General features: G+C 46.5%; 2 protein-coding genes across 3 annotated transcripts; both read left to right on the top strand.

The window, feature by feature from the left end:
- The first annotated feature begins 11,124 nt into the window (after positions 1–11,124).
- On the top strand, positions 11,125–62,776 carry LOC119407162 (ubiquitin carboxyl-terminal hydrolase 19). Of its 2 annotated transcripts, none has more exons than XM_037674028.2 (25): positions 11,125–11,537; positions 11,888–12,016; positions 12,791–12,921; positions 15,289–15,393; positions 15,825–15,931; positions 17,240–17,314; positions 19,244–19,368; positions 32,236–32,432; positions 33,031–33,199; positions 34,322–34,548; positions 35,366–35,431; positions 35,582–35,692; positions 37,183–37,293; positions 37,376–37,459; positions 41,432–41,526; positions 42,856–42,916; positions 44,093–44,208; positions 44,709–44,852; positions 47,665–47,779; positions 49,990–50,101; positions 50,180–50,280; positions 50,447–50,489; positions 52,433–52,661; positions 53,583–53,749; positions 56,748–62,776. In XM_037674028.2, exons 1-25 carry the CDS (start codon positions 11,453–11,455, stop codon positions 57,056–57,058), a joined length of 3,216 nt encoding a protein of 1,071 aa, XP_037529956.1. In that variant the 5' UTR covers positions 11,125–11,452; the 3' UTR covers positions 57,059–62,776. The 2 variants fall into 2 exon arrangements, with proteins under 2 accessions (XP_037529956.1, XP_037529955.1); XM_037674027.2 differs by having other exon boundaries at positions 32,233–32,432.
- Positions 62,777–67,020: 4,244 nt separating this feature from the next.
- LOC119372540 (uncharacterized) lies at positions 67,021–76,302 on the top strand. Its single transcript, XM_037643021.2, has 3 exons — positions 67,021–67,384; positions 68,980–69,087; positions 76,174–76,302. Exons 1-3 carry the CDS (start codon positions 67,226–67,228, stop codon positions 76,294–76,296), a joined length of 390 nt encoding a protein of 129 aa, XP_037498949.1. The 5' UTR covers positions 67,021–67,225; the 3' UTR covers positions 76,297–76,302.
- Positions 76,303–121,896: the final 45,594 nt, after the last annotated feature.

The raw sequence follows: 121,896 nt of genomic DNA, 5'->3' as shown, positions 1-121,896 counted from the left end.
CTTCGGCGATAGCCTCACCATCACGTAACTTGTCGCGCGCCACATCAACCAGAATACTCGTCGTGCATTTGTATGCTGTGACCGAGCTTCGTTGCCTCGCTTTCGCAGTGTATACAAAAATGGCAGCGCACTGCGTAGCCTATGGATGCACGAATTATTTTACTCAGAAAGGCAGCACGAACTTCTATTGACGGTTTCGCTGTTTGTAAACAAACTGGCATGCGCCGAACGGTCCGCCCAAGGAGACTTCCGGTGCGCCACTTCCGGCAGTACTTTTTCAACGGTCCCAGCTGTGTTTGCCTGGTGTGTTTGAGCTTGTTGCTCTATTATTTCTGGCGCATTCCTTCAGATGCGTTGGAGCGATGTCTAGAGACTATATGGAGGGGCTCAACGACGTCGCGCGGGAGGTACAAGCAGAAACTGCAGTGGCGAAGAGAAGAGTTGCCTGATACGCTGGATAAGGAAGTTGTGCAATGCAGCTTTTAGACTGGAGCTAGAAACCTGTCTCTGTCACTGCCGTCGACATATTTATGTAGTTTGGCCTAGGCACACAAAATCACGAAAAAACTATTATCGCGCTTGTGTCACACCAGGCACTTTTGATAGAGATCGGCGTCGATCGGAATCGATCGTGATCCAAAGTGTTCGGCAGGCCCGTAGCCAGAAATATTTTTCGGGGGGGAGGGGGGGGGGGGCATGCTGAAGGCCTTGACTATTTGAGAAAACCCTATTTTCATTATTCATTTTCGCTAAAACACCCCTCATCAAAACTGCGGGGGGCCCCGGTCCTCAGGGCACCCCCTCTAGCTACGGGCCTGATTCGCTGGACTGAGACAATATAAACGTAGTGATTATGTGATGACATCAGGTGAGGCTGAGTCACGCGAACTATACTATGGTTTACTCACGAGTGCAGTATTCATGTATCAAGCTTTCAAGTTAACCCGCCTACATCTACAGTCCACGCTCCAACCGAAATATAAATTAGGTAGAGTGCGACGATGTCCATTGGCGGCAACACGACAGTCGATGAGTCATTTGCTCGCACCGATGCGAATCTACTCGCAGGCGTCGCTCTCATAAAAAGCAAATGCAACGGCGTCGTGGGCACTACGCGACGTACACTGTGCGGCGATTCATGTTGAGTACAGCTTCTTTGGGGTCCCGAGTGTTGCTTCGAACAGTATACGTCACTGATGAGGCTTCAACTACAAGAAACACCTTTACGATGGATTTTCGGCGTTAGCCAGCTTTCACACTTTGCTATCCACATCAGGCGACAGGGCAGCTATCTGTCATGGGTGGAAGACGACGGCGTCCGACGTGTTCCTTGTAATTGAGCTCCTCAGACTAACAGCTGAGCATCGTCTGAGTATGCGTTGAACTTTATTTGCCTTTGATGAAGCGGGCAGAACAAATCTACGCGCTCTTATGTGGGAATCCAGTTATTGTCGCCTGATCGCTGCAATCCAGGCGCTCTTTCTGCTTTCATCTGTCGGGAAACAGAACGTTTAGACTTGCGATAGCAAATTAGTTGCGGATCGCAGACTGCATCCTGGCCGTGCACATCAGTGCCCGAGTTGCGAGCGCTTCATCAGAAAAGTTCTATCCGCAGGAAATATCGAAACACAAGCAGCCGCGGCCAGCAACGCAGGCTAAAACCACGCTAAAACAAGGTAAACAGGAAGTTTTCTAGGGAGAGTTTCCGGTGAACGCACAATGTTGCCAGGGAACGGTAGGCCCTCCGCGAGGCCACGTGCCGAAGAGAGAGATACTTGGATAGCGGCTGTGAGGAGACAGAATGCTGACTGCTCGCCGTGGGTGCCGAACGATCACTCTCGGATCTGCAGCGCGCATCTTATAACCGGTACGTAAACCTATTGCTTATATAAAAGTGTTCTAGAAAGGGGTAGTGGGCTGACTGGAGGCCGTGCACTGATGCACTTTATGTCTCACCTGGTAGATGGCGCCACCACCACCTGCAATGTAAGCGACGCGTTGCTGCCCTCAGCGCGAAGGTTAGTTTGCCAGCGCTTCAAGCACAAACTACTCTTGTGCAACCCCTGTACAGCCATTTTCGTTGCTTTTTTTTTCTTTTGCGTGAGCATATTCTTGCTTTGGCCGTCGTTCTGGCGCATGAAGTATCGCTAAACATGAGCGCGTCATCAGCGGGCGCCGGATGCAATATATGCTGTAAACCGCCAGTTTTGTATTGCAGTAGCGAGCTCTCGCTTAAAAAAAAAAAAGGATCCTCGCAGTTTTATTGCGTTTAGATAATTAATTAATTTATGGGGTTTTACGTGCCAGAACCACTTTCTGATTATGAAGCACGCCGTAGTGGAGGACTGCGGAAATTTCGACCACCTGGGGTTCTTTAACGTGCACTGACATCGATTGCCTTTAGATAAAAGAGACTAATATTTTCATGCTAGTGTTTGTACTCGGTAGTCTCTTTAGTGCAAGAAAATGTGTGGGAGTGCACAGCAGGAAAGACCTATCCTAATCATGCCCAAGAAATAAAAGACCGAAAGCACGGAGCAAGAATTCTTGAGGAGGCGAAACTGCGCTCGCTCGGGCGCCCTAATAAAGTCACGCAATCGGGCACAGCGCTCCCGCGCCCTCTGTCGTGAGAGTCCGCCAGCGGAGAAGGAAAAATGCGCGCGTCCTAAAGTCCCTGAAACTTCGTAAAGTAGCGACACTTTCCTCCTCCGCTCGCGTTCCTCCTCGTTCTCCTCTCCTTCGCACTCTCTTTTCGAGCATGGCGCCACCTACCTTGCTCTTGCGTAGCAGACGACGCTTCGCAAAGGGAGCGCGCGCTTGCCAGGCGGCGCGCTTTAAGCATTCGCACTAGCCGTCTAGATCTTTGTATCCTTTTTTTTAATTTTATGTCGTTTAGGAGATGTTAAGACACGTTTGTAAAGGACATGTGTGATGTTGAACGTTAATGTCCCGCTCTACATGAAGCCTTCTGAAACCTATACGTTGTACACGTCGTCCTCGCGAGGCGAATTCGCCGCGCATACCAATGTCGCACTGAGGCTGCCAGTACGCACTAGAGATAGCCGTTCCGAAGTATCTGCTGGAAAAATATAGTTAACGCCGCTATACGTGCCTGTATCATGTAGCACTGCACACTGCAATACAAAAGGGCGTATTTGAGGCATCTCTTTCCCACAAAAGAATATCCAGCATCTGGCTCACTTGTTTTTTTTTTTCTTTTTCACCGAATCTCTGCGCTCGCTATTTTCTGTTAACTGTTTAGCAACCTCACAAAAAGGGCGTGCTATGGGGCGTATTTCTGTCCTGAAACAATAACCATCAATCTCGCGTGCCTTTCCTTGCATTATCGCCGGGCGCGCCGTACTTCCAGGTCACGAATGGCGTGCGTGTTAATAAAAAGCATCCTTGATAGGAAAGTGCCGAGCGCCGAGTTTTCAAGAAAGGAAGCGCAAACTAGCCAGAGGACGGTTATTGGTGAGGGGCAAGAAGACTCCACAAAAGGTGCGGACAGTTTTTAGAGTGGAAGAAACACATGGGCAATGGGTGTTGGCTGTATTAAGAGTGGCGACTATTATTTATTTAGAAAATGACTGTCAGTGCAAGCAGCAGCTCGGAGCTTCATCGAAAGACGAATGCGCCAGAAGGCGTACATCATTTCCAGTCGATACATTTAGACAGCGTTGGTTGATTCGTTAAGAGATTAGACGCACCAACCATAGTGCGCAAGTGTGCCTCGTAGAAGTACTTCACATACGAACTATACTCGCTGCTCAATGAACGAGCAAGCGAACGAATAAACTAGCCTGCCACCGTAAACGTTTCCTTCGCGAGAGCTCCACTCGCGGATATTAATATCATTTGGGGTTTTACGTCCCACTACGACGATATGATTATGAGAGACGCCGTAGTGGAGGGCTCTGGAAATTCTGACCATCTGATGTTCTTTAACGAACACTGAAATCGCACGGCACACTGGCTTCAAGCTATTCGCCTCCGTCGAAATGTGACCGCCGCGGTCGACCGCGACCTTCGGGTCAGTAGCCGAGCACCGCAACCTCTGCTCTACCGCGGCGGAAAGCCACTCGCGGATATAAACCTTCGCGGTAAATAACACGTGTACGTGAGGTTCCTAAACGATGAATGCACCCTGCGACTCGGTTGGACACGCACGCTTTGCCTACCTACCTTTTATCGCAAGTCCACCGGCGGATCTGTCGGCGTCAGAGAGCCAGAGAAAGCTATTTGCTTCGGGGGAAAAAAAACAAAAAAAAAACGAGCACGCAACAAAAACAGAGAGTACCACACCTAATGTGAGCTTTCACACGGTAACTTTGTTTCTTCAAAAGAACTGCGCCGAATCTCTGAAGTTTCGCAATCACATTTTCGAAAAAAAAAAAACACTTAATACAGACCCCGCAGAAGCAGCAATAAAACGTGTGAGGAAAAGCGACGTACTGCCCAATTAACTGAGACGTGTCTACGGCGTTATAGCACGCAGCGATTTGCGCGAACCTCGACGAGTACTTATAGTGAGAGGATAGCAACTTACATCGCATAGTCGCGTCGAAAACGTCGGCCGAAAGTTCTATCTTCCGATTCGGTGTAACCAAGCCTTCCTTCGCAACTCGTTGCGCTTCCCGGACGGTATCATAAACAGCTTTTTGCCTTCACTTGATTTGTTTCGGCATCCGAAAGCGCAGCAGAAGCCCATGGCAACCAACCGTGACGTCGGTCTTGTGTGCAAGGTATCTCAGAGCACAACGCACGCGGAATGGAAAGCGCGTATCCATAAAACACATGCGCTGAGAACCAGCGAACCCGCGCTTCGAGAGCGAAGATGGCAGTCGCGAGCGACTGTAAGCAAACGAACGCTGCGCGCGGTCTCACGTGACGGCAGTTGGCCAATGCCGACGCGGCGTCAGCCTCGGAGAGGGCAGAGGAGGGAGAAAAAAGAGGAGGCGCGCTTTTATGCACGTATGTCGCTACTTTACGAAGTTTCAGGGACTTTAGCGCGTCCCTCTCACTGCGCTCTCCGACGAAGCTCGTCGGTTCAAGGCCATTCGTCACCGATTCGCCATTCGCGCCCGAATGGATGTGTTTTAACGCGACAGCGTTAACGAGCCCGTTTCGCAGAAATATCGGTGTCGGCGTCGGTGTCGGCGAGGCTAGCAATTGAGAAGGCGATGCGCACAGGGCCCGATTACGCTATCGCGTTCTACTCTCAAAGGCGAAGCTCAAGCGCTCTCCAAGTTTTTGCGGTAAATTAACGAGAAAAATGGCGTCACATACAGGAAAATTACCAGCGTGATATATTTTGTACAACGTGAAATCTATAATTTTTGATAACGTCAACTCAATGAGTTAGGTATAATTTATTTCAACGAATGATGGGACTTACCCTATATGCCATCAATTCAGATTTAGGTTGTTGCGGCGGCCGCATTTAGATGGAGGCGAAATGCTAAAGGCCCGTGTGCTTACATTTAGGTGCACGTTACAAAACCCCAGGTGGTTGAAATTTCACATTGTCTTTTTTTTTTTTTTTTTTTTGATAACAGCAGACAAGTATCTGGGACAGCGCGCGGAAAGATTGAGGGCACGGCGTCTCGAAACAACACTGGCCGTTTCGGTTTGTCAAGGAGAACTTCGCCACCAAGTTCTCTATAATAGCGCCGCTTGTCTATGTCACTGTCCGAGAAGTGCTTCTCGCAAACGTAGTCACGAGGCGTCAGCTGTCGGTCATTTCTTGGTATGGCGCGAGCCCACGCTTCCAACCTCACTGGGTCTCTAGGAACTTTGAAGGTAATTACCTTCTCCTTGCAGGACGCGTACCCACTGCTGCAGTTCGGCACGACACATTTCCGCCCCATCCTGAAGTAGCACTGGTCGAAATCTGCAAAGCACTCTCCTTTTTCGCGGCGTGAAAAGCGCGCGCAAACATCGAGGAGTCGGCTCCGCCGGCGCAACGCGCGGAAGCCACTGAGAGCGCTAAAGAGAAAAAAAAACAAAAAACCAGCAAATCGCCAAGGGAACTTTCCCTCCCAAGGCCACCTACGCATGCGCGCGCAGAACATGCGAGCGAGGAGCGAGGGGCGTGTGCATGCGGCGGCAGACATCGTCTGCTCATGGGCCGCTACTAGCAGTTAGTTTCAAGCGCTGTATGGCCTATAATTCCGGCAATATCGATTAGTAACTGCAGCTAAAGTATCTGTCATATCTACCTATTGATGTTACAGACAGAAATCTTAGAAATTTTATAATGTATGAGGCGCTATCACGATTTTTATGCGTCGCGCCCATAGAAGAGCATGTAAAAGATGGCAACAGGCCGAAAGCGTCATCTGTCGTGCTTCGGCGTAACCGCATTCCGCCGTGACGCTATCGCGCCGCCCTCGCGCGCTGCCGCGGCCGAGAGATTCTCCTCCTCAAATACTTCTTTCTCCGTGACCGAAAGTAAGGGTAGACCATGCAATCAGATTTTGCTTCTTGAAGACCCCTCACATGCTGGAAATTATATTTGTGTAAGAAATTGCATGCAAACACCGCTATCAATTGAGTGCAAAATTCAGTTAGCAATTCTGCTGACACTATAATATGCCTAAAAGGTTCATATGCACTCTTTTCTACATAACTATTTGTCCGCACTCCTGTATTTAGAAAAATGAATTTGTAATGAAGGTGTGGAAAAATGTAGACAACAATCGTTCGCGGAAATAAGTGAAAAGTTTATTTGGTGGGGCAGCACAATGACCTTATATACTCCACAAAAGCCATGCGTATCAATCATTTTCAATTTTTTTTAAAGTGAAAACAGATGGAAAAAAGCTGAAATAGCTTGAAGAGGGCCTTGCCCCATTTTGTACTTATCAGCGTGTGCGGCAAAAAGCATGTCTCCTAAAACAGCCCAATAGATGCTAGAAAAATACTCACAAAGAGACGCTAAATATTTTCAATTGCATAAGCTTAGCATAGCATAAATTTAAAAAGTTCACAAAAGCACATGAATACTCAACACATATTGTTCACACAATAAGTGAAGACACTGAATCAGAAGAAATACTAAAAAAATGACAACTAATAGACACATTTCCATTCAAACACATGCATTTTTATACAGATCTACTGACGTTCTGGTAGATCATATTAATCGCAATGTTGATGGTACGCCAAGGACCAAAGCCACCATTCACAATTGAATTATGGGAGTGGCAATTAACATACTATATCTTGCTTGTTTTTCAAATCTGGCATTTTCTTGTATTTGGGTCAGTGAAACAGAAAAAGAATATTCAGAGAAGATTCATACTTCAAGTTTAACCTACACTTGTAAAATCTAAACGCAGGAACAATAATAAAATTTTAAAAATCTTCTATAGCAAGGAAAAAAAATTTAAGTGCAGCGGCTTATCTTGAAGTGCTTTGCTTTTTGGCGTTTGCCTGCTCTGTCTGTGTTTAGCCCCTTAATGTAAAAATGAAGTCGCGTAACAACATAGAATTGGATTATTTTTTGAGAGAGCATTGAGGCATGGCTTCGGCACCCAACCTCTTGCCAAAGCCTTGCTTTCACAATGGTCAGCACATCTAAAATGCTGTCTGCATGGAGTTCTTCACATGAAAAGCAGCCCGTGAACAAGCCTTGCTACCAATCTACATTATTCACAACTACAGGAACTGAAAAATGAAACGTATTGACGAAGCAATGCTCGGCCGAAAACCTGCAGCGACGACGAAACACAGCAGCAGCCCTACAGCAGCGGGGCGAAGGCGCGAAGGCTCCCATTGCTGACGATGGTAGCGCCGCCACGCGGGCACTCAGGAAAACGAAAACTCGTTTACATTTTTTGCGCCGCGGCAACGTACCCTCTCCCCGGAGAGTGGGCTCACTACCAACAAAATTACGCAGGGCACGTGGAGCACCAACGTGCATCAAAAAAACATACAAAGCGAGAGAAGCAGTCAGCAGGGAAGGAGAAGTTTTACAGGTGTTTGCAAAGTGTGTGCCAGGGGCGACACCTATGATGCTTTCAGGAAACGGGAGACAGCATGAACTTCGACAAAATGGCAAGTTGGTGCTTGTTCATATTTGAAGAAAAACAGCGCTCAAAAAGACGTAGACAAAAAAGAAAGAGAGCACACACAGCATTGCACTCACATCACAACTGAACGTTCTGAGTGCAGCGCTACGTCTTTTTGAGCGCTGTTTTTCTTCAAATATGAACAGCACGAACGAATGGATTCGCAACGCGCTGTTGAGTACACTAGATACATAGCTAATGGTACATTCGACTGGTCCTTTGAGAGCGCTCTGACTGTGTTTGAAGCTGTTGAATTCAACAGCTTTAAACCTTTTCAACGAGAACAATTAAGCAGGAATGCAAGTCATCTTTCTCCTTCCTGATCATGTTTTGACCCGATAATGTTAGTAGCAATGGTTAGTTGCTATTTTACACACTTTATTCAGCGCCTGCGGAGCGCTCGAAAACGACCATAGGTCGAATGTATCCTAAGTATTGATCGTGTGTGGTCTTCATCGCTTTGGCATGACGTATATACCCGACGGATGTCGGAGGGCTTGCCTCGAACTCGATGTCGTGCGATGCTCGCTCGTACTTGCGAATTGCAGCGCGCCGGAATAACTAAGACTTCTTTTGAATTGTACTCGCAGTTCGCTTTGACCAGCTTACTTTGTTTCTGAAGCGTGGATTGGCGGAAGAAGCTTTCCAGGTCCTTGATTTTCAAGAAACCGCGCCTCGACACCAACGAAAGAGGGGGGGGGGGGTTATATTGTGGCCTATGCACATTCGCTTGCGGACGGCTCCCTTTGCACTACCCAGTTAGCGCCAGGGCTGCGATGAGGGCGCTGGTGGCGGTGTTTTTCGCAGCGCCGCCTGGGCAGAGTGAGAGGGAAGAGTGAGCGAAAGAAGAGCTGGCATAGCCTTTGAGATCGGCAACTTTATTACTCGGTGGCCGTCGTTGCGAAACTTCAATTCTGCGGCTGAAAGGCAATCGGCAGTGCCACTCCGATTTCCTGATTGAGAATGACCCGAACGGGTGCGCCCTAGCATGACCCATGGGCGCTCTAATGAGCTCATAAGATCATTAAATAAACTGGGAACATGGAAAATTACAAACAGGCCGCGTCCACGTTTTTTCTATCATCATCACCACGTGCCGCTGAGCTTCACCTGGCTACAGTGTACTAGAAGGGGGCAGTGGAACGAACGAAGCGGCCGCGCCGTATCTCGGCTGATGCTCCGATGGGCGATCGTAGTGGCGGCGCTGTAGTCACTTTGTACTGAAGTTGTGAAGAGCGTCTGCATTTGGCGCGCGCGCGTCGCAGCCTACGAAAGCGTGTAATTGCGCGTTTTGAGCGTGTTTAATGCATTACTCAGCTTTAACCGGTGTCTCAACGCGTGCTACGCGCCATGTTTCACGAGTGAATATGCAGACGTCCGAAAATTGCGCCGAGATATTCCCTGTTCTTGGAGCCTGCCGACTCCCAAAGAAGGCTACAATCAGATTTTGCGCACATGCACCTAGCTACTCACTGATTGCTGTGCGGTTTGCAAGCAACACTTCGTGCCGCGCTACACCATAAGTGACTACTAACACCGACTACGAAGAAATAACCAACCGGCGACGAAAGCCTACAATTCTTCTGCCGGCAGTCTCTACCATATCCAGAGCATTGATCCTTATATGAGCTCCAATGCACTCGACTGTTTCATGAGTAACCTGAGTACAAGTAACTCTACCACCGCATTTATATTAGTGACGGCTGAGTTCTGTCAGTTTTGCGCTGTTTCTTTAATGCCGACAGGCTATCTTGTTTCAACAGCGTGCTTCTGCGGTTACTATGCATCGGTTATGCGACCTTTCAGGTCTTAAAATACCAGGAAGCCGCCGAGCCAAAGGCGCTCGTGTACCTCCGAGGCACAAACTTCATGCATCAGGGCTTATTTCAAGAATACTAAAATTCGAAGATGTAAATAGGTATAGCCCGTCGGTTATTCTGCCTGCATTCACTACAACCAGTTCTCATTTTCAATGGACAGCTTATATTGCACTTTTCCTGATCTTCTATCGATGATGGCAAATACTTCTTTTTGACAATGTTTTGTATTATAATTACATTGCTTTATCTGTCAAGTGTCAAAAGTGAAGCCAGGAGGGGCGGCGGTGCTCTACGCTTTGCGATGTTATGTTTTTATATATGTGTGCATATATATTTACACGCAAAAATACGGACAGTAAAGTCTCACCTCCTCACTCGGCGCCAATAATAATATCCGTGCAATGCCCCTGAGGACGACCGTTATTTGTACCGGTCGAGTTACCTTTGACTTCCAATACCTTTGAGCCCTCGTATTGCCGAAAAAGTCACATTTACACAGCGCATTTGTAAAAATACGCACCGTACACACAGCTTCCCCCAAAGCGCGGTAAATGTTCGGCGTGCTTTCGGCAGGATATCAGCACAGAGCTTTCTGAGCACAGTTAAATTCCAATAGAGCAGCTCAGTTACGCTGAATAAACAAGACGCCGAATCACCACCAGAAGAAAGCATACAGAAGAAATCGGAATAAGGCATGCCCTTTCTGTTTCCTCTGTCTCTTTCTTTCGGCGGTCGTTCGGCGTCTAGTTAATTGAGAGTAATGTACTAACTAGCCCAACAATGAGTTCGGCTGAATTACACCGAGATCGTGAATCTTGACGGTCGGTATCAGCCCGTTTTCATTTTTATATTTTGCGTACCTTCCAGCAGTCACTTCGGCTACGAGAACTAATTTGCAGTATCTCTCAAAGGCATATATAAAGCAAGCATCCATTAAGAGCTTTGAAGTTTCGTCCATCAAGGCTTGCGACGACAAGTCCTACGCTTAATAATGATAGACACGCAACGAAAGCCGCATCAGTAATATTGCCGATTAGCCGGGTGCCGCCGACGCGCCCAGCAGTTCTTGCGCGCGGCGCAACGCGCCTTCAGTACCGAGCGACTGCAGCGCCGCCGCTACGGTCGACGCGGAAGGCATCAGGCGGCGAGGCGCGTTCACGCCACTCGACAGTTCTAGTACACTCTAACCTGGCTTCACTCTAATAACTCTACCAATTCTGCTGTACTACTTCTCTACGGGCTCTACTCAAGAGTCAAGAATCATGTGTTGGTTGTGCGGCGGTGTTGTGCGTTGAGGCTTGATCGAAGGAAAACTAAAAAAAATTCCCGCTCGAGAATTTTCCGCGCCTGCTGTCTTTAGGCGGAAGAGTGAGCCAGCTTCCTGGTTGAACCCGTCGATCTTGCGGGTCACCCATTCGCGCATGATTTCGGATCTTTAAAAATTGTTTTTCCGTCTTCGTCCAGAGAGAGAGAAACGCAGAGAAAAACTGCAGTAAAGCTCAAGCAGTCGCGTTTCGGAAAACGTCGCGCAGGCGTCTCAAGCGAATTCGATGCAACATGGAAGGCAAACGTCTTGAGAACAAGCGACGAAAGGAAAAAGAAAACTCTGGCAAGGAAGTCGACATTCGGGCTGAGAAGAAGCGTAAGTCTTAAATTTCTTCGCCAACGCCGTTTTGCGAGCGTTGCCGTAACACTCGACTTCGAACGCCTTTTTCTTTCTCGTGTGTAATCGTAAAGCGTGCTTTTTGTTGACATACGGCTTAGGTTAGCTCGAACAGCTGTGCTAACACGCTCTAGCTGTGCGCTGCAAACTACGTCTCTCGTACGTCGCAGTGTGCTGAGACGCCGTTTCAATTAAAACGCCAGCGCGCGTTCCTCGAATGAATGAAGGAAAACCAACGCGGGTCTTGTGTTTACATTTATAACCAGCGCGTTGACGGGACGGCAGTGCGTTTGAAGTAACCTGCGTCCGTTCTGTTGCTCGTGTCGAAGGTATCTTGAAGCACGACTGGAGTCAAACACGGGCCGAAGTGAGCGCTACATTGGACGTGGGTTTTCCCCTGGATTCCAACCAAGTGACCCTCGAATGCACCGACTGCCAATGTTCGGTCACGTTGCCGGGTGAGTCAGCGTTTCCTTGTGCAACCATTTACTGCATCTGTCGGTGTCGCCCTTTTGAAGCCAATTGAACTGATGACATAAAAGTGCCATCGCTGATTTTCCTGGTCATTTAGTACAGTTGTTGACTCGGGGAAGTTTTCTCACCAGACACTCACTGAACCGAGTTCAATGACATGTTTCGTTTGAGAGGAGGTTCAACGTTGCACACATTTCGCAGAATATGGGTTTAAATTGACCGCCATTATTTAATATTTTTAACTAATAAAGCAAATTTAAGTCATAACCTTTAATTGTCTTACAATGTATCATCCAGGCAGTAAATATCTCAGTTGCAACCACCGCTATGTATGTGTCATGTGCCTTTTCTTTTATGTTGTCTGAACTATTGTTCTTTAGATCGAAAGGTAATTTGTGCTTTCTGTGTGCTATTCTTTTATGTGCAAGATATGTGTTTGTAGTGCCTATTGTGTGAGCAAAAGTTGTGAAACTGAACCCATTGTATTTTGGTCACGTTGTGTCATAACTCAACAGAACGAAAATTAGTGCTACCCTAAGTGGAAAGTTAGCGAAAACGAGTACGCCTATGGTATGATGGTTTCCTGGAGGCGACACAGAAACATCTCACAGACGTTAAAGAATTTGTAGTAGATATATATCAACTGGCGATCATGTGCTCTCAGTGTTGCCAGTAGCCATGAATGACATAATGATACTTAGCAGTAGCAACTATTTGTGGCAGAGATCTGACTAGCTTTTTTTAACAACTTCGCGCAGATGGTCGTCAGTGGCAGTGTGAGCTGTATGCACCCGTGGTGGCTGAATGCACCAGTCTGGTCCAGAAATCCAAGAAAGTCGTCGTGAAGATGGTCAAACAGGATCCAAACATCGACTGGCAGCAACTCGAGGTAAGTGTATTCCAAGGAGGTGAAGAAAGTAACTGAAATCACTTCATTCTAAGTCCAGCTTCTCAGCTTTTGCTGTTCCAAGTTTTCTGCTGCTCATGTACTCCATGTGAAGGTGAATAATCATTCACAAGTTACACATGAACCCCACAAGAGGTGTACGGTCAGGTAAATCGCTAAACGTACATTAAGCTCGGGCATGTCGAACTACATGACATGTTGATTTTTTTTCATGTGCGAGCCTGTTTCTTGTAACTGTCTGACTGTAGAAATGATAGCGTAGATTAACGAAATCTCATGACATGTTGATTTTTTTTTGTCATGTGCGAGCCTGTTTCTTGTAACTGTCTGACTGTAGAAATGATAGCGTAAATTAACGAAATCTCATGACATGTTGATTTTTTTTTGTCATGTGCGAGCCTGTTTCTTGTAACTGTCTGACTGTAGAAATGATAGCGTAGATTAACGAAATCTTATGACATGTTGATTTTTTTTTGTCATGTGCGAGCCTGTTTCTTGTAACTGTCTGACTGTAGAAATGATAGCGTAAATTAACGAAATCTCATGACATGTTGATTCTTTTGTCATGTGCGAGCCTGTTTCTTGTAACTGTCTGAATGTAGAAATGATAGTGTAGATTTACGAAATCTCATGACATGTTGATTTTTTTTTGTCATGTGCGAGCCTGTTTCTTGTAACTATCTGACTGTAGAAATGATAGCGTAGATTAACGAAATCTCATGACATGTTGATTTTTTTTTGTCATGTGCGAGCCTGTTTCTTGTAACTGTCTTACTGTAGAAATGATAGCGTAAATTAACGAAATCTCATGACATGTTGATTTTTTTGTCATGTGCGAGCCTGTTTCTTGTAACTGTCTGACTGTAGAAATGATAGCGTAGATTAACGAAATCTCATGACATGTTGATTTTTTTTTGTCATGTGCGAGCCTGTTTCTTGTAACTGTCTGACTGTAGAAATGATAGCGTAGATTAACGAAATCTCATGACATGTTGATTTTTTTGTCATGTGCGAGCCTGTTTCTTGTAACTGTCTGACTGTAGAAATGATAGCGTAGATTAACGAAATCTCATGACATGTTGATTTTTTTTTGTCATGTGCGAGCCTGTTTCTTGTAACTGTCTGACTGTAGAAATGATAGCGTAAATTAACGAAATCTCATGACATGTTGATTTTTTTTTGTCATGTGCGAGCCTGTTTCTTGTAACTGTCTGACTGTAGAAATGATAGCGTAGATTAACGAAATCTCATGACATGTTGATTTTTTTTTGTCATGTGCGAGCCTGTTTCTTGTAACTGTCTGACTGTAGAAATGATAGCGTAAATTAACGAAATCTCATGACATGTTGATTTTTTTGTCATGTGCGAGCCTGTTTCTTGTAACTGTCTGACTGTAGAAATGATAGTGTAGATTTACGAAATCTCAACAGTATAAGAACACTCCCTTCTTCTTTCCAACTGCTTTGAACTAAACTCAGTTCCACACTCGGCAAGCTGTGCTACAAAGCTACAGAGGCATCTCTGACAGCTTTCATTCGCGAAAAAGATAATGTACCGTATCATATGTGAAGGAAAGATATAGGTACACATTATGCATTTTGATGTCCAATTAAGTTGATTAATATGTTGCAAAACATGATAGTTATTACATTGAAAGTGTCATAAAGCTGAATCTACTTGCCACCTAATGGATGGAGGGACACAATTCTGAGACAAATGCCCGTGGCGAACTGTTCTTTGTTCGTGACACAAAATGTGGTGCGTCACATATTGGAAGCCCAATGGTGCAGAAATAATATGCGATTTGATGCAATGTTACATCTGGGTTGTATGTAGTAGTTATTCCGTAGAAGGGGCATTTCAAATAAAGAAAGAAATGCACTGCGAAATGGGCGTAGTGAAACAACTATCTGAAGTTACCATTTGTGTAATGTCAGCAGCATGCACTGGCAAGTGTGAATCACAGTAGCATATGCATAGCCCCTCGTCCCTTGGAAATTTCCATTTTCAGTATGTATGTATGTGTACGCACACATAGACGTCATACCCCTCTTTGATATAAAATCCTGGCTACGCTGCTTCGAAGTTGTGTAATAATAACGCACTCCTGGTGATAAATAATCACTGAATAATGACTCACTCCTGGTGATGCACGGACTTGGTCTATTCTGTTCTCATATTGCCAAAAAAAAAAAAAAGAAAATCAATACTGTTTGAACATATTTGTACAGAATTGGTAAAGAAAAATTACGATACCGCAGAAATGTACTGCTTCACATTCCTTTTCTGCTAAATGTAAATCTATGTTGGTTCTCATTATTTCTTTTGTTTTCAATTGCAACTTTGCAGAAAGTGGAAGGGTCTCCTTCGCTGCCCTCGTCGGACGAAGAGTTGAAGGACGAGAACCCGACTGTCGAACTTGTGGGTCCGAAGTACGACTACTACGAGAGCGGGGTGAGTGTGCTTGCTTAGATTGTTTGTCTCGCCATGCTTGTTGCGAGGAGTGTGCATCAGGTTCATGGCTTGCCACATCTACACTCAAACCTCATTATAACGAACACGGATATAATGAATTATCGGTTATAACGAAGTAAATGAAGAACAGTCTTGTCATATATACAGGGTTACAAATACGCATAACGAATTTTCGGATATAACGAACTTATTTTCGTGTCAGAAGCGACTTTGTTATAATGAGGTTTGTGTGTAGTACACCTGCTTAGGTTGAAACTTCCGTAGATGTCATGCAGCGAGAAAGACAGAGTGTTTGGTTTTGCTGAACTCTCTAAGTATAGACGCACAAAGTTTTGAGTACGAATCGAATAGCAAAAGCTATTCAATTTGAAAATTGCATTTGAAGTTGGATATTTTTTTTTTTTTTGCAGGCAAACGGGGACACTGTTACAGTCACACTGTTTGTTAAAAGCATCTCCAAGGAGGCATTGGCCGTGGACTTTGACGAAAGGGGCTTCCTGGTGAAGTTTCACACCAAGTATGTCTATTCTGGCTTGCTATGCACTTAGTAGTGCGGGTTCTGTGGTATATCTTAGTAGCATGTGGTATATAACGATAACCATGTTTTCAAGAAAGTTTCATATTGTGAACGGTTAGTGCAGATTTTTTAAAGACGTTTATGTGTGAACGTTGCTTTCTTTGTCTTGTAATTGGCCAGTTCGCTGTTTGAAATGTTCTTAAAAACTTTAGTCGCTTGTTGATTCCAGGCTGAATTTTTTAATGACGAAATTTCCAAAATGTGGAAAGAATTTTACTCTCCTGGTTAACTGTGTAATACTCGGACACAGTGTGATGTCAAGAAGAATTAGAACAACTTGTTAACCTTTATTTCGCTCTATGGAAAATACATTTCTGCAAAAAAAGTCTTATTATAATATAAACTTAATGTAATACCTAATTAATCACTTGTATGCTTAGCTGCGTTCAAGCAAAATATCAGTCCAGTGCATTAAAAGCACAACTAGTATAAGCTGTGCAGTAAATTTAATGTCTTGTAATCTTCATTTAGAGGTATCAAGTTTAATGTAGCAGAAATATTTTGGGCACCACAGGCTTGAGGTAATTGTTTTTATCTTGTGCACAAGCTTTGGAGTGTTTCCATATTAAAACATGTCTTATTCACGCTGTTATGTCTTCACAGTTTTTATTGGTCGCTATCTACAATGTAACAAATGCGCTAGGCTTGCATATCAGTACAGTGTTATCCGAGACCTGTCTTTTAATAAGAGCTAATGAGGCTAATCATCTGAAACAATGCTGCAAGCTTTTTTTATAGCCATGTCAATGAAAGCTTGAGTTTTATCTGGTGAGATGCTCACCAATTTCGAAGTTTGTTAAACAATTTTGTTCTTGTGATAAATTCGGCTGTGAACTGTGGCTAGGCACATTTGCACACCCTTATCACTACCCCCCAATTTACTAGAAGAAAAAATCCTGCGAAACATAATTCCCAACAAGGCTGTTAGTGGGACCTTCCATTCTGGTCCCATTTGAGCAGTGGACAATTTTTTAGGCAAGCAATTAACAGAATGCGTGTGATTTCCTGTAGTGCATCTAATTTACAGCAACACATTGAAAATTTAACATTTAACATTGCCCACACGTCGCCTATGCTACCTCCTACGTACGCTTCGATTTTCGTCGAGCCACGACGTTCAGTTTCTTGGTTGGGTGGTGACATTTTTGAATGCTGGACTTTTGGTGTTAAGTTTCAGGGGCAGTAATGACACTCCGAAAGGTGCTCACATTGTGTAGTGATAGCCTTTAATTTGTACATCTGTTTCAGGAATACCAACACTGAGTTTCTGGAGCAGCATGGAGCATCAGAGGAGACAACGTTCACATGGCGTGTCAACGTTAAGTGAGTACAAGTTTTGGTTCTTTTGTCAGCAATTAATTAGTGCTGCTATGCCTATGTTGCCAGAAAATGAGAGACTCATTGTTGTATCGTGACAGTGACCACTGACAGTTGTCCTGTGAACGATGCGTCATTATGACATATCAGTGACAAAAACCCCTTCAGCGGCGGTGTGCACAGTTGTACACATCAACTGCGGAGGCACGTCGCGCACCGCGTGTTTCTTGAAGTGGCTTGAAATGCAGTGTGCGCATCTGTACACGCTTCCTGAGTGGACAGCTAGGGCTCATTTAACTAATAGTGCTGCGTATTGCTGCAGAAGATCACTTTGCTGGAGACAATGCCATGTTCAACTATCATTTGACGTGCCACGTTCCAGGACCAACGTCAAGAGTATTATTTTTCTTTGCTCAAAACGAACACAACCAAAAAACAAGCTGGGCATGCATTTTGAGCCTAATATTTGATTCTTTTTATGCAAGAATTGAGCCTGATTGTAGAATAATTATATATTTAGTTACATGCTAATTGCCATTGATTACTGAAACTCACACAAAACAACACATTACCTCAATTTCTTTCCTGGGGTGTAATATTGAGTGCCTTGGAATTAGTATGTTCGAAGGAAGAGAACCTTGAGGGCTCGTTTTTTTTGTTTTGACACAACGTTAATGAAAACCAGCAGGTCATGAAGCCAAGGAAAGTATAGGTGACGTTAACTCTACTGTTTTAAATGTATTGCAATAATTATGATGTAGATATGAAGAAAGTAAAGTCGATGAAAAGACAACTTGCCGCCGGCAGGAACCGAACCTGGAACCTTCAGTTTGCGTGAATTTGACACATTTTCAGACAGTCCATCATAACTCGCGCGTGAAGGGGATAATGACACAGCTATGATGTTGACAATGCTTGCATGATTACATCACAATGTAATCACATCATTACATTATCACGGTTTAACCACAACATCAGTAATGTCATCTCGACAGTGTCATCGTGATATGATTGCGGTAAGAATTGTTTCACTGTTAACATCAGTGATGTGTTGTCACCAGGTGATGAAGATCACTCATGGTCATTGCAGTGTCATAATGCCACCTGCTGAGGTGGCGTAAAGGCTATGGCATTATACGAGGGTGTGGGTTTGATACATGGCCACAGTGGCTGCATTTTGGTAAGATATAAGTGCAAAAACTCCCACGTGCTTGGATTTCGACGCACGTACTAAAAGGACCCCAAATGGTCGAAATTAATCCGGTGTATCATACTACAGCATGCCTCATAATTGTATTGCAACTTTGGTACTTATAACCCCAGAATTAAGTTTTGTGATGTCAGAATGCCATTGATAAAACATCTACGAGAGGTCAAACGAAAGAGGACACATTGATCGGTGTTGAAACTGCGGTTTTTACTTTCAAATACAGATGCACCGACTAGTTATGTCACTGAGAGAATTATTGAAATGACAGGGGAAGCCGAGTTGCTATTCTTACATGTTTTTGTACCCTTAAATCGTGTTCACAAACCACTTGCGAATTACGGTACGTCTCCCCTATAACACTGCGAATCAGAACAAATTATACAAAGTGCAGACAATTGATTTTCCTCCCATTGATGCATTCCCTTCATACTAACAAACACGTTAAAAACCTTATCTACAAATGTGGTTGGTATAAAGGATACAGAAAGAGTGCTACAGAATGGTTGCCGGAGGTAACGTATTGAGGGTGAGTAGCGGTTAGATGATTTTCTGTAAACCTGTGTCTTCATACGTGCTCTAGTTCCTTATTTTCGTCATCCTGTTGTGGAGTGGTGTTGCTGCTGACTGTTTGTAGACATACTGGCTCTGTCAAGCATGGTGCCCTTTGTCCTCTTCCTAAAGTGTATACCTCTATTCTTAGCTTTGAATCACCTCGCATACTGCAGGGAAGCCATACGACCGGAGGACTGCCGGTATAGGCTCAGCCCTTGCAAACTGGAGCTTGTGCTTAAGAAGAAGGTGCCATCGCGGTGGTCGTCGCTCGAGCTCGCCCCTCCTGCCAAGAAAATCGGTGAGTGCTTGTAGAGTCAGTTCATTACTTCGAGGTGGTGTTTCTGGGATAATTGACCTGACTGTTGCACTTACAGTCGGCAGTTCCTGTACAGGATGTATACAGTAGACTCTTGTTAAACGGAACCTAAAGGGACCAGGAAAACATGTTCTGTTTAAGGGGGTGGACATGGCTTGTGGAGACCAAAAATCATCAAAGAAAAAAGTGTTTTTTTAATTATATTATTAACATATACAGCTATTATTTCGCATGTAAAGCCTAAGAGAAGTCTTATAAGATCAGTATTTCATCTGCAGTTTAGATCTGTGCAACGAGTACGAGCTGAATGTTAAATGTTTTTGGGTCATTTATTTAGCTTGTCGGAGTAATATCTCATGATCTAGAACAGCTAGAGCTGTAATTACTTTTTTAACATAAAGCCCAAGCTGTGTATCACAAAGTGCTGAGAGCAGAATTCTAGTTTTCGGCTCATAGATTTTTTAAAACTGGTTTTGTTTTTTTTCTTTACAGTAGTCATGGTACAAACATTGAATTTCGATCATCTGCAGACTGACTAGTTATGATCCGATCTGAAAACTGTTTGCAGCATTGCACTTATTGCATATAGTAGTATCTAGCTATCTGATAATATTCACTTTCTGCTGAACGGCTTTTTTCCTATTGTCTCCGGAAACAATAGAGAGGCAGCTTTGTGTATCTCGTAAACCAGTTTGCTTACAAGAAAAATTACTGTATATTTGAAATCAGCATGAAAAACCAAACAAGTCTACAGTAAAACCTCGTTAATTCGAAGGCCTCGGGACCGAGAAAAATATCCCAATTAAGCGGGATTCCCAATTATCCGAAACAACGCGAAATTAAAGAAATCAGCCAGAAAACGTGATGTACGGAAGTCACACCTTTATTGTGGCAAGTCAGCCTACTTGGAGAAAAATTCCTCCATACGTGACTGACGCGTTCGGTAGTTCCCAGCACTGAAAGTCATATTTTCCAGCCTGTCAATGGGGCGCAGCATCTCAGCCTCGCCGCCGTTGCACTCGACGAAGCTGCGCACAACAGTCAAGGCATCGATGACATCCGCCAAAGGGGGTGCTCGGGAGGGCTCGTCATCGCTGTCAACATTAGAGGCCGAATCGGTCGATCTCGCAGCTATCTCGCTGTCGATGTCTGCGTAACACGTCTGCACTGTGCACTCGACATTTGCGTACTCGGAGAATCCGATTGGAGTGCACTCCTCGTCCGCGTGCAAAGCCTCATATCGAGCGCAGAGAGTCTCCCCTTCTTCATCAAACGGGCAAGTGACAGCGGTGACAGCAAACTCGGCGGAGCTTGCCTCTTCTTTCACAAAACCGGCGTGCTCAAAACACCGTCGAATAACGGTGGCCTCCACCTGCCTCCATGCGTGAACAATGAGGCAAATACCACCGAGGAGGTCAATGTTATACTCCTTTCCGTTGTCATAGCAAAGGAGCATTCGCTTCAACAGATTGTAGCGATATATTTTCCTGGTATGGTGTATGACGCCCTGGTCCATCGGCCGCGATAGCGACGTCGTGTTCGGGGGTAGAAAGACCAGCCTGATTGCCTGCAGGTTCTGAATGTCGCCGGGAGCTGGGCAATTATCGACGACGAACAAAACGCTGCGCCCTGCGGCCGCAAACTTGCGGTCAAGGTGCCGCACGTATTCTTCAAAGAGTGAAGCCGTCATCCAAGCTTTCTTGTTGTTTTTATAGATCAGGTCATCCTTGGATGGCAGTCGTGCATTTTTGAAACAACGAGGCTTTTCTGTCTTCCCAATAACAAGCAGTGGCAGCTTGTGCTCACCGCACATGCTTGCACCAAACAAAACAGTGATTCTATCTTTGTTCTGTTTCCGCCCCTTAATGTCTGCCTCCTTCAAAGCGAACGTCTTCGTAGGCAACATTTTGTAGAACAGAGCAGCTTCATCAAGGTTGTAAACATCTGCTGCTTCGTACTTGGCGAGTAGTGGAGCCAAGGTGTGCTGCTTCCAGCCGTCGACAACAGACTGATCCGCGCTGCCACTCTCGCCACAAACAGTCACGAATGTCAGGTTGTTGCGCTCCTTAAATCGGCAAAACCATCCATTGCTGCATTTAAACTCAGAATGTCCAAGTTGCAGCGCCAGCTGGTTGGCCTTCTCACGCAATATGGTCCCATTCACAGGAAGGTGTGCTGCGTTGGCTTTTTGCAGCCGGTCGATCAGAGCTGCTTCAACGTCGGCGTACGTAGGCGGGCGTACTCGTGTACGCTTTGACGAGTGTGTCTTGCTGTAAGCATCGAGAATTTTCTCCTTATTCTTGATGATGTTGCACAGCGTTGACAGAGGCACGTGGTGCTTTTCGGCGAGAGCCGTTTTCGACGCCGTCGACTTGCTGGCCTCTTCAATTAAGCACACCTTTTCGTGCAGGGACAAGCTCTTGTACTTCGGCATCTTCCTTCCAAGCACACCTCAATCAACTAATTCACAGGGAAGACACTCAAGCGGAGACAGGAGACAAATGGAGCAGTCGCACCGAATCGCACAATGCTCGCCAGCCGACATCCAAATGGCACAAAGACTCCACAAAACATTCACTTCGCTAGAGTGGCTAACATCGCTGTTGAGATGATGATGATCATGATCGCAACCGCACGCATCGCCGCCTGGCAATTGCTAAAACATGGCGTCTGCGACGTATTTCCGGTAAAAAAAAACATGGCCTTCGAGATCCGTACATAAAAAAAAAAAATGCATGTTTTAGTTACAGCCTCCGAGATTCGCAACACCCTTTGCATATCTTGGAAGTCGCGGCCAAGTGTGCCAATTAACCGGGAAGTCGCAGGCTGGCCGCACCAATTATCCGGTTAAATTTACATGTAAAAATTTGGGACCGCGCAAATAATACAAATTATCCGGGATTCCCAATTAACCGAGTACAAATTACCGAGGTTTTACTGTATTTAATTTCATCACGTTTGGACATAAGATACAGAAAATATCTCCACACACCATGTCCCCCCTTAAAGGGCCCCTCACCAGGTTTGACAATTTTGAGCTGACGAGCGCAATCCATGCACTAGGCGTTCACCATTACGTCTGCCAAAATTTGCAACGCTACGCGCCGCGTAAATGGGTCAAATTTCAAGCTGAACGCTGCTTGCCCTTCTTCTCGCGTCCACGCGCCCAGAGAATGAGGGGATGACGTGCATGAGAGAATGGCCCTACGTAGATGGTAGTGCTGTGACGTCGCTCCTCTACGTAGACGAGTGTGCTCTGACGTCGCCAACAGTAGCACGTGACACTGCGATAATTATTTGACACGACGCGTAGTTTTTGTAATTTGTTGCTTGAATGGATGAATAAAACTTGAGAGCAATAATAAAACACACAAACGGAATGTGTGCATTTTCTTTTTTTAATTTTTACTGCGAATCGCAGCGAGATTCGAGACTAATCTACCTCCGTTTCGCACGCGTTCGTGTTCTCGCTCTTTGCGCATTGTGCAGACGCCTTTACAACGAAACTAATTTTCTACTGCGTTCCAGCGCTCATTAGGCTCATTTATCCTCCCGCGTCTAACTAGATGTTCATGCGGCACACCGCTAGTCTCGCGTCCGTACAAATGTTGCAGCTTTCGTGCTCAGTAATAGGTTGAAAGCCAAGTGATCGGCGAGGGCGCATTCGGCATAACTTGCAGAGATGAAGCGCAAAGAACGCCGTCGCAACACCGCTCGCGTCTCGGGGGCTCGGGCTGGTTCGGGCGCGTCATGCGCTCGTGACATTCTCTGCGTATGACGTGTTCATGCGTATGCGTTATGTGATCCTTCCGATCGCGTGCCGAAGAGGGCAGGGAAGGGATTTGGCTTGCGAAGGCTACGCGGGGCGAGCGGCGAGGGTTTGCAGCTCGCCTCCTCGCATCATGGTTTCGCGCCACTACAAATTATTGTTTTTCTCAGCTTCTAACCGACCGATTAGAAAAATTCTTGCGGCATAATGCTCTTTATTGGGCTCGCAACAACTTGCAATGTGTAACTAAAACTCGTTAGGTCACCTGGTGAGGGGCCCTTTAAGAGGAGTTCCGTTTACTGAGGGAGGAGCAGGGGTGCAGAATCCAAGTACGAAACCAATCATATTAGGAGCGGTTGTTCCGTTTAAGCAGCAGTTCCGTTTAAGAGATTTTTGTTTACTGAGAGTCTACTGTATAAACAAGAGCACTGGGCCTGTGTTAAAGGGACACTAAAGAGAAACAATTACAGTCGCCGACCGTTTATTCGGACGCCGAAAATTCGGACATGCTCGTTTATTCGGACACCTTCGCGGCACCGCCACTCGTCCCATTGAAGTAATGTAAACTCACGACCGAAAATTCGGACGCCCCACAGCCCGCCGTTCGATTTTTCGGACTCCGGCTGGCTGATAGAGTGCGACGTTGAACGGCATAACAAGCTGTCAGCAATGTTTACAATATTTTTACTAGGTTGCCAGCACTGAAATGTTGCACTGGCTATAACTGGGGATCGTGCCAGTGTCAAAAATCCACGCAGAAGTTACCGATCTCGAAGGCTATGTTTGTTGGCTACACGTAACGGTTGCCTTTTGGCTTTAGCCAGTCACGTATCCATTGAACGGCTACCACGGCCAAACAGCAGGCCAAGCCAAGCCAAGCTTGGAATCGGCTCTGTGCGGCGTTTGAGGTGAATGACAGGCACGAGACTAAAAAGCCACCTAAACATCGCCCAATGTTAGCGGTGTAAGCATGTTTCATGTTGGCTACCTTGTGCTGCCGAGCAAAACTAGCGCCGTGGTGTACCCAGAAATTCCCTAGTCAAGTTGGCGAGAGCAGACGAGAGCAACGAGAGGCCGAGTTGAAACTGTTAGAGGCACTTGATGGCGTGTCTTCTTTAAAGATTTTGTGTATCTGTGTCATGCTTTGTTGTGTTACCTCGCGAGTGTTCGCTTAGAAGTGACTGAGATTGCTGAGACATTGACTCTGCTGTCAATTTGGATGAAGCGCGAAAGACAGGGACAGAAAAGGCACACATACAACCACACATACTGCGCTACGTGTGGGTGTATGTGTGCCTTTTCTGTCCCTGTCTTTCGCGCTGCTCCCTTAAGTTAGGTTGAACCATCTAGCCAACAAGTTCACGCTTCAAGGTATCAGTGGTGTTCCGATGTAAGCGCCTAGTATAACTCAGTGCGCTCCAGAATGAGGGATTTGCCTTGTTAAGCTTCACCGCTGCATTGGCGTTATGCGAAGAAAACTAAACGTCACGCTGTGAAGCTCTAGCCCTTCGTGGCCGAGATGGATTCGCTGCCGCAAAGTGGTTGATAAAACATTTACGGCTTCGAAGCAACTTAAAGGAATCAGTCATCTCATGAGACTGCCCGAGACCTGTGAATATTAAAGCTTACAGGCGTATTTTCCATTTGTAATAATGGATATATCGAATTATTTCGCGATCCCCTTTGAATCCGATGTGCCCGACGGTCGTCAAGTGAGGTGAAACTTGAGGCACTCGAGAGCGTACGTTGCGTTAAAATGTCTGTGTATGCCCTGCTTTATGTTACCTCGCGAGTATTCGCTTGAATTTATACAGATTCTTAAGACAACCAGCAGCGCTAAGAAATCCATCATCAGCCCATTTATTATTTGACCTGAAATGTAGCAGCTGGCGTTTGAAGTAGACATCCGTAGCGGCGCCTCGTCGCAATTGTGCAGCAAGTTGACACTATGCGATCACGCTGAATTCAGGCCACGTGATTCATTGGTATCTTGTAATAATTTCTGTTGGCATAATTAAGTTTCTCCATGACACTATTCCAAGCTATTCCAAGAAGTGGCTTGGTCTGTTCTCTAATGTAGAGGGTTGCTGCTAATTCGTTTGCCTGGCGGGTAGAAGAATTGAAGAAACCTTTGCTATGCACTTGCGCATTTATTAGACGTTTGGGTGCTCGTACGGTGACTGAAGACTGCGTCGGCGCCTTTTTTTGTAATTAAAGAAGACAAAGCATCAGGTAACGTATGTGGCAGTTACGATTTCCCTGCTGGTGGGCTTCGCTGCACAACGAATCATCGATGCACAGTACATGCTTTCTGGCATAACACAGCTGCAATGCCATAAAGCTATCTGTCATCTTGTAGCACGTATATATAATGTAAATATATAGTGCATTGAATCCAAGGGGCAGTGCAAGCATGGCGTAAACAAGCAGGGTACAGGTCAAAATATGGGCGGCGTGCGCAGCACAGATTTTTTTGCGCTCCACAATGAAGGAATTGCTTTGTAAGTTTTACCGCTACACAGGGGTGTAATGCGACGAAAACTAAATGACACGCTGTGAAGCTTGCTACCTGTGGCTGCAATTAGTTGCCGGAAAGAGTATCCGAGACGCATGAATATATATATATCGAACAGTATATCGAATATATATATATATATATATATATATATATATATGGAAGAAAACATAAACGACATAGACTGGCTATGTCGTTTATGTGTCTTCTCTTGTCTTCGTTTCATTGAGCTGCACATACTCAGCATATATCATGACATGTACCAACTATATTTAAGCTTCAGGCAGGCATTTTATGCATTTTTAATTACAAGTATATCGAACTATTTAGCGATGTCCTTTGATTCCGATGCATGCGAGCTTTACTGTATATAAACTTAGCCGACAGTGTGCATTCGTAACACATTGGTCGGATCAGCGAAGCATTATGTGGTGAGGAGCATTGATTTTCCTGGCGTAAACAAATACTTTTTTTATTATACGATATTTAGGAGATGTTGGTGCTTCTGTATAGCACCGGCTACTCCTTTTCACTGATGATAGGATATGTGAAAAGCACAGCAATGAAAAAAAATATTTCATAAAGAACAGCTAGGCAAAAAAAGTTATTCACAATGATGTTTCATATATTAGCTTGATACCGCACGCATGCGATGGGAGCCATGCATGCATATGCGACATACATATAGCGGTTGAGGATGGCCTAGATCCATCACCACGATGTGTTCGGTAGGCACCGGGAACTCCACTGATCTGATGAGAAAATAAGCAATCTGCATCGCTGCGCCTAGTACACACTGCTCCAAGTAGCGAGGCCGGCTTCGGCGTGACGCTCGTTTGCGTGGTTGCTCGATCGCCGCAAGCATTTGTTTAAAACAAGCAATAATATTGATTATTCGGTGACTATATCACGGAATATATTGGAGCTAAACGTTTTTCTAAGGCACCTTTTGGGAAAAGCTGGCTTTTCTGGAACCACAAAACAAGTTCCGATCATGTCTCAAACTTCGTCGTCCAAAAAGAACCAGCTTCGTAAACTAATGCGCTTGATACGCCAGCAAGGTTAGCACAAAAATGAAACCTAATGCACTGTCTCATTGAGCTGAAACAAAACTGATTCCCCCATTCCCCCGCCTTGCGAACTGCGTGCCCCTTAGTCAAAAAGTGGCCCTTCTCAAAGAAAGCAGCAAGTATGCACCTTATCCGTGCGTCCATTAAATCAAGCCACCTGCATTTCCATGGTTAAATCGCATGATCAACGTCTCGCACGCACGTAGAGCCACGGGACTAGGCCGACTAGGCTAGGTACATCTCGCTTGGAATTTCCTAGGGACAGCACCAAAAAGTGGTCTGGCAACGCGGGCATGTTTTGGTGGCTTTTTAGTCGCTCCCGAATGACAGCGCGTACGAGTACGACGCAGATCCTAATTCAGACAAAGAGAGTACAACAACAGATTACAGAAGCGCTGCAACATCAACTAGACCAACGTCGTTTCCTTTTGGCGTGTGAGGGTTTGAGTTCTCAGATGTTTCTGTGGCTAGGCCTGATCTGCATCCTGAGCTTTGTGTTCGTGCGAGGCCTGATCTGCTGAAATTGCTCAGAGGCTGCCCGTTCCATGTGCGCCGTCGGAACTAAAGTAACGCGGCAACTACAAGGCCCTGATGATGGCGAAAAAAGCGGCGATTATTCACCAGGTGGAAGTTGCTTGGGAGTTTTCGCCGAGTTGGGCGATATCATCCGTCAGCTACTCAAACCAGCGCATGTGGACAGTGACTGCCTGACGACGCACCTCCCACACCACAGCCATCAAATGCGGATTTAGCGTATGCCGTTGCAGTGCTATTGCCGACCATCAGGGGTGGCCAAACATTGGCTGAAATACAGGCCGACTTGCTCGCGCGTAAGCGTACACGTGTACAGACGCGCACTACAAGTTTTTTCCGGCCGCTGGGCCAATAAAAGTGCTTTTTCTGGTGAATCCTTTTTTTCGGACTCCCGATTATTCGGGCTTTTCAGCGGTTCCCGCCGAGTCCGAATAAACGGTCGGCGACTGTAATTGGTTTAGATTGATAAAGTGTGCTCGGAGAACTCTTGTGTAGTTTATTTCACCACCATAGGTTTATTATTAGAGGAGAAAACCAAGTTCAAAGTTTCATTTTTAAATTTCGCGCCGAACTTTGTAATTCGTGACGTAAAAGACTTCAAAGAGCATTTAACGTATTTTGGCGCCACTGGCTCGACGAAATTTCCACAAGTTATGTGAAGTCTCTGGCCCCCTCAGAGGACAACATACTTCGATTTAACCGATTAGGAACTACGTAGGCCCAAGCAGGCGCCGTCAAAAATATATGACGTCACGGCAAATGGTGCGTGAATTCCAAGGTGGCGTCGCCACCTGTATTTTCTTTTTGTGCGTTTTCTTGCTTATTAAGCGTCTTCTCGCAGCAAGCGTAGTGTTTTTGGTATCGTGGAAGACTACTTTACTAATGCGAGAAAAATCGTTTTGCTCTTTAGTGTCCCTTTAAGGCTTATACTCAGTTACAACCTACGAAAAAGATGTCAGCTCTGCCCATAGGTCAGCAAAACTCACTCATGAGTCGACTCACTCAGACTCTGATTGAGCCGCGAGTCCGAGTCCGATCGAGCCGGCTGAGTTATATTGAGGGTTCTGGCTGAGTCCGCTTGATGAAAATATTCATGAATCTGAGTCGAAGTGAGTCCGTTTGACGAAAATGTTTACGAGTCTGAGTCCGAGTGAGTCTGCTTGAGGAAAATTTTGGTGAGTTTGAGTCTGCGTGAGTCAGGCTGACAAAAATATTTTTTTTCGTTAGTCTGAGCCCGAGTGAGTCTGGTCTAAGAAAAATTTTTCGAGCCTGAGTTCGAATGAGTCCGTTCAACGAAAGTTTTGGTGAGCCTGAGTACGAGTGAGTCCGGTTGAAAAAGTTTCACGAGTCTGAGTCCAAGTGAGCCCGCTTCAGCAAAATGTTGGTTAGTCTGAGTCCGAGTGAGTCCTAAGCGAAAAACATTTATTGAACGAGTCTGAGCTCAATTTATTTTGCCGACCTATGGCTCCGCCCACAGCCATCACTGTTCCTCCTTAGAGAATTTGCATAAGTGCTCCATCCAAAAGTGCTTACTCATTTCGGTGACGTCAGGCACTTCTTGAACATTTTAAATAGCTGACTGGTACTTTCCCATACAGACCCACGTATGTGTAGCTGGTTTTGGTCAGAAACTTGAACGTCCTGGTAAATTTCGTCAGGGATTCTGACATCGCTGCTCAACAAAACTTCATGTTTTAGGTATAGTACTAACGACGAACCTTTAACTCTTCATATGTGTGGTATTTACATTAGCCGAGAAAAAGTACTTACTGTTTGAGCGGAAACCAACTAGCACGACTGTCTTTCACAGGTGAAGGGCAGGCACCGCATTTCTGTGTGGGCGGAGCTGCTTTTCTCACTTAGGTTTTAACTGAGTATAGGTTGTGTCTCGGTGTTTGAAAAAGTCTCTGTTGTTCTGAAAATTATGGAACAGGTGACAGTGTAAATTACTGTATCAATGTAACCGTGATGGGCAGACTCAGTAAGCACTGTGTAACCAGTTGTTCCATTTTAGATGATGCCTTTCTGTTCATGGTGGAGCCATTGTGTTCCTTCGCGCTTTCCTCAGCTTTGAGGGGAGACCCTGCTTCTGAAACATGTTTCTTGTTTTTGAGCATATCATTATGAAACTTTCACAGCTTATGTATTTTTATGTGCTGATTTCAAATATGCAATTATTGTTCTAATACAATATGTAGTTTTGAAACCATTAAATAGTTTTTGTATTTTTTGTAAATAGTTTTTGTAGTTTATTTCTAAACTGTGAGAGTGATCAAGCAAATCGGCATATCACAATATGTAATCTGGAATGAATACTGTATGCAATAAAACAAGAATGGATCTTCTAGGCCCATTTGAACAAAAGTTATGGTATGTTGAACATTCCCAGCTTGATCCCAGTTTGACCGAGCTCGACATCGCTCACTTTCCAAGTGTTCAACGTACTATAACTCTTGTTCAAATGGGCCTAGAACATGCATTCTTGTTTTATTGCATACAGTATTCATTCCGGCTTATTGTGATATGCTGATTTGCTTTATAACTCTCACAATTTATAAATAAATCTTGCTCCCAACAATATACATGAAATATTTGATATTTTGAAAACAGCATAGTGTACTAGAAAAATAATTGCATATTTGAAATCAGGTCATAAAAATACATAAGCTGCGAAAGTTTCATGAAAATGTACTCAAGAACAAAGAAATATGTCTCCGAAGCAGGGTCCCCCTTTAACTACGTGCCTTCCAAAAAAAGAAAAACAGATGCAGTGACACCTTGCCTGTCTTTGAAATCTTTTCTGATGTTCCTCATTTTACACACTGCATATTAGCTTGTCCAATTTGGTACTGTGTACAGGCTTACTGGGCAAGATGGCTTGCACATGTTGCGTATCTGTGGCCCCTGCAAGTCACTGGAGTGCACAAAGGACAGGGAGCCTCTATATTAACGTTTTGATGCTTTGAGCGTTTTTTCCTGCTTTTTCTGATGATTTTCTAAAACCTTACGGGTAATGTACCATAGCCCTAAGTTGCGTGAAAAGTTTTCCAACGTTTTGCAATGCTGCAAAACGTTGCAACAATTGTAGCAACATTGCAACAGTCGGGTTGCAGGGGATTGCGACTTGATTGCAATGTGCAATCAAGTTCGGTAAGTGAACTCGATTTAACTAAATAACAGTGATCAAAAGATGCAAGGACTACATGTTTGAGCTGGTGTGTCCGTCATAACTTGTGCTTTCATGCCCGACATGATGACATATCAGCTGTCAGATTGCATTCTGACTATCAGGGCATGGGTGTTCCCGGCCACACCGATTTCGATGAGGAGCCTATGAGCTTGGGTGCCAATGAAAAAAAAAAAAAAAACAGGTTCTCAAAATTACCCAAAGTCTCCAATTACCCAGCGTCAAAAAGATCACATGCTACGTGATGCCAACAGGCAGAAAAAGAGTGTTCCACACTCGCCGCCTTGGCTGCGATCGGCGCTGACTAATACTCCTAGGTTTAAATGCACATGTATACCCCAGAAAGTGGACGGGAGGATGACCGCCACCGTGGCTCAGTGGTAGAGCATTGGACGCGTTATTTGAAGGTCGCATGTTCGGTCCCTGCTGGTGGCAAGTTATCTTTTCGTCCACTTTACTTTCTTCCTATTTATATCCTAATTACTATAAATAACATCCCCTATACTTTCCTTGGCGTTATTGTCTGTTAGTTCTCATTGATATTGTGTCTAACAAAGAAAAACAAGGCCTTAAAAGTAGGGGTGTGCGAATATTCGAAATTTTGAATATTTTTCTAATAGTGTTTGCTACTCGATTCGATTCGCTTTGGAATTTTACTATTCGAACTATTCAAACTTCGCAAGAACAAATACAGTCAACGTCCGATTGAAAGTGACCCCTTCAGGTTTTCAATATGCTTCACCTCATCACACACCGGTACAGCGGCAAAGCTGCCTTTCAAGCTCTGCTACGGTTGCAAATGTGTTAACTCAAGAAAGCGCTGGTTCCAACATGGAGATGAAAGATATGGCAGAGGTGGGGGCTCAATTAATGCTGTTTTGGACCTGAAATTTTGGCAGGAAGTCCGAAAAATCGGAAGCCGAAGCTTTTTAGCATCGAAAATTTCAGATGTTCTTATATATCGACGTCTACGAGGCAGATTTCGAAGTCTGGACTTGGAGGGAGCACACCCTTATCCGCCACATCAGTTGGGCTTCCACAGAAGTTGAAAGAGGAGGAGAGGCTGAGGAAATGGCATCTTTGCCTATCACGTGTAAAGTGTTGTCGGCAACACTTTGGTTGCACCAAATCATGTACATAAATAGAATTCGGCCTCTACATTGCCTCATTCTTGATAAGACAACTATGAAACACTACCCCGCCAGTGCTTCATCAACCTAGCGAAAAGAAACGCTTTCATGTTGCTGTCTCATAAGCATATGCTTAGGAATCCTCTAACCTTTTTTCTGCAATTTCGCTTCGAAGTATTAGAAAAATATTCGAAAAATATTTGATTCGATTCGCACTCACACTTCAATATTCGAATTCGCTTCGCACCCAAAATTTTGCTATTCACACAGCTCCACTGATCTGCTTTCCTTCATATAAATGTGCTGCATGTTTTATGGTTACATAGTGGTTATCTTATGATACTGGTACTAAAAGTTTGTTTGGTTTTGTGTGCATAGTGATGGTGCTTGCGATATACATGCCTGTATATTGGCTTCTTGATCTCAATATAAGCAGTTGGTAGTCTGCACTCTATCGTGTCTCCCCTTTTTTCCTTCTTTCTGCTTGCGCAGCACGTCAAGCTTTCAGAATGAACCAGCTAGTCTGCAAAGAAGTATTCCTGGAATTTAACTTTTTGCTTTGGTGGCTCTCACGTGTCACTGTTAAATTGCCTAACAGCGACTTCTGTTTGTGTCGTCTGTTGCTTCCTGTCGTCTGCTAGCAGAGCCATTGCCCGCACCCAGCAACACATGGGTGCCTGTGTCGAGGAACGTGCAAGGGAGGACCCCGCTGAGCAACGTGGCCCCCGTGCACCAGCTAACAAACAATGTCCAGCCCAATGTGCAGCCCCCCGCCTTGCTGGACTCTTGCGCCGGCGATGCTTCAACTGCTTCAGCTGCCCTTAGCGACCCACTTTCAAAGGTGCAGTGAGAAACGAGGCATATTAAGTCAGTGCGGAGCAGTTCCCAGTAAAACTTCGTTGATATGTTCCTGTTCGATGTGCCAGAAATGACTTTGGAAATGGAAACCACGATATAAAGTTGTGTTTATAAAACAAAAGCGGTATTTCTTAACAAATTAGCGACTCGTTTTACAGTCTTGACATCTAGGATGTAAAATATTGCCAAGTCTGAAACTCAGTCCCTTCGTAGCATAGAGTAATAGGTGTTCATGCAGATGTATCCCCTAATCTAACACCTATTTGTCAGTTTGGTATTTCTCAACCCTCACAGTCTTGATGTCTAGGATGTCACCAATTCAAAACTCCACCCTCTCATGGCTTAAAGCAACAGCTGTACGAGGGCATGTATCGTAGGTATTCAATGTTGGAGTCAAAATATGCAGTACTTCATCCAGTGAAAGTTTAGCATCAGTAACCTTTTTTTTTGCTTTGTGGTGTTTGCCAAGGAGCGAACAGAAGGCAGACCAGAAATAACGCAACTTTTATATAGACCATTGTCGTCATAGCCTTGTGACGACTGCTTGACGTGACTGTGACAACTCTGCTCGTCTTCTGCAGAAGGTCATCAACAAGCTGGAGCCACGGCCGCCACCTGCTCCGCCAGTTGCTCCGCCAGTTGTGGTTGCTCGCGGCTACACTGGCCTCGACAACTTGGGCAACACGTGCTTCATGAATGCGGTGTTGCAATGCCTGGCCAACACCCGGGAGTTCAGAGATTACTTCCTCAGTGCGTGCATTCATTCATTCATTCATTCATTCATTCATTCATTCATGCATTCATAGATACCTCAATTTCTATCAGAAGGCTATAGCAGAACAGTACAACTTATTAACCACATTACAACAGGAAAAATGGCACACATCCCCAAAGCAAGTCGTTTTTCATGCATCTTCAGTTAAGAAATGAAAGAGCTTGAAGGCGGTTTGTTCTTTCTTTGGGTAAATGGTGTAGTTGTTTGGGAATGGTGTTTTTTCATAGTGTAGCATGTTCAGTAAGTGAACATTTTTAAAGTGTCCATATTGCAATGTTCGTTCAAGGTTAGTTCATGGAGGAAACGTAAGTGCACAAGACGAGGACAGAGAGGAGGCTTGAGACACACGAGCGTCGACTTACAACAATACTTGGAATCAACCAACCACTTATACGTTGAAAAAAAGAAAAAACCGTGACCCATCACGTGTGAACCGCCCGCAGATCATTTCTACCTTTATGCGAAAAAGATAGCTCCTTCCTAGAAAGAGTGATTGATGGTTTTCACACACAGTTGTCACCCAACCTGTCAGTCAGCTCTGCTTCAATGATCTCATGGGTTAAATGTACTACTTTTAACCAGGCATTATATACCGGACGACACGTGGGCATTATTGTGGTCATTGCCTGAGTACGCATGCAATTTCTGCAGTGTACACCAAAAAAAACCCTCTTCCTCATTTCAGACACATTGTAGCAATGCTCTTGAAGCCTATCATTCAGACAACGTCCACTCCAACATGCCCAAACAGTCACTTTAGATGGAAGCATTTGAGCCAATGTACATTTGAACCTCGATATAACGAGCACGGATATAACAAATTATCAGTTATAACGAAGTAATTGAGAAATAATGCTTTCATTGATACAATGTTACATATAAACGGTTATATAACAAATTTTTGGATATAATGAAGTTACTTTCGTGGCGATGTGACTGTTATATAGAGGTTTGATTGTGGTGGCGACATTTGGTGGCGAACTGACTAGATTCCGTGCTGTTCTTTATGAAGTTACCGACGGAGGTTCTGCGGTGCGACTTGTAGATGAATCTCCTGTATGAATCTCCTGTATACGTTCGTGCAACGCTGTTTGCAGGTGCCACCTTCCAGGGTGAGTTGAACCGGGACAACCCCCTGGGCATGCATGGAGAGTTGGCCGTGGCTTTTGCCGTGCTCGCCTCGTGGCTTTGGTCGGGCAAGCAGCGCTCGTTTGCGCCCGACCGCCTCAAGCGCCTCATCAGCATCAAGGCGCCCCAGTTCACGGGCTTTGCTCAGCACGACGCCCAGGAGTTCATGGCGTTCCTCCTGGACGGACTGCACGAGGTGGGCTTTCCGTCTCGACCGTATTTATCTATTTACCCCCTCAAGGTCAAAAATACCTTGTTAAGAGGAATGCTCAGATACAAGGATGAAGTACCCAGACAATGTCATTCATTGCAATAATGCCATGAACAGAAATAACACATTTTACACATTGCGATAAAAAGAAAAAGGAATGCAAGGTATGGTAATTAGGTAGATCGTGCAGGTGTGGACTTAAGGTATTGCCGTTAATGCACTCATAAAAACTCATAATCTAAGAATTTGAGCTGTGTGTGTGTGAGAGAGAGAGGGGTGGTGAACAATTCCACTTGTTTGATGTACATGCTAGGTTTGAGTGCTAGAAGGTATGGGTTTGCATAACAGGATACCAGCTTTATCAGTGTGGTTCTGTTGATTTTAAATTGTGGAGAGGAAGAATTAGCTGTTTGTTCAGGTGTGAACAGTAGTATAACTTTTGAAAAAGAACCCCATCATTTAAAGATCGACAGAAATGAAATTTAGAAGCACATAAGAAGCCTAGTTTAGCATAGCATGGATGCAGAGGAGGCTCCTTGCAAAATTTAGCGTTTGCAATACCAAAAGAAAACAAAACGCTATTATTGCCACTTGCTGGGAGTGACTCTTGACCTAGAATGCACAGCTTCTTGGCATGATGTCCGAGGTAAGATGTAGTCTGCGGTTGCCTGTGGTCGTACATTCACATTCGTCGTGAAGTTACATTTGTTGTGAAGGCCATGTTTGAGAAACTTCTCTGGTCATATTTGTGACGCTGTCAAAACTTAACCTTTGTAACATTGCTTCCGGTTTTTGTATCTAGGACCTCAATCGCATCCACAACAAGCCTTACGTTGAGAGGGTCGAGTCAAACGGACGACCTGACAGCGTGAGTAACTTTTGCTGCTCCCATAGGTGCTGTTTTCATGGTGTGAGCCACCGCAAGGTGTCTTTTATCTTGAATCCAAACCCTCCTTCCTTTGTGTGCACAAGCTGATGTCTTGTCTGTAACCCTCCCCTTTTTTTGTTCTTTTTACAGGTGGTTGCTGATGAATCCTGGAGCAACTACAAGCTTCGCAACGACTCCATTGTGGTGGACCTCTTCCAGGGCCAGTACAAGTCAACGGTCATCTGTCCGAAGTGTCACAAGGTGGGTGAGACGCAGCAATTTCTGGAGAACTTCCAGGAATTTATTGAATTGCCTTTTTGCTGTCGCATGCAACATGTGCCAGCGTGCGGGCTCAGCCATGTAACACTTCAGTAAGAAAGACGAGCCTTTAACAATCCTTTCAGACACAGCAGTTTGCACAGGAGTTTTTAGCTGGGCTAGTATTTACTTATATTTTTCCTCGCTGTATTGCCTTTATGCAATTTATGACTTATGCTATCGAAAGCACTGACGACTTTCCGAGTTGGTACCAATTCGTCCTCGAAACAAAAATTGCGTTTCAACGAATGAGTATACACTCTAACCTCGTTATAACGAACACGGATATAACGAATTATCGGTTATAACGAAGTAAATGTAGAGTAGTCTTGTCATAGCTGCAGTGTTACAAATGAACGTTTATAACGAATTTTCGGATATAAAGAAGTTATTTTTGTGGCAGATGTGACTTTGTTATAATGAGGTTTGAGTGTATAAGGAAAGGACAGACACTGTGCATTTAGTGCCTGTCACTTTTTTACGTCCTCATTCCTCATAGCACAGTTTTAACGACGAAGCTGTTTAAGTTAGCCGTAATTTGTGCAGCCTATCAGAAAACGGGTATATGCCACAGCCTATCGGAAAACTATCATCATCATAAACGGATATTTGCCACAGAAATTGGGTAAATCCCACTACTCACCACGGGTCCACTAAAAATGAAGAAGGCAACAGTTAGCCCAGCAAATGGCTGCGAAGTGACGGCGGCGAGCCGGAGACCCCGAGTACTTACAACGAGAGAATACTAGGGAACGGGAAAGGTAACGCCGGCTGCGAGAAGACCCCAAAGCAATGGAAGGCCTACGCCAATGACGACGTGCCTGTAGATCTATGAGAGGTGCGAACACTTGGTTTCAGCGCGAGTTTCTCTCTCTGGAGTTTGAACAACCGTGTCGTGTCTGTGACTGTCTGTGGTTTAACAGGAACCTCTCTGTGCTGAGAATCAACAAAGAAACCACCTAGCATCACCTAGCTAAAGCCTAGCAACGACCTAGAAGCAACCTAGAAACAACCTGCATCACCTAGCTAAGGCCTAGAAACAGCCTTGAAGCAGCCAGATTAGTCTTCAGAATTGTCCACTTTCGCTGTTTCAAGCCTTGCGCGGCCTAGTGCAAGCTTCGCCAATTTTCTTTTTCCGAGAATGATTTGGTTACATTGTCTTTTCAAATTAAACACAATGACTTCAGTACTGTCACCTGCTTTACTCCTAAATTCCATGCTGTATTTCATTCCCCCCTTTAACCTAGGTATTTTATAACATTAAATTTGGTTAGAATGAATGCAGTTTGGGGCACACCTAAATATCTTTAGGAAACTACTGCGAATCATGAGTCTGCGATTACAAATGTTCGACAAACAATCGTTCTTTACAGGAACATTGATAGTGCCTCGCGCATTTTCAGTAATTTCTTGTGTGTCCCATCGTTTTGCAGGTCTCTATCAGCTTCGACCCTTTCCTGTACCTGACAGTGCCGCTGCCCAAGAGACAGCGCGTTTTCGCGGTGCACTTTTTCGCACTAGACCCGCAGTCTGTTCCAGTCAAGGTTGGTATCTCGTTCTGCGTAGTCCGTAGATTACACCTGCCTTGCTTGGACAGGCCTAAACCGTTTATTCTTTACCTTACAGCTCAGGGTCAGGCTCAGCCACGATGCCAGGATCCAGGATCTCAAGGAGGAAATCTTCAAGAAGACCAAGGTGTCTCCAAAGAATGTAGGTCTATGGGCGTGCTTCCACGCTTAGTAATGGTAGTCGTAAACAGTTGTAGGAAGAACTAATCAAGTCTATCGGTTTGAAAGGATGGTCTCCCGAGCTGGTTGATAATCCATTTTCTTCAGGAGAATGATTGCACGACAGACTAGACACGAAGAAAGGGAGATAAATGCAGTGCTGTGCTACAGGCAAGAGATAGCCTATCTATCGTTAGTTGCAACCCAGCAATAAATATAAGCTCCGCTCACAAGTCCACACTGCGCTTTTTTTGCATGCCTCCACGCTGCAAAGCAAGTAGTACACAAAAAAGTGATCTTCCTCGGGCAATATTCATGGTGTACCCGAGCGATGCAAGAAACATGTGCCACGTTGCAACTTGCCGTTGCCTAACAATGGTACGCGTTAAGGGGAGATGCTACTCGAAGACACTTTTTCTTTAATATTCACCCTAGAGCAATGAAACTTTAGCTGCTTATAGAACTTTTTATGCTGATTTCAAATATATAATTAGTTTTCTTGCAAGTTGCATACTTTTAGTTCTGCAACATGACAAAGTGAAAAACTTAAGCCTTTTGCCCCCCCTCTTTTCAGACCTAAACTTCAATAATTTTTTACAATTGATAGTTCATAATGTTTCAAATAAAGTGTGGAATGCAAATAACTAATTAGGAAGTCCACACAAAATATGTACTAGACGTGAAAAATTTTAACGTGGGAAGTTCATATTTCTCCTACCCTAGTAAAAGCTTACATAACTTTTTTTTATTATATAATAAGAATATTGAAACTTAAACAAGATAATTGCATTTAACGTACTTTGGAAAAAATTTGGGAAAAATTTCATGCAGATCTGAGCACCAGAAGTACCCGAAAAAGGAGGGGCACATTGACAAAAATGGCAAAATTTGCGTTTTGAGAAAAACGAGTTTTAAAGTCAAAATTGCATGTTTATTTATCAAAGATGTCATTGAATGTGACTAAATTTGTACACAAGAAAGAGCAATCCTCCTTGTAGTGGCCACTGCCATTAAAATGCGCCAGCACCATAGGTTTGGCCCTCACAGCTCTTTCGAGCTGACTGCTCGACAAGAGATTTTTTCTTCAGCGCATGGCGACGAGCCCTTGCTTCTCCTGTTAGTTTTTGAGACATTTTTTTCTGGCGTGTGCTGTCCCGTGATGAGCCAAGAGCAACCAGATCATGAGGCGGGAGCACGCCAAGCTTTTCCAGAACACGTTCAAAACTGGAGTGCCCTCGATTAAACCAACATGTTCAGTGCTGTCATATCAGCAATCAACGAAGACTCGTCGTCCTGTGATTTTTCTTCGTCTTCGAAGAGTCCGATCTTTTTCTGGGAGGCACTCACACATTCGAATGCCGCGGCAAACTCGTCGGACGCATCGGCGTCACTGCCACTATGCCTTGCGGCAGTAGACGCTCTTTTCGTGGTTTGAGTGTTCGGCTTCGATTTGCGCCGGCGTCCTCGAAATTTGTGCGCCGCGTGAAACTTAACAGGCCGGTGACCGCGCTTCCTACGGCTTTCTTCATCCATAACGAATAAGCACTCGAGAAAAGCGTTGTTCAGCTGCGCTGCTCAACGAGACACGGATCCTGCAAGTAGGCTTCACAGCACACACAGGCGCGCAGCGGCCAATGGCGGCTCCCGATCCGTACCACGTGATTTAAAGCCAGTCGCCGCGCTCGAAAAAGGCGGCAAAAACGTGCGTCTCTATTATTTCTTGCGCTGCAGCAGCGCGGGAAACCGTCGTTATTTGAACAGTGAGGCTCGGCTCTTTGCCTCATGCGGTCGACAATGGCGAGCGGCGGCGCATTATCGGCGGCAAGGTGCTCGAAGATGACACACTTTCGGCCTTTTGACAGCCACCTTGTGCTCTTTAGACGCAATTTTAAAGCGTTTCCAGTTGAGTCTCGGCATTGATCTTTTTTTTCAGAACAGTAGAGGTACTAATCTTAACAAAACAGGTGAAAACAAAAAATCGATAATTTTTTAGAAAACTCGCGTTTTTCGACCCGCATCTCCCCTTAAACACTCCGAGCGCCTGCTGCTTCGGTATGGTTCAAAAGCGGCACAATCACACGCTTCTACTGTATCGAATGACAACTGGCGAGAGTGACGCTGAGGTATGTGATAATAACGGTACTAGAGACCTGCTTTTGGAAGAAACAAACATGGCAAGAAAAACCGGATGGCGATTGCCTGTGCAGCGTTGCCTCGCCTCTCGTCTCAACAAACGACTCGATGTTGCATTTTCGATTGGTTCCTCTTAACCTTTACGCCATAGGAAAGAGCGGCTGCGATTGGGTGTGCATGGACAGTGGTACATTTTACTTCTTATTCTTAGGTGTTCACAGACTATAGAGGCATGCCATTCAGTTAAGTTATCACATCATGCTTTGCATTGTTGTAACGAAAACTCTGTCCCCACTGTGGTTTACTGTCTATATGTATATTTGTGTGATTCCATAAAATGTCAGCACTCTGTCTGTCTTCTTTCCTTTAGCTTTAGTTTATTCTGTGCTGTTTCTAACAAGTAAAAATGGCTAACGTGAATGCATTTTTTCGTTTCTGCCGTTTCGTGCGATGTAGGCATGATTTCATCTCGCATGCTTAGTGCGGGGCCCATGCCATCGTTGGGCACTGGATGAACAGCAGTGCAAGCTTGTTGTCTTGAGTTAATATTTGCAAAAGGTGTTTCTTTTTCGTGTTCATCTTTCTTTTGTCCATGATGGTACTCTAGCCAGCAAAATGCTGTAGACAACATGTGCTCCCTTTCTGTCAGTGGGGGTAGACTTTAACCTCATTATAACAAAGTCGCATTTGACATGGAAATAACTTCGCTATATCCGAAAATTCGTTATAAGCGTATATTCGGACCACTGTATATTACCAAGGCTGTTATTCATTTACTTCGTTATAAGCGATAATTCGTTATACACTCAAACCTCGTTATAACGAACACGGATATAACGAATTATCGGTTATAACGAAGTAAATGAAGAATAGTCTTGTAATAGCTACAGTGTTACAAATAAACGTTTATAACGAATTTTCGGATATAACGAAGTTATTTTCGTGGCAGATGCGGCTTTGTTATAATGAGGTTTGAGTGTATCCGTGTTCATTATATTGCGGTCTGAGTGTAATTGTACATAGTAGGTGCACCATTGGCCAGCGTTGCTCTTGTGTTGATTGTTAGTGCATTTTTATTAGTGGCACAAGCAATGAGTTACACTATCATTGTCTTTTCTAAGCACATCCGGTTGAGCACTTCCGATTTTCCAAATATTCGAACAATTTGATTTAGAAAGTGAAACTGGTACGAAATTGATAATTCTAGTTCAAGTTGAGACTTATATTGGATGCATATGATATCGGAGGATAAGTTTACTTAAGATAAGGGCCAAATAATTGACTGTCAGGTTAATTAATGAAAATTAATTAAATGTGTTCATTGAAAAAGCTGATTTTTTTCTTGTGAGCAGTTTTGAGTGTTGCGGCACCTGGTGGAGCTCATCTCAACTATGCTCTTCTTTCCATGTGGCCTCTGTGATCTGCTTCGGCAGTGTGCGAAGCACAAACTTAGCCCAAGGAATGTGCCAGGGCACATGAACACCAACGTGCGATTGCCACTATCAGACACCTAAGTCTAGGATTAGGTTCGCTTCCAGGTTTTTGAATTGCTAGGAGAAAATAGTTGGTTCTTAATTGAAGTGTAAAAATGTTAATAGGGTAAGGGCATCTGTCGCTGTAATCATGAGTCATGCTGGCTAGCATTTACGTGGCTACATTTAGGTCACGTACATGAATACCCAAGAAAGGCATAAAATTAGCTGCAGGCCAGAACCTAGACGTAAAGATGGAATATTTAAATTTTTGCTTTATTGCAAGCACAAATTAGTTACGTGCGATTGCAACCTGACATGGTGGTTTTTATTTCACATGGCGGTTTCAGCTGCGCTTGCTGGAAGTTTACAACCGAAGAATTTACAAGGTGTACGGCAGAGAAGAAAGCCTCGTTGGAGTGACTCCGAAGGACCAGATCTTTGCGTAAGTGTCCGGTTGTTTCTGTTGCTGTCTCGCTCGTGCTCATAAAAGAAGGAAAAAGAAAAGTCCCCAAGATGCCGAAAAACTTCTTCATAAACTAAGTGTTGCACACGTTGATCTCAGTTTTCGACTGTCATATAAGGGCAGTGAATATTGAGAAAAACTGTTATTTTGCTTTCTACATGTAGCTTAATGAAAATGTCACTCTGGCTCGATTGGTTGTAAACCAGTAGTACGGTAGACTCGTTAAACACAACCTGAAGGGGCCAGGAAAATGTGTTCCGTTTAGCGGGAGGTCTGCTTACGGAGAGATGAATGGAGGTTGCAGAATTCAAGTAAGAAGCCAATAATATTAGGGGCAGCTGTTCCATTTAAGCAACAGTTTTCATTTACCGAGAGTCATCTAAATTGAAGTTAGCGATGCTGCGCAGTTAGTAATTGTCAAAAGCTCTTTTAAAATAAGGGCCTTTAGATGGCATGCAGTGTGAACTGAGGCACCCTTTTCTGTTGTCCGGTGCCTCCTGCAGTTGTGACCATCTATAGATGCCAACTTTTGAGGTTTCCTTCCTGAATTTAAACAAGTGCTGGTTGTGTGGTTACGTGTCACAAAAGCTGCGGCTTTATGCGTGCGATTTGAATGTGCGTTGGAGTGAGCGCTTGCGGTAAGTGATTGACGCAGGCCGAGATGTAACTAAAGCGTAGAACACTTTCCTGTAAGCAAGCTTTGCAAGGAGGCCAAATTCTATGAGCTTCTATGAGTTACAGCAGCAGCATATTTTGCAAAAAAAGCCTGTTGCCTATGAGTGCACAGAAATGCAGTTGTATTCAAATAAGGCTCTAGAAGGTGTGCCGGTCACATGCGATGTATTTGTGTGCAATGTTTTTCAATAATTGATGCTCTCTGTGTTGTGGGCTTGTCAGCGATCAGCATTTTCTGATATGGCAATCTGATCTTTTATCTAGGTCACTCGTCATTTCATTGTTGCCTCTCATTGTTGCATGCATGACTGTTGTTGCCTGTAGCAATAGAAAAGTTGGACTGCTAAACACCTGGGTTAAGGTGGAATTCCCAGCATGGAGAAAAGAAACAGTTAGGAGGGAGTATTGCACAATGCGATAGTAAGAAAGAAAGAAAGAAAAATAGTAGGTCAGGCCTATGCACACCAAGCTTCACTTGCCCCCATTTTCCCGATAGAGGAAGGGCTCCATTTTCTTTTATTTTTGTAAAATATGTGCCATTCCTCAATTCTAATGTGCTTCAGAATGCACGAAATACTATGGATAGTTCTTGGCTTGCCTTTAGAGTGTTCTTTCGTTGCTCCTCTGTACCAGGTTTGAAGTCCTTGACAGGGATGTTGCGCGGGAGAGGGTGGTGGAGGTGGCTGTTGTGCAGGTAAGATCTAATCATTTTTTGTTTTTTGTTAAGGGCAGTGAGGCTTTCCATGTCGTAGAGATTTGCTTTTATATTTTCATGCATTCTTACGTGAGAAAAAAGCAAAGTTGCAGCTGCATTTAGATTTAGTTGCACATTAAAGAGCTACAGGAGGTCTAGAAACTAGTGTCCTGGCTTAGGATAATTAAAAGCCTTTGAGTTTCTTAATGCCAACTTATTCGGTTAGGGTGAATTAGCGTTGCACAGCGTTTTCATTAATTAATCCAACTCAAAATTACTGGAGCAAACAAGATGATAATGAAAAGGCGGGCAGATAATAAGAGGGAGCGAAAATAAATATAACCCAGATTCTTTTGGAGCTTAGCAGGGTTAATCGGGCATTTAGCTAATCTGGTGATTTGGTGTATATCCTAGTTCCAGATTCGCTTTTTGGCATTGCACCTTATTAACCAAGCAATAATCACCAGTCCTAGCTCTGTTTTTCCGGCTTTTGGTCATACTGTTATGTACTAGTATTATGTTTTGATTCATGTTCATTGCGCTGCTTTGTTATTATTGTATGCTTTCGATCATTCTGTGTACTTTCACACTGTAAGCTTCCCTCATGCACTACTTCAACACTGGAGCCAGTAGAGTACTTTAAGCATTAAAAAATAAAAGCAAAGTGTCTTGAGGATGCATGTTGCTGGGCGAGTCGGTCGTATATCATGAAACAAGGTGCTGCGCAAAGTAAACACGGACAAGGAAGTGAACGAGGACGGGCGCAGTCCTCGAGGACTGCGCTCGTCCTCGTTCACTTCCTTGTCCGTGTTTACTTTGCGCAGCACCTGATTTCATGATGTCTTGAGGATCACAACCTATTTAATACCCACTCATGACTAGTGTCTTGTCGTAGGATAATTAAAAAGCACTTCGAGTTTTTTCAACACCAACTTACCCAGTCATGGGTGAGTTGGCGTTGCACGGCATTTTCATTAAGTAGCACAACCCAGAATTGGTGATGGAAAAAAGATGATAGTAATAAAGGCAGGTGACATGGGTGGCATTAATTTGAAAGCTTTAAGAAACCCTTGCTGATAGTTTACCTTGAAGTATGTGTCACCATTACGTGCTGGATATCTTTGTGCTTTAGCAGATTGGAAAGGATGCTATGAAGCCTTTGTCTTTTCAATGCAGAGGGCGCTGATGCCTCCCCTGGCGAACACCTGCTCATCGTGCGGCAAGGAGTGCGTGGCCGAACAGGACAAACTCAAGCGTTGCACACGGTGCTTCCGCGTCGGCTACTGTAATCGGTGAGGAAAAGGGCGAGAAGTCGTCAACTTTGAAGTCGAAGACTGAAGTTTGTTTCTCTATGTGCTCGTTATACGTAAAAGGACCGAGAACTTCTCCCCATTGAAGGCCCTTTACTGGCCCTTTAAAACTTCTCACAAAGGCCGTTCTTATCTAGACTATCCAAACCTAGGCTTGCGAGGTAATCCAGGGTTTTCTTGCCGTTGACCGTTTTGACAAACATTTGTCAGATTTGGTCTTTTTCGCGTCTTTTTTTTTTGTTGCCCCTTTTCCTAGTTTTGTGCAGTTAACAATCATTTACAAGAACTAACTAAACCAACTAGCCCCTCGAGGTGTTATAATGGACTTCAGTGAAAGATTTGGGACACAATCGAATGACACCAACAGACAACGAAGCTAAGGAAGATATAGGGAGACATTACATGTAGTTTGTCCTGCTGAACATCGTCTCAGGTGCGTATTTAGAAGTTCACCTAAATGTCTTCAATCTTCACACGTGCAGGGTGTGCCAGACCAACCACTGGCAGCAGCACAAGAGCGCCTGCAAATTCTGCCCCGAGCTGGTGGGCCTGCCCTTCGTGGTCAGCATGCCGGCGTCCCAGGCGACGTACCAGAACCTCTGCCGACTCATGGAGGCCCATTCAAGGTACGTTTTAAATTGAATCATCCCGAGTGTTTCCGGCTCGATTGCGCGAGCTGCGTGTTAGCGAACGAGATACGTATTTTCTCGCATATAACTCACACCCTCAACAAGAATTTGAGGAAATTTTTCTAAAAACGATCTCCTTGCATTGCGACGAAGCTAGCTTCCTTGCATAGCTGTGAAGCACTACCGTGAAGAAAGCTTTGCTTGCAGGCTAGAATTTGTGTTTTTGTTTTGACTTTAACTCCAAATTTTAAAATCTTTTGTGCGGGTTATACGTGAGAAAATACTAATTAACAGCAAAATGCAGCAGTGTTACAGATGAATTTTGAAGAACTAAAGAAAAAATCAATTTCTCTCGTACAGTAGAAGCTCGTTATAACGAAGCGGGATATAACGAACTAATGGATATAACGAAGCAATCGTAATTCCCCTTGAAATTCCCATAGACACCCATGTATTTAAAACCTCGTTTTAACGAAGCTAAAATTTCCTCGCAATGGATATAACGAACCTTTTTTTTCCCCACCGAGCATTTACTGACCATTTTGGTAGCCAGCAAGTCAATGTCTTATAGCGCGCGACGGTTTACGTCCCATCACGGATGCGGTAATTCAAAACTCGCGCCTCGCGCTCCCGAGGAGCCGCCTGCCAACACGCGCGAGGGTTCGCGTCTGCCTGCCTCCCCTTCCACTGAAACTCGTGGACCCACCCGCGCACGTCACCCGACCTCCCCTCTCCCGCGAAACTCGTGGACCCGCCCGCTCTCCTGTTGCGCGCGTGGACCATGGACCGCGTGGACGGCGACGCGGTGACCGCGGGCGCGGGCCTTGTTGCTTGTTGTTCGCTGCGTGTGCATCAGAACAGCGTCTCTCTCGGTTCCCGCCGCTAGACAGGAGATGGATGACGACAACGGCAAACGAAAGCGCAAAACGATTACAATCGAGCAGAAGGCGGCTATGTCGAGCAGAAAGCCGCTGAGTCCGGCGTCAAGAAGAAAAAAGTTGCCCAAGATTTCGGCGTAGCGTTGAGCACGGTACTGCAAGCGTGTAATCGACCGAATTCTACTCAATGTGAGCATGAAGCGCGAGACTACAATCGACCTCTACATGGCGATCGAGATGCTACAGGCTGCTTGGATGTCTGTAACAGCAAGCACGATCGCCAACTGCTTCCGGCATGCCTCATTTGGCGTCAACAGCGGCAGTGACAGCGAAGATATCGGCGCTGCCGCCAATGAGGGTGCCGTGGGTGACCAAGACCTGGCGTCGTGGGACGCTCTCCTTGACGCCGGAGTTGTGCCCGACTGCGACACCTTCTGCACGTACGTCAGTGCCGATGCTGACGCGGTGACAACCGAAGAGCTGACAGAGGCTGAAATTGTGCGCGCGGTGACAGGGGTGGTGAATGACGACAGTGAATGTGTCGACGACAGCCCGGAGTTGGCGAACCCGATGTTCCGACGTCCGCGCAAGCGCTGGATGCGGCAGACCTGCTGCACCGCTTCTTCGGCGCTCACGATGACGGCGAGGACGGACTCGACATAGCGGCAGCGGCCGAAAAAGCCATCATCCGTCTGAGGAAGACACGGCAGAAGTCTATTAAGGACTATTTTTCTGCTAAGTGAGCCGCCAGCTGGTGTGCCGAGTTTTGCGTGAATAAAGTAGCAGTTCTTTGCTGTTCTTTCTTTTTTTTTTTGCTTTTGCTAGTTTTTCTCCGTGCGACGGCCGTTTTTCGTTTGCGTGGCGGGCTGCTGTGGTATGTGGTGGTCAGTACATCCTCTCTTGCGTGCTAATTGTCGGTAGAAATGGATATTGGCTATAACGAACTAATGGTTATAACGAAGTAATTACGACTCCCCCTTCAACTTCGTTATAACGAGGTTTTACTGTATTAGCTTTTGCGACACACATTATGATCGGCCGTCTATAAATGTGGGAAATGAGTGCAATTTGATGCCAAAGTTCTGGAGGCTCAATTTGAAGCGAGTGGAAATGTTTGAATAAACCATAGCTTATCTTAGAGCAGTTAATTGCAATTGCAACATAATTATCTAATTACTGTAGAATTTAGTCATGCCACATGTCTTCGTAAAAAGAATTTCATTAACCACTCTAATTACATTCAGTAGTTAACTACTGACGGCAAGCATTCCCAAAAAATATTAAAAAATATTTCAAAATTCCTGCCAAAATGTCTCACGTCGAGCTTCTCATTAAACACGGTACTGCGTTCACCGAAGTGATTATGTGTAGCACGATATATCACCCCGAAGTAATATACAAGAACTTTAGATAACAAGAATGTTTACTTTACCATTAGCTCGGTATTCGTTGTCTCTTGGTTGCCGCTAGTGCACAGAAACGGCAAAAAGTTGCGTGTACAAATGTACCAGGTTGACCACATCTAAAATGACCACCTTATTAGTATTCAGGCCTGTAAAACTAGAACGTTTATTCTACTTCACGAGGGAAATGTCCGTTATATGGTGTCTAATCATGTTGCCGATAAAGACAACAATAATTTTCTAAATAATGTATTAAACATCAGCTTCTATAAGGTCTTGAATGCTAATGAGGTGTTAACCTTACATATGGATGACTCTGTATACGCCGTGTCGCAAAAGGTTTGTAAATAACCCATTCACCCTACCAAAGGTGCCACCCCCAATTTCCCGATAAGGCAAGGACACCTGAATTAAAGTTTCTCGGTCATGTGTCATACCATGCGTATTGTCCTTGCCTAGTGCATTTCTGCTGCTCTGTGTGGCCTGTGTTGATCACTTCTACTTTTTTCTCTCCTTTTTTTTGTTCAGGCATTCTGTAAATGTCTTCCAACCACCTGTAGAGTCCACCAAGCGCACGCTGGAAGCAGCCACGGCTGCCTGTGCCAACGAGGTGGCTGACGTTAACCAGGAGGTTGAGATTCATGTGAGTGCTCGCCTTAATTTTCTGTCCTTTGTACATCCAAAAACGTGTTGTTAGGGACGTGAATATATTAGCACAGGTGTGTGCACAGGAGGAGCAGGTGTGGTGCCCCCCTCCCCCCCACCTACTCATCTAAGGGGGGTGCCAATTTGCCCCATACCTTTACTTAGTCAGGCCTGTCCTATCTTTGTTAAAGGGACACTAAAGAGAAACAGTGAATCGGTTTATATCGATAAATTGTGCTCTGAGAACTCTAATGTCGTTAATTTTGCCATCGTAGGTTTATTAATAGAGGAGAAAATCAAGTTCAAGGTTTCATTTTTAAATTTTGCACCGAAGACTCCCCGCGTGACGTCACGAATTTCAAAGTGTATTTATCGTATTTTGGTGCCATCGACTCAACAAAGTTACCCCAAACTTGGTATTTTAAGTCTATGGCCCCCTCAAAGGACAATGTACTTCATTTTTACCGATTAGGAACTACGTAGTCCCTAGTAGGCGCCATCAAAACGTGTGACGTCACGGCAAGTGGTGCGAAAACTTCAAGGTGGCGTCGCCACCCACATTTTGTTTTAGTGCGTTTTCTCGCTTACTAAGCGTCTTCTCGCTGCAAGCATAGTGTTTTTGGTATCGTGAAAGAGTACTTTATTAATATGAGAAAAATTGTTTTGCTCTTTAGTGTCCCTTTAAAAGTGTAGGGTTATGGCCACGCAGGTTCTTCACAGTAATGGCAGCCGATGATCAGTGGCGTTGCATTCCAAGAACTGTTTACTTCACACCTTCACCCACGGTACGCCGGGGTCCAAAGGCAGGCTATTGTCAGTAGCACGTGATCCCTTCATTTTAATTTTTGCATCTGTTGCAAAGCTTATTTTCTTTCAGACTCTATCAATTGCAGGTGGAGAGGGGTTTGAAACTTGGCTCCCTTTAAATGGAAAACCCGGTGAACACCTTTGAGTTTTGGTGAAAATTTGCGGAGAGCCAGCGATGGTCTGCAGCACATTATACACTAATAGTTTTGTGCATAAATAGCCCAAGCCCTGATTGCGCATGCACCGAATGTCACGACGAGATTTGTGGGTTATGCTTGCACGCTGCCTTTTGGATCTAGTGTTGCAGGCTTTGCATGGCTAGTTTTATAGCATCGCAATTTCGCAGTCGCCGACTTTAGCTACAAACTCTGTCTTGTTACTTGGTCTTTGTTGTGGCGGCAAAAAAATAATGGTAAAAAGCGCGCCTTGGATGTAGGCGTGGGTTGTGCATGGCAGCTGTGTTGTGAAGCAAGTGGTGAGTTGAAGGCTGCTGCTTGAGCACTGGTTTTATGCGAAACAAGCACACGATTTGTGGATTTGTGCGGTCAATGAAAGTTTGTTGATGCTGTAGGCCTTCGTTTTCTTGATGCTCTCGATAATTCGACATCCTGTTATTTCGGACACTTTTTTTTTCAGTCTCATGAAATCCGAGTTTTTTAGCTTTTACTGTAGTTTACTTGTGACTTGCGATAAGAAGCTAAGTAGAATCTGAATTATTCGAATCTCGCGGGGTAACGCAAAATTTTCGTATGAGCCAAAATTCGTATCACCGAAAGACGTAAAACCAGCGTGCCAAATTAGTATGCTAATGTATGCCTACTGTGCAACAAAAGAAAACTGGCTCGCATTGTCATTTATCGTTCCTCAGGGGCGCAGCAACGTCATAGACTGCTCTGAACGACTGTGAGTATTTAGATGTCAGTGATCTTACTCGTTCACAATGAAACGCCATGTGCACATACGTGTAATTAAGAGAGAAAATGCGCTCTGCCCCGTATCAGCTCATTGCCCCTTCCCAATCTTGGTACGCATTCCCGCATTACACCAGTGTACTGTGGTGAAACCAAACATGGCACAGTTCCTCACACCTGCGTGTGATTTCAGTTACTTCCGCAGCCGTGCCGGCAGCGTACATTCGTATGAAACGTTGCAGGATGAAAATTGGTTCACAAGAACTGCACTCCACCACATTGTAGGGTAACGGGTCTCTGCTGGGACCGCAGAAAAATTTGTATCATCCTGAAATTCGATCGTATCATCGAGGTTCTACTGTACTAGCTCTTTTCTGTTTGATACTTGGAGGGATCTTGGGGGGTATTTTGGCATTTGCAAATGCGCAGAGATAGATTAGTTGTGTTACCAGAGCTGTTCTGTGAGTAGCCGTTAACTTGAACCACCCAGGCCGACTCTGTGAGCCAGGGTGCCGGAGACAGCAGTGGAGCCATGTTCACCGTCACCAGCGTGAGCTCTGAGAACACGGACTGTAAGACGGACTTCATCCTCGAAGATGAAGGTGAGCATCGCAAGGAAGCGAGTGAGTGGTCTGACTGAATGTGTGTACGCTTTTTCTTTTTTCCTGTTGTCCGATTAGGGAATGAGCCTCTGGACTTCAGTGGAGTGATTCGTTTGGCGATGGACTGGAAGAACGACCAGCGTCAAGGGAACTACGTGCTCGTCGAGTCCAAAGAAGTGGTAAGCGATCAACTGGGAGACCTGGGGCTCAAAAACCATCTGTGGATGATGTCACTTCCATCCTGCTTCTATTGCAAGTCTGTCATTCTTGTCAGTTGTAGAATGCATCAGCAAGTGATGTCCTTTAGATTTTACAGTGTTCATTCTAGCCTTTGCCTTTTTGCAGGAGTATGCAATGTCCGACGACGACCGCAACATGTCGATTTATGGTGAGCTTGCATTCTTTTTCCTACGTTATCTCTCTTGTTGTTTTAATTTAATTTAAGACAAGGGAACCTGTGTTCTGTTAGTGCGAGTCTCAGTTGCATGTTAGTGTTATGAGTGCTAGCTATAGCTATATAACAAAATTCATGAACAAAATTCTGCATGAATTGCAGAATGCAGGGATAGCATGGTAACTGGATAGCAAAATAGTAGAGCTGTGCGAATAGCAAAATTTTGGGTGCGAAGCGAATTCGAATAATAAAGATTGAGTGCAAATCGAATCGAATAATTTCGAATAATTTTCGAATATTTCTCAAACATTTTTCGAATAATTCGAAGTGAAATTACAGAAAAAGTTGCAGAGAATCCCTAAGTAATTCTTGTGAGATAGCAACATGAACGTGTTTCTTTTCGCTAGGTTGATGAAGCGCTGGTGGGGTCATATTTCATAGTTGTCTTTCTTATCAAGAGTGAGGCAATGTAGAGGCCGAATTGTATTTATGTACATGATTTGGTGCAACCAAAGTGCTGCCGACAACACTTTACACGTGATAGGCAGAGATGCCGTTTCCTCAGCCTCTCCTCCTCTTTCAACTGCTGTGGAAGGCCAACTGATGTGGTGGACAAGGGTGTGCTCCCAAGTCTGGAGTTCCAAATCTGCCTCGGAGACGTCGATATATAAGAACATTTGAAATTTTGGATGCTAAAAAGCTTCGGCGTCCGATTTTTCGGACTTCCTGCCCAAATTTCAGGTCCAAAACAGCATTAAATGAGCCCCCAACTGTGCCACATCTTTCATCTCCATATTGGAACCAGCGTTTTCTTTAGTTAATACATTTGCGACCGTAGCGGAGCTTGAAAGGCAGCTTTGCCTCAATACGGGGGTGTGGTGAGGTGAAGCATATTGAAAATTTAGGGACCACTTCCAAACGGACGTTGACTGTCTCTTGGCCAAGTTCGACCGTAACGGACCTTGAAAGGCAGCTTTGCCGCAATACGGGGGTGTGAGGAGGTGAAGCATATTAAAAATCTAGGGACCACTTTCAATCAGACGTTGACTGTCTCTTGCCTAAGTTCGACCGTAACAGAGCTTGAAAGGCAGCTTTGCCGCAATACGGGGGTGTGATGAGGTGAAGCATATTGAAAATCTAGGGACCATTTCCAATTGGACTTTGTCTCTTCGCTAAGTTCGACCGTAACGGAGCTTGAAAGGCAGCTTTGCCGCAATACGAGAATGTAATGAGGTGAAGCATATTGAAAATCTGAAGGGGTCGCTTTCAACCGGACGTTGACTGCATTTGTTTTTGGTAGGTTTGAATAGTTCGAATAGTAAAATTTCAGTGCGAATCGAATCGAATAGCAAACACTATTCGAAAAATATTCGAAATTTCGAATATTCGCACACCCCTAAAAAATAGCCCGGCCCTCTCTTGTATGTATGTATGTGTGTTTGTACGTGAATGTATGTACGTATGTGCATACATACATACGTGTACATGTATGTACAGTTGTCAGCAAGCTTAACTCGAACGCTCCGCAGCTTGGCCTGGACTGGTTTGACTGATGCCAGCTGCGAACCGCTGAGTGCTGTTGCCGAGATAATACCTCGGTATGCTTGGATAGTATGTCGGCATGAATTGGTAACATTTCGACAACAGAACCCAAAGCTATGTGGTGCAGGCGTCAATCAAACCGTTTCAGGACACGCTGCAGAGCGTTAGAGTTAAGCTTGCTGACGACTGCACATACAGTTCATGTGGGCTGCACCCCACCTCCCCTCCCCCTCGAGACTTGTTGGGCCCTCCCTTGGACAAAGGGAGACTTTTAAGCACTCGTCATGGATGATGAGATAACGTGGGAGAGGCCTTTGCCCTGCAGTGGGCGTAGTCAAGATGATGATGATGATGGATGACGAGTGACGCCTGCTGCCGTGTTCGCATCCTTGCAGAGGAGGACGGCATCACGCTGGACCAGTGCCTGCGGCTGTTCACGGAGCCCGAGGTGTTGGACCCGCAGGAGGCCTGGTACTGCCCGGGCTGCCGCGAGCACCGCCAGGCCACCAAGGAGTTCTCGCTGTGGCGGCTGCCCGTCGTGCTCGTCATCCAGCTCAAGCGCTTCTCCTTCACCCGCTCCATCTTCCGCGACAAGATCGACAAGATGGTCGACTTCCCCGTCTAGTGAGTGCGCCTGTTCGAGACCCGGTGTCGACGGTGGGCACAAAATAATATGAAAAACAGCTTTAAAGGGGCACTAATGAGAAAAATGATTTTTCTGTTACGAGTAAATTAGTCTTCCACAATTCCAAAATCACCACACTTGCCGCGAGAAGACGCTTGGTAAGCAAGAAAATGCTCAGAAAGAAGATACTGGTGGTGACATCATCTTGAAATCCCCACACTAAATACGGTGACATCATAGATATTGGTGGCATTTACAAGGTCTTACATAGTTCCTAATCAGTTGAAATGAAGTACATTGCTCTCTGAGGGGGTCATTGATAGTTCAGTCATTATCGAACTATCGATGGTAAAAGGAACCATCGATAGCTCTATCGATAACTAGTTTTTTTCGTAAACTTTCATAAATTTTTATTTTCACAAGAATGGAGGATGGCCAGAATGAAAAGTGGTAATTGTTACTTGATGAAGATTCGGGCCCTCTGTACAAGGCGCAATCAGCAAGGAGACAAATTATACATGCATGTGCATACAGCACATTCAGTATCATGGGGTAGTCAAACTATACTAGTGTGAGCACTACAGACAACGAAAAGAAGAAAAAACTAGAAATATAACTCGGACACTACTATATAATACTACCATGAGCATTACAAATACCAGACATGCAGCTCGAAACGTAACAGAAAATTCATAAAACTATATGTTATAACAGTTATTGTTACGTAGTAGTGCGACGTCATTTTAAATAATTGTAACGTCATTGTTACGTCATTATAACCATTTAGAGTATTACCTGTCTCAGAATTATTCAGAAGCCAGCACATTCAGACATTTGAGTGGCGTGAAGTGTTTCGTGTTTTCTCGCACCGCTAACCTCGCCTCTTCTTCTTTTCTTTTTTTCTTTTTCTGTCTTGTCAGTGGCCTTGACATGAGCCCTTACTACTGCGGCCCTGGGAACAGCGACGGACACCCTCCCATATACGACCTTTTTGCCGTCACCAACCACCACGGCGGCATGCTGGGCGGCCACTACACCGCATTCGCGCGCTGCATCGACCCCATCGACACACGCCTGAGCGAGATCGGTGAGAGTAGCGTTCCATTCTTCGTTGTGGTACGTTTAGAAAAACTAGCATTCATTTGAGTGACAGCCTAGGCACATTCGTATTGTCAGGTGGGAGTGATGGTGAACAACGCAGCAGTCCAACTGGTAAAAATTGGAACTCTTCGTTGGGCAAGCTTGTGCTCAGCAAATCAAAGAACTATCATATCATGTGATTAAATTGTAGCTACGCATTTCCGTATTCTAAAGAGCGCAGTATCAGAATTCCCAGTCACTGTCACGTATGGGAGAGTCACATGACTTGAGCAGAAACATCATGCATGATGTCATACCATCACTAGAATTTGAATCAAAGGGAAAGGTTCTGCCTGGCGTTGCATAAGTATCGCTATTTTGCCAGTGTCAGTGGTTGGCCCGTGTCACTGGAGGACCAGTAACTTACGCCGTGCCGCTTCGTGGTTCTATTCGGCCGGTATCACTGTACTGTCAGAACTAGAGTTAACAGTGATGTGCCGCTCTACCAATGACAACATACCTGACGTTTCTGCTTAGGTCACATGACTCTCCCACATGTGACAGCGAAGCGGAAGTTTTGCTATCTGTAGAACATGGTATCACACAGTGGCGAGCGCAGTCATCGTTAGTCGCAGATCCGCTGTGCGAGTAAACCATGTCAGCTTTTACACGTGCACCACCGCACATTCCTGGTTACTCTCTGGTGCACACATAAGCACTAGAATGTTCGTGTGCACGGCTTTTTGCGTTGAGCAAGCAATCTGATTAAGATTGTCGACAACATTTGAGAATGTTCCGATACGTTCACGCGCCACTTGTGCCTAGCCATACTCAAACCTCTATATAACAAACATGGATATAACGAATTATTGGTTATAGCGAAGTAAATGAAAGATACTCTTGTCATAAATACAGTGTTACGAATGCACGTTTATAACGAATTTTCGGATGTAACGAAGTTATTTTCGTGTCAAATGCGACTTTGTTATAATGAGGTTATAGTGTATAACGCATGAAACAGTTTGTCTGTGAAACTCTGTTAGGTTGAAAAAAAATAACGAGTACCTGTGGCACTATTTCATAAAATGCACATTAAAAAGACATGAAGTAGACACAGGCATAACAAGTGCACATACAACATCACCCAAGGGTGATGTTGTATGTCTTTTTCTTTTTGTCTGTGTCCAGTGTGCACTTTTTTGTCGTTCTTGGGGCAAAGCAACCTTCAGATCTATCGGCTCTGATATAGGTTGCACCTCATAGAAGTAATGTCGTTTTGGCTTGTCTTGTCTTTATTTTTTACTTTAAATGATTGTCCAAGCACATTAAACTTTAGGAAAGATATAGCTAAACATCTGAGGGAGCCTGAATATCTTCCAGTAATCAATACAATTGAACCCATATTTGTCGTAGGTTCATAGTGTTCAGTATTTTTTTACACTGTATTAGCAGTGAGGCAATTTCATTTATTTGGCTATATGAAACATTTCTTTCTATCGGTGCTCGTTGTATCAGCGTTTGACCACACTTGCGAACCTGTTTTGGTCACGGCACCCAGGGGACTCGTGCAACATGTTGACACTATACACCGGTACACAGTCAATGTTTACGGTGCTTGGCTGCTGTCTGGAAGGTCGTGGGTTCGATCCCAGCAGTGCCAGTTGCATTTTGATGGAGGGAAATGCTAGAGGCCCGTGTACTGTGCGATGTCGGTGTATGGAAGAACAACAGATACAGTTGACGTCCGATTTCCCAGACGCCCGAAATTCCGGACATGCCTGATTCTCCGGACTCGTCTGTGGCACCGTCAAGTTCCCCATAGAGTCAATGTATTAAAAAGTCCGAAATTCCGGACGCTTATAGCCTTCGCCATCCGATTTCCCGGACTTTTTGCTGCTAACCGCCGACCCAAAGTCACCACCGACGACGCCATTTTGGTTGTTTTCATATCCTCGAACCCGCCATACTCGCATCGCAGGTGTGGCCAGCCGCACCGCGCCGTGGCTGCCGTAACCTCGAAACCGCATGTGTCAGTCCGTTGCCAGCCGTAGCTTAGCCAAGCCAAACCTCACTGTGTTCGTTCACGTGTTGTTTTGCCAGCTCTGCGGTCGTGTCTGCGGTTCATCGTTTGCTGCTGCGCGCTATCTTCAGTGATCACGTTTCCCGACCTTCAGCATCCACCGAGTTCCTAGCTGTTTCGTGCTGCGCTTTTCGGATAACCTTTGGATAACTTTCGGATAACCTTTGAGGGCTTCGCCGACGCTGACAAAGACCTCGAGCTATGTGCGGAGTTGACCGATGACGAAAGCATTCGTCAAGTTACGGAGGATTCCGACGACTCCGACACCGAGAACGAAGAGCCAGCTCCTACACAGCCAACGAGCTCGGAGTTGACGCAAGCACTGATGACACTGTCATCGGTGTACAGTGGCAACATGACGTTGCCTGAAATTGACGCAGACATGATCGCGGGCAAGCGGAACGCTGTGCAAAAGAAAATAAGCAACTTCTTTGCACCCAAGTGCTGACCTATGAGGTAGCGCCGGCCACGTCGTATCTTTTTTTTTTAAACGGCTCTTTTCAGAGCCACCTAAACGATGCATTGGCTGAATTGCAATGGGAATCTTGTACTTCGGCCGTGACCCTCTCCGTCAGCGAAAAATACCTACCAAAAGGGTGCGTTTTCACGTGCATTCGTTTTTCCGGACTGCCCGATTTTCCGGTCGTTTTCGCGGTCCCTTGAGGGTCCGGGAAGTTGGACGTCGACTGTACTTGAAATTACCAGAGCCCTCCACTACGACATGCCTCATAATCGTATTGTTGTTTTGGCTTTTAAAACCACAGATATTATCACTATTATTATCCCGGATTTTTCTAAGAGTTTATGAATTTGGGCTCGTTTCTACAACGTCACTAACATTTCGTCCGGTTTCGGGGAAAGAGAATTGTGCTCACAAACGAGTTCGCTCGCGAAGACACCACTCTTCTCCTCATCTTTTTCACAGGCTGGAGGCTATTCGACGACAGCCGTGTCGTCGACGTGTCGGATCCTCGCGTGGTGACGGCATCAGCGTACATGCTGTTCTACCGGCGCCGGGGCGTCCCATTTGACCTGCCCACCAAGATGCCCCGCCCCTTGCCCTCTGCCTCACGGCTCGTGCCCGTCCAGTCGCAAAAGCTCGTTAAGGACCAGGAGAACTTGCTGGGTCAGGAGTTGGCCTGCCTCAACGACAGCAACAACAACAGGCGTGTCTGCGAGTCGTCCGACGACTCGACGATGGACGACGATGACGACGACATGAACAGTCCCGACTGACGGACGCGGCTCGGAACTTTAGTGACCGCCGCGCTCTGGGTGGTTTTGAAATTGTTACTTTTTCTTCTTTGCATGGCCTGGTTTTATTTATGTTTTTTTCCCCAAGCAGCTGCCCTCTCTCTACGTGCCTATTTTTTGCTGCTGGAAACGTACAAAAGGCCGTGGCAAGCCTCGGCAGTGCCGTAAGCTCGGCACGGTGGAAGTTGTCTACAACTGTCCACAACCGGCACTCTGAGGCATCAAAATCTGTGAATTGGGGGGTATATTTGGAATTCTCCTCGCCAGCTTTCCCGAGCAGAACATGGTGTCATGAAGATGAAGGATCGTTGCCTCGTGAAAGAGGTTTGAGGATGTTGCTGGCACAATCATGTTGGCAGTGTAGCACAGTGCCCATATGTCGCAGTAAATATGATATTTGACCTTAATTTGTGTCGGAAAATCGTTGTTGTCTCGTGAAATTCAGTGATGAGGTACGCAAAATGTCCTCATACTTGCCAAGTCGACGTCTAAATTTTTGCCAACAATTTGACAAAATACAAGAAACAAGGATACTGGTCAAACCACATCAGGAATGCGGGAGAGTGCTAAATCTTGCCTGTGACTTTGTCGATAAAATCAATGCAAGCAAGAATCCTTTTTTTCCTGCACCCCAAACTCAAGGCAGCATGATGCCACAACTGCGGGAAAGACTGCTTGTAGAATTTTAAATATTCTTCCTACTATAGGCTGTTCAAATTGCTGCCTTTTATTTTTCTTGCTAAGCATTTCTAATTAGGTGACGCGCTGCATGCATGCACTTCCTCCATTTATGCAACTGTCTCATCGCTTTCCACAAAAGTCTGGGTAAACCAGAACAGGTCAGGCTCTCGTTAATTTATTTATATTAATTAAGCGCAAATAATCGCAGATGACGTCGTGCTTCTGAGTGATCTCGCCTGATCGTACGGCTTCTGAGATTTAAAAAAAACGCACAGTTCGGAAATACCACATCTTTTTCGTGGCTGACGTAACAGTGCTGTGCCGTTCGTCCTTGAATGCAGAAAACAGTCGCAGATTTAACAAAAGCCACTGCATTGATACAGTTTTTCAGCTCAGAAATTTTTCAAAAAAAATTATCGCTGTACCACAAGCAACCCTTCATTTCGCACAAAAGCAGCTCTTGCTGTTATGCACCTGAGGCATCTATTAATTTATCATTTTATGTAAGGATTGAAGTAGTGGTCATGGCTTGCTATAATGAGTGCCATCAAGAAACTCATTAAAAAATGTATACTCATTTGGTCTGATGATATCTGGCATTGCTCATTGAAAGGCTTGGGTTAGCAGCTTACAAAAGATAGCTTTGCATCACAGCAAAGAAAAAAAAATCAATCTCGATATCGTCTAATTATCTTTTGCGCTAAGAAGAGTAGTAATGAAGTGATAATGCATGTTTAGTATCTCTTTTTTTTAAGAGTCAGTGTTTGGTTTACTTGTTTCAGTATTGATGAGGGAAATGAGTCTTCCTTAGCCAGAAAAATACTTGGTACTACTTTGTCTGCCAGCTCTGTGTATTTTTCTCTAAACACTCGGTAGTATCGCTGTTGTAGTGACATCATCTTTAATAGCGTGTAAATGCTCCCCTTCGTGCAAGTTTATTTTTATGCACCCTTTTTTTTGTTTTTTTTAGAGCAGAGGAGCATCTCCCAGATTGACATATTCTCTGAAATCAGTATATATGATAGCTCCCGGCAATGTTGGTCGCTTTTCGACGGAGGCAAAATGCTAGAGGCCCGTGTACTGTGCAACTTCAGCGTACGTTTAAAACACCCTGGTGGTTGAAAATTACCCAAAGCCCTCCACTACGGTGATTTTCACAGCACGAGTCTTTTTGGGACGTTAAACCGCGTAAACAAAACACTAAACAGTATATTGATAGCACTGGCACTGTATTCTCGTCTGAACACATCTGGTGTTACGATTACATATAGTACAAAAATAATGAAGCTCTCATGGATCTGATTGTTTATTAATTGCAAACTGCATCATTTTTTTCTTTCATTATTCCTTCTGGTGCATACAGTCAAATCATCATGTAACAAATACTGATAAATAGAAGTATTTCATACAGTGTTACAAATATATACGTTATAACAGATTTTTGGATATTACAATGCTTTTCATCTCAGATGAGACTTTTTTATAATGATGTTTTGACTGTACACAGTAACAAAGCTATTGGTGGTTCTTTTTGTTATGCTATGAGCATTCCTGTTCAGGCCTAAAATTTCAGCACCCTAGTGTTTTAAAGCTCAGATTTTAGGTGCCCGTACCTGCGTTGAGCGTTGGTGTGCCTCGTCCATCGTAACCGGGAGAACAAACGCAGCAAAAGATGAGCGCGGAAATGATGGTGAACGGGTTAGGACGAAATCAGATTTTTGCACGAGATTATGAGCGTGGAGAGGATGGTGAAAAGATGACAAGGACAGCAGAGTGCCGCGCGAGACTACTAGACGGCGCCAGAGTAGTGCGACGTCTTGGAGCTCTGTTGGTGACGGCTGCTGTGAATCGTGCCCATGCGCCGGCGCTCGTGATTTCTAAATTAGTAAGGCAGTCATGCCGAACTTCACTCTATTTGCAATGTGCCGCGCGAGGCAGATTGTCTGCACCCGCAAAGATATCACGTATTGAAAACATAGGGAGCTGTGCTCAAATTTCGCATTATGGAGTGTGGTAATCATGGGCGAATTTTATTACGTTTCATTTCACGGGTTCTCTCGTTCAAGAGCATTAGCCAAGTATTATGTGCAAATCAAAATTTGTAGTCGGCGCGTACACGCTTATTGCACATAAAGGGATTGACGCTGAATTCATACCTTGCTGTGTTGAAAGCCCTCAGGCACACTGAAACCATATGGTGGGGGTGGCGAACAGGGTTTCAGTTTTAGAGAATGGCTGCTTGGCCACTTGTGATGGGAGTTGCATTGTTTATAAAACGCACAGGCGATTATTGGCCATGTGTGTTGAGTGATACCGATTTCTTCAGGCATGCTTCTCAGTTTGCAATGAAGGCTTGTGTTGCCAGATGAATTCAAAGCCAACTCGTTGTACTCTGTCTTAGATATTGCTGCCAATGTGCATTGTGAATGGTATCGATTTATTGAGGCATGCTTTTCAGTCGTGTGTGAATTTTATATTTATTCTGTTCTAGAGCAGAAGTGTTAATGGTTAAGGGAGTACTGACACAAAATTTTGAAGGCGAGAACTCATGTGGCCAGCTATGTTTACACGAAACCCACTCTGGTTCCCGCCTCACTCGGCACTCTCCGAAACCGAAACTGCGACTAAGCGCTATAAAACCGTCTTCAAATAATTAACTGTCGCTCGCTTGAGCAAACGATCTTTCCGGCAGTGGTAAGTGGGTCGTTAGCTACTTATTGCAACAGAAAAAAACAAGATGCAATATTTTTGTGTCAGTGCTCCTTTAAGATATAAATTCTAAGACTCTTGGTTGCCCACGCATGTTTCTCTGATAGTTATCTTTGTTGAGGCTTAGTTATGCTAGTTCTAGCAGTCTTTGAGACGAGAAATCGTAAGCTGTCATGCTGCGCTTAATATGCCAAAGCGTTGTATTGACAAGGCCCTCTAAATGCATTCTCTTCTACAATTTTATGTCCTAAGTGCTTGTAATCACTGAAATGAAATGACATAAAACACTGCCTCGTTCTCGACCTCTAGTGTACAACAGGCAGGAAGGTTACTGACATTAGACTTCTAAAGTCTTGACTTGTCATACGAGTTTCGCTATGTTTGTTTTACAGCTAGGCAATGCATCTTATGCAAAGTCTTTTCCGATGAAATGTGTTTAGTTTAAATTTGTGTTTGAGTGCACGCCCGATTTCTTTGATAACTTGCAGCAGGCTGGTTGCAGTGTTTGACATGCCTTAGTTTTTGGTGGTGTTGTTAAGTTGAGGTGTTCTGCAAACCACACGTAAAAGCTGGCAGTTATAGCAAACAGACCTCTCTATACGGGAGGCATTTTTGGCACAAAAATACCTTTAATAAGCGATCATATTTATTATAAGTATTTGCGCCTTCGCACATAAAAGGCATCCACCGGTTTTAGTTTTACTTCACTGAATATGGTAATTTGTTGCATGCAACAGCATTTGTTGTATTAACTTTATCTAGTATTCAGGCCTAAAAGAAGACATGTAATGAGGCTACAAGCTCTGTTCTTGCTGTGGCAGTTTTCGTAGTGATGTATTCGAAAGTTTATTTCTTCTCAGTGTTCTCCTGGGCTTCTCTGACGAAAATGCCTTTTAAGCTTTGCGAAACAAATTACAAATGCCACCACGCTGTTTAAGGGTTTATTATTGCTGATGTGCAGAATACTGTCACGTAGTTACTTTCAATGGGGTGTCAATCAAACGAAGAAGCCTTGAAAGCCTGAAAGTACACAGGATTTAAAAGGCTTTAGAGATTATTTTTTAGCGGCCACATTGGAATGAGGAATGAAGAGTTTGCGTGCATGTGTATTTGTGCCAACAAGTTTTTTCTGGCTTTGATCACAATCGCATGCATTCTTCAGGTACGCAAATGCACCATCCTCTCAAAACGCTAATTGAGCAACAACACAGCAAGGCTAGTGAAGCCATTCTGAAAAGCGAGCATTAAGCAACGTTTCAGTAGTAGCAGAGGCATCAGGCATCACATTTTTTTTATTGATTTCAGCTCTGTTTAATATTTAATAAGGTGTCGCATGAAGCAATTTCAATCGCAGTTGAGGCCGGCTGGGATCGGCGTTTATCGGCTGATTTGTGCAAAATGCGAAACGGAGCCAATCACAATCAACCTCGATCATAATTGGAGCTCTGTTGCGATTGGAAGTGCCCATACGACATGCACATGCTTCCCTAGGCTGTAATATCATTTTTTAGTCTGTCCGGTATTGCAAAGGCGTAGCTTAATACCGGATAGCTTGTGCCATAGCTGCCGCCATGTCAAGTGGCGCCAACTGTGGAGGATAATGAACACAATCTATGTCCTCCGAGATTCCGGAAACACCTATCACCACTCTCTAAGCCTACAGCATTGATTATTTGAGTATGGCTCTCGAAAACAGTGCCTAATCGACACAAATACTTTGCTTTCGAAGCTTAAGGACATGAATCTAAAGCAAATAAAATCATCAGTTTGGAGCTAATGAGCTGCAGAGTGCACGATGACCACTTGATGGATTCGAGGTGGACGGCAACTGCTTTCGACAGTGCAGCCATGTTTTTCGGGCGAGCATGTGCAGTTCAAACTCGGCATTCCAGTATACGCAGAGCCTTTTGCGTATACTAGTAGCGGAATACCGGACAGACTAAAACACTCTAATGTTGGGATATTGATTTTTTTCGCTGCTTGCCACCTAACCTACCCTAGTGAAAATGCTTTGGTAGTAATGCACTTGTTTGTTGCCAATAGTGAGTTGTACTTCCATTTCACCTTTGTGTGATGGCTTCGCCATCGATGTATTGTTTTCTCTCTGTTTTTCCTATGTTCATTTTTGGACAACAGTGTTGTCTTTTTACAACAACAGTGTTGCTTCTTTGCCTTGTTAGCGTGGACTAGCATTCGAGCTGTGAGCGTCATTGAGTGCGCAGGCCTGCCTTGTACCAAAGCTGTATATATTTTTACCCCCGTGGTGAAACCTGTTGTTTTGTCAATAAAATGCGGTGTGCGAACATTGGACTGGATTGTGTGCAGTGAAGCATTTGCTGAAACAAAACTGTTTACTGTGTAGACTCATGTAAGCAAGAACGTAGCCAGAAATATATTTCGGGGGGCGGGGGGGGGGAATCAACCACCTTTTATGTGTGCTGGTGCGTGCGTTTGTATATGTGTGTACATATACATATGCAAAATTGAAAAATTTCGGGGGGAGGGGTTGAACACTACCCCCTGGTTATGCCAGTGCATTTAAGTGAAGCACTTATTATTTCCAGTTTGGACATAGTATACAACCTTTCAGCCCTGAGCATGCACTTATTTTCTCTGTTGGAGACATGCATTGATTGTTTATGTTCGATTATATTATTCTGACCCCCCCCCTTGAAATATTTTAATTTTGCATGTGTATATATACACGCACACATACAAACATACCATATTTACTCGATTGTAACGCGACTACGATTGTAACGCGAGGGGTGACTTTTCATTGCGTCCAGGGAGAAAAAAAGAGTAGTTTTGGTGTCAATTGTAATGCGAGGGTCGACTTTAGGTAGCAAACATCTGGAAAAAAAACTTGCATTACATTTGAGTAAATGAGATACATAATGTATAGTTGAACGAAGCCCTGCCCCCCGAAAGAAATTTCTGGCTATGCTACTGTTCTGGAGGCAGAGCAAAACAATCACGTTAGGTGCAGAAGGCTTTTGAGGGAGGGTGAACAGAACCGGTTAAGAAGACAGTTTTAGCCTTCGAGTCGCCCTAGGCCAATGCTCATAAGAAATCCTGCGACTTTTTTACGTGTCTTGGTTTAGTTAGGGTGGCTAGCCAGCCTGGTTTAGGCCTGGTAACTCTCCATTATCTCTCATGGCGCTCTTTGGCCAAACCCGGTCCTTGCGCCACTAAAGTCCACGTATCGTCATCATCATGCATGGTTTAGCGAGGACGAGACTTTTTGTGCTCTCGAACAGCGGGATCCCGTCGACAAGCCTGTGGTGTTGAGTTGCAGCATGTCTCACTCTCACGCACGTTGTTGCTGCTTGCGGACACTCATGTGAGCGCACTTTTTCTTCAGTGCAACTAGGGTTTCGCTGAAGCTCTTTGGTCGCCGTTGCGACGACACGCGCGTGGAACGAAGCACGTGATCAACACGCTGATACGCTGGAGAAACGTCGGCGCGAACTGATGATGATGATGTGGTGCCGTACCCTTTGTAACGGGTCACCGCGGAAAAGGAGGAGGAGGAAAACTGACAGGGTCCCTTATGCATCCCTCCCAGTGGACTCGAAGGCGAAAGCCATATTCCTCTTTTTCTTCTGTATCTATATATTGAAGCTCCCGCACCCGCCTCCGAAAGCTTTCTGCAGCTAACGTGGTTTTGCAATGCCTCCAGGATCGGAGGCATTGCAATGGCCAAGCAATGATGTCACGCGATGACGACGTGACGGCACTGTGACGTCGGATGACGTCACAAATTTTTGTTATCTGTGACGTTATGATGACGTCGTATGGTGATGCCATCACGTGATGATTTTTTGTATCGCTCGTGTTGACGCCGCGACGTGGGACACCGGTCAATTTTTGCGTTTGATGGGCCATCTAAGGCTTTCGCCTTAAAGCTTTATTGATACGAAATGGGCGGACTGGTCTGCTCGAGTTGCGGACCCCTGGGTCCCAATCTAGTCACCCGTCCAGCCTGCCTCCCCCATTCTTTGCGCCATCTCGCGGGCAGTGTGTGAGCGATTTTCTGTTGGGCTGACGCAGCTGCTCAGCATGCATGCTCAGGGCTGAAAGGTTGTATACTATGTCCAAGCTGACGTGACCTTAGCTGAGCCTGAATGTCAGATTGTCGGAACGAGCTGTTTTCCGGGTTTTTTACATGGAGGAATAGAGTTATATCGTTCTAAAAATATGTTCCTAGATAGGACTCATTTTCACGCTTTCCTTCGAAACTATACGTATCACATTCACTACAGTCTGGCACAGGGCGTAGCCCGGGGCGGGCACACCGGGCCCGTGCACCCCTCCCCCCGAAATTTTTTTCTGCCATTGTACACAGAGCACAACGTGACACTCGGCCACACTTACCTGCTGGACCCCACGTCGGAAGGCGTGCCCCCCCCCCCCCCCCCCTCAACCCGAAAAAAATTTCTGCCTACGCCACTGCATATGCAGTGGCATTTCCACCTCACAGGTGCATGCACACAAGCCTGCGCGTGTTCTAGACTGACGTCATAAGCCGGACTATACAATGAGACAGATCATACAGAGGCAGGGGCGCCGCTAAAGGAAATCTTACGGTGATACAGGGCAGACGGGGGTGGCGAAAGGATTTACGTTAAGATTTCAGCGGGCGACTGCCCCATGCCTTTGCGCCGTGCCTGCAGATGTTTTGGGCTTCCATATTTAAAGAACACTTAATTCCAATCCTCTGTATCAGGCCACGAACGGCCTGTGCGCTGTCACTGCTACAATACACTTAAAACAGTACAATTCAAGTACACTATACTTCCCTTGGCTTCATTATGCGCTGGTTTTCATTAACGTTCTGTCAAACAAAGAAACGAGCCCTCAACACTTCCTTCCTTCATTCTGTCACTCTGAGTGGGACGTAACGCATTTATGAGCGTCCGGCAGGGGGGTAAGAGTGGGCGACTGCCCCCACTGAAATTCGAGATAATACTTGTCTTTGCAGTAGCAATACGCTACAAAGTTTGATTAGCACACTCAGGCAGTGGCGTATATGCAGAAAAAAATTTCTGCATATATAGGCTTAACTTTTTTTCAGGAGGGGGGGGGGGGCGCACGCCCTTGATGCGACGTGGGGTCCGGCCAGGTAAGTGTGGTCGAGTGTCATTTTGTGCTCTCTATACCATGGCGGAAAAAATTTCGGGGGGGGGGGCGCACGGGCCTGGTGTGTGTCCCCCCCCCCGCCCTTGGATACGCCCCTCCACTCAGGACTTGCGTATCTGTGCGAAACAGCCTTCGGGATTACCATTCAACTTTGGACTTACTAATCACGGTGATATCACGGCAGTGAACGTAAGGCTACCTGTGCTGGATGCAATCCCTCCCCTACCACTTCGCAGATGCACCCCATGCAAAAAGTTCTTCAGACGCCCTTGAACACATCCTTGATAGGAAAGTGACGAGCGCCAAGTTTTCAAGAAAGGACGACTTTTTATGATTCTGCAGAGGCCATAGCGCAAGGGGAAGAAACGATCAGAGGACGAGTTGAAATTTAGCGCTTGTCTCGTCTTCACCCCGTCCTCTGTTCGTTTTTTTTTTCTTTTCTGCGCTATGGTTTCTGCTGAGCAATCAATCCATTGCTGGCTTGCGAACGATGAACTACCAATACGCCCATTGTGGGAAGATATTTAAAATGGCTCCCCAAAAGGGTGCACTGTAATTTTTTTTTTATAGTGGGTCAGCACCATTGATTAAGGAGCAAGCAAAAGAAGAGGAATCGTGGCCCCGGTGGGGAGCTAATTCGACTCCCTCGCAAAATTCGCGTCTGCGGTCCCCCTCCACAAGGCACGTCAGCAATTTTTTTTATTACACTTATCCGACGAACCACCGCGAGAGTAACGTTTCTCGGGCGGGACAAATTCGCGACCGCGAACTCGTCAGAAGCGGTGATCCACGACTGCCAAGCATCGCGAAGCCGGACAGCGTTGTGCTCGTCTTGCGTCAGTGTCTTCCACGCCCTAGCTGTCAGTGGCACTTGGAGAGTTATAGCTGTTCTCTGCCGACGTGCGACGCTCAATGCGCCTTATCTAGGAACCTGCAAGATCCAGAGGTCAATGGAGCACAAGAGGTCGTTAACTTGAGGCTCTTCGTCTAGGACTTTATACGGAACATGACGGCGACGCCGACGGCAAAAAAAACGCCCGGATTTGTCCGCATGATTGCTATCGCAAAAACTCATGCGGTCCCTTGTGCATTTGTCTAAGACGACTCATTATGGAGATTTTAAATGCGCGCCAAAGTTCGATGAATGAGCATTGTTGTACAGGCACACGAATGAAGACACTCGTCTGACGGTAGAAGCCTGGCATATCGATAGTAGTGGCAGCGCACGCGGGAGTCAGCCATCAATTAACTTGCCTAAAGAAGAAATGAAATTCCTGACTAGTTATCTCTCGCACAGATTCCCACGGTAGCGCTGCATGCCTGCGCATGCGCAGATAAGTTTTCTGCGTCTACCTTCTTTTCCGCAGCAGTGCATGCGCTCTTTTAGTTGTAAGTGGCGCATGTGTTGTTCTGATCTCTTCTCGTGTCCGTGTGTGCACGCCAACTTCTTTGGTCATGAATCTTTACCAACTGGCTCCACTTTCTGTCGTTCAGAGCGAAAAGGCGGGAAAAGAGTCGCCACGAAGACAACCTCCGAAGAGCCCAGGGCTACATTCCTGCATTGCCAGCTAAAGTGACACTACTGCGTTGCGTTTGTTCGTGTGCAACGGTGACGCCATGCCCCTGCCGCGTCGCGAGAAGACGACGTACAACGACATCCGGCAGCCGGCCACCGATCAGGTGCCGCACATCCCGAGCCTGCCGCCAAGCCCGGTGTGCATCCGCCAGTCCGTCCAGAAGTACAGGGACCGCGTGATGCCCGATTGGTTCCAAAAGGTGAGGCCCACTCTGTTCCCATAGCTGTAGTCGGTTACAACTTAAGAGACACTAAAGAGAAACAATGAATCGGTACAGATCGATAAATTATGCTCTGAGAACTTTAATGTCGTTAATTTCGCCACCATATAGGTTTATTAATAGAGGAGAAAATCAAGTTCAAAGTTTCATTTTTAAATATCGCGCCACAATCTCCCCGCTGGACTTCACGGATTTCAAAGCGTATTTATCGTATTATGGCGCCATTGGCTCAACAAAATTACCCCGAACTTGGTATGTTAAGTCTATGGGCCCCTCAGAGGACAATGTACTTCATTTTTACCGATTAGGAACTACGTAGACCCTAGTAGGCGCCGTCAAAACATGTGACGTCACGGGGAATGGTGCGGAAACTTCAAGGTGGCGTCGCCAGCCACATTTTGTTTTTGCGTGTTTTCTCGCTTACTAAGCGTCTTCTCGCAGCGAGCGTGGTGTTTTAGATGTGAAGCATCTTATAGCGGAGTTCAAACCGGTGGTGGTGGTGGTGGCGTGCGGCGTGACCACCCTTACAGCGCATGCTCAAGCCCGCTCCACACACCTCCTCTCCCTCTTAACTCCCCTCCCCCTCTCCACTTACCATTTACCCTCCCATTTCTCCTTCCCCCTCTCCGCTTACCATTTACCCTCCCCTTTCTCCTTCCCCTCTCCCATTTCTCCCTCCCCTCTTCCCTTTCGCTCTCTCCCCTCCCCTTCTCCACATCCCCTCTGAAACGCGGGCTCTACATGCCGAAACGCTGCTTCGCATCGCCTCATGGTCCCCTTTAGCGGGAGATGGTGTGATTTTTTTTTTGGTATCGTGAAAGAGTACTTTACTAATATGAGAAAAAAAAAAGCCGTTTTGCTCTTTAGTGTCCCTTTAAGAAACAAAAATGATGTGCAGCTTCAACTTACGTCGCGAAGGCTGATAGCACAGCGAAGATTGTGGCATCATCGCGCCCTTCCTCTCTCACCAGTACCACCTATGCTCGAGCGCGCCCTATCATTGGTCGACTCCTTTCACAAGCACAGCCAATCACGCTCCTGCTCTCTCCTCCTCTCTCTCCGCGTCGCTACCCATTTCTACCATGCTCAACTCGATACGCTGGCTTTCCCTCTCACCCACCCATGCTCTACCTCTCGTCAGGCTTCGCTCTCGCAGACGACGAACCCCAGGGATTCACCTCGACCATAAACGGCTCCACTGTGAGAACTTTGACAAGAGACTCCAACCAACACAGACGAGCGCTACCTTTCAGCCGATTTTAATTTCAAGTTAATAGCTTATTCACAACGAACACATGATAGATTTCGAACATGAGCTCGGTCTAAAAAGACAGGGCGTGCAAACACGGACACAAGAAAGAAGTCAGGACACCACAAACGCACGACGTTTGTGGTGTCCTGACTTCTTTCTTGTGTCCGTGTTTGCACGCCCTGTCTTGTTTGAATGAATACTCACCAACTAGCTCAGCTCTCTGTTATTATGAGCTCGGTTATTGGCGCATATTTCAAGCGTCCCGAAAAGGGGAGGGGGCGCTTGCTCGGGATTCTACGGCGTACTGAATGCATACGTGCAGGTCACGGAGGAGGCTGACAAGTGCCAGAAGCTCAAGAGGGGGCGGGCTCGCTACGCTAAGGACGACAGCGGCCCATCGGCAGCACCCAAGGACAAATCGAAGGACAGTGTACGTATAATACAGCTGTACACACCTGATTTTATTGCGTGAGCCAGTAGTAGAGACCATTAGCTTGTCTCTAAAAACGTAGCAATATTACGGAATACCGGGTTGTCGGACACGTCAGCACCACCGACAACACTGCTAGCGACATCTTGCGCCGCCTTTTCCAGAACGCAGTATAACGTATACATACGCCCTTGCGTCAAAAAATAAATAAATAAAAACAAATTAGGCATCATTGCACTAGTGGTTCCATGCCTGAAGGAAGTTCGGAGCTGGGTGGCCTGCTGTGTTTCTCTTTATTTTTATCTTTCTCTCTGTTTTTCTATCTCTTTTTTTGTCTCTGTTTATTTCTATTTGTCTTTCTTACGTTTTCTGTCTTACTTTCTATTTCTTCCATTTTTTTTTCTCTTTATTTCTCTCTCTCTCTCTCTCTCTTTTGTACTCGCTCTGTCGCCCATCAGAGTTATGGCATCCCACGCAGAACAAATCGGCGCACGTGTTCTGGGAGCGAAGCACAAGACGAAGAGCAAGAAGAGAACAAAGAGAGCGCGTGCCGATTCATGATGATGATAGTTTTCTGTTCGCCCTGCACGGACTAACGGTTCGGCTCCGCTTTAAAAAGAAAAAGAAAAAAAAAAGCTATATGTTAATGATTATGCATGTCGCTGACGTGTCCTTAGAGAGTGAGCTTGTGAAACTACATTTTTATGCTGTTGCTGAAGGTTTCTAAAACTCATACTTCGAAAATTTAAAGCACGGAAGGGTCAAGGAAGGGCACAACACCCTGCCATGCTGGCGCTTTAACTTTTTAACGGGAAACCTGTTCTTAGTCGAGGCTTACCCGTCCGTTGATGGCGTAGCGCTGGTCACGTGGCCTTGCAGGGTGGCGAGAGTGGTACACGGTAGGAAGGGATGTGCCGCGCCAAGATGGGCGAGGCTCGGCGGAAAGGGTGTACCAATGAGAGTCGCGCCAAGAGGGGGAGTGTCGAGGCTCAGCGGAAAGCGTGAATCAATGAGGGGCAGGCGAAGATGGGTGAGGGTGGGTCAGCCTGATGAAGGGCAGCATGAGCTTCGCTGCTTCGACAGTGTTCGAGGAGTGAAGCCAGCCGCATTTTTTAAAAGTATGATTCATTACCAACTGGCTCCCCGTTCCGTTTTGCTTCTAACTCTCATCTTCGGGATCTTTTGTTAAACAACGCACTGAACAAGGAATTTAGAACTCAATGCAATTACGGGAAATTTACGGGGCGATAAAGTAAGACAGGACAGGCGCTAAGAATGGAGTTATGCCAACAAATTTAAAGTTTACACCCTATTAAACCAAAATTCGTTTAATCACATTCAAATCCGTGACCAAACGTCACAGATTTGAACACGATTTTTCGTTTGTTGACCCAATAAACTTTCCGGATATTTCTACATTAAATCCCTGGACGATCCACTTCGTTTTCACCGATTAAGAACAATGTAGGCCGTAGCAGAAGCCGTCAAAATCTATTACGTCACGGCGAGTTGGTGCAAGAACTGCAAAATGGCGCCAGCGCACGTGCTTGTTTTTTTTTTTTTTTTTGCTTTTTCCCCCTCGCTTACCATGCGTGTTTTTCGCGGCGAGATTCGCGCTTCTGGTATTGCGAAAGGATAATGTAGTAATACGAGAAAATTCGTTTTTTTCTGTTTAGTGTCCCTTTAAGCGCCCTAATTACGTCACCACCGGGATCTCGGAGGCCACGTGCGATGCCCTTCAGTGCCGGCGGTTTCGGGGCCAGGCAGTGTCGGGCAGTCCGTACCGGGGTCCGCTGCTTAGCTGCTACTACAGACAGTATGCGCGCGACTCGGGCGTGTGCCAGTCCTTCGTACCGCTGCTGCACACGATGTGGCTCAGCGAGACGCTCAAGGCGCCCCAGCTGAGCCCCGTGCAACAACGAACGAGGCGCCCTCCACCGTGCGTCGCCCGAGCTATAAGGTAACGAATACCGGTCATGACGCTTTGTATAGGCGAACTTGTGCGTCTTAAAGGGACACTAAAGGCAAATAACAATTTATGTCAGAGTGAAAGCTCAATGTATGACAATGTCTAAAACGGCAGTATTATCAACAGCAGTGCCCTACTTACCGAGAAATTAAGCTAAATGTATCACACGATGAGCGTCACGGGTGGGACATTTTGGAAGTGATCCCGATGACGTGGGAGAGTCCGAATACAATTAATCACTAGTAATCAAACTAGCTGCAATAAAAAAAAAAGAAGCTTCCGTGCATCAAGAGACGTAATAAAATGCTGCTCGTTCGTTTCTGTTTGATTCACGGAAAAAAGAACCTCTTTGGCGTTGCCAAGGGGAACGGCGCGCGTGGTTCAAAGGTTCCGTTTTCGCCGAACTGCGCTTTGCCCGGCGCCCTGCTTCGCTCACGCGGTCGCGTCTCAGTGGTAGTTTCGGTATCGCGTACTGCCGCGTGTGTTTTGCACGCTCGTGAAAGTCGCTCTGACAGAAAGTTCGACAAAATACCGCATGCATGTGGTGTTGCCGCGGATGCCCGAATGGTGCACGCCGCCGCGCAGTAAAGGCGGGCTACGTTGGGTATGGCAACAGCGACGTGCGAAATACCGCTTTCAAGGCGGATGATTTGAAGTGCGCTAACGCGATGCGGACCACTAAAACGTGATTTTATTTCAAAATAAGCACTTCCTTGGCATAAAAGTAGCACTACGAGGTTTCTGTACCGCTATTTCAACAATCAACGTCGACTTATTATTTGCCTTTAATGTCCCTTTAAAGGGCCTTTACACCACCCAGATGTCGAAATTTAGTTCTGGTGTGGTAGTTGTGCCCGAGTCTACAACGAACACGTAGCCGCGAGAATTATTCGAAACGGTGCCGTAATGGCAGAGTTACTCGCGTTTGATGATCAAAAAGAGGCCCTCGCTCGTTTTCCTCTTTACTTCGCTGTGCTCCGTTCGCCGGCTCGTCTCCTCTCCTGGCCGAGTGCTCCTCCTCACCGCGCGAGGAGGAAAAGCGGCGAGCGCTCGTACCTGCGAGCGGGCAAACAGGTATTGTGGATGACGTGAGCAGACGAAAATGTTGACGTCACGGCGAACACTGCCGAAAGGCCCGGAGAGGAGAGGGTACTGTTTCTTGGAATTTGTGGGGCGCCCGCGGCTCGTAGCGTTGTCGCGTTTGGCATTGTTGATCGTGACGTCATTCTGAACTCGATGCGCGCGTTCACTTGAAATGTTACAAAATTACCGGAGGTGGTTTAGGGGCCCTTTGACAAGCACAAAGCAACAAACACAGAAGGAAGAGACACGTAAAAAAGACGAGCGCTATATATCAACCGAAAGTTTCAGCAGAGTGTGAAGTTGGGCAAGTTGTTGCATAGCTTAAAGGGACACTAAAGAGCAAAACGATTTTTCTCGCATTAGTAAAGCAGTCTTCCACGATACCAAAAACACCACGCTTGCTGCGAGAAGACGCTTAATAAGCGAGAAAACGCGCGAAAAGAAAATACAGGTGGCGACGCCACCTTGGAATTCCCGCACCATTTGCCCTGACGTCACATATTTTTGACGGCGCCTGCTTGGGCCTACGTAGTTCCTAATCGGTTAAATCGAAGTACATTGTCCTCTGAGGGGGCCAGAGACTTTACATTACGAGTTTGTGGAAATTTCGTCGAGCCAGTGGCGCCAAAATACGTTAAATGCTCTTGGAAATCTTTTACGTCACAAATTACAAATGTTCGGCGCGAAATTTAAAAATGAAACTTTGAACTTGGTTTTCTCCTCTAATAATAAACCTGTGGTGGTGAAATAAACTACACAAGAGTTCTCCGAGCACACTTTATCAATCTAAACCAATTCATTGTTTCTAACTGAGGACAAGGAAGAAAAACGAGGGAACGCAGGATAGTGCGCCGGAATCCTGTCTTCTCTCGTTTTTCTTCTTTTTTTCTCAGTTGCGCCATAAATATTTCGTTAAGCAACTGAAAGTGTATTGACGTAAAACAACGTAAATGCGCAAACATGCGCAGAACCCACAAAAAGGTGTAGACGACGCTGCTAACACAGATACCTGCAATGTCACGTTAGCTAAGCTTTTTCCTTGGCATGCAAAGCCATTGAAGGTGTGCTCACATATTTACCTGCTTCTAAGAAGACTGATGCAGTAAGCCCCAGTAAAGTTACAGAGTTATATAGCGCGCCTCGATGTGTCCGCCTCCTCCGCCCTACCTTTAGTTGATGTCTACGCCTGTCCCTTTTACGTGTCTATTCCTTCTGTGATTCTGTTTTGCGCTTGTTAAGATGCGCAACTTCAGCTACCACAAACTAGCCCAAATTTCTGACTTGGATAGACTGCTTTGTATAGACCTTTTCACAGGAGAGAAAAAAAACTCGGCCATGCCGTGAGTACAAAGGCTGACGCTAAAGGCTGACGCTAAAGGCTGACAGACGAGTACAAAGACTGGCGTTAAAGCCTCGGGAGTGCATTTTTGGGGAATCACGCCTATTTAGCGCAAGCCAGGGAGGACTATGGCGGTTCCAATGGAGCCGTTTTGTGAAAAGGTCTATAGGAATGGACTGATTGTTTCATCGTCGATAGGACGCATAGGCGTGCGAACGGGGCGGGGGGGGGGGGGGGGCGCCCCCTTTCCTAATAATCCAAAAGGGGGCGCCAATTCTGCCCCATACCTTTTATTGAGCGGATCTTTCGCGTCATTTTTTACTACGCTGAGTTATGCCTACGTACGCTTTTGACGACAATGGCCACCAGGGACCCTTGATTTTGCATTAAAAGATCTGTTTACTTCCCACCGTTAACCCGGGAACCAATGGCAGGCCTTTGTGAGAACTACGTCATCGCTTCATTTTCGTTCCTTGCGGAGCTTGCCATTCTTTTGTACTCGATCAACGAGCGCAGGGGAGGGTCAAGGCGCCACGGTCAAACTTGCCCCCTATCGGAGGACTCTGTGCATATAATATGACGGGTAGGAGGATAGGACAAGAAAATGTGAACAGCCGTAGGTCGCTCAAATGTTGCAGCGAAGCATTGGTAGTTCTGTAAGCGGCACAATGCAACTACATTTCCTGTAATTTTGATACGAGAACTCTACCACGACTCGCAGGCGCGCGCGCGCGCGCGCGCGCGCACGCACACACACACACACACACACACACACACACACACACACACACACACACACACACACACACACACCACACACACACACACACACACACACACACACACACACACACACCCACACACACACACACACACACACACACACACACACACACCCCCACACACACACCCACACACCCACACACACAACCACACCCACACACCACCACCCACACACCACACACACAACAAACACCACCCCCACACACACCCCACACCACACACACACACACACACACCCACACACACACACCCACACACACACACCACCACACACACCCACACACACCCACACAACCACACACACACACACACACACCCACACACACACCCACACACACACACAACCCCACACACACACACCCCCACCACACACACACACACACACACACACCCACACACACCCACACACACACACACACACACACACACACCACACACACACACACACACACACACACACACCCACACACACACACACACACACACACACCCACACACACACACACACACACACACACACACACACACACACACACACACACACACACACACACACACACACACACACACACACACACACACACACACACACACACACACACACACACACACACACACACACACACACACACACACACACACACACACACACACACACACACACACACACACACACACACACACACACACACACACACACACACACACACACACACACACACACACACACACACACACACACACACACACACACACACACACAGAAAAGCTTCCGAGGCGTTGTTTGAGGACAAAACGCCGCAAGATGTCGTTATTGGCACACATAGTGGGGCGCACGCCATTCGAAAGTCCCGTATTCCGTGAAAGGTACAACTTTCGAACAGGCTTCGAGGGATACTAAAGTGAAACACTAAATAAGTTTACACTAGCTGCTAAAATATTCCTTGAAAACTGTCTTGTTAATTTTACTGTACCATAGGTTTAATAGAAAAAGAAGGTCAGGACTTCAATATTGAATTTCTCACTAAAACGTGTGCGCATGGATGTCAGCGTGACGTCACGAATTTCAATCATTTTTTTCTTTTTCGTATTTTGGCCGCACTGGCTCAATAAGCTTTGCCGAAACTTGCGATGGTACGTCTCTGGCTCCCTTGGAACACAATGCGTTTAATTTTTATCGATAAATATTTGTGTGTGGTTTAGCAGACGCCGTCGCAAGCTATGACGTCGTGACGGGAGTTTGTGCGGGAACCACAAGATGACGTCACCACCTGTATTTTCTCTGTGCGCGTTTTCTCGCTTGGCGTCTTCTCGCGTTAAGAGTGGTCTGTTTCTTTTTTTTTTTTCTTGGTATTGTGAAACGGTTATTTACTAACAGGAGAAAGGTCCCATATGCGCAATATACCTGCAGTACCTTAGCCCATATGGTACAGCACTATTTTTTCCCCTTTAATTTCGAAAGCTTGCCACGTAGGCACAGTAATTCGCGGTATCAAAAATACACATGCAAATTTGCGTGGTGTACATAGTGTAGCATGCAGTGAACGGTGGAACGGTCCTTGAATCCAGCGGTCGAGGTCGGATGGTCGGCCAGGCCTGAGGCCTCTTGCACGGAGGGGGCGAAGACGGCTTAAATGTGGGCCTTTACAAGTCCACAGCAAGTGTGCGCGCGGTCACCTTGCGGACTGGGGCGTCACAAAATGGGCGCGATGCACTATATGGACCGCGGCAATGTTGTGCCCAGAGAGTAGTCACAGATGGGGTAAGCGCAACCTCGACACTCCGACTAATTTCTCGTCTGATTTTAGCTATGTTCTTCTTACTGCACATATGAATACGTGAGTGCGGTGATTATGTTTTGCGAAATCCGCCACGGTGAATACAACTCTGTCGCGCGTATTTTTCGATGCAGGTAAAATCCGACAGCCAAGACGCATCGTTGCCAGAGCCGAAGGAAAAAAGATCGACGAGAAAGAAAGGCAAATCGAAGGCTGAGAAAGAAGCGAAGGAGAGCGAAGTGGAAGAGAACAAGTGAATCTATATAAAAGTTTGCTCACCGGGCCCCACAAGACCGTCGTCGTCCCATTAATTAATTAATTAATTACGCTGATGACAAAACGTTTTTCACGCCCCGAATCCAAGGGCGCAACCAGAACTTTTTTTTTTTGGGGGGGGGGGGGGGGCGCAGCTTATGGGAGGACCTGATAGGTCCTCTTCGGGTTATACATAAAGAACTTGAGGTGGGGGGGGGGGGAATCAGAACATCTGAATCCACCCCCTACATCTCCCGCGCCCACTGGATCCGCTCGTGTGCATAGCATGACCGTTCCAATCAATCAATCAATCAATCAATCAATCAATCAATCAATCAATCAATCAATCAATCAATCAATCAATCAATCAATCAATCAAACAAGCAATCAATATTGCTTTGCAATAAACTTACCATATCGGGATGTACAGAAGGAGGTCCCATAGTAGGAACTTAATGGGGGACCTCCATTAGGGGAAGCCGAGTTCTAACGCTCCCCCCTCCCCCCCCATCACTTGGGTTCAGTCCGAAAGAACACAAGCTTTGCCACGTAAGCAAAACTGAAAATGGAGCAATGACGTGCTGCTCACAACGGCCTGCCTCTGGTCCTCGGCTTTCCGGAGGTAATGTAAAGGTGAGTAACCGTTCCCGGAATGGAACATCAGGGATCATCGGCTGCCATTATCGTCAAAAACCTGGATATGTCCCTGCAGGTCAAACAATGACAGGACAAGTTCGAATGAGTAAAGTTATTTGGCAGACTTGGTGCCCCCTCCCCCCCGGTTAGCGAATTACGAAGGGGGAGACTCCCCCCTGGCACCCCTGAACGCACGCCTTTGACTGCAGGTAGACATCAAACGTACCCAATGCTTGCGCCCTAGCAGCGGTCAATTCGATTTCTCGACGCCAGTCAAAGAAAACACGCATAGGCGTGCGCACGGGGTGGGACGCTCCCCCCCCCCCCCCCCAGTCTCCTGAGGAGAGGGGGGGCGCTAAGTCTGCCCCATGCATTGACTTTATTAGGAGGGGGGGGGGGCGATGAACCTTCACCCCCCCCCCCCCTCCTCCCGCAGAGGAACCCTGCGCACGTCTATGAAAACGCGTACAATATATTGCAGGAAAGAAAAAAGAAAGTAGGAAAATACGTGCTAGCACACTCGTGTGTATACACTTTAAACTGCACGTGACACACGGAACACATACATTGCAAGATAACGTGTCGAGCGAACCTTGATGCCCGCATGAAACCTTTCAAAACGTTATGTCGTCATCATGCGTAAACAACCGAAAGTAGTGCACTCGCCGACTTGCGCGAGCAGTCCTTTCACCGAGTGCGTCATATAGTTCCGTAGGCATGCCAAACCGCGTATTTCAAGCGAAACCCCCCAAACTCTTGCTTACTATATCACAAAGTCATCGTAAGTAAACGTTCCACGTTCAACCGTCACTGTCCCCCTTGTGCGTCATTTGTGTGTTTACCACTGTGTATCCCATAATCACCACTCGACACGCGGAGTATATAGCAAGCCAGGCGATAAACCATAGCTAACGTCTCCGGGGTTATCGTCAAAGATCTAAGAGCAGCGAGAATTTACAATCTATAGGCAGCGGGCTGACGAAGGGGAAACCGGGCGACGGGCGAAGCATCGGGATAACCGTTGCCAAACGTAGATGAAATTTCCCCAGATTAATGCTTTCTTGAAGAAACAAAAGGCTGCGATCGCATTGAGTCTAGGGACTTTGACCGTTAAGTCCGCCGTGCGTAGGACGTAGTGTAGTCAGTCGGGGGAGTTAAGCGAACGAGGTGGGCGTGTCTTACTTCGCTCAGATTATTTTGGTTATCTGGCCCTGATACAGCACTTTATAGCGTGTCGATAAGAGATGGCCGTGTTTATAACAAAAAGCGGGCGGGCACCACGCAGTGTGGTATTGACGTATTGAGGCGACGCGCTTGCTATAGTGTGACCGAGGTAAGTTCGATTAACGCAGTTTGTGGTGGCATCGAAAAGCGTCGCTTCCCGCCTTTTTCTTCATGCCGCATATTCTTTAATCTCAGTGAGTGTTGCTTCGTGTCACCGTGCTTTTGTTTCGTGCTTCGCTTGATGATACTGAGTTGACAACGTCGTTGTGCCGCGCGGCAAGGAGCAAGGTGTTAACACTGCGGGTTTATTTCGTTCCTGTGTACAAGCAACAAGCCGACGTTCGTCCGTCTGCTTGGGTCATGGATGCCGCCATCCTTGGACGGGTGAGTGATGCGTCTCGGTGGGTAATACAATCCAATTGGCTTTGCAAGTCGTTTCCATGTCATTGCACTTTGAGCGCCACTCAGGATTGTTTGCTTCTCCGTAATACTTGCGTGATTCGTTATGGCTTTTGAAAGGGTTTCTTTTGAGCAGGGCTTAAAGTCAAGGGGGGGGGAGGGCGGCCCCCGTTCCATTTCTTAAGGAGGGGCTGTATGTATGTGTGTATGTATGCATATAGGTGTCCGGCCTCTGAGCCCCCCCTCTTTCCAATGAAGGGAGACTTTAAGCCCTGCTTAAGGGGTATTCACACGAGGGAGAAATCGGCGGGTGACACGGGGGGATTGCGGATCACGTGACCACGTCGTCATGGATTAGTGAGTGGGCGCGATCCCCCCGCGACTCCTCGGAGGAGACGGGGACCTTTTCCCCGACAGGGACATACGATCCCCCAGCGATGGGGATATGGCGGAATTTCGGGCTCTTGTTTGGCCACATTGTTGCACTTGCTCCTGCAGAGAGCGGCAGTGGGTGTCTAGTCTGCAGCTGCATGGTCGTCTGCAGCTCGTCAAACGGGTGGTACAAGCCACCAGAGTAGTCTAGTAAGTAGTAACACTGGTCTTCCCATCCGTTAGCCTCGTCCGTGTGAGTGGGGGACATTTGTGGTGACTTCTCGCGAACTGACGTCACTAGGCTCCGCCTTTATCCCCCGAGGATTTGTCCCTCGTCTGAATACCCCTTTATGAGTGTTGTATAGGCGGCGGTTTAAGGGGGAGAGAGGTTATGGCGATTACGTAAGGCCCAGGGGCGTAGCCAGGGGGGGTTGAAGCCCTCCTCCGATTTTTTTTATTTTGCTTGTGTATAAATACACGCACACATACAAACGCACGCACGAACATAAAAAGGATGGTTGAAGCCCCCCCCCCCCCCCCCGCCCCTCGAAAAAAATTTCTGGCTACGCTTCTGGTAAGGCCCTTAGATTAGAGTGTTATAAGACCAACTCACTCGATTAAGCTAGATTTCTGCAGCGCCATCAGCTGCGAGAAAATTGGTCTGCCTTGATGTCGACCATTACACTGTGTCCACATTTGGAAAAGCCGTGCACCTATCGACGCATACTTACGAAGTGCCTCGTCTATTAAAATGCACGGAGTAAATGCACGGAGGCGGTTTTTCTTGTCCTATTCATTTTTTTTTCTAGCCTGTTCGCTTTCTTTCAAAATGTATGAAATGTAGGATTTATGCAGTTTGCTATCGGATAACGGCGGTTATCTCCGAGATAGCGTAGGATAGGTGGGCCGCATCGTTTTTGCAGCTTCAGCTGCTGTAATAGGTGCGTAAGCAGGACTGCGTTTAAGCGCTTCGATGTGAGAGTGCAGAGGTGTTACAGTCTTAGGAAAGGTGGAGAAGCAGAGTAGGTTACCCCCCCCTCCTTGCCGTGTACCCTAGCAGCCAGAATAACCGGCAGAATATTTGTCCTGAACATGAAGCATACTACTGGAAAGAACCTTACGTGAACAGTTTCAAATTTTGGCCACAACCATGACAAATATCTGTTTTGTGTACCTGAACTAATGCAGAGTTATCACTCCCCCCCCCCCCTTTGCATCGGCTGATGTTATGGTAGTTGACTTAAGTATTTATCTGTGTCCTGAACCACTTGTAGTGATCATAGATTGACCTTATGGTCGGAGTTTATTGCCTCAGGAATCGATCGTCGCAAAAACTTATCGAATCCGTCCAGAATAGCCGGAGTTACAATGATTCGTTGCACGCTTGAAGCGCTTTCTTCTCTCGTCCCGACGAGAGCGCTGGAAACTGCACAGGGAGGGATGGCACGGGGGAAGGAATTACGTCAGCGCGCGTCTTGACCTTGAGCGCGCGTGACGAAACCCGATCGCTCTCGCTCTCGTTGTGATTGTTGTGCACGCTAGTGTTGCTGCTGTGTAACAGCACACTCTGAGCGCGCCGCCGGCACGTGGCGACACCCCGTGGGAAGACGCGCATCTGATCCAAGCGCCGTTCTTGGTTTACGTCGGCTATTAGTCCATGGCGCGCTATCTGTTTGCCGTAAAACAGCAGGCGCCGGCAGCTACGCAGAGAGTGAACACAGGCCTCTGTATGAAAAGAGGGCACCTGAGACAACCTTGCGCTCCGCTTGTAAGCGCTCCTTGCCGCTCACGACTGCGAGGTTTGGACGAGCTGTTCATAAGCCTGTGCTTTCCGCAGGATGTGCTTTAACACGAAACCCGAGGGATGGTTTACGACCCCTTTAAATGGGTCATAAGGGCAGAGTTAGACATAGGTACCCCCCTCTCCCTTCTGGATCCGGCCACGCGTACGTGGCATTAAATGAGGTCCGTTGAATCTGCTTTTAATGCCCACTCAGCTATATATTTTCAGCAGACCTATACTACAATGCTGCACATGACAGTCTAGTTCAGTACACGGTACGCATTTGGGCTGGTTAATACATCATTACGGGTAGAACAGCATCGCTAAAGCGACGGGGCCAAGAAAGGACACCCGTGTTCTGTGTCCCTTTTCGCCCTGTCGTTCTAGCGTGTTTTTTCTCCCTGTGTCTATACTTATTGTGCCTTTATCTTTAGATAAGTGAACTATAAAAGTGCCTACAAATGTTATATTAATTCCCTTGTAATGACAACTTATATTTGGGTACTTGTTGGTGTCGACTGCACTTGCGTAACGATTCAACCATGTTTCTGTCGAACATTTCTCATTGCTAAAGTGAATAACAACATTAAACACGTTTAGAATAGAGTACGCACAGTTTCGCATTTGTTGCCACTGCGTATGCATCAGATACGGTAACCTCATGGGTATGCACGTTATTTTTCGAAGACAGCGTGCGTACCCTAGGTACGCGAAGCCTGCATACCGTGTTCTCAAACTGCCTAACAGAGAGTTTTAGGATAGGTTTCGTAGCGTTAGCGTTGCTTGGATACGATGCGCTATATTCGTAACTTAACGTGTGTACCTAAGGGGATAGCGTATATGACGCATGCGCAGTGGCGACAAAGGCTAACGCAAAGCTTTGCGTGTGATATTCTAAAACCGATTATTAGACAGTAGATAGTTTTAGAATGGGGCATGCAAAGCTTTGCGTTATGTATCTTTTTGGGTACCCACGTTAAGTGACAAAAATAGCGTATCGTACTCAATGAACACTATTTCTGCGTGCTGTTGTGCGAATAGTAAATTTTAGAATCGAGTACCAATTGAATAGCGATGACATCAGGGGCGTAGCCAGAAATTTTTTTCGGGGGGGGGGGGGGTTCAACCATACTTTATGTATGTTCGTGCGTGCGTTTGTATGTGTGCGTGCCTATATACGCAAGCAAAACTGAAAAATTTTTTTTTGGGGGGGGGGGGGTTGAACCCCCCAACCCCCGCCCCCTTGTCTACGCCCCTGGATGACATCGAATCGAATACTATTCGAATAGTTTTCGAATAGTAAGGCAACCATTTTCGCAACAGCCCAAGAATTCCACATTTTATTTGAAACAAATGATTCACAAGCTTTGACAAAGGAAAATTAAGGTTACTTTTAACCCCCCCCCCCAAAAAAAAAAAAAAAAGATACCACGATTATGTAAGGTGAAGCAAACTTGTATACAGCAGCCTTAGTAATATTTTTTTCACTGCAGGTAGAAATACAGCAGTCGATGCAGTAATCAAAGTGGCACTTAGTCAACAGCTTTTAAATAAAACTGATGTATTTAAACAATAATCGAGAGTCAAGATTATCCAGAATGTCGTGATGACATGTTGAAGGTAGTGGACTGATGACTCTGTAGCTCGGGTAACACTGTAGTTTTCAGCAAGAACGCCCTCATCCTTTGATATATGGTCCCGTAAGAGTGGGGGACCATATGGTCCCGTAAGAGGTTCGGCTGCATGCATCTTGGTTATTCGCTGATTAAAACAAGAAACGTTACCCCTCTCTGTTTCACGTTTTGTTCCTTTGAGGTTTTTTCATCGGTGCTTATTATTCGAAAAGTATTCGGTATTTCTAATATGCACAATTTGATTCGAGTACCGAATCGAATATAACGCTATTCGATTCGGTTTTCTAAGTTTTCGGATATTCGCACATCCCTACTGCGTACCCTATTCTAAAACTGTCTATAATTTCGTTGACTTATCGTTGCGCAACTATTGAGCGCAAGTGTATACACACGTACACGTATGTATTACACTCTAATAGATTTTCAAGCAGTTCCGATACATGGGTGCTTTGGTTCTTCGCCCCTCGTGTACTCAATGCTACGAACGTACCGGAAGCGCTTTTACGCTGGTGCGCACTCAGAAATGACTCCTTCCGAGGGAAGGTGGACGCCAGTGAGGTCCGTCCCCTCACTGTTTTACAAACCCCGTTTATAGACGCTCCTTTCACGTTGGCTAATGTAATTCCAGCCGGCTTGTTTCGGTTGCACGCATCCATCGCATTTGTATGCCGCGACATCATCGATGCGACAGTGCCCCGTAGGGGCGCGCCGGAATCATCGATTCTCCTTTGTAGCCGGCTTCACTTTCCGGTCTCGTATAGAAAATTTTTTTTCTTTGTGCCTCTTTCACCTCCGCGGCACGAATTCTAGGAGCACGCTTAAATCGGGTCGACGGCCCGCTACGAGTCAAAACAGTGGGAACGGTTGCTAGGCAACGACCGTGGCGTTCGTGTGCGTGTGTTCGCAGTGTTGTAGCGGCATCGACGACAAAATGTGCGGGCCAGTGTCGCCGCAGTGAGCTCACGTCTGCGTCAAATTGATCGCTTCGGCCGAGTGCACCGGTGAAACGACTATCTTTCAGATGCCGCGCGAAGGCACACCACGCTTCTCTTCTCTTGGCATTCACGTAACGCCGCCGGCGTAACGCTTACGGCGTCCATCAAAAACCTGTCCATCACTCCGTTCCCCGCGCACTGTCCTAATTTGATCGCTACACCCCTGCGTTGAACAGCCGCGCTATGCTTTCTGGATTGACACACCACGCCGAGGCTAGTCTGCAACTACGTCGCGTTTGTGCGCTAAATGGCCGCCTGTTCGCGCTGTTGTCGGAAGCGGAACGAAACAGGAACAAAAAACAATCGGCTTTGAGTCGACGACGGTTCGGACTGTGACCAATCAGCGGCGAGAACCGGTCGCCCCCCCCTTTGCGACGTGTGTGACGTCATTGAACGCCCTCTCCATAAATGAGCCAATGGCGTGACTCCCGACGCTACCGCCGCTCCGCGGCGTTCCGCGACGCGATCGCGGCCGCACGTGGGAGTAGGCGTACTTGTATTGCGCGCGGCACGCCGCCGACTGGCGGAGCGAGCGCGTCATCGGAGATTTTTTTGGTTTCGAATGCGCAGCAGCGATGGTGTTACAGGAAGCCGGTAGGCCGTACTTGAGTTTCGCTACGAGCGTCGCCTTTCCGGTATCTTGTGCGATCCCCAGCGGCAGGTGTTGTCCCGTACCAGGCTGTAATCAACGTAACGGCGAGGTACTGTTTCGCTGTAGCCCCACTGAACGGCGGTGTCGTCTGCCCACCAAGTTTTTTCCTCCCGGTACTTCTGCTTTCCCGCCAGTGTCGTCTGCTAAGTTGCACTGCAAGCAGACGTCGTCCAAAAGGAAGGAGCAGCTCCGCGGCCGCTACCTCTTCGGCACACCAGGTAAGCGATGAAAAGGACGATCGTTGCTCCGATATCGGGGGGACGCCCTTCTCAGTGCCCCCCTCCCCACCCCACTTCCTCTTAATTCCGATGCGGCACACATCGTGCTACTCGTTCATTAAGCCAGCGGCGGCGCGGCGTGCATCATTCGACGACGCGAAGTCAGCTGCCGCTGCTTGCTATCTCATGTATTATGCGCGCCGTCTGCTACACCGGGATAAAAAAGCTGTGAGTGGAGGGAAGGGGGAGGAAGAGAAACAGTGGGCGACGTAAATTAAAGAGACGACAAAGAAAATGACCGATAAAGGTAGTAAAATTGCCCGGATGTCCGGCCGACCGCCGCCTCCCCCCGCGTCTACGCCACCTGGTTTTTTTCTAGCGCCGTGCTGAGAGTTTCGCAGTGGTGGAGGGGGGAAGTTTGTGCTCGCTTGTTGTGTGAGCAAGCGTGGCGTGGCGGCGACAGTAGCACAAACAGCGCGCGTACAAGCAGACGAACAACTGGCCCCTCGATGCAGACGACAGAGTGCGCGTTACATAACAGACGGAAAAACTTCTGATGCAGACGACAGAGTGCGTACAAACAGACGAACAACTGCCCCTGATGCAGACGACAGAGAGCGCGTACATAGCAGACGAACAACAGACGATAGAGAGCGCGTACATAGCAGACGAATAAGCAGCACAGCTTTAGCCTTGCCGGCAGCAGACGTTTCGCATCAGTGCCGCCCTTTGGCGGTTGTTGAGAGAGCGGCGCCTGCCTTTGTTTCTTTCCCTTTTTTCTCTTGTCATTCGTGGGAGAGGGTGTGTCGCTTAACGTCGCTAGTGCTTGCGACCGTGCGCGTTAAGCGGAAGTGCGTATAAAGCGGAGTTGCGTTCGTAAACCGTGACGGGTCGTGAGATAATGCGAAAACCGCCGTGGCTAGAGCAGGTAACACACTTCTGCAGCCGCTCTGCCTGGGAAGGGGCGGGGGGGTCGACAGTCATGAAAGCGTAATGGATGTGTCAGCGACCCCTTCGCATGCCCGGCCATTACGGGGTATACGCGTCGACATTGGCTCCGTGATGTGTGCCCTCCCTCCTTTCCACCTTTCCCTCTTGCTCTCGTCGTGTCGTATCGCTCGCCGAAGCTTGCTTACCGGCACGACTTCAAAATGGTGGTCAGTGTCACAACCACCCTCGGCCTGTTCATAATTGTTCCTTCGAGAACGATGCCCTTTCTTCGGCTGACCTGCCCCTTATAACTTCGTAATACGTGCAAAATGCGTACGACAAACAACTTTGCGTAATGGTAATCGCTGTTTTAGTGGTGATTACTTCTTATTGTTTAAAGTCCGTACGGTCACATTTCACGTTGCCATTGTAGTGGTCTCACCGAATTTATGGCAGAACAACGCAAAATACGGGACAATCAAATCACACAGGACGCAGTGATAGTCAGCGCCGTGTTACTGTGTGTTTCACTGGCCCGTAGTTTGCGTTGTTCTGCCATAATATTCGACTAACCCACCCAAGAACCCTTGTGCATTACATGTCTTCCCGAACATTGTCGTCCGTAGTGTCACTTTCACCACATATATGGAAAATTACACAAAACATTACATTTATCTAATCGATTCGAGACTGGCTGCAAGTCGATCAAATTCGAAAGTATGCAATATATAGGACTATAGTGTACCAGACATCAACGCTCCAAGGGACAAAACTCTGGTATCTACAGGAACAGTCAGTGCTATTTCATGACAAACGCGGCTTAAGAGTCATGTAGCCCACGGAAGAGCTTGCGTCTACATCGCGCGCGGACGTCGTGAAATAAATTGATTGATCGAGTTAAAGTAAGACACGCGATATCGAAACGCACTGCACGTGCTCGTGTAAAGCTGTACGAGTTTCTACGTGAAAAACTTAGTGCGTATTTTTTCCTCCCTCAAATCGACAATAAAGTTATACAAAAACCCACGCACGCGCGCTCTTTTGCGACCATGCATGCGACGATATAGAAGCGGCTCGGCGCGACTCTTCAAAAAAGCCAGTGCCTGGCCAGCACACCCCTTATTAACCGGTTTTTCTTTCTTCATTTCTTTCTTTCTTCCCATCATAATACTAACCTCTCTCGCTCAGTTTCTCTCTCCGATTTCGGGGCCGTTCCGACTTAGTTCTTTCTTTATATTTTTGTACATGTTCATTGTGCCGAAGCCGGCATGATGTCTTGGAGGAAAGAAAAGGCGGCCGACTGCAATCAAATTCGCATCAGCGGGGACTGACTCGTGAACGAGTAGTTTCGTTTCTTTTCCTCTCGGGCCTTAGCTACAGCTTGGCCTCCTTTCCCGCCATTTCTCTCTTTCTTCTTACTCCTTATTCTTTTCTTTTTCTTCAAAAAAAAAAAAAAATCAGCCTCGTATCCGCGTGATTCCCTGCCGCGCAGTATTTTTGTTTTGTCGTCTGCATCACCACGTCTGCTTTTTTTTTTTCGCCTGCTTTCCGTACTTCTGGCTATATCGTAAGCGTCGTCTGTTATACTTGTAAGTGTCGCCTGCTTCCTTCTCCACCTCTTTTTTTTTCTCTCACTCCCCACATCACCGTGTTGGCTTCAGCGGCTTTCATTCTGGCTCCAACTGGCATTTATTTGGCTATAAGTTCACGAACTTCACTTACTGTATTCAGCGTCCTCCGTCGCTGTCGCGCTGTATATTTCGGATTCCACGGAATCCGTCGTTTTTTTGTATGAGATACTGCATGCTTTCTCGATTCTATACACCCCACCCCCATTCCTTTTGTGTGTTTTCTTTTATTTCTGTTGAATTTGCTGTCTTTCGTCTTCCGTATAAGCGTAATTCCCACCCCTATCCGGTTGAGAGTCGGCCTCTGAGGCGTTTACACGTACAGCGCGGAGAGGGGCGTAATAACAATCGCGTGTGTGTGTATCGTGACGTGGCTTTGGAAAACCATGCGCTCTCGAGAGAAGGCTAGAAAGCTTCAAGCGAACGAAGGGGGGAGGCCATGGCGCCTGAGGCCGGTTGTTGGAGCAAGCAAGCGACGAAAGTATACCTGAGCGGGCCGAGCGAACTAGGCAAAAAAGAAACGCAAACGTAAGAGCAAGAAGCGGCGGTGCTAGGCACGCACCCCCCCTCCGCCTCCCACCCTCCGAAACACAATGGCGGCTCTCATCAAAAGCAGACGAACCAGTCAAACAGAACGGAACGTAGCTCTTGACGCCCGTGAGTTGCCGCGCGAGTCCGCTCCGGTCGCTTTACTTTGTGTTTTCACCATCCGCATAGTTTTTGTTTCCTCGTTCCTTTCGGCGTATTTCGTTCCTTCGCCGTTTATATTTATCTGGAACTCGCTTGCGACGTGCGTTACGTTGCGGCTGTTTTCAATGTGGCACAAGCGTTCCCTCGTGCGTGTCCTTTATATCGTTTTGTGTCTTCCAATCTCGATGATCGCTGCATGTGTGAACGGTCGCGCGCTCGTCATGCGATTGTTCCGCTGGCGACGCGTCGCAGACGTGTGTCTCACGCTGCCTTCATTTCCCGCGCGCTGCAAAGAAGCTGCTGCAAATGACAGCGGTCGCAACTGTTAAACAGCAGTGGTGGGCTTCCGTCAAGCTTATATAGACTACGACGTCGCTACAGTGTCACACCATGACGCGCAGACGTGTTCGCGATGGGAAACGTGGCTCCGGATGTCATTTACGGCAGAATCGCATCGTTCGTACCAGATGCGCGTGTCAAAACGCGGTAAAAAAAAAAAAAAAAACGTGACTTCAAGTGTGATGTCCTCTGTTACAACTTGAAGCAGACGATTTTGCCGGAAGGGTTCAGACGTATGCGGAAAAAAGCAGACGACACGACACGTCCGCATCGGTGGTACAGCGGTTACGGTGCCCAACTGCTGACCCAAAAGGTCGCTGGTTCGATCCCGCCCGCGGCGTTGGCATTTCGATGAAGGTGAAACATATGGAGGTGTACATATGGAGGCCCATATGCTGTGCGATGTTAGTGTGCGTTAAAGAAGCCTGGGGGGTCGAAATTTCCGGAGCCCCCCACTACGGCGCGCGTCGTAATCATATCGTGGTTTTGGCACGTAAAACCCGAGATATTATTATCATTAGCGACGACATGACACGAAAGTTGCACGCAACAACCCGTACAGCGTTTTTCTTTTTTTTTTTTTTTTTCCGGCATACACGTCAAAACGATTCGACGTAGTGCGCCCTCGGGGCACTTCACGTCGTTCATCGACGGTGCTGTGTGACGTCATCGCGTTGCGTCACGACTGAGCTGCCACCTTTCGGCAGGAGGGCGTGGTTGACGTTTGGAACGCTATAGTTTTATGTCTACTACGGGGGCTGCCTGCGAAGCAGATAGGGGCGCTCGTTTCTTCTGTTTTTGACAGCGCAGTGTTGTTTTTTGCGGAATTGCATGCCGCTTGTGTACTGCATCCACGAGCAAGCACCCCCCCCCCCCCTTTACCGGTGGTTCGTCCAGCCCTTCTGAGGGGATGCTGTTACACGCGTGGCAAAACCACTTCGCCCCTCGCGGTCTCTTTTGTTGGCTTAGTAGTTTATTGCGTGTTCGGGCGCGTACGTCAGGGTTTCCGCCGCAACACTTCCTTCTTTTCGGTGTTGTTTTCTGAATTCTCTCTATCCCGTCCCCCTACCCCCCCCCCCCAACCTCTCTCGTCTGTCTTGCGTTGCGTGCGTGCGTGCGTGCGCCCCTGCCTATATACACGGCCTCAGAGCGCGCGCACGGTTTTTTCACCTGGCTTCTCGTTCCGACATTTGCTGCGTGTGTTTCTGGCCCCTCTCCGCGGGCGCACTGCTGACTTATCGGACCGGTGAACCGAACGGAGCGGCTGCTCCCCGAGGCAAACAGCTTCCGTTCTCTCTCTCTTTCTCTCTCACTTGTTTTCTGTTTTCAGACTTGCACGAACGTGCGCTGTGTCCTTTTTTTCCAACAGAGAGGAAACAACGCCATAATACCTTGTCGGCCGGTTTTTTCTCGTGTGATTCTGTCGGGGTTGGCCCTTGCTTCGTTTGTAACTCGCTGCTGAGCGCGGTTGCGTCAGCAAGCACGACACCGAGCTTGCCCGCTGCCTTGTGGGAGACGACGACGTTTCGGCGAAGGAGAACGGTCTCCGAGAGGCGACGGAAGCGAAAAGGGGGGAGGGGGTACAGTGATGACCGCTCTGCGGGATCACTCTTTCGCGCAGGTCGACCGGTGAAAGCATTAAATAAAGAAGCTAAACTAATAAACAAAATGTGTGTGGAAAAGGGGGTGAGGGAGAGATGGTGGAAACGGTGGGAACGAAGCCATGGAAGAGTTGCACGGAGTAAAAAGCCAGGTAGAACGAAAAACTGCGCGCACTGCGGTCGTTTGCGTGACGACATGTTATTCTGGTTATTCCCTGAACGTGAATACTTTATTTTTTGTATGTTTTGTTTTGCACTGGTATTTGTTACGAGTGTGCCCTTGAGTAACCTTTTTATCCGTGGTCACTGAAGTCGGGCTTAGCTCGTAAAGTGGATTAACCTTTCCCAACGGCGCGCACAGGGTCCGCACTGGAGAACAACTATTGAAATGTTTCGATGTGATTTATTGGTTGCGTATTGGCGCGGTTTAAGGTGACACGATGTAGACTACTAGAACCGTATCTGTGTCAATATATCGCGGGCTTACTATTTGCATCAATTATACTTGCTAGACACGAAATAGCTGATCTCATGTGTGACGCTTTTGTATGCAGTGTTCTCGCCGCGGCGCTCGCTTCCTCCGTAGATTTCGCAGAACTCGTGGGAGAATAATTAAAAAAAAAAAGATTCGACTAATTCCTCAGGCCTTCAATAAAGTTTGTTGTGTGTTCGCAGCTATATGCTTTGTCGCGTTTCTGAAGCAAGAAACGCGGTGAAAGTAAATTTTAAGTGAGCGAGATTTATCAGTATCAGTCTGCATTGATAAATCGTAAAAAAATAAACACAAACTTCTGTACCGATAGCATACATAGGCTAAATTTGGCGGCGCAGTAGAACATTCATGTAAAGAATGAATTAATGAATATGCGAGAAGGCCAGTCACTTGCCTGAAGTGCATAATGATGCGAACGTAACTCATAGAAATCCCATAACGACACTTATATATATATATATATATATATATATATATATATATATATATATATATATATATATATATATATATATATATATATATATATATATATATATATACTCTGAAATCAGGATCCTGGATGCAATTTAAGCTATATGAGTCGCTTCACAGCGCGCAGTATGATTACAGAAACGTGCTAAACTTAGAGAATGCCAGGAAAGGAAGACTCGTTTTGAATTAAAGATGAAAATTGCTGCCCACTATAGCAAAGAGAAAAACCAAAATTTGGTTGTCTCGAAAATTGCTATTCGCCGCGCCCCTATACTAAGAATGCGTTAAATTCATCCGTCTTACGCTTACCAGTACTCTCTTTATTAACCTTTTTTCCCGCGAGTATTAAAGAGCCGCAGACTGCGCGAGACGTACAGCCAACGCTAAGAGCGCGCGCATGCGCAGACGAAGGCGCGAACTCGTGCCACGCGCCGGCCTCGCGCGCAGGTGTGGCGCGGTGGCTTGCGGGCGTAATTACCGCACACGCCGCTCCTATCGTGGTCTCGCAGTGGGTGGGCCGCATCGGCAACATCCCCCCCCCCCCTCACCCCACCCCGAGCGCATCTGTACAGTATAGATACCCCCATCCTTTGGTTTTTGCTTCTTATACTTTATACATGTATATTTTCTTCTTTCCGATATGTGTCCAATTTGTGGTCATCCCTTCGGTGTAATGAGCATTCTGATGTACACTTTTGTCGCGCGTGTAAGCACCGTCGAATAACACGCAAGCGCGGTGTTTTTAATTGGCAAGTAGGCGATTTCGAACGAATATTGGCTTCCCCGCGGGGCCTGTAGCTGCGTGCATGAGGAGATAGGCTGGCTCTGGTAGCAAGCTTTTCTCTTACACTTCTAGCTATTTTTTTGTCTTTCTTTTATTAAAGTGACTAATGCTTATGGGAAACCTAACTCTCACCCATAATTGTTTCGTGCATTTCAATAACGACAAGGTCACATTCATCTGCTTCGATTGGCTGATTTATTTATTATTTATTTATTTACTTATTCACAATACCTTCCAGGCTCCATATAGGAGCATTGTGTAAGGGCGTTACATATTTGAATATAATATATTATGTCAAATACAAAAAAAAGAAATATGTATTATACATTTTATAGAAAGCGCAATGTGATATTACGATCTATTCGAGGGAGGAAGTACCAGTCCATACATCCATCCATACATACATACATACATACATACATACATACATACATACATACATACAGCTGACAACCGGTGATTCCGACAATGGGAAAGGGTGCGCTCGCCGCTCTCAGAATGGCCCAGTAGAGGGGGGAGGGGGGCGAGCGTTCCTCCCAGCCGAGAACCTTAATTATCGGCTGAATATATTATAGACATCTATTGCACTGCAGCTAGAGTAAACCTTGCGTAAGTGAATTTCAAATTTTTATCACTACGGTGATGTGTCTCTCTCAGTACACAACTATACTCCAGCTTCCTGGACCCCCCTCCCCCCCTGCCACACCCACCCCTCACCTCTATGAAATGCGAAAGCTATACGCCTGTGGTTGATACTGTGTGATCGCACAGCTAGTGCCGAGAAAACATAACTTTTAGTTGATTCTTTTATTTCAATGCCTGCCAGCGTCTTCTGTGTAGGAAATTTACATTGGCTCCACAATTTGACTTTGCAGAATTGCAGTGTCGACGTTTACGCATGTTTTTGAGCTGAGTTCGTTGGTATCCTAACCCTGTTTACGCGTGTCTGTTGCGAATCATGCACCGCGCGGTTGAGGCCTGAAGTATCGGCGGATGAGTCGACTCTCCAGCCAGTTAATTGCAGCAAAGTTTGCCATTACCGAGCCTGCAATTATATTGCCAAGAGTCGGTCGACGCCGTCATCCAGTTATGATCGAGGGTCCCGGACCCTTAATTGTAAACAACATTGTGACAGCAGTTTCATAACTTCTGCTTTGGAACGGCTCCGAACTCCCGTCGATTTGCAAAGCAAAAAGAGAGAGAGAGAAAGGGTCCCTGAACAACCTCCTGAAATACAAAGAACGAATGCGTTAATCTCTTCTGGCGTTTCCCGTCTTTGCGGTGCAATTCGTGACGCCAGCAGTCAGCTCAAGTGACGTCGTGAGGAAGTAAGTTCTCGATTGGTCCATATTCGAGGGATATCAGTCGTGAATTGCCTCCTATACCCTGATTTGCCGTGCGGTCGCACGCCCGTTCTGCCTTGGCTCGCATGATTATCGTGGGCGATCAACTGATTTCGCTTCGTTTTTGTTTTCCACTGCGCAAGCGGAGATAACAGCGTCTGGCCGAAAAAAACATGAAATCTTGATAGGCGCAACGCTTAGTGTTAACACTGTCCACGCGTTTTATGCGGAAATAAGTGGTGACAGGAAGAAACAGCGCTTGTAGAAATGGTAGTGAAGGCGAGAAAGAAATCACTCTCTCGTCTTTCAACTCGGAGTGGGGCCCTTTAAGCGCGTCACGAGGGTGCGTACCCAACTCGGCGTGCTCCGCTGCGTCCGTTTAACACATATTACACCAGAAGTACTCCATAATAGGAGGTATTTGCGCGAAAACACCATATCCTAAAAGGTTTACATCCGTAAGGGTGTTCAGTGTGTCTTATAGTTATACAGCGTCCACTGCACCCTCTAAGACCATCTATGACGTGTGTGTCTGTGTGCACGTTTGCGGCCGCCTTCCATAGTGATCTGAAGGGGGCGCCAATTCTGCCCCATACCTTCACTCAGTTGGACCTTACCTGTGATTGTTTAATGTGCAGGATTACGGCCATGCAGCTTTTTAACAATATTGACGGCCAAGGATGTTTCATTCCAAGAACGGTTTACTTCTCACCTTCACCCCCGTAAAGCCACTTCCGTAAAGCCACTCCCGTAAAGCCACCAAAAGGCAGGTCGTTGTGAGAAGCACGCTATCGCTTCGTTTTCATTTTTGCATCCAATGCGAAGCTTGTTTCCTTTCGGTCTCGACGATGGATAAGGGGAGTGGGAGGGGGGCTACTGCGGTGAAACTTGGCACCCACTAATTATAAAAATTATGATAATTATATAACCACCTTATAGGGTTCTTTAACGTGTGCCTAAATCTAAGTACACGGGCCTCTAGCATCCTGCCTCCATCGAAATGCGGCCACCGTGGTTGGGATTCTATCCTGCGACCATCGATCGGGTCAGCAGCATATATCCACTATAGACCAACGGGGGCGGGTAAGCGAAAAGACGAATCATTATCGTCATCTTGTCTTTTTTTTTCATTGTTCCCTTGCTCTCGACGTTAACTCCCGTCTAAACTGCTCCGGTGGCCTTCACAAACACTGCACTACATGTTTCTGCAAAGTAAGGCTTGTCAGCTATAGACCGAGGTCTCGTGCTGCTTGCGGCGGCCACTACCGGCCCAATTCCCAAGCACTACTCGTGCAGCCGATCGGGACTCCGCCACTGTGCCAGCAACGGACGGCAAATCGACGACGTATTTTTATATTGCGCCGGCGGCATTCACGTCGTCGACGTCCTTGTCGGTGCTCCTCCTTCCTAATGAGCTCGATCAGCGTAATTGGCCGCAATCGCGGTCGCGCGCCAGCTACTTGGCGTGCGCGCGCCGTGCATGCTCATCTGTGTATAGGTGCCCGCTTTCGCTTTTCCGAACGACGGCGTCGCGCAACAAGGGCCCCCACTCGTCTCCCCGCGCGCGCATGCGCCACCGCCAGCGCCCTCTGTTCCGTGTATACTCTGGTATGTGTCACTTCGATAAAACAGGACAGCGCATGCGTTAAAGATGAAGGTGTCGCCATAACGCGCCTCTGCGTTTCTGTAGCTTCGAGAAGACGGCATCGGGTACAAAAGATGGCGGCCCGCAGGTTGCGGGATCGAATCCCGGCCGCGGCGGCGGCATTTTCGATAGAGGCGAAAATGCTCGAGGCCCGTGTGCTTACATTTAGGTGCACGTTAAAGAAACCCAGGTGGTCGAAATTCCCAGAGCCCTCCGCTATGGCGTCTCGCATAATCATGGTTTTGGGACGTTGAACCCCGACAGTTATCATTTAAAACGCGAGAGCGCGCGGCAGGGTATAGAACTTCCGGTTAAGTTCTGTTTTTGAACCTCTACTGGAGCCGGCCAAACTGCGCTGAACAAGCATGCTTCGATTAAAAGCTATACACCGAGCGCCAAACCCCTAAGTCTCGTCAGGTTTCTCGCGCGGTCTTGACGCAAGAAGTAACGTGTTGGGCCGGCACTACTGGCTTCACAGAGCGTTCGACTACCACGACTTCGTGATGTAATGCTCCCTCCTAAGTTTTTTAAATGCGAAGCATTTCTTAGCGAACCTCAGGCACTTTGGGCGTTTCTATCTACGTATCTATCTATCTATCTATCTATCTATCTATCTATCTATCTATCTATCTATCTAGCCGCCTACGTCTGGGCGCTCTCCTGGTCGTCTCCATAACTTGTAATATACCAAAATTGGCACAGCAGGGGATCAGTGTATGACGACCACCATTCACTGGTCATGACATGAATAACGCAAAATACCTGTCGCGTACGTCATGAAACCATTTCTCTCAGTCACGTGTGGCTCATACCCGCATACCAGAGTTCGTGTTATACGGGTGTGTGCCACAGGTGATACAAAGTCTCAACCAACACAGTAACCGCGAACACACACACATTGATACGCAAGAAAAGTGATAATATTAATAATTGTTGGGGTTTTGCGTCCCAAAACCACGATATGATTATGAGAGACGCTGTAGCAAAGGGCTGCGGAAATTTTGACCATCTGGTATTCCTTAAAGTGCACCGAGATCGCACAGTACACAGGCATCTAGCATTCTGCCTCTATCGAAGTGCGAGCGCCGCGGCCGGGATCGAACCCACGACCTTCGGGTCAGCAGTCGAGCACCGTAACCGCTACACCACCGCGGCGGACGCAAGCAAAGTGAGGAAGCTGAAGACATAACACATCTGGAAGACGCTCAACTACCATGCACTTGTTCACGTGGTTTGCAACGTGGACCACGTTGATTACGCAAAAACCGGTGTCAGTGCTTCCTACAATAAATCTGCCGAGAGAACCAGGCCTATATCTTTACCAGTGATTTCAACATTGATTTATCAAGACCCAACAACGCCTGGTCTTTATACTGCGTGAAAGACGGCTTGAATGTGGACAGGGCATCGAGAAACCTTGCTGCCACGTCCACGACAGGAGGCATCATAGATCATTTCATCGTAAGAGTCACCCAGGAATTCTGCCAGCGGTGCTATACCTCGCACTTCACTACACTTAGACCCATAGTAGCCACGATCACAAACGGATCCGATTACAAGTGCGTTGCAGCTGCTGATGCTCACTGATCACGCTGATGACCTCGTTCAAGAACTGCCAACAACACCATCTACACATACACACGGGTTCGTGAAACGTGCGTGTGTCCGTCATAACGAACAAGTATATAAGCATAACAACTGTAACTGCGACTGTAACGTACGTGCAGTGCGCCTGCGCGTGCCACATGGCTGTGGGTATATCTAGGGAAACTTTCCTGAATGAAGCTTAGTTGCGAGTAACGGCTGTCCTGTGCATCTCTCTTCCTTCTTTGTCCTGTTCGGATTCGCGCTATCCAGTATTGAAGATTATAAGCACTGCATATCAGCTTACCGCGTCCGGTGTTGGTAACACCCATGTTGGCATCGTTATGCAACAGTAAACAACTGGTTATCTAATACATATACTGTTCAACATATTAGTGTGCGTACACCACTTCCACGTTTGTCTATAGCCTCATTCCGTAACGTTTCTCTCAATGTGAAAAATTGCGCCAATCACCATCACGTGCATGCTTAGCATGCATAACATCGATTCCCACGGTACGTGGGATCTGCCGAATTTTTCTTCCCCCATGCCATCTTGCGCGTGTCTCGTTTCGATAAATCCGGTCACAGCGTACCTCTGCGTTTCTCTATTGTCATATGTTGTAATGGCGGCATTTGGAACCAATCAGGGATGTCGTCGCGACCCTCTGGGCCAGTCAGAGCTGACAAGATGGCGGAATTCGACATTATATCCATCATATTACCTCTGGAGGCGACCTTTTGGAAATATATGCGCAAGTTCTCTATCCAAGAAATAGGAAGGCAAGCGCGCGACGGGTGGGGGTGGGGGCAGAAGAGGTTTGCGGGGATAAAGTGGCCAGCAAAGGACCGGATTTATTGGCGGAACTTGGGAGAGGCCACCTTTGACCTGCAGGGGGCGTAGTCAGGCTGATGATGATGAATAGTTACTGAATGTTGCCACAAGGGTACGGCAAGTCACGTCTTAGTTGTGCTCCCATATATGGGCATCCATATGGGCGTCAGTTTTTGCTACGGATGAAAGTTGTACTGTGGCCGCCTGTTTAAGGAAGGTGTCGTTCCTCTTGTTGGGTTGTCAGTGGATTTCTGATCTGCGACGACTTGACTCGTAACAATAACGTCATATATGGTAGCGCAGAAGTGAGAGACCTTCATGTTGCATCGAATACTGGAAGCGACATATACTTGTATACTTCATATGCTACGCACTATTTCCAGAATTCTAAACTCGGTGACGTGATTTAGAAAAAAACTTAGAATGCTGTGACATCACAACATAGCGATGAGACTGTGCCGCAGCCCCGTCAAAACGATGACAAAACACCTCAGGCTGCACAACTGACATGGAGGCATCCCGTGCGGTGACAATTACAACACCACCGTACGCGTGGCGAAGTCTGCAGATAAGAAGCTGAATGCTTTACGCACGTCGAATGTCATTTCGCGTCATAACCATAGATATGGCTGTCCATCTTGCGACGAAAAACATTACGCAACAGCAGATGCTATCTGTACCCTTTAAAAAACGTCGCTGTTGCTATATCGTCCCGCGCAGCTGCTTCCACATACCGCGGCCGCTTTTTGCCCGCTCGAATGCTGCTGCCTCCGGATCAACGCAGCATCGCGTGTATACGCAGCGAACAAATTTCGAAACACAAAATGTGCGCAGCTTGCGCAGAGCTGGAACTAAGCTGTTCGACCTACCTTCCTCTAAGTTTTGCTAGTAATGCCAAGCTTTTGCTATAGAGATGCAAAATGTCTTCGAACGTTTTAGCGGGAACATGTCACGTGACCAGCTGTTACGCGATTTTGGTCACATGACTATATAGTTACGTTGTGTACGGCGGGAATGTGTCACGTGACTAGTTGTTACGTGATTTTAGTCACGTGACTACAGTTACGTGATTTTAGACTCGTGAGTAGTTGTTGTGTGGTCATGTTAAAGCGATATCTAAGATGTGCGAGGTAGGTGCAGACTGCTGACCCGCCGATCGCGGGATCGAATCCCGGCCGCGGCGGCGGCATTTTCCATGGAGGCGAAAATGCTTGAGGCCCGTGTGCTGAGATTTACGTGCACGTTAAAGGACCCCAGGTGGCCGATATTTCCGGAGTCCTCCACTATGGCGTCCCTCATAATCATTTCGTGGTTTCGGGACATTAAACACCAACTATTATCATAGGTAGGTGCAACTGTGCAGTTGCTAGGTAGCGAGAGATGACGTCATAGCTATAGGCAGGTTCTTGTCAAGGCGACACGTGAGTTTGCCGAGCTGAAACGCTCGGCCGTTAAAATATATACAAGCGTACAAATCTGACGCGAAATAATTCGAGGCGCAACAGCAGACGACACCCGCAGCCAGACCGTCTGCCGCATCTGTAGCAGACGGCAGTTGCCTTGCTCCTCATGCACGCAGGCTGGCGCGTGGCAGACGACTCTGGAAAAGCCGCAGGAGCTGACGGCCATCTGCTTTCGACCTACAGACGTCATTTTATTTTACGCCGGTATTTGGTGTTTAGATATTTCTTTTTAAGGGCGAGGGGACGCTGCTGGCTTTGTAATACATTCGAGCGCAGTCGTGAGGATTCTTCCTCCGTGCTCGGTCACATGTGAGGGGGAAGTTTTGTTTTACGTTCCTTTGGTGTGTTCGCAATATCACCTGCTCATTTTGGAACAGTTAAGCTTGTTCTTTTGTTTTATACGCGGGAGCGGGAAACCCCCCGCGATTTGTGAACGTTGAAAAGTGACCGGTGGTGTCCTGGCCTACCGTGTTTACTCGCGTACTACGGGCACGTGGTAACGTTGGCTGAATTATGGCTGATCTAGATTAGCGTTGGCTAAATGACTTCTAATGTTGGCTAGTATTGATTGAATGAGGGTAAGGACTGCTAATATTAGCGAACGTCTGTTAATGCTGTCGACCTGCTTAGACATATAGCGGCAACATTATCTTCATCCAATGCCGATGTAATTACTGACTGTAGCTTCTCTTGCATGTATACGTAGACACCAAGTTGAACTTTATCTGCCTGACATGTCTTGCAGTAGCAGACGACAGAGCACGCAACGCGGGAAAAAGAAAAAGGAAATGACGCACTATGAAATATGCGTCCTCTATTACTTTTTAAGCATTCTTGCTGCTTCCAGCATGTTGGTATTCTTTCGCTTCACAATATAGTTGCACGCAGTCATTTCACACCGAGTAAAACTTGACGTTCGCATTCTTGTAATTGCGAGACGCTGTTGTGGCTTCTCTATGACGAGACGGTAAGGAATTTAAAATTTACATAACGCCCGATCCAATCGCATTTGCTCATTTCCGTGACGTCAAGCATCTTTCGCGTATTTAAGATAGGCGATTTTCCCACACAGACACGTGTTCGTGTCGCTGGCTTTCCGTCGAAAATTTTAACTTCCCGACAAATTTCAGCAGCAAAGATTCCGACATCGCTCTCGGGGAATCTTGACGTTTTAAGGAGGGACGGCGAACCTTTAATTAATACTATGCGCAGTATTTATATTAGCAGCGAAAACGCACTTAGTTACAATGGAAAACCACCTAGAACAGCTGTCTTGCACGTATGACTGGCTGGCGCGCCGCAGTTCTGGGGAAGGAGCTTGTATTTAATCTTAGGCTCTAACCGACTGTAAATCACTTCTGCTCAATCGGAAATGCAGGAAGAATGGTGCGCCATCTATGTCTGTCAGAAAACAACTCTTCATCATATGTCCAACTTAGAAATGAAATCGCCTGCGGAATCTAGTGTGTCAAGTGGGAAACTTGTCCTCTCTATCGTTTTCGGACCGGTATTTCGGCTTCAATACTTCGCGCTCCGAAGTCCCTATCAGCTATCCATATTTCATTACACCTCGTCTCATTTCCTCGGCAGAGAGGGGCCGCCTCCCGTGTTCATCGATTGATAAGGAACAACAACAACAACAAAAGTCCACCATTGTTGCACAAACGGAAGGGTTCTTTTCCATCACCGAGTTTTTCACCATATCCAGTCTATCACTTATATACGAACCCCCATTCACGTCACAATACACTCTCCCGTGCCACCACTATACACTAAAGATCGAACCTTATCGCGCTCCGTATCTCGCGCGTTACCGGCACCCACCCTCCTACCGATTGTAACGCCACCTTTTCCATTACGAAAGCCAGCGCAGCAGCTCATCAAATAAGTCAGTGAATCAATCAGCGAATGAGCCGGGGAAGAAAAAAAACCTCTCATCTCTCCAGCTATCTCTTACTTTTTCATCGAGAACACGACGATGGCGCCCTCTGCGCCTTTCCGGCTTTCCGACCTCGCTCTCCGCACTCTCTCTACTATACGCTATCGGCGATCCATCTTTCATTTTATCCCATCTGGCTGGGTAGGCCCGGTGCTTCTTTGTGAGGCCCTCCTTCCCGTGTGTATCGATTGGTCGGAGGGCATAGAGATCGGGCGGCTGGTGCAATATGCGGGCGGGTTTTTGGACGTTAGGGCTGGACCCCAGCCGCCCGGGGGGGGGGGGGGGGGGGGGGGGGGGTTACAGATGGCGTCGACGCCGCAGTAATTTACGCTCATCCGTTGGTTCTCCCGCCACCGCATCGTATGTGATGAGAGCGTGTGACCCCCCTTTTGCGAAAGGGTGATGGGAGGACAAGAGGGAGGGATTGTCAGGGTGGGAGGTTAGTGCCGGAAAGGGGGATTAACGTCGAATGAGGGGGGAGGAGGGGGAGAGGGGTCGTACCAGAATGAATAAGTGACTACGGCGGCCCGCACGCCACAATGAAATCAACCCCTGTGGTAGTGATTCCCCCCCTGTTATTAACTTTATTTTTGACCTCACCGTCTTCGTTTTTTATCTTTCTTTTTCTCTTCCTTCTTCAAACGAGGATGGATCTTACCATAGGACCAAGGGTTCAGCAAAGCTTCAGCTTGGGCTAGTTGGTACGCCATTCTAATGTAGTTGCGCTGAGCGAGAGGCACGAAGGACCGAGAACAAAGAGAGGAGGACAAGTAGCGCGCACTGCTTGTCCTGTTGTACAGCAGAGCTGTTATGGTCGCGGTTTGCCGTGTGTCGTAGATAGAAAATGATCATCATCATGGACCGACACGCTCTCTCCTCGTCCTCTTCTTCACCGCCTTCCTCTTTGCTTCGCTCTCGGAACACGTGCACCGATTAGTCCGGCGTGGGATGCAATAACTCTGATGGGCTAGAGAACGAGTACGGAGAGAAAGAGAGAGAGAGAGAACGAGGAAGAAAGATAGAGAAAAAGCGAAATTTCCGGCGACAAAATTTTCGTGCCGAGGCAGCGTCCCAACGATTCGAAGGCGAGCGTCGTAACCACTCGGCTATCCAGGCACGCTAGCAGGGGATGACATTGTACAGTATAGCATCGCAAGGGGGTGCGAAAGGGAAGTCAGGGGGAGAAGATCGGATGGGAGGGTGAGGAGGAGGGGAGAACGAGTAAGGAGAGAAAGAAAGAAAGAAAGAAACAAAGAAAGAAAGAAATAGAAAGGGAAGAGAGAAAAAAGGTAGAAAGACAGATAAAGACAGACACAAAAGAAAAAAAAAACTAGCATAGCCATGTATAGTATAGTATAGGAAGTGATGGGAAAGAGAGAGGTGAGAAGGTAAAAGCCTAGCCAAGCCAAGACCACCTAGGTTCCCACGAGCTGTGTTGTAACCTGCAGTTAGTGTAAGCTGAGCTAATATTCTTTCTTTGTCATTAGTCCTTCGTGCCTTTTGGTCAACGCAGCTATAGATGAGAAGGCCTGGGGTTTCCTGGCGTGGTCGATCGGCGCGCATGCTCGCATCCGCTTCGGATACTTGTGCGCATGCGCAGTGAAAGTGCTCCCGTAACACGGGATGCAGTAACGTGACCGCGCAGCGCAGAGGGAGGTGAGGTACAGGCAATTCAATGCAGTGTTGCATTTGGGGTGTCCTAGCTAACGTTGCCGAGGTGTTGTTCGTCTTATCTTTCGATTGGTTTTTAATTAGCCAAGTCACCGATGCATAAGCGTAGTATTTTTCGCGAAAGTGTACAGATGACCAAGCACCAGCACATGCGTAGCCAGAGGGGGGTTTGAGGGGTTCAACCGCCTCCCCCATCCCCCTTTTTATGTTTGCAGCTTGTATGTTGCATATACAGGGTGTTTTTTTTTTTTAAACAATACAGATTTTTAATGAAAATGCTATGACAGTTAGACCCCTGTCGTCCTCGCAGACGAACTCTACGTTGAGGCGGAAAAGCTTTGTCACACCTAAAGTTATATTGAAAAGAGTAATTAATAAAAATGCATAATAACCTTTTTAATTATTAGCTTGACGGCCGTTGTTTATATGGAAGAGTTGTAGGACGCGACAAGTTATGACATGCCCATTTTTAAAAATCGTTAAGGAACGCACGTAATTTGAGATAATATTCACCGAAATTAAGGGCCTCGATCGAGGTGAAACCGAAACTGAGCGCGACGGGCGCGCAGCCCTGTTACGTCAGATCGAAAGCTCACGTGACAATTTTTGAACAAAATGCGCGTCGCAGTAGAATATGGTCAGCAAAAAAACTTGGAGGACGCTTGAGCTTCGCCTTCAAGAGTAGAACGCGATAGCGTATAAAGGCACATTCACACCGAGCGCTGATTCGGAAAGTGGAGAGGCGAATCCGGAAAGCGGACGCGGATTATCCGCAAAAGCGGAAAACCCGCGGCCGCTTGTCCGGATCGCTCCCGGACCGATTTTCTTCTCGCGGAAAAGTAGGCCGCTTTGGATGCAGCCAATCAGGGCCCGAGAAGCGCGCGCAGTATTGCGTAGTGCCGCACGATGGCAACACGTCCGCCGTGGATTGGTGGATTGCTCCATCCGCGCGGGGGAGCGGGCGCAAAAGGCAACGCGGTCGGTTTGAACAGCCGCGCGGCATCGCTGCCGCTCCGCTTTGAAAATACGCTTGCGTGCTCCGCGTTCGGTGTGAACGTGACTTAATCGCGGGCCCCGTGCGCATCGCCTTCTCAATTGCTAGCCTCGCTTCGGTTCTCGGTGCATGCCTCAACCGTGCCGTAAGGAAACGAATGACTGTGCGTAACATTGGCCGTTACAATGTATCCTAGAATGCCTACTGGAAGTATAGTTGTTAAGTGCCCACTACGCCATAATTATTCCTTTTGCGAATCAGCGAAGGGCCCACTACGCGTCCGTAAGGCAACACGCGAACCTACGCAGCTGCTCACTTTGGTGATGCTTTTGCGGATGATAATGATGATTAAATATGTCTAATCGCTTTGTAATGGGTGGGCCTTTGAAACACGCACGCGTTGCGCAATTCACATGTTTTGACGCCTGGCGCGATTATACGCTTCTGCCACGCAACGTTACATGAGTTAAGGAGACTCCTTCGACTACATGACATTCATATAGTGCGTTTTTTTAAAAATTGGTTTCAAGAAATGGCGTGGCCCCGTGGTAGAACAGCTGCTTGCCACGCAGACAATGGGTTCGATTCTCACTCGAGCCCGAAGCTTTTTATTATTTATTTTATTTGCATATTTCTCGATTTTTCGGTCACGGGCAAGATGATGATTTTTCGCTCACAACCAACGACGCCGACACCGACAGCGGAATTTCTGCGAAACGAGCTCTTTAACGCTATCGCGTTAAAACGGCAAGTCGTCCTAAATAACCAAATGGACCGCTTATTTTTTGCGTTTGGTGTGTAGGAGTTTCTGCTTGTCTGTTCTCTCTTGGCTTGGCTTGGCTGGGGCAAGCCATCACGTGATTACCGGCGAGTGTGTACAGCGCCACCTATAGACAACCGGGGCTTCACTGCGGTAGTCCGGCGATTCGTCGTGACATCACGAGAGGACGCTGTGTCGCGGGAGAAGAAGCCGGCCATTCTTGATTGCTCGCTCGCTAAATGTATACGAGGAGTCGCCACACAGCAGCGCTCCTTCCATTCGTCGCCGATCGACACGGTCTATCTAGAAAGGCACCGGCGCGTCTCGGGTAAACACGTCACTCCCGGAAGCGGCTGACACGCGAGCTCTTGGCCCCTGACGTCATGGAATGTATGCCGCGCACGAGATCTGCTTTGTAAAGATTTTGTTTTCATTTTTTTATTGCTCTGCGTCTTTCCCGTGTAACGCATGTCGTATGAGCTCGCTTTCCTTGGACCCAGTGATTACGAAGTTCCGGGGTACATACAAAAAAAAAAAAAAACACATATTCGATCGACGTTTGACCGGTGCCCGCGGTCGAAACATCGGATGTTTTTTAACCGCGAAACTGTTTTCGCTCGCCGTAGTTTGTGCGGTATGGTACGGTATGGTATGTTAAGCTTTATTGAGGTCCTGCAGGGCGCGTCTCAACACGTAGCGGGCCGCTCCCACGTATAGGGTGTCATCAGAAAATATCCTCAAGTGGGTATGCGACAAAGGAATTGGGCAAGCCCCACTACCGCGTACAGCAGGTGCGAGTGTCAAACGAAAACAATGACGTGATAGAGAGAGAGAGAAAGAGAGAGAGAGGAGATATAAGGCAAGAGCAAGAGAAAAATAGAGGGAGGTAAAGGGATTAAAGACATAAAAAGATAGAGACAGTGAAAAACACAGAGAGAGAGAGAGAAACAGACACGAAAAAGAGATAGAAAGCACAGAGTAGGACAGAAAGAGAAAGAAAAAAAAATAAAGAGAAAAAGGGAGGGCCACACAGCTCCGTTCTTCCTTCAGGCTTGGCACCACTATACGGATTCATGATGGAAATAAACAGCGGCATAGATTTGACGCAGACAATAGACAAGCGCTAGTGTCTGTCTTCTTCTTTACTGTCTGCGTTAAATGTTCCACCGTTTATTTCCATCATGCGTTTTCATACATTAAATTCACAGCGCGAAAAAACGAGAGACAGAAGAAGGAATACTACACAGGACAAGCGCTGACTGCCAACGACAACATTTATTGCGCGCAACCCAGGCTTTAATAACATCGCTGCGTACGCAGCGATGTTATTAAAGCCTGGGTTGCGCGCAATAAATGTTGTCGTTGGCAGTCAGCGCTTGTCCTGTGTAGTATTCCTTCTTCTGTCTCTCGTTTTTTCGCGCTGTGAATTTAATGTATGAAAACGCATGATGGAAACCACGTGAACATGAGGGGACGAAAAGCTAAACATTCATACGTAACCTTATTATGCCAAAGCTATGACGTCGCTGTAAGTAATGCCTAGCGTAAACCGATAACGATACTGTCACTGCCAAAAATAGACTCCACATCAGTGTAAGTTTACGTAGCATAGAGTTGTGAGAACTGTTTATGACGTCACTGTCAAAAATGATGACAAGCTATGTTCATTTAGTACGGCAAAAAGATTACGCGTAATCGACTTATTTCACTTACGTATGGAGCAGCACCGTGCCGGAAATTTTTTCGGGGGGTTGGGGGTGGGGGTACAGGGTTTCAACCCGGCTTTATGTGTAGGTTCGTTTATGTATGCGTGCGTGTATATATACACATGATGCAAAATTGAAAAAAAAACTTTCGTGGGACATGAAGTACTGCAAATAAATAAAAAACAGAAAAGAAAACCAAGCCCCTCAGATCTAAAACTGATAACATCCACCGCGTTACATCGCAAATTTCCAATATACTGGTAAGAATGACAATGGTAAACACATTGCTGAGAGCATCTCTAACTCGTGGCTGACCGCACAGTTTGGCACAGAAAGTTCAACGAAATTGTCAACAGTGGCCAGGTTTGTGCGACCACCGATTCGGCTAAAGCACTCCAGTCCCGAACACCTCGTGGAAAGTACGAAAAACTAAATGTGTAGTTGGCGCCAAGATAATCTTGAAGTGTATACAAGGTGATGCTTATATGACATGCTTCTCGGGAGTGTAAATGTAGGTCTTAGAATCCACTTTAACCTTATTATGCTGGATTATACAAAAATTTGAGTCAGAACAGCAAAGCATGACGACTGTGTAAAGGCCGATAACGGACAGCATTTGTGTAGGCGAGTCGGCGCGTCCATAACTGTTTCAGATAAAACGGGTGTTGTCATTGTGAAATCCGCGGCGTGCTTCGAGGCTACACACCTGTGATGGATAGCTTGCACGTGACTTCACGGACGGAGGTTCTTAGCGTGTAGTGGTACTGCAACGTGACGGCTGCGACAACGCCAACGCAGCATAATCGCTGCGTTAAGCCTCTTCGCTGCGATAAAGACGTGGTCGCAAAGTTATCGGTCTCTGTGCCATAACGAGGACAGAACCCGCGTGCGATGTCGTGATAACATTCACGTGACGTCACCAGTTCAGCTTCCCACTGTGCTCAGGGAGCTGGGCTTTATACATACGACCATCATTTGCAATTCTAAGGACAGGACCTTATTTGATGCATATGCGCCACTTGTGCGGTTGGTGCGCAAATTATTAAGGCGGGAAGCCTTTATCAGCGGCGTTGGCGTCTACACGAGTGATGCAAGAAATCATCACGCCTTGACGTCACCATGACGTCACAGATCGCCTAAATTTGCGACGTCACCTAACGCGACGTCATATGATGACGTTATCACATGACATCGTAGCTTGGTTAAAGGTGTGCCGATCACAGAGGCAGTGCAAAGCGAGGTGAGGTGGAGATAGCTTGCCATGCCTCCGATCTTGGAGGCAGTGCAAAACCACGTTAGAAGCAGAAAGCTTCCGGAGGGGGGCGCGGATCAATGCGTGGGTAGAATAAATAGAAGACGGCCTTCCTCGAGTAGTGCTAGGGGAATGCATAAGAGACCCTGAGAATTTTTAATATTTTGTGAGTACCATATATTATATTAATCGTAGAAACGGCTGTTCAATATTCGAAAGGTATATTCGATTAGCTTGTGGCACTGTTCGATTCGTCAAAGGATAAGAGTATATGTCAAAGGCTTTGACATGAACCACCAATTTGCCCAAAGATTTGCTACTCGATTCGGTCTCAAAAATCACTTATGCCACCCTACCCTACCTACCCCACTGTGGTCTCCCATATAAAATTTCCGCAACTCACAACGCTATTTGCACTGCACCCTTTGCGCACGTCTTCTGTATAGCCTCGCGCCCTTCCCTGTCTCATCCGGATGACAATGGAGTTAGGTGACGACGTAGTGAGGGCGCCCTACGGTGGATGATGACACGAATCGCGGGACTGGCCCGGTGTCCAATGGGGTCCCTGTCGAGAGGACACAATGAGGCAGGGGTTGGGCAACCCTCTTTTTCTCCGCCATGGGTGCTCTCCTTCTCCACTCACCGCCAAGAAAGGCGGACCGCTGCGCCGGGGATCGAAATGTATTATTCACGATGCCAGGGTTCTGAGGCAGGGGGCGAGGAGGAGGGTAAATAGGGAAAGGGCAGCGCCGCGGAGCTCTCAGCATCGACTCGTCTACCCAGAACGGCACCGGAGTCCAGTTCGACACGACGCAGCTATACTCAACTTTTTTTTTTTATCGATCAATGATCGCTTGAGGTTCTGTGTCCCAATCTTTAAAGGCGTACTGACACTGAACATTTTCAGTCGTCGTTCTTTATTTCACGTCAAATGAAAGGCCAGGCCCTCAAGCGTATATAAAATTGACTGGTAAGCGTGAGTGCACACTGAAAACTTAATTGCAATATGTATTTAAAGGCTAATTTCCTTTCCTACTATACCATCATGTCACGACTCGGTATGAGCTTCTCGCCACGTACTCGCGCAAGATATCGTGACGTTTCCACGACCACTCCGCTCCGTGGCTCCGTTGGTGACGAACAAGCGGCCATTTTGAATGCTTTGGTACCTGACGTTATCACAACTAGCCGTACTGCAGCGTGACGTCACCAGAACTGATACTGTAGCCTGACGTCATGATACTGTCGAGTCAGTGGGTGCGTCATATGCGAAGATCGACTTTGCTGTCAAAATAAGATATCAGTATTTCCTGAGCTTCACAATTGCCCAGAGCCATCTCCGTATGCAGTAGATTTGTATGGCACAGTAAACTCGGCTTCGGAAATTGGTCTCAGCACCCCTTAAAAAAAGGCCATTTACTTGATAAAGCTCATATGACTCGAATGTTAAACTCTCTATTGCAGGCTGGAAAACATTGAGATCACTCAGGTTACAGAGGAAGCTTGTATTAGGTTTTCATTTTTTTTTTTTTTGACATTGCCGCCTTATGCACCTGGCGCCCACATTTTTTGTAAAGGGATGTTATGATAAGTTGTAGAAGAGCTGATTTCTGAGCTTCTCGGTACGGGCCCACTGTTAAAGGGAACACTTGCGCGCAGGGCATGTTTGGATTTCGCTCTCTTGCAAAAAGATAGTTTCTTAGAGAGAGAGAGAGATGAAAAAAGGAAGGCCGGGAGGTTAACCAGATATTAGCATCTGGTTTGCTACCCAGCACTGGGGAGGGGAAATAGGGGCAAGAAAGAGGGTCTAGAGAGAGAGAGGGGAAAAAAGAGGAGAAAAAAAAACGCACGTACACACACAAGATAAAAAAAAACACACAGGGACGAAGTTCTTCTTACAATCGTTCAAAAAGGCCGGTAGATCGCAAGAAGCGCAGTAGCGCTTGCATGGCCTTCTTCTGTGACGTTGCGTCTTGTCGATGGCGTAGAATTCTTTCTTCCGAGAAAGGTCGGTCGTCCATCTTGTTCAGCGCGTTGCAAAGATATAGTCGCTGTGCATTGTACAGTGGGCAGTCGCAAAAAATATGTCTAATTGTTTCTGCGTTTCCACAGTGGTCACAGGCTGCGGTGTCGGCCATCCCAATGCGGAAAGCATAGGCGTTGGTAAACGCAACGCCCAACCACAGCCTACACAAAAGGGTCGCGTCTGCTCGGCGAAGTCTTGATGGGACTTGAAGACTTAATGTAGGGTCAAATGAATGCAGTCGATCATGTCTGAAGTGTGGCTCATTCCATTGTGACGTGGTGCGTTGGCGAGCATGCAAACGAAGCTTCCGTGCAGCGTCGGTCCTAGAAAGCGGTAGTAGTAGTTTATGGTCTTCTGCGTGGGCTGAGCGGGCAGCTTGATCGGCCCGTTCATTGCCGATGATTCCGCAGTGACTTGGTAACCACTGAAAAGTGATCTGATGTCCTTTCTCAGTTAGGTGGTGGATAACCTCTGCTGTCTCTAGCACCAGCTGTTCGTGCGGCCCGCGGCGTAAAGCTGACAGTAGAGACTGCAGTGCCGCCTTCGAGTCGCAGAAAATAGTCCCCTTGTGCATCGGTTGGTCATTGACGAATTGTAACGCTCTATGAAGGGCTGCCAGTTCTGCTGCCGTCGATGTTGTTGCGTGAGATGTCTTGAATGTAATTGTCGTAACCAACCTTGGTATCACGACTGCTCCGGTTGAACTGTTCGTCAACACAGATCCGTCAGTGTAGATGTGGATGGAGTCTTGGTACTTTTCGTACAAGAGAAGCAAAGTGAGCTGCTTAAGTGCCGGTGACGACAAATCCGTTTTTTTCTGGACGCCAGGTACTGTAATGTTGATATTTGGTTGAGTAAGGCACCATGGAGGAGTCCGAGGTCTTGCGGCAGGAGTGAAGGAAGTTGGTATTGATTCACCATGGGCGGTCACTGTTTGGGAGTAAGATGTGCGTGGTCGGTCCGCTGATAGAGAGGCTAGGTGATGGCGGGGAGTGCGAGCAAGATGTCGTATATGTGTCCTCAGCACTTCAACCTCAATGTGTGTCTTGATGAGGTGGTCCCTTGCGATGGCTATAGTCGCGACTGTTGATGCACTCTGGGGCAAGCCTAGACAAATCCGGAGTGCTTGAGCCTGTACACTTTGTATCATTCGTAGGCTTGTTTTGCTTGCGTTGGATAATGCAGGCAGGCTATACCGTAGGAATCCGAGGAAAAGAACCCTGTATAGTCGCAACATAGCGGCTGTGGACATTCCCCATGTCTTGCCAGCGAAGAACTTGAACAAATGACAGATGCCTGTCAACCGTTTTTTTCATGTATGACACATGAGGGCTCCATGAGACGTCTCTATCAATTATAACACCTAGGAACTTGTACGAGCGGAGGTAAGGTATTCTTTGGCCGTTTATCATTACGCTGTAGCTCTCTATTGGTTTGCGCGTAAATGCCACAAGTGCACATTTCTCAGAGGAAATTTCTAGACCTCTGTTACGGAGGTAAATAGTAGCTTCAGTGGCCGCTCTTTGAATTCGAGCTCGCAGTTGTAGACGTGTCACTGCAGACGTCCAAACGCAGATGTCGTCTGCGTACATTGACAGTCTGACAGTGCTTGGCAGGTGCTCGTGGAGAGCGATTAGCGTCAGGTTGAATAGTACAGGGCTAAGTACGCCACCCTGGGGAACACCACGATGGCTGTAATGTAGCGAAGTGTCGCCGTCCGCGGTGCTCACGAAAAAAGAACGCTCAGAGAGATAGCTCCGTAGCCACTGAAACATCCGACCACCCACTCCTACCTCTCCGAGAGCGGCAAGGATAGCTTCATGGGTGACATTGTCATACGCCCCTTTAACATCCAGGAATAAAGAAGCGCAGAGACGCTTACGGCCTTTTTCGTGTTGTACGTAGGTGACCAGGTCGACGACGCTGTCAATCGATGACCGACCACGGCGAAACCCTGTCATAGCATCTGGGTAGATGTTGTGATGCTCCAAGTACCATTCTAGGCGTCCTAGTACCATCCTCTCCATTATTTTGCCCACGCAACTAGCCAGTGCAATCGGGCGGTACGATGTTAGCACCAATGGTGACTTGCCAGGCTTCAGTAATGGGACCAGGCGACTGGTCTTCCAGTTTACGGGGAGGGTGCCCTCTCGCCAGGATTCATTGTATACCTCGAGGAGAGCAATTCTCGCACGCTCGCCAAGATGACACAGTGCTCTGTAGGAAATACCATCAGGTCCGGGTGCTGATGTCCGTCCACACAAAGCCAGGGCTGCTTTAAGCTCTTGGATTGAAAAAGGTAGGTCCATGCGGTGGTCACGCGATATCGGGCAGCCACTTGAAGGCGCGAAGTAGTGATTTGTGAGCTGGCTGGATAATTTGGCACAGAACTCGTCTGCCACGTCGACCTCCGATCGCCGTTGAGCCAGGGCTAGAGCCTTAAATGGAGACCGCTGGACGGGGGGTGTCCGGAGCCCTCTTACTGTCCTCCACAAGTGTGATAAAGGCTTGCGGGGATCTAGCGACTCGCAGAAGGCAGCCCAACGTTGTGACTCTAACTTGTCTATCCGGCGTTGCATAAAACTACTGGTGGTTGACAGTTCAGCCTCTTTTTTACAGACTCGTGCATTGTATGAACAATGTTTCCCTACCCACTTCCTATTAGAGGGCAAGCAAAATGAAAGGTGCTCATTGGAGTGTTCCCTTTAACAGTGGACCGTACTGTACATGTTAACTTCCCGGAAGAGCGTCCATCGTTCCTGTCTCAGGGCATCCTATAAGTGCATCAGCGGAGGCGGGTCGGGAAGAGCAGGGGTCGACCCCGCTAATGGCGAACCCTATGCACGCCTATGCCTTCAACCCTTTGTGCCCGCGGCAGAGCACCACTTTACACAGATTTCACCAACAAACCCCGCGAAAGTACATAGAATAACAAGATAAACATCAGCGGGGGAAAAAAAAGGAGCGTCCCACGCTCCGCGCATCAGACATATATATTATATACTGTAAAAACAATCACTAATGTTCATATCATAATGTACATATCATAACATAATGTTCATATCGTAACAATGTTCATAACATGGTATCACCATGGCAACGCCATGTTGCCGTCTCTAATTGGTACACTTTCTGGCCGAATTGGTACAGTGCTGATCTTTAAGCACTTTAAACAGTTCTGTTGCATAACCAAAACGGGTACATGTTATGCTAAGAAACGAAATTATTATGCGCCTGTTTTCGGATTCGCGTACTTACTTTTATTCTTCCGGGAGCATACTGACCGTTTAGTTGAGTTTTCGTGATGCGTCAGACAAGTTCAACACCAGCAGCGTTAAATCGCACTCCAGTGGTTCAGTTGTTTGTGGTTTGGCGGTCAATACAATCGACTAAGAAAAAGATGGCCTTCGCCTTCGAGTCGTCTGAAACAGCTTTTCGCGAACACCGTGTGACTTTTTACCGAAGGGTAAGAAGAGTCTCCAGATATATTCTGCTGTTTTATTCCGGGGCAGTAAAAGTGGATAATTTTTTTTGTGTGTGCTGCAATTGTTGGGCCATAAGTATATATACCTCCTATCATACATCACCAATAATTCTTTCTTCTTTTAATCCGAAATTAACGGGCGGACATCCAAGAGCATTTTAGTATTTCAGAATTTAGTTCTTAAAATGTTTCAGGAAGCATACAAACAAGTTAGCCCGTTAACTAGAATAACCACACCCTTTCGTAGATTTTGTTCTATTTCCCCGTAATCTTGGAACGAGCACACTTTATTTAACTAAGAAAACAAATCTGGAGCAAATCGAAATTCTGGTGACCTACTATTCCATCGCGACCACCAAGGTAGCATCTCTGCCGCGTACTTTCATGCACCGATAAACCGATTGAAAATAGACGACATAAAGTGTAGTAAAACACTGAGCAATGATTGCTTAGAAGCCTGCAAACGCTGTTTTTTGAGGATGTATAATGACCTAATCTGAGCTAATAAATTGCCTCTTCAAATTGGACCTTAGGTCTTCCCAAAAACGCCGCACGAGTCCTAGTTTGCATGCACAAAAAAAAAGGAAAAATAAAAAGAACCGCGCAGGGTTAAGGTATAAAAAGTAAGGCAACAGCCGAAAATGGTATAAATGTTCGCTGTATAGGGCTGCTTGCAAGAAAAAAAGTAGTAATGATTATACTACGCTAACCGTAACCAAACCAGTGCGTTCTGGAACGCCCGTATGTAATGGCGACCTCATTTTTTGCTAATAATTGCATCTGCCGTCGCAGCAGCGTATAATTATACGCCCCGCCTGATCACCGTGATTGACTGGGGTGCATTAAAACGTCAACTCTCCATTGAAGAACAGCTTCGGTCGCGTTCGTAGAGAAAAAAAAAAGAGGTCGCGGATATCGATTTCAAAGCGTAATAAATGGATTCCTCATCGTCTCGTTTCGATGTGAATCCGAAACAATGCGAAAAACAAAGTGACGTACGTGTTTCTACCCACCTCTCTCTCTTTTTTTTTTCTTGTATGTAACGCATTGGTTCTTTGGAACAGTCAGCCTCTGCACTGATCGATGGCAAGTTTCGTATTCACGTGACCCCATAAAGAAGAAAAATGAAAAAAAAAAGAATAATAACGATCCAACTTCGGATCGTTCGATAAAATCTCTCCCCTCTGTTTCCTCCTAGCGGACGGAAGTAAAACTAAGGAAACCCATCCAAACGGCACGCTACGGGGCGTTTCTATAACGCGTCCCTCTAAGCCTGGACGTTAAAACAAGACGAAACGGCCAACTCTCGCGGCCCTAACCTAGGGCTCACACATCTCGATCGAATTTCCTTTCCTTTTTTGTAAGCTTTATTCTTTGTTTTACTGCCTCTCTGGGCAGCCAACGCGAGTACGAAAGTAAGAAACAAGAAAAGTCGAGAACCCACCCCCACCGCATTAATCGACGGGTGGGTATAGTAAATGAAGCCAGCGGCCGGTTCGGAAAGGAGCAGACGACGCGACGAGCAGACGATAAAAAAAAAAAAAAAAGGCCAGCGCCATCATGACGACTTTTTGGCGGCCGTTGCCGTATGGCGCTGCTGTCGTCTGGCGTTCTCGCGTTTTTATTCTCGCGCCGTGAGAGGCCACACCCGTCGCCATGGCGACGAGGGGGACGCCTCTGGCCGCTGATTGGACGCCCACCGCCCCCGCTGTCGTCGTTTGTCGTCTGCTCTTTTTTGTTCATTGTCGTCTGGATCGAGAAAGGGGGAAGGCTGGGACGCTTTTTACAATGAAAAATGGCGGCCGCCATGCCGAGGGGTGTGTGGTGTGCGTAGGTACATTATGTTCAACGTGGGATCTTCGCTTCTTTTAGAGTCTGAGCTCGGCGCTCGTGGATTAGGACCTTCTTCTTCCTCTTCTTTCCTAGCCTGCGCCATGGCGTCGGACGCGAAATGTTACTAAGAATCTCTGGCTGTGTGTGTGATCTTTGAGATGGATTCAGTCGGCTGGGTCATGCTTCCTCAGGGTAGGTCATTACCTTCGTCTGCTTTTGTGTTCCCACGCGGCATTTCGCGTCAAAACAATTAGCATGTCTCCCGTCAAATGCTGCGTTAGGCGTGATTCATAAACATGACATTATTCCTGTCCGCGGTAGACGTCGCTCTGACGTAATTCAATTAGAGTTTCGGATGTAGGCGTGAGCAATATCAGATAGAACAGTGAAATGACCTTTTAAAGGCCGTAGTGGCTAAACGCAGCTGGCAAGCTCAAAACTGTTCGTGACTCCAAATGCTCATGCGGAAAGGTATATCTCGCAATTCAATGCGTCACACTCATCAGTATATTACACGTAATATTTGAATAATCATGAATTCGGTATTCGAGCTCATATTGCTGACGACAGCATACCTTCGCGACGAAATGTTAATCGATCTCTAGCATTCCCAGGATTTGGGGACATATGGGCGTGGCGCCATCTGTCGGCGGTAGCAACGGCGTACTGTCATAACTGAATGGGAAATGGGTTTAAAAAAATCATATCTCTTGAAAAACGCAAGCTATCAAAAACGACTCGGGGTTGTATACAGTAGAGACCTACCGGAACGTTTTGGTAAAATTGCAGTATCGCACTACAAAGCGTGTGGCTTCCCAGGACAATCGAGCACCGGCCATTAGAAATACATGCGGCCCTTTTGTAAAATTTTAAACACTCCCGGAAGCCACGCGGTTTGTGGTGCGACACTGTAATTTTAACAGAATATTCAAATAAGTGTATACTGCATAGAACCGGGAGTCATTTTTGGCAGCCAACGTTTTTCGTCAGATAGAATTTTTTTTCGCCTATTTCTCATTCAGTTACGGCAGGCCACCGCGGTCACCGACGGGAGATGGCGGTACGTCCATATGTCCCCAAATCCTGGTCATGAGTCTCTCGTGATTTCATGGTTTCGGTTTTACTCGCGACGTACACTTTCCCGACACACTGTCAATGAACATTGTTGAAAAGTGCGCGCATTATACTCCGAAAAGTTCGTCACTGTCTGAAGGCGCTCGCATGTTTAATGAATGGTCGTCTATTGACCTCGTCTCGATCGCTTAATGACATTGGAGTAGCCTGACGTCACACAGTTCAACGTTCGGATAGGCCGGTGTGATCTGCGTCACATGCAGCATGTCATTCGCCTGTTCTCTTGCTGATGTACTTTCTAACAGTAGTCGGCATGTGTGCTAAGCTGCGTTCTCTCTAAAAATACGAACTCTACGATGTGTCAACGTAACCGGCTTCAGTGGATTCACGGCTCTACTTTCTTGTTTTCTGTGCGCTGGTGAGTTAATTGAGGACTCTCCCAGTGTAGTTAATGCAATTCGAAATGCATGGACGATTTCTGATTTCAAGTGAATGTCGGAAATACGGATATAACACCCCCCCCCCTTTCCACCACTACCACTTTGACAATCAACCTAAGATATCTAATCTACCACTGCAGTAAGGAGTGAGCGAATAAACTTTATTAAAAGTCCGGGCGAGGCGTACTCCGGGCGGGCGAGGCGTGCTCTGAGTACGAAAGAGTTAGGATGGAGTCATTTGCGCTTTTGCTGCGGTCACGAAAAGAAGTTTTTTGTCACGAGTTTTCGAACTGACCTGAACGATAACTGCGGTTTTGTGCCGTGACTTTACAAAAGAAACGCTGTTTTCTTTCGAATTTCCATAAACCGTGGTGGACAGCGCATTTCAAGTGGAGCTTGTTAAAACATTTAGGATGGCTTGTTCTCGGCCTATTGGTGTACATTTCGAAGCAATGTTTCCGTTAAAAAGACGCAAAGCGAAGACGAGCACAACAACGACACGGGACGTATATTATTTCGAAGTTCGTTACTAGTTAGATTTCGGTGGCGACGGATTCGTAAGACAAAAAAAAAAAAAAAAGCGGCGAGCTACAGAAGTGCAGCCGCTGCGCTGACGTTTATTTGTATGAAGCCGTTTTTTTCAGTAATCGATCTTCTCTCGATAGCGGTTCTGTCGGCGATCAGCAGTTTCTGATACGGCAATCCGGTCTTTTATCGAAGTCACTTGGTGCTTCACGTTGCCACATTTCAGTGTTACGTTTCATTATTGCATTTTCATTGTTTCTCGCATGACCGTCACTGTTGCGCTGCTAAGCGCTTGGGTGGAGGTCCCATTCCCGGCAAGTAGGAAGGAAACAGTTGGGGAGGGAGCATTGCGATCGAAAGAAAGTAGTAGGCCAAGCCCCTCATTTTCCAAATATGGGAACTCCTGATTTTGTTCCTCTTGCAATATTGTGGAGTATGTGTTACTGTGAGTCGTCTCTCTTTATAAACACAGTTGACACTTGCGACCGTCACCTCAGAGCTGACGGTCAGCTTCATGCATGCACTCCCAGAATACAGAGCACACAGTTCCCGGTCGTCCGCTACACCCACTAACCCCCCCCCCCCCGTTTTTTTTTCTAAACACAGGAACACACTCATTATTCATACGTAAAAACAGCACAAACGAAACGAAACACAAGGGAGACACGGGACAGAGTGCTGACTTCAACTGACTAGAGTTGAAGTCGGCACTCTGTCCCGTGTCTTCCTCGTGTTTCGTTTTGTTTGTGCTGTTTTTACCTATGGAACTATGCATCACCAACTAGCCTGCCAGCAAATGTTATTGACACTCATTATTTCGTCGTTTTTTTTTTTCAGCAGCCTATTATTGACCCTAAAAACGCACGAGTCGTCCTCAACAAAGTGTTGAACAGTCGAATATGATAGGAATTTATTGGCCCTAAAATATATTATATAGGGTGTTTCAAGAAATCCTCGAAAATAGGGGAAATAGAATAGCTGCTTTTCTGTCTTCATCGTTATATTTTTTCTGTAACGGCAGCCCTATTAGACATGTTAAGGTGACTAGACATCAATTACGGCAGTAATTAACTGAATTAACGTTTTATTTAAAGGAGACAGGCGGTTGGGTCAAATTCAACAGCGCTGAAATCTGACCAGCGCACACACATACAAGCGCACACGCACACACCAATATATATATATATATTCGAAAATCGAATACGAATATTTCGAATGTAATATTCGACGAATATTCGAAACTTTCGAATATTCGCACACCCCTAATATATATATATATATAAATATTCGTCGAATATTACATTCGAAATATTCGTATTCGATTCGAAAAGTTTCGAAAAATTTGAATATGCGATTCGATTATCATGCATAAAATAACTCGTCTTCCACATTTCTGCTGCGTTCGTATAGCTAAAAACGTTGCCGAGAGGAGCGATAAACATCGTAAGTACACGGAGGCACGATATCTGCCTGCGACGAGCGCCCCAGTACGTATGATTTATTGCTGGTGCCTCTCCGACGTGCAGCGCTGTTGGCGATCATGTAACCGTACATTTTCAATATTATGCGGCCCTAACGTGCCGCACTACCACTCGTTCACCATGCGGGACCACTTCTGAAGAAAGACAGTGACCCATGTGACTGGTGGCGGACTGTAGGCACCTTCAGATACCCCACTCTGGCAAAGCTTTGCCCCATGTACCTCCCTATACCAGCCACTTCTGTTCCAAGCGAGCGTGCCTTTTCAGTGGCAGGGGGTTTGTCTCTGTTAGAAGGGAGCGCCTGCTGCCTGATCATGTGGAGCAACTCATATTTCTTCATGATAACATCTAGTCATTACTTTCATTGTGCCGTGATATTTGATTGTGCTGTGATGTGCATTGTGCTAGCCTGGACATTGTGTTCAGGCAGGCTGTTAATGTTTGTTTTTTCAAATAGCTAGATGTCAAATAAAATATTGTTACTGTGGAGGTATTTTTCCTTTGATATTCGATATTCGATTCGATATTCGAATGTGGATATTCGTATTCGATTCGTATTCGATAAATTCGATATTCGCACACCCCTAATATATATAATATGCCTTCCACACAATGTCAAATGTATATTAATTCAGCACATCTGTGCTCCTTCATGCAGTGCCGCATATATCGTTATAAAATATATGCAATATTTATTATGCGAAACGGGTGGTGTCCGTGTCTGGATCGCAGGAATGAACTCGGGTTTGCGTGTGTGTATAATCAATGGGGGCGGTGGCCAGCTTTAGCGCACGAGCCAGCCTCGTAGTTTCGACAGCGGCCGTGTGAGCCGACCCCGCGCCGCGTGCTCAGGGCTTCGGCGCCGAGTCGGCCGCGATTGTATATGCAAATCCAATCTCTCTCTTTCTCTCTCTTTGCACGGAGTGGTCATAGTTCGAATGTTTCGCGAACCGCGCCCACCCCCCTCCCCCGCCCTCTTTTTTATTTGCGTTAGCTGCACGAGGTCACATTCTGTTTTTGATCGTATATACCGAGTCGCAGTGTTCTGGCTCAAAAAAAAAAAAAAATCGTGAATATTTGATGCTGAACCATTTCTCCGGTGCAACGAACATTTATTTTGTGAATCAATGGTATTGCTGACTCCATACGCATAAGTGCGATCGCAAAATTCACAAAGAACAGGAGGGGGGGGGGGCTAGCATATGGCACCTAAAGCATGCGCGGATACGATGTCTCTCTATTTCTATTTCTATTTCACTTGCTTATACACACCGTACTTCCATCGGTACAGCAGGGAATCCAATCTGCGGCCTCGCGCTATCCAGGCTTAAGGCAAGCATGCCCGAACTAAAATTTTCTTCGTTACTAGAGATATCGCTGCGGCTTTTCGGTTTTCGGTTTTGTTAAAAGAATCAGTGTCACTGAAATGAAGCGTGACTATTCAAAGTTCTTATTTAGTTCGCTATAACCGATAATTCGCTGTATCAGTGTTCGTTATAACGAGGTGCAGCTGTACCGACATATAGCAGGTGTGGATAGGTGTATGTAGAGATGGAAGGTGTAGGGAGGCAGGTATTGTCTGTCTGTCTCTACACAGATAAGCGAACTACCTTCCCTTATATCGAGTTGGCATAGTTCGTGCTTTTCTTTATGCGTATATTATACGTATACAGCTACACAGGCGACGTATGTCAGCCGGACTATAAAAACGATGCTTCTGTCGCGCGCACTTGCACCATCGGCTGAATGAGTATTGTGTATACACAGGAGGAGCTGAATCACGTGCGCTACACATATCATAAAGACAGGAAAATGGGAGGGCGATGCACCTGCAGCGACCCTGAATGACGCGACAATCGGACATGCGCCTATTCAATGAAGACTTCAAAACTTCGCGCGTCGTCTGCTCATTATTTTCGTCGTCTGCTTCACAATGGCAAGCGCGAGCCGCTGAATGCGCTACGCCTCGCGAGGCCGGATGTGACGTGGCAACCTGTCTGTCGCGTGCATTTCGTATTTAGCGAGTATGTCGTCTGCTATAGTCACCATCGTCTGCTGCTGCATGACGTCCATTCGAGTGCAGTCTGTGCGCGCAGTGCATGGCTGCACGGGTATACGAAACTGTGACTGCGAAATATGAGGATTTTTATCCTTTTCTTTATCGTCTGCTAGGCCTGTCTTTGTGATCGTCTGCTGCTGCATGGTGTCCATTCGTGAGCAGCCACTGAGCGCAATGTGTTGCATGCACGGTTGCGAAACTGTGAATGCGAAATATTAGGCTGCCATCCTCTTTTTTCTGTCGTCTGCTACGCCTTTCTTTGTGGTCGTCCGCTCGGATTTCTTTAGTACACGCGAATTTTGCTCTTGCGTAACGTAGCGTGACCGGAAACGGAAGTGATCTGCTTGCTACAGTCCACGCGTGCAGTCATGGTCGCGAGATCGTACGTTGACCGTGAGATTTGTTCGTCTCGCTTCGATTACGCGCGTGGTCATCTAGGCCTTACGGCCGACCCCGCTCTTTACCTTACTTAGCGCACCAAGCGATGCAGTGCGCCTATTTTTCTTCATCTGACGAAGCACAGCAGCGAGCATCTGACGTAAAAAAAGTACACAAACAAAAATACACGCTTTGTAAGTGGTTGAACCGGCGTCATCTTTTGTATATGGCTACAAAAGGCAGCCGAAAAAGTTAGCACTAATGGCAAGGGAGAGAAAAACCAGTTCTTTATGAGCCTTTGCCTGCGTAGCGCTCCGTGAAGGATTACCCTTTGATTGCGTGGCCATAGCACTGTACTCGGTCTGCGTAGGTACTGTGGGACGCGGCGTGAATTATTTTCGTAATCGCGTATACTGTACATCGACTTCACTAATTCTTCGTAGCGTCGTTCTTCTAATGGCGTCGCGCTTAACGCCCCGCTTGTCTTTTATTTGCTTTGATTTGTTTTTATTTATCATAATTGGGGGTGAAGGCCCGAAATGCAGCTCCCTTGCAAAGCAGCCAGCCATGTAAGCTATACCAGCCCAAAGTGCCGTCTGTAATTTGTTTAAACGAGGCAGCGCTGCCGTTGTTATCGGTGCACAGCTGGCAACCTGGTAATTTTACACTGTGATGCTGCGCTGTTGATGGAGGAAGCTTCGTCGTAGGCCTAACCGATTTCCTTATTCATATACAAGTAAAGCGCAGAAGGCATCACGTCAACCTCTTCGAAGTAAGTTTGTCGCGTTTAAAATTAAAAACAGAAATCAGGCAGTATACCATCACATATTCTTGTATGTGAGAGCATCATTTGGCTTTGATTGAATGAATGCAGTGTTTCTTCCTGTATTATAGCCAACATTATTCACATGTGGCAGCATTGACCATAATTTATCCAACACTATAGCCGAAGCTAGCCAGTGCTTATGGTAATGTCGATTGTCCTGGTTCGATACGGTATGGGCCCGGGGATCACTGCTCGCCATTCCCAAATCGCGTTGTGTGTGTGTGTGTGTGTGTGTGTGTGTGTGTGTGTGTGTGTGTGTGTGTGTGTGTGTGTGTGCGTGCGTGCGTGCGTGTGTGTGTGTGTGTGTGTGTGTGTGTGTGTGTGTGTGTGTGTGTGTGTGTGTGAGGGGATAAAAGGTACTGAATCATGGAGGCCATATTCACTGAAACATCTTACGTCATGTACACGTCCTCGCTAGAAAAAATAATTGTGACTTTAAGCAATATGTGACAGCATTCGTGTGGTCTACATCGTTTGATATTATTTCGTCTGGCGCCCATTCAGAAATCGACGAGCAGACGACGCACATAACGTCCAGACGCATGCACATGCATCCAGACGATTCATACGTACTCTAGCAGACGGCATGCAGACGGCGTGCGTTCACGTCAAACAAGGCTTCACAATGGGAAGGCGACGTTCTGTTTCCGTGTTCCGTGCTAGACGGGTTAGTATAATTGTCGGCGTCAGACTTCCCGCAGAGATACTCTGCACGCGGTAATTCCTTCGAGGAAAACTCGACGCGTGAGCCGTTTGCAAAAGGAAAAAAGAGATTTCCGCGTTTCCACGATGATTCACGATTGGCGTGCACTCCTTTGGGGCAGTTTCGTATCGTATACCACTTGCGGCAGGCCCGTGAACTACGGGAATGAATGTGTACCTTTTTAGAAAAAAAAAAAAAGCCCTGGCGCCGTCTTTAGCACCGTCATGTGACCTATTAGTCAGCCCAGAAGTGTACTCTAAAGTGCTACCGGTCGTTATATTTATTCAAATTGAGCACATCCAAAGCATGAGGCGATGGCGTTAAATTATTTTTATTCCACGTACGTACTGCAGGCTTAAGCCGACCGTCAAAGGACGCATCAAATTAGTATATCGAGTTTGACTATGTACAGTTCAGCCTTGACTCAGGCATCGCGACAATGATCTTTTTACATTTAAGTTTTAGTTAACGTGTCATATCGAGCGAGTATATTATGCTATATACGATGTCGATGATACACTCTATATTCGTCTTGGCTTAAAGTACTAATTAGGCACTCTTTTTTACGACTGAACGCCGTAAGCATGTAGCTCACATTACAAATGTACTGTATTGGTTTTATTGCCAACACATGGAGGCCGCATTCCAATGTTCACCCGCAATGTATAGTTGGGATCAGTGACTTGCACCCCTGTTACACTCTCTCGCCTCATGTAACTCAGTCAATCA

Source organism: Rhipicephalus sanguineus, chromosome 10 (assembly GCF_013339695.2).
Source record: "Rhipicephalus sanguineus isolate Rsan-2018 chromosome 10, BIME_Rsan_1.4, whole genome shotgun sequence".
In the NCBI taxonomy this organism is placed as follows: domain Eukaryota; kingdom Metazoa; phylum Arthropoda; class Arachnida; order Ixodida; family Ixodidae; genus Rhipicephalus; species Rhipicephalus sanguineus.
The sequence above is the reverse complement of the archived record's forward strand: the minus strand, read 5'-3'. Positions and strand labels throughout refer to the sequence as shown.

Coding starts and splice junctions, on each gene's coding strand:
- LOC119407162 (XM_037674027.2), top strand. CDS start 11,453: ATGGAAGGCAAACGTCTTGAGAACAAGCGACGAAAGGAAAAAGAAAAC. Junction 11,538..11,887: donor CATTCGGGCTGAGAAGAAGC/GTAAGTCTTAAA, acceptor CTCGTGTCGAAG/GTATCTTGAAGCACGACTGG. Junction 35,432..35,581: donor CAAACGGACGACCTGACAGC/GTGAGTAACTTT, acceptor TTCTTTTTACAG/GTGGTTGCTGATGAATCCTG.
- LOC119372540 (XM_037643021.2), top strand. CDS start 67,226: ATGCCCCTGCCGCGTCGCGAGAAGACGACGTACAACGACATCCGGCAG. Junction 67,385..68,979: donor TGCCCGATTGGTTCCAAAAG/GTGAGGCCCACT, acceptor GCATACGTGCAG/GTCACGGAGGAGGCTGACAA. Junction 69,088..76,173: donor AGGACAAATCGAAGGACAGT/GTACGTATAATA, acceptor TTTTCGATGCAG/GTAAAATCCGACAGCCAAGA.